We start from the raw sequence: 123,771 nt of genomic DNA on the forward strand, positions 1-123,771 counted from the left end.
TCCTGCTACATCTGGCGCCCAACGTTCGTGTTACGAATTCATGAAAAAGCTGTTTGCCTGTGGTCTTGTGAGCCCCAGCTCAGGCCCAAGCTACACTCAGCCAGTTGTGGTGGCACACGCCGGTAGTATTTGCTGAAGGAGACAGAGGCAGGAAGATCCTGAGTTTGAGGCCGGCCTAGGAGGCTTGGGAGAAGCTTTGGCCCGGACTGAACCACAAACAGTGGTGGGACCATGGAAGCAGTGGCTAGTGCTCCACATTGCCAGCTCCTTCTCATCATGTTGGTGACTGCGGTGATGCTGCTACCTGGGACGAAGGATTTACTGCTGCTGGTTCAGAGAAGAATTGCCAGGACCATCGTGTTACAAGAAAGCATCGGCAAAGGTCAGTTTGGAAAAGTTTGGCAAGACAAATGGTGGGGAGAAATTGTTGTGAAGATTTTCTGTTCTAGGGAAGAATGTTCATGGTTCCGAGAGACAGACATTTATCAGACTGTGATTACTCCAAACCACAGAGGAGGCAAAAAAAAAAAAAAAAAAAAAAAAAAAGTCTGCAGGAAACCATGACCATGCCTAACAGTGACTTTGAAATCTTCAAAAAGATGACAGGATCCTACAACGATGATTCCACATGGACTATGATAAAGCCATTAAGCTGATTAACACCATGGAAAAATCGACTTTGGACTACAAACTGGTGAGGACAATTTCGAGAGGACTAGCTGAGATGATCCAACCTGACAGACTACTTGAACAAGGACTTGAAACAAGCCCTGAACTTTCCTTTTATGCAGAGACTGGACAAATGATACAGGACTTGAAAATTAACCCAAAAAATTTTCTTTTCAAGATTCCCTAAAGATATCTTTACCCCTAGAAAGCAAAAAGAAAAAGAGAATATAGATATGAGATAGATCATTGAATCTACTCTGAGAAAAAAAGGTAAAGAAATAATAGGATAAATAGGTAGATCATCGAATCTACACTGAAGAAAAAGGGGAAGATATAAAAATGACAAAAGGTAGACTAATGAATCTATTATGAAAAGAAAAAAGAGAAAATATGGATATGATAAGATAAAAAGGGAGATTGTGGAATCTACTTTTAAAAAGGAACTGCTTGTTTTAAATAAGATAAGTAATGAAAATTTTTTGGTCTGAGTTTATCAGATGTTACTGGACCGGACATTGTTAATATATATAATGGAGTTTTTTTTGTCTGGATCTGTCAGATGTTAATAGACTAGACATTGTTAATGTAATCTTGAATGTATATTGCATATACTTATTGAAGATAGTTTTTCTTGTATAAGCTTTTTTAATTTTAGACAAAAAGAGAGGAGATGTGGGGGTATTGTGTCCCCCAAAATATTGTGTATTCTAATAAATTTATCTGGGGTCAGAGAACAGACAGCCACTAGATACAAAGGCTAGAAAATGGTGGCACTCACACCTTTAATCCTAGCATTCCAGAGATAGAAATCCCTCTGGATCTCTGTGAGTTCAAGGCCACATTGGAAACAGCCAAGCATGGTGACACGCCTTTAATCCCAGAAAGCCAGCCTTTAATCCCAGGGAGTGGTGGTAGAAAGTAGAAAGATATATAAGGCGTGAGAACCAGAAACTAGAAGGTTTTGGCTGGTTAAGCATTTGGCTGGTTAAGCATGTGGCTGGTTAAGCTTCAGGCTTTTGAGCAGCAATTCAGCTGAGACCCATTCCAGATGAAGACTCAGAGGCCTCCAGTCTGAGGAGACAAAACCAGCTGAGGATCCGGCAAGGTGAGATAGCTGTGGCTTGCTCTGTCTCTCTGATCTACCAGCATGGACCCCAATAACTTGCCTCAGGTTTGATTTTATTAATAAGAACTTTTAAGATTCCTGCTACAATAGAAAAATAGGAGAATTGGATAATTAGGACAATACAATACCTCTTAAAGTCATTTTAGGTCTCTGCCACTGATGGCCATAGAATCATCTTCAAAAATAAATATGGCCAGGCATGTAAGCACATGCCATTAATCCTAGCCACTCGGAGAAACTGAACCTTTTTTTTTTTCATTTTCATTATAATTTTTTCTTTTCTTTTTTTTTTTTTATTTTACAATATAATTCAGTTCTACATATCAGCCACGGATTCACTTGTTCTCCCCCCTCTCACCCCCCTCTCCTTCCCCCCAGCTCACCCCCCTATTCCCACCTCCTCCAGGACAAAGCCTCCCCTGAGGACTAAGATCAACCTGGTAGACCCAGTCCAGGCAGGTCCAAGCCCCTCCTCCCAGGGTCTAGTGACCCTGCATAAGCCCCAGGTTTCAAACAGCCAACTCATGTAATGAGCACAGGACCCAGTCCCACTGTCTGGATGCCTCCCAAACAGATCAAGCCAATCAACTGTCTCACCCATTCAGAGGGCTTGATCCATTTGGGGGCCCCTCAGCCATTGGTTCATTGTTCATGTGTTTCCATTTGTTTGTCCCTGTGCTTTATCTATCCAACCTTGGTTTCAACAATTCTTGCTCATATAAACCCTCCTCTTTCTCGCTAAATAGACTCCCGGAGCTCCACCCAGGGCCTAGCCATGGATCTCTGCATCCAGATCCCTCAGTCATTGGAAGGGGGTTCTAGCAAGACAATTAGGGTGTTTGGCCATCCCATCACCGGAGTAGGTCAGTTTGGGCTGTCTCTTGACCACTGCCAGCAGTCTATTGTGGGGGTATCTTTGTGGATTTCTGTGGGCCTCTCTAGCACTTTGCTTCTTCCTATTCTCATGTGGTCTTCATTTAACATGGTCTCCTATTCCTTGTTCTCCCTCTGTGTTCTTGATCCAGCTGGGATCTCCCACTCCCCCAAGCTCTCTTTCCCTTGACCCTGGCCCTTCATTACCCCCACTCATGTCTAGGCTGTTCATGTAGATCTCATCCATTTCTCCATCATTGGGTGATCCCCATGTCTTTCTTGGGGTTCTGTTTTCCAGGTAGCCTCCCTGGTGATGTGAGTAGCAGTCCAGTCATCCTTGTTCCACATGTAGTATCCTCCTATGAGTGAGTACATACCATGTTTGTCTTTCTGATTCTGGGTTACCTCACTCAGGATGATTTTTTCTAGATCCATCCATTTGCCTGCAAACCTCATGATGTAGACATCAAAATGCCCAACAGTCCAATTAAGAAATGGGCTATAGAACTAAACAGAGAATTCTCAACAGAGAAAACTCAAATGGCTGAAAGACATTTAAGGAATTGCTCAACATTCCTAATCATCAGGGAAATGCAAATCAAAACAACTCTGAGATACCACCTTACACCTGTCAGAATGGCTAAGATCAAAAACACTGAAGATACCTTATGCTGGAAAGTATGTGGAGCTAGGGTAACTCTCCTCCACTGCTGGTGGGAATGCAAGCTTGTACAACCGCATTGGAAATCAATATGGTGCTTTCTTAGAAAATTGAGAATCAATCTCCCCCAAGATCCAGCTATACCTCTCTTGGGCATATACCCAAGGAATGCCACAAGAGCACTTTCTCAGCTATGTTCATATCAGCATTGTTTGCAATAGCCAAAACCTGGAAACAACCTAGATGCACTTCAACTGAAGAATGGATAAATAAAATGTGGTACATATACACAATGGAATACTACTCAGCAGAGAAAATAAATTTTAAATAAAAAAGCAGCTATAAAGATGGCTTAGAAGTTAAGAATACTGGGTGCCTTTACAGAGGACAAAGGGTCCATTCCCAGAAACCACCTAGTAGCTAACTAACTTTTGTACCACCAGTTTCAAAGGATCTGATGCCCTCTTTTGTCCTCTGCAGATACTGCACACAGTCATTTGCAGGCAAACAGCTGTATTCATAAAATAAAAATAAAGCTTAAAAATATAGAACTCTCTAAAGTGATGTCATAGCCCTGAGATAGACAGTAGTCAAGGATAGTTAAAATGAATTTCTGTTCTTGCATGGAAGCAACTATGTGCTTCCTCTGAGGCAGGATGCTCAAAGTAAAATGCAGCCTTATTTTAAAATTTGCATAGCTCAGTAGGACAGTTCATCTAAAAACAGCATTCACAGTACTGATAGTTCACTTTTTCTTGATTTTTTTTGTATTTGTGTTCTCTTCCCTTTGTATCTGTGAAAATTAGAGACTATAACACATATTTTAATATATTGATACATATTTTATGTATAGATTATACTTTATAATCTTAAACATAGGTATTACTCTGTATATCATCATCTGCCTAAGTAGCTACACTTGCAGTCTTCTGACCCTATTTATATTGTTCAATGTATGATTTGGGGTCTGATCCTAAAAGAGATATAAGGATGAAATCATATATGGAATGCAAAACCTGTTCTAGTCTGGCTCTTCTTGTAGTATTAGCCAAAGATGAATACATACTCTTACTAAACAGATTTTTTTTTGTTTTGTTTTGTTTTTCGAGACAGGGTTTCTTTGTGTAGCTTAGCGCCTTTCCTGGAACTCACTTGGTAGCCCAGGCTGGCCTCGAACTCACAGAGATCCGCCTGGCTCTGCCTCCCGAGTGCTGGGATTAAAGGCGTGCGCCACGACCGCCCGGCTAGATTTTTATTTTTTATTTAAGTATCTGGAGTGATTTATTTCTGGAAGACATTAATTGTAGAACAGCTGTACCTTCCACCCCTAAGAAATTATTTCTGGGACAAGCTCTCTTATGTTGATATGATGACCTTGATCTCAGTCTGTTGCTTCTCAGGGAAATGACCTACATATCCTCTTGATTAACCAAACTCAGTTCTTAAAGGGCTCTACCATCAGTTAGTTTTAAAAGTATTCATTTGAGAGCCATGTTGTCAACTGTCTATTGCAGAAACTGGTAAAAGTTTTACATGTGAAGCCTGGCTTCTGCCTTCAGAACAGAACAGGAAGAATAATTTCTTGTGTACACTGCAGTGGGGGAATAGCATAGGCAATCGGCTGCTGGAGTTACCATTATGAAATAGGACCTGATTTTGATAGGGTTAGTCATTTTGTAATTTCCCATCATGTATGAATTCATGTCATGTGAATGAAGGCAAGGCAAATTGGTGGGTACACAATTTGGGGAGGTTACCTTGAGTCAATGAATACTGAATTTCCAACTACTGTGTTCACTTGTGCAGATATATTCAATCCTGTTTTGCATTGTTATGTCAGTTCAAAGAGTTGAGACACAAGTCATTGACTGAGGATGTGTCTGTCAGGTTACTAAACTAAGCAGTTAAGATTGCACATATGGTGATATTAAACAGTTAGAAGGTTTTTTTTTTTTTTTCAAGACAGGGTTCCTCTGTGTAGCTTTAGAGACTTTCCTAGAACTGCTCTGTAGAACAGGCTGACCTCGAACTCACTGACATCTGCCTAATTCAGCCTCTTCCTCCTGAGAGCTGGGATTAAAGGTACACCACCAGCAAACAGTTGTTTTTTAATGCCAGCAATCTACCAGGGAATGGCCTGCTCTTTTTCAAAGTCAGGATAGGTATATGCTTTTCAATTATATTTATATTTTTAAAATGTCAATTATTAGTTTCACTTTTTAATTTGATTTTCTTTAATTGTATTAATGCTCTAATCTCTTGTTTGTTTTATGCTACATATTTCCTGGTCATTAAGATTCTCATTCCATTTTTTACACATGTTGGTTATTTTTTTCTATTTAGAGCACTTTCTTCTATAGCTCAGGCTTTCCTCACACAATATAATTGAGAATTGCTTTGATAATTTAATCTTGACTGTGTTATCAAGGGCTGAGAAAACATTTCTGCTATACTTCTAACCTGGATCTTATCTGGACATCAGTGAGAAATAAAAATAGATCAGTAAATGTGAATCCTCCAAACTCTCTGGCATTTATTGGGAGCTTCCAAGTGAAGAGGGACCTTTGCAATAATTGAGTTCACAGATCAACTTTAATCAGATTTAGACATAGTAAAGAAACAGATGAGCAAGAAAGTTGGTGAAAGTTTTCCTACTGTAACAGTAGAGGACATTAGTCAATATTGGATGATCAATAGGTTTCCTGACTGCCAACAGATCAAGCAATCAAGAATCTGGTTAAAGATCTAAATTTTCATGAAACCAAATTATTGTAGTTACTCTATTTGAACAAAAATAGAAGATCTGGATATAATGGTGTGTTTCTGACTAAGAAGACTTATTTTCAAGGTTTAAGATGTTTAGCGTGATGGGAAAAGGTGTGAGTATTCCTTGTACTCTAATACAAATCTCTAGTCTCTGGAGCACATGGCCATAAAGCCTGTTTCAATTTCTTAACCTAATTTTGGGGATTATCATTATATCATTTCCACCATCTATTTCCTGCCTCCTTACCCAAGTGTCAGGCATTCCAGGCTGGACTTTGCTTGCTCAGTGGGAAGGCAAAAGAAGCAGGGGAATGAATGTTTTAGAGCAGTCCAGGGTTTTTATTGTACAGTGGTGTTGCAGAGGTGCTTGAGTAAGAATGGGAATTTATTGTCCACTTACTACAAGCAGTTATGGTCACAGTAGAGAAAGTGAAGGGTGAGAAGGAATCTTCAAATTTTCCAGGTTTCTCTGTAGTTTGCATTGCCAATGTGCAATCAATTAATCAATTATAGGTGAGTGTTAAATATCCTCACTGGCCATTTCTTGGGCTCCACAGACTAGGTTGCTTGTCCAGGAGATTGATGAAAGTCTATTGAAATATTAGTTCTGTACCCAGGACAGACATTCTATTCTCTTGACCAAGGGCCCTCTTCCTATAACAGGCCTTTATAACTACTTTTAACTTTCCTGCTTCCAAAGACCCCCAGAATCACTTAGCATCAGAGATCAGATCTCCCAAAACACTTTTGGCATCTTTGACCTCCATCAAGAATGATACTACTAAGGGTAACATGTCTAGCTTTTAGTTAAGAAAGCCACTAGATAATCTTCTTTGGAGATTTACGCTAAACAGCCTAGTCAATTTCTACCTCCAGTTTTTATGCCACCTCCTCTGAAGTTGTAAACCTAACTGCCATCATTCAATTGGAACAATGACTGACCTAGCTTCTCCCAGCTGAAATTGGGATAACTGATGGCAGTATTGGGATACCCTTCCAGAGGGCCTCTTTTAAAGACAAAAGGACCATATATATATATATATAGGAAATGAATTCCTTTACTGGTGTCTGGCAAGGACTAAATTGTTCAAAGTGCACAAGACATTCTTGATGGGCTCACAATAGCATCCATCTATTAGATGTTAAAATTTGACATCTATACTTGGTCTCCAGAGTTTGTCTTCCTTGGCTGTGTGCAGGTGCTCACTGAGCCAAGATCTGATGTCTCACATCTGGGCAACATATGTTTGTGAAGAAAATAATATCAGTGTGATTGGTTGTCTAAATCATATCTCATTGTAGACTTAGAGCCAATGTCTATAAAATGAGATTCCCTTCGGTTGTTACTAGTTCTCTTCATCTTTGGCTGAAATTTCTTGCTGAGTGCTGAATTCCATGCAGGTGGCAAAAAATTAATTTTTTTCTTTCTGTGGTGTGAAGACTAGTTGAGCAACTAGTCTTGAGGGTCACTTGGGTTTGAGAAGAATCTCAGACTATTCTAGTCTTTCTTTACCAGTTGTCCATCAATGTTAGAATAAGTCAAAGGCTTTGCTTTATGTACTGTGTCTTCCTTTGAAGCCTTGAGTAAATCTTTTCCACATTGACCCTCCTTTTAGACTGGACAGCATTTCAAATTCATTGTGTGATGCCTCTATGGTCTCTAGGAATAATACTAGTGATTGATGGCTTTTGTTTCCAGGAACCACATTGGCCTTGAATAGAAAGGGGAGAAATATTTCCCTTTTAGTTCCTCTAACCACATTACAACATCCCCCACTTATGTACCACTTCCCTTTGATAACAGATTGCTGCTGTGTATGTCCTACTTTATGACTGGTCTGATAATACCTAGCTCATGATGGGCAGTTCAGGACACATGGTAATTTGGTGACCCACCTTCAAATATTCAGTTTCTCTCAGTGGCTACAATTGATGTCATGTGCTTGCATGTTTGGCCAAACATATCTTTGAAAATGGTTTTAAGGGCACTATGGGCAGAAAATTGAAATGACTTTAATAGGTATTGAATTGTTCCAAATTTCAACATTCCTATTCTTGTACTTTATTAAGTTTTATTCTTTTACTCTTTTTTTTTTTTTTTGTGTGTGTGTGTGTGTGTGTGTAGATTTTTTAGCACAGACTGTTAAACTCACAGCAATCTTCCCTCCTCTGTTTCCTGATTGCTGGTACTAAAAGAATGCACTACCACACACAGCTTGAAAAAATTTATGGTCTAATTCTCATCTTATTTTGGCCAAGGGGACTAGTAGATGGTCACAGAACCCCTGATACTGGAGTTCCAGATAGTAGTGAGCTTCTATATGTACTAGGAATGGAAGCTGGATGCTCTGAAAAAATCTTTAGTGCTCTTAACTGTTAAGGAATTTTCTACCCTTAATTTTCTATTCTTGATTAAGTTTTCTGTCCAAGGCAGCCTAGTGATGGTCAGATACATGATACTGATTAAAAAGTAGAATTCTTCTCAATTTGACAGAATAAGGCAGGGATGAGCTTTGTAATTATCTGTCCAATACAACATGGTCCTCCAATTATCCATATATGTAAAACCAACAACAATGGATAAATCAGGTCATTTTCATGTATTTTGGCATAGTTAATAACTCACACTCAACAAGGAAGAGTTTAAAAGGGATTTGGGAAGGAAATGAATGTAGAGATAAAATGAGGAAGGGATGCAACATCTGTTTTTCTTTACAGAGCTGAGAACCAAACCCAGGATCTTGTGCTTGCTAGGCAAGTACTTTACCACTGAGCTAAATCCTCAACTAGAGGGATTTAATATATCTTATCAATTTATGAAAAGACATTTAAGTAAAAAGAAGGGCTAGCTAGATAGCTCAGCAATTAAGAGCACTAACTGTTGTTACAGAGGACCCAGGTTCCATTTCTACAATGCACATGGTTGCTAACTTCACTCCTGGGAATGCTGCCATACATGTGGCCCACTGTTAGTCTTTGCTATTGGCTAATCTGGCACTCAGCTGCATCAGTTGCCAGGTTAGCTGTGGTGAGTGGAAGTTCATGTTGTTGAGCTCCTGCATAGACCCCATCTTTGTCACCATAGCTATTGTGTTCATGGGCCCATTGGACAATGACATGAATGACTGGGAAAAGAGGCTGACAGTCCACAGAAAGAGTCATCTTATCTATCTAATTATTGAATTCCTGCTCAGCTGAAGTCACCTTTTGGAACATTTACATGGGATATAAGTATCTTCACGCCTTTTGTCTATTTGGAAGACATATTCACATACTTCTACCTGAGATCTCTATATCACCAATTTTCCATTCATTCTCTTTACAAGTCCCTCACCATCCAGTCAATCCTTTGGCTACAGCCCATCAATCAATGAGTAGATGCACATTTGGTCATTTCTCCTTCCAAACAAACTGCATGACCATGTGTACTACTCAAACTTGTACTCGCTGTGAAAATTTCCCTTCACCAGTATCTTTCATGGTTGTCCCAGAATCGGGTTGTAATGCTTGCAGATGTCCACTTCTGGGTGGTACCTACAGGATGTACAGAAACATCAGTAAAACAGGCCCTAGTCTTCTCTTCCTCAGTCAACTGACCATGGGGTGGGATGCCCCTCATACCCATGAAGTTCTAGATGCAGCTTGGCAGCAGAAGTCATTGTAATAGGAGTTGAGACCATAGATATTTGAACAACTTTTTCCTGTAGGTTGCTTGTGCCTTCTGGACCTGCTTGAGTCCAATTACTTGTATACCACTTCCAGTAGATAACATTACTGTTGTGCATGCCCTACTTTATGACTCGGTGTGCTGGTAAAACCAAGCTCATGATAGGCAGTTCATGTCACATGGTAAGGTGATGGCCCACTGTCAAATGTTCAGTTTCTCTCAGTGGCTAGGATTGATGGCATGTGTTTGCATGCTTAGTCATACTTTTTTTTTTAAAAAAAAAGAATGATTCTAGCCGGGCGGTCGTGGTGCACGCCTTTAATCCCAGCAATCAGGAGGCAGAGGCAGGTAGATCTCTGTGAGTTCGAGGCCAGCCTGGGCTACCAGGTGAGTTCCAGGAAAGGCACAAAGCTACACAGAGAAACCTTGTCTCAAAAAACCAAAAAAAAAAAAAAATGATTCTATGGGCAACAGTGACAGACACTTGAAATTATTTTAATAGGTATTGCATTGTTCCTATTTTCCAATGCTCCTATTCTTCTATTTTATTAAGATTTGTTCTTTTACTGTGTGTGTGTGTGTATGTGTTTGTGTGTGTATGTGTGTGTGTGTGTGTGTGTGTGTGTAGACTATGTAGCACAAGCTGTAAAACTCACAGTGATCTTTCTGCCTCTGTATTCAGATTCCTGGTACTAAAAGAATGCACTACCACACACTGCTTGAAAAATAATATTTATAGTTTAAGTCTTCTGTTCTTACAGTGGCCAAGGAGGCTAGTAGATAGTGTCAGAACCCCTGACACTGCAGTTGCAGATAGTAGTGAGCTTCTATATGTACTAGGAATGGAAGCTGAATGCTCTGAAAGAATCTTTGGTGCTCTTATCCGCTAAGGTATTTTCTACCCTTAGTTTTCTATTCTTGATTATGTTTTCTGTCCAAGGCAGCCTAGTCAAGGTTAGACACCTGGTGCTGGTTAAAAAGTAGAATTCTCCTCCATTTGAGAGAATAAGGAAGGGAAGAGTCCCCTAATTATTTGTCCAATACAACATGGTTAGCCAATTATTCATATATGTACAACCAACAACAAAAATGGTACAGCTGGTTGTATTCCTGTATTTCAGTGTACCTATTCACCCACACTTAACAGGAAAAATTTAGAAGGCATTTGGGAAAGGAGTGAATGAAAATTAAAAGAAAGGAGGGGGTTAATATCTTTTAATCAGCAATGTAGGAAAATAAATTTTCGATAAAAGAGAGTGGCTGGAGAGATGGCTCAGAAATTAAGAGCATTGAGTATTGTTACAGAGGACCCAGGTTCCATTTCTAGAACCCACATGGCAGCTAACTATTTACTGTAACTCCAGTTCCAGGCATCTCCTGCCTTCTTCTGACATCTGCAAGTATTATGCACTGATACATGCATGGAAAACACCCATGTAATTTAATTGTTTTAACTTAGAAAAAGGGAACAATGGGATTTCCTACAGTGATATCACAGCCCTGAGACAGACAGCAGCCAGGGCTAGTTAAAATAACATCCCTATGCTCTTGAATGGAAGAAACTGTGGCCTTCCACTGAGCCAGCCTGCTCAGAGGCAAAAGAATCTTCATTCTGAGGTTAATATATTTCACCATAACCATTCATCTAAGAGCAGAGTGTACAATGCTGCTAAGTGACTTTTACTTGAAGTTTATTATATTTCTGTTCTCTATATTTTCCATTTGGGACAACGGCCTTGGTATAGGTATCTTTTAGAATGAACATCAAGATTTAGAGCTTGCATAGACTCCAAAGCAATGTTTTTTCACCATGTCATTTATTGATTTTCAGCTAAGGCCTTGTGGTACAAGATGAACATGCCAGAGGCTTTTCTCTCCATTATTTTTGTAATTTATATAATACCTCTGCATGACATTGCAGTAAGAATACCCCTAAATGTCTTTACTTTTACATTGTAACCCTGTTCAGAAGTTGATTTGTTACTTGCCTGTTTAGGAATAGGGAGAATTCTACACAAACCTGTACAGACTTCCTAAGTAAAATCCACATATTTCCTTTGTTTAGGAAAATCATTCTTTCCTTGCCTCCTGTAGGTAAAAAATGTTTCTCATTTCTTCTTTCTTGGCTGTTGTGATGGCTATTCTTGGTAGTGAAACTGACTACTTCTGGAATTAACAAAAACCCAAGGAGTGGTGCATACCTGTGAGGGATTTTATCTATTGTTTTGAAATTAAGGACCCATCTTTAATGCAGATCATTTGAGATTAAATCTACCTTCTGCTGCTTGGTAGCTATTGTTGTGCCCAGATTGTAACCCCCAGAGAGACCACCAAGGATAAGCATACCAGAATGCAAAAGCAAGGTTTATCTGTTACAAGTCATGACAGGGAACTCATCTCAAGCCATCTCAAGTGAGGCAGAGAAGAGTTACTCTTTCTTGGGGAAGTTAGTTTTTATAGGCAAAACCCATAAAATTTCTTAGAGGGGAGGGGTTAGTATGTGTCCATCCTTGATTGGTCCAGTTTTTCCCAGGCCTGGACTTTATCTTATTCTAGCTTATCTGTTTGCCCTCTCAGGAGTTTTACAACTCCTCTCTGGGGTCTGTCATGTTATATCCGGAGAGGGGCATCTTGTGGTTAATTGGTTACCATCAGACATCCTGACTCTGTTGTTTTGAGTTCCTGGGGCTGGTGCCATCATTTCTGGGGACTTGAAACTGGCCTGGGTCTATCTATATTGAGATATCTTTGTCTAAGGCCCCCTTTTTGAGACAATAGAGTGAGGGTCTTGTGCCTAGATCGCGTCCCCAAAGCTGCCACTGGAGACTTTAGGTACAGAATGCAAAAGTAAGATGTTTTCTAAGTTTACAAGCCTTCAGGGAGGCTCTTCCAAATCTCTCACTCACAGCAGGGAGGTTGGAAGGAGTGCTCCCCTTTCTTTGTGAGGCTAGTGTTAAAGGCACAGACCATATAATTTATTTTAACCCACCTCCCTTTTTAGTCTTTTGGTTGAATATCCTGACTGTGTTTTCCAAAGTCCCTGTAGCAGATACAGCCACCTGGGGAAAAGGGTCTAAGTTCTTATCTACACTTAGGAATCCTGGTTTAAGCTTCTCTTTGTCTGTAGGGGATAGAGTGGGGGTTTTTTACTGAGGTATCACAGCTATGTTCCCCTTTAACCCAAGCACTCAGTTGTAGAAACAATTGGATTTTCCTGAGTTTGAGTCTTGCATGGTCTACAGAATGAGTTCTCTGGTTGCACAGTTAAACCCTTTCTTGAAATCACCATAAAAAATCAAATGGAGAGCCAGGTGGTGGTGGTGTATGCCTTTAATCCCAGCACTGGGGAGGCAGAGGTAGGCAGATCTCTGTGAGTTCAAGGCCAGCCTGGACTACCAAGTGAGTTCCAGGAAAGGCACAAAGCTACACAGACAAACCCTGTCTCAAAAAACCAAAAAAAAAAAAAAAAATCAAATGGAGTTTAAGGTCCACCTTTAATCTGAATTGCACCTCTGCTGGCAGCCTACACATAAAGTATATTGAATGAGGAAGCTCTGTCTCTCTTTGCCTGCTTGCCTTAGCACTGGCTACAGGTTCATTCCTTTACCAGCATTAGAGTCTAATTTCTTGGTATTTTGGTGTATACTGAAGACCAGCTGAGACATCCAGCCTCCTGAACTGAACAGCTACTAAAATCTTCAAATTTTCATTGGTAGGCAGCCATTGTTGTACTACCTGGACAACAGTTTGTGAGACATTCTATTAAATCAACTTTCTACATACGTGGAGAGATTCATTCTACCAGTCCTGATCATGTAGACAAGCTTGAATAATACAGTTGTGGTTTTGTTTTTCACCTGCCTAAGGAGGAAGGTGTACTTGGTAACAATGGTGCTCATAAAGGCATTCTTCCTAAATCCATTATTCTCTAAGTATTCAACATTCCATTAACACTACTCTTTATTATTATTTAATTTGCCAACAGTTTGCTCTAAATTTCAGGAATAAAACTCCTTAAACAATGGAGCCACCATCCAGCTATCTCATGGAAGAAAGACCTATTATCCTGTTTGTGATCTAGTTCCTGCTTTTTTTCCTGGTTTCTGAAGTCCCTGTGACAAACAGGTAAAAAATACCTTCAATTTACCTGACCTCTGTGTAAAGCTGTCTAACAAACATCACTTTTTTGTGCTTAAATCTCTCTCTGGTTAATATTATGGCCACTCTTCCACCTGTGTGACAGGGAATCACTTCACTCCACATAACATAGTTAGTGGTACAAGCTAGCCACATTGTGCCCAGGAAGAAGAATGTTAAATACCTTTGGGAAGCAGGAAAGGACCAGGGTCTGTTATTAGAGCCATGGTTAGGGGCTATGGAAATGTAAATTCCTGCCAGTTCAGAAAAGGTCTGTGTCTGGGGTGGAAGGCATGGTCAGGAACCATTGTGCTGTGAATTTAAGCACAGTGTAACCCTATGAGAGGTGCTCTTGTCACTCAGGCCTCACTAGCCAATCAGTCCCTGCAGACAACCTGTCAATCAAAACTGGTGCAGGGTCCTTGTGTCTGCCAGCTTCAAGAATGGCTTTAAAAAGACTCTGGTGGCAGTGGTTCTATGTGCTGTGTTGTGAGTGCTGCTATAGGGAGCTGAGAAAAGAACACTGTGAGCTGGAAATCCATAATATGGTGAGCAAAGTCCTGACATCCACAGACTGTGAGGAGCAGTCTGTTGACTCATGGGAGCACAAGTGTTGGGTCCTCCCTTTGCTGGGGGGGGCAGCCATTGGCCAGGGGAAGAGTTTGGCATGTTTCTGCCTAGTCCTACATGGTCCAACATGGTCCTATTCATCCTGCATGCTCCAGTGTGATTCTGCATGTTTCCTTGTGGTCTTTTCAATTCCTGGGTCCAGCTGGCAGTCTCTGAGTAACTTCACACCACTAGCTGCATGTGTGTAGAGCATTGGACAGTGAACTGTGCTTTGAAATGACCTTGTTGACGTCATTGTGAAGCGCCGGCACCTTTAGTGATTGTGGTGCTACTATGGAACACACATTAACCAAACTCACAGAGGCCGGGTCCCTTGAGTATTATTCAGAAGTTCTGTACTTTGAACATTTAACATTAAGATTCAGGATCCAACTGGAGTTAATGCTGTGGAGCTTGTAAATGGTATTTACTGTGTAGAACTGATATAGAAGAGTGGAATTGATGGTGATCGAATAGAAGCTTTAAGGGATTTCCAGTTCTTGGGAGATGTCAAGTCGCAAAGTAGAATTTAGTTAAGGGAGGGCTGCATCCCAAATATCCCAGTGATAAAGAGTTTGGTAACCAAGCTCATTAGAGATTAGTATGATAAGATGTAAATATTTGTTAAACAGCTAAATTCCCATAATAAAGGAGACAACCCTGATTTATATCCAGCAAAAAGGATGAACTCCCCATTAAAAAATTGGCCTCTAAATGCTGCTCAAAAAACTATTACATGATCACAACCAACATTAAGCCCTGGTGAGCCATAAAGGTATATTAATTCTAGAACAGAGGCATCTCCAGTCTTTTTTAAAAGCAGTTTTGAATCAAGATCTCCTATTTTGATTGAGGGGGACTTGAACCCTGTCTGTGGCCCCACAGGGCATTGCCCTTATTATTATTCTCCTGATTAACCACCCTAAATTCTGGAATTACATGTTTGTGGCACCACAGAGTCCTAAAATTTCCCCTTTGAGTAACATAGTTCACTGTCCATTGCACAAGGAAAGGATTTATGTGATTTGTGTGTTAGGACCACAGCTTCTGCCTTCAGACCAGAAGAGGAGGATGAGTGTACTTTGTACCCTGCAGAGGGAAACAGACTAGAAAATAGCTAGATCACAGACTAAAGTTGTAGGCATTGAGATGCAGTGGTCTCCATTACAAAGAAGGATGATGGGGCATGGTGAGTGACTTTCTTTGTAATTTTCCTATATGTATTAATTCCTTTCATGTGAATGAAGACAGATAGAATTAGTGAGTGTACAATATAACCACAACATATTGAATTTCCAGTCTCCTATGCTGATATGTGCAATCCTGGTTGACACAGTTAATTCAGCTGAGAGGTTTAAGTCACAGGCCAGGCTCTAACACCATCTGTCAGCTTACAACACTCAGTGGCTAACATTTTTACATGGGACAAAGTCATACAGTCTCTTATTAATGGCATTCTCTCTAAAAGGGAAGTGCCTACTCAATTTCAAAGTCAGTATTTATGGGAGCCTGTTCTCGGGTTCCTTGTGGCTTTACCCAGCAGGTCCAAATAGAGGATGATCAGGACCACGGGCCTGAGTGCAGGTGTCTGAGATGGTCTGCACTTGGCTGTGCTGGGGGAGGAGGTCTTTTGCTCCTCCCCTTGGTGTCTCTATAAAAACCCTGGGCCGCAGATAGTCGGGGCCCATTGGAATAGGTTCCAGGCCCTCTCGAGGATATCCTTTATTTTCTATCTGTTTATCTCCACAACAAATCCTTCTATCTAATATTTCCTGCTGATCGCACTCAAGAAAACTCTGGGAAGCTGTGTGGGTAGTAGGTAAACACCCCACAGAATGGTGCCTGAACAGGGACTAAAGAAAAAAGAAAGGGGGACTAAAGAAAAAAAGGGAACAAAAAAAGGGGGTACTAAAGACAAATGGACAGGAACTAAAGACAAAGTAATAGGGACTAAAGATAAAGAAAAATAATAGTTTTATTACAGAGTTTTTGGTGAAAGTGCTGTCAGCCCTGCCAGTGGAAAGGCATGCCGGTGTTATGAAAAATATTTTTTATATATATTTTTAGGGGAGGCAGGGGTTTTATCCTCGAGAGAAAAGGAAAGCAGACTGGAAGGATGTCCGATGCTGCAGCGAAAATCTCTTCTGTCAAAATTTTCTATCTTCTATCCTTTTCTCAAATTCTATCTGTGAAAAATAAGTAAGGTATAGGGTAGTAATATAGTTTAGGAAAAACTTAGAAGTGTGAGATTGTGTAGGAAAAAATAAGTAAGGCAACTAGACAGAAAAACTCTTCAATTTTCTAACTTTGGGGGCTTTGAAAGCAAACTGGGGAAAAAATCTTTCTTTGGGCTTTACTGGGTAGTAAAAAAGCTCTTCTCTGAGCTTATGGGGAAGAAAAAGTTTCCTATGGAAGCTTTTGACCTGGGGACAGCTGAAATGCTAAGTCCAAGCGGCAGGAAAAAGTAATTTCTCCCTGAGGCAAAAATGGGGGTGTAAGAAGTCAAAGTTTAAAGTTGGGAAGTTTTGGGAAAAGTTGGTCTTTCTCCTGGGGAAAAAAAACTTTCTCTTAAACTATAAAGCTTTTCTTGGAAAATTTGTGGGGGAAATCTTTCTAAAAAGCCTTAATCTTTCTCTCTTAAGAAACTTAGAAACTAAAGCCTCTAACCTTCTCTCTCAGAAAGACTAGAGTAGAATCACCTGAAGATATTAGTATGGGGACCACCTGTGATTAGCTCTAAGGGAAAACAACAAACCTCTTAAGACAGAAAAACCTCTAAGTTCTCTTTCAAGCTTTAAAAATCATCCCTGCAATGCAGGAGGGAAGGACAAGTTCCTAAAAACCTCTTCTAAGCTCTCTTCAAGCTAGTAAAAGACACTGGGTCAGAGTACCCTGAGGGAAACGCTTGGGAGAGTGTGGGTGAAGAGCTACAGAGAGCCCAGAAGGGCAGGAAACTTTGCCTGAGAAAAGCAAATAAGCCAAGCTTTTCAGTTACAGCAGAGCTGAGGCATCAAGTGCTTTGTTTCTGAGTGAGCATTTCAGAATGAAAAGGTGCTCCTAATCTTCCTAATGCAAAGATCCCCTGAAGCAATGCAAACTATTAGCATTGTATCCTCACTTCTGAGCAAAAACCCAGAGGCGACTGGCCAGCATCTCTGAGTTGGAGTGCATTTCAGGGATACTAGGGATCCTACATTTGTAAACTTCCTGGAGCACAGAGCTGAGGCAGGAAGGTGCGGGACCCAGGAGAAGATTGCTAATGAACAAACAAAGCGAAAGCCGGTGGGAACAGTTGTTGTCCACTTTCCTACAAGTCCCGGGTTTATAGGTTCACAACTGCAAAAAGAAATCTGAGAAAAAGCTTTCCTATCAGAGTAAGGACCTTTCTGGAAAACAGTAAAGCTGAACTGTGTCTGAAGCAGTCATGCTGCCGAGTCAGAACACTGTCTGGGGAAAGAGTCCAGCCAGGGCAGAACAGAACTATCCAGGAGTAAAGCTTTCTTTTCTGTCAGAGAAAGCACCTCTTTGAGAAAAGCTTTGTTTCAACTGACTCCCTGAGATGAGGGAGGAGCCCTCAGGGGTGATTGCCTCTGGCATAACCTCTGTCCTTGAGCACCCAAACAAGCAAACACAACCCACTGGGGGACTGGGCCAGGTGAAGGCCTGATGAGGCAAAGCACCTGTTCTAATGGGAGTTTAGAAATGGCAAAAACCCCCCTTGTTAAATTTTTCAGTTTGTACACAAACCACACAGACCCCCAAAACAGAAACGGACAAAAAGCCCCTACCTTCAGTAGCAGGGAAAGCTGCCGCTCCAGTGTTGGAAACTGTTTCTGGGGTAGAGGGGATAAATTGAGACCAAACTGGGAACTGTCTGGGAGAAAGACTCTGAAGAAACAGAGAAGGGACATAATCCTCCCCAGAAAATATGTGACCTGAAAAAGCTGCTAGAATTTGAGGCAGATTTGGGGGGAGAAAAAAAAGCCCCTTCTTCCAAAGGCAGCTAGCAGAGGAACAGAGCCACAGACAGATAGCTGAAGCTCTGCATCTGTGAGGGAAGGAACAAGCAAAATGAGATAAATCAGTGGGAGAAAAATCTCTCTGAAGGAGCTATGGAAAAGCTCTGTTACAAATGATCTTGTTTTTCACTGACTGGCTAAGGCAAGCACAAGCCCCCAAGCAAAGTTGCTATCAGAAATGCCAGCCTCAATGCTGGCTAATGAGGCAGGTGTGGTTCTGATTTGGGGGCCAGTGTCTGATGAAGGAGAGACACCTGTTAAAGCCAGCTGAGGAGAATAGAAATCTCCAATGTGCCATAGCTGAAAATGTAAAATGCTTGTTCAAATCTCCCATTGCAAAAGCAAAAAACTTTGTTCAAACCTCCCAGGTAAGAATTTGTAAGTAAGTCTGATAAAAGAACCAATTGACTCTCAGACCCAAAAAGAACTATGGGAAATGACTGACTGATACAAGGGAAATGATATAAGGGACTGATATAAGGGACTGATATGGGACTGATATTATTAGGGACTGATATAAGGGAAATGCATTCTGGGTAAGGTAGTTTTTCCGATAAAGATGGCGACATTGCCCTGAAACACTTTTGTCAGCTCAAAAATACATTCATGGTGAACTTAAAATACAGCTTTTAAAAGAGTAAGGAGGAAAATCATCTAAATGTCAGTTCCAATGAAAAATTGACGGGATATGGAACTAAATGCTTCACGGTTTGGGGCTACGTTGGTGAAATGCCTTATTTACGCTAATAGCTGTGCAAAATTTTTACGGTAGTTGGATGACAAAAAGCTACCTTTAAGAGCAAACAAGCCACTTTAAAATCCTTAACAAGGGAAAGCAGTTTATACGCTGAATGTTGTTTTAGATATGAAGAAACTTATGTTGAAATTTAAAAAGTTCTTTGCTTTGAACGAACAGCCTGCAATGAGTAACTCCTTTGCAAATCTAATAAGGAAGCAGGCATTGAAGAAAGAAATGACTGATTTATAGATGGGAAACAAACTTCAGAAAATCTAGCTGTCTTATAAAAGAGTTGTTTACTTGAAAGTTCCTTACAAGAAATCAATGCTAAATATCACTGATGCTAATAACATCTGGAGTTAAAGCTAATGAAGTGAAAAAACTAAATCCGGAAACTCAAATGAAATGGAAAGATCCCTGCTCAGGATTATAGAAGGTCTGGATCCTGTTTTAATATGAGGTTGAGGACATGTTTGTGTTTTTTCACAAGAGGAGAAAGAAGCTCAGTGGTTACCAGAGCATCTGGTAAGGAGCATGGAACTAAGGAAAGGTCAGCTCCAATGACATTTCCTATAAAGGAACCAAAATGAAAGAGGATCGATTAGTATTTGAGGTTTTGTCACTGGTTTAATGCAAACAGTGAGGAAATAAGAGTTCGGAGCTTTGCCGCTTTTGGCTTTACTAGCTCCTTTAGAAAAATACCTTATATCACCTAATACCTGTGCAGTATTGGCGAAGAGCTTTACAGCAGCTAAATATGGTTATTTCACCCTCAGTGTGAAGTGAAGTTTTTCAGAAGAGCAAACCAAAAGTATTGCTGTAATAGAAACGCTTGTCTGAATTGAAGTTCTTAGGGGAACTATTATGAATTTGGGTGAAGGGACAGCCTCTAGTTAAAAACCGTTTACCGCTGACAGTACATCTCTGCCAGTTCGGAAAGGCTGAGAGAACTGGCAACTTTGGAGTGTAGCTTCCTCCCGAGAATGTTACAGTCCCCTAGCAACAAGTATCACAACTCTATAATGACAACACTCACTAAATCCCAGTGCTTTATAACAAAGCTGATTATAAACTCTAAACTTTAGAAATGATGTATGTACTTCCTGTCTAGTTAAGAGAATCTTTCTAATAGAGATAGTGATAATAATTGAGAGTAAGAAGTAGAAAGAGGAAAATAAGATATGAGTTTGTAGAAATTATTCTGTCTTATTAGATCTGTGTTAAGAAATCTTTAGGTGTTTGCTAAGCTAAATATATGCCAATAGTAGCCCTATATAAGTTTGTAAAATAGATCTATAGAGTTACTTTAAGAATATAAGCTTGCAAGAAGTATCTAAGGTAGTCTTAAGACATGTAGTAATAAGCTTGTAAGAAGTAAAGATGTTAGTTGTAAATGTAACTTTAAATAAAAATAAGATGGAATGAATATAAGTATAAAGGTAGTAAGAAATATATTTGCTAAAGTAGTTCTTTAGTTTCCTTAAAGTATAAATAAGTAGATGTTAATATGTTGTATGTGAGTTTGTAAAAACGTGTAAATGTTGAATATGAGTCTAAATGCTTTGCAAGGCAAAAAATGTTATATGTGAGTTTGTAAAAAAGTGTAAATGTTAAGTGTGAGTTTATTAATGTATACGGTGAAAACACCTGAGACACAGGAGATAGTGTCCTAGTAGACTGCAAAGTAGGCAGTCTGAATGGTTTCAAAAGCTCCAGAAGCCACTAAGAAGCTAAGAATGGCAGACGCAAGAACCAGCACAAGGCATCCGCACCTGAGATCTGTGGAATATCAACGCAGCACAGAAAAACCTGAGCTAACATCAAAAACGGTGCAGTTTAAAATATTACTATAATTAAAAAGGTCTGTTTGTGAGAACAAAAGTTGCAGAGACGCTTGTTTGAACAAAAATTATTAACTGCAAAAAGTTTTGGTTGAAAAACGTCTCTTCATATTTGAAAGTGAATGCCTGATACCAGAATTTATTTCTTGTTTGAACTTTTTGAACTTAAAATGAGATAAAATTACAAAAAGATTTTGGTTATGGATTTCTTCAAATTTGGAAGGCTAGTACCAATATTTATCATTTGAATTTTGGTACTTAAATGAAATGAACAATAGAGATTTCATTGCAATGGGACAATTTTGAGCTTACTTATAGTAATGACCTAGGAACGTTTTTCTGGAATTGGGTTAAAAATGGAACTGTTTAAATGAAGCAATGTATTTCTACTTAGAATCAAGATGCAGTTTTGTGTATGCATATATGCTTTATTAACTGGTGATTTATGAATTGTTTTGTGGAACTGTTTATGTAAAAATGGAATTACTTATGGAACTGGTTTTGTGTTACAAATGGAACTGTTTAAACAGAAAAGTTTGGGTTTTCTAAATAGGCTTGAGATTTTGCTTAAAATTATAAAGAAAAGGGAGAGTTAATATTCCTTAGTCTATTTAATTTAAATTGTTGAGTGGATTAATGTCATGTTTTGTTAGTAAGAAATGCAAATGGGGTATACTAAGAGACTACTTTTAAAGTGTGTAAAGAGGTTTATTAAGAAACTGCTTTTGTATGTTTTGCTAAAAGTTTTCAAAGTGTTAATGGTTAGATTGAAAATATTGCTTTTCAATATGGGTTGGTAGGAATTGTATAAGTTTGGGTTCCTCTAACTAGGTTTAGGTTTTTGTTTAAAAATTATAAAGAAAAGGAGGAGTTACGAGATTGAATTATGTTCGCAGAAACCTATTGATATTAATGCACCCTGGTTTTGTGGAGTTGAGGAAATGTTTAAGTTTGATGTGAATACATCAAAGTTTTTCCTATGTTCTGTTAACAAGAAAATTCAAATGACTGAGTTAAAGTTGTAAGACAGAGAAAATTGTTAACTATATATAGCATCATATATGCTAATTCAAATGGTTGTTAAGAGTTTGCTTTGAGTTGTAAGATTGAGAGAATTGTGACTATGTATAGCAATATTTATGTTAAGCTGTTAATGGTAATGATGAAGCTAAGGGATTCTTTAAGTTTGTAGTTGCCTTAAGAGTTTTTGGTTTAGAAAGGGCTTGAGACAGCTAAGACTGCTGTGGTCACCTTGGACCTAATTCAAAAGAGAAATGCCATCTATATCATCCTCTACTCCCATACTGGGAGGTGTAACAGCTATGGAGATTGCTGTAAGTCATTAATAATTATTTTTTTTTATATATTAAGAAGGGGGGACCTGTGGGAGCCTCTTCTCGGGTTCCTCATGGCTTTACCCAGCAGGTCCAAATAGAGGATGATCAGGACCATGGGCCTTAGTGCAGGTGTCTGAGATGGTCTGCACTTGGCTGTGCTGGGGGAGGAGGTCTTTTGCTCCTCCCCTTGGTGTCTCTATAAAAACCCTGGGCCACAGATAGTCATTGGAATAGGTTCCAGGCCCTCTCGAGGATATCCTTTATTTTCTATCTGTTTATCTCTGCGATATTCTCCGAAATAAATCCTTCTATCTAATATTTCCTGCTGATTGCACTCAGGAAAACTCTGGGAAGCTGTGGGGGTGGTGGGTAAATGCCCCACAAGTATTGCTAAGTGTTCTTCCAATTATGTTTATAATTTTAAAACATCAATTATTGGTATTATTTTTCAAAATCACTTTCTTGAAATGCATTCCTGCTATTTTTTTTCTATTTCTCAGTGATTCTCAGTTTAAGAATTTTATTCCATTTTTTTCTTAAGTGCCGTTTTTTTATTTATATATTTGTTTATATCAGTTTAGAGCAAGTTCTCAACCTTGGGGTTCATGCCTCCCTTTGGTGGATCAAATGAACCTATCACAGGACTGGTTTAAGACTGTCAGGAAGTGCAGATATTTACATATTCATAACAGGAACAAAAATATGATGAAGTAGCAGTAAAAATAATTTTATGGTTGGGGTGTCACCACATCATAAGAAACTGTATTAAAGAGTCACAGCATTAGGAAGGTTATGAACCACTGGTTCAGGTCAATAGCTCCTGTAGCTCAGGCAAGCCTCACACAATATAATTGAGGATTGCTTTGAAGACCTAATCCTGCCTCTACCTCCCAGAGCTGGAAAGATAGTCCTGGATCTTTTTCCAGGCTGGGCCTTGACTGGCCTGTGGGAAGGAAAAATAGACCAGTGAATGAGTATCCTCCAACTTCTCTACATTTTATTGTGAATTTACAAATGAAGTGGGACATGTGTAAGAGTTGATTTCACTGACCAACTCTAAAGCAGGTGTAGTCACAGCAGAGATAAGGATGAGCAAGAAAGAGGATGAAAAATTTTCTATGACAGTAGTTGACCTTAGCAATGAGTAGTGAGGTAATCAATGTTACAGGATCAATAAATGTTCTCATTTGCCATTTCTTGGGTCCACAGATCAGCCAATCAAGAATCTGAATAAAGAACTGAATTTTTGTGAAACCATATTAGAGTAGTTACACAAGTTGAATCTAAGTAATAGAACTAAGCATGGCCATGATTACCATGACTGTGTTTTCCAGGTTTAAGATGTATACCCTAAGAGAAAAGGTGTGAGTAGGACATGATGTGCTCTAATATAAATCCCTAGTATCTAGAGCACATGGCCATAAAGCCTGTTTCAACTTTTAAACAAAATTATTTGGGATTATATTTACATTATTATCACTATCTCTTATCTGCTCCAGCCCCTCCTATAGACCTTTCCTTGTGTTCTAACCCATGGCCTCTTTTTGTTTAACAACTATTAGTGTTTTAATGTGGTGTGTGTGTGTGTGTGTGTGTGTGTGTGTGTGTGTGCGCTATTGTGTTGAAAGACTCAATTTGCTTCTTGATTTTAGAAGATGTCACAGTGGAGAGATTGTCTTGAGTCTCAGAGAAACTTTGGACATTTGAAGAGTGTTGTGACTGTTACAGACTATGAGAATTGTTGAAGTTAGACTAAATGATTTTCATTTCTGTTTTCCTTTTATTTATTTATATCTCATACAGTATATCCTGATCACAGCCTCCCTCTCTTTCCCCCTCCAAGTCCACCCATCACCACTTTCACACCAACTGAGATACTCTATTTGCCATCAGAAGAGAGTAGGACTCTCAGGGGTATCAACAGAACATATCATTACAATATGCAAAAACAGGCACAAAACCTTATACTTGATCGTAGCCAAAAGGCCGAGAAGCGATGGCACAAAACCTTATATTAAGGCTGGATTAAGCAATGCAGTATGAGGAAGATTCTGAAGAGTAAGCAAAAGGGTCAGAGACACCCATATTTCTACTGTTAGTAGTCCCACAAAAAACACCAAACTTTGCAACCATAACATATATGCAGAGGACCTAGATCAGACCCATAGAGACTCCATGATCATTGCTTCAGACTCTGTGAGTCACTCTGATTCCTGCTTAGTTGATATTGTTGGCTATGTTCTCTTTGTGTCCTTGTTCTTTCTGATTCCTACAATAACCAAGCTGATTGCTTTATATTATTTACCCCATGTAGTACACACAGTAAACTATTCATTCAATGTAGTCTAAAAGCAGAAGCCATGCTCCACACACAAATCCTTTTCCTGAGACTGCAATGAACAGTTGATTATAGAACTTGAAATGGTTATTTTAAAACTCTGTGGTAGAACATCCCATAACTTTAAGAATTATTTGGTTTAATCAAGAGGAAAAAAAGGTTATTACCCTGGAGAGCAAAAAGGTGTAATAAAGGCCACCTGAGTCAATATAACAGAACTTGTGTCAAAAACATTTTCTAAAAGGCTAGATATACATCTCTTCTAGAATTAATTTGTCTTCCTAAGAAGAATTTATTCCACAAACTTAAATGATTAATAAACAAAATTCTCTTTAACAGCAACATAAATCAAGCTCTGGTTAATGCTCAAAGAGGAGACAGCCTGGAACACATTAGCATTCTATATATGAGATATTGTTACATCTTATAGAAGCAGGACCCAGGTTATACTTTGAACAATTTAAATAGAAATAGGTGTAGTGGCATTTCTGCTGAGCTCCTGGCTTGGCTCCAGAGAGCAGCACCTAGACCTCATTATTCCTTTGTTTTGCCACACCTTTTGTTTCTCTTACCTTTTGTTTATCTTATCACCCTATGTGAATCTTGTTTGAGAGTCAAGGACCAGAAAGTCCTCCAAGGATCAAAGGCTTATGCAAAATTTGGTCCAGGAAACCCTGAAAACCATGGTACCTGATAAATCAAGTAATTTGCACCTGACATTTGGTCTCTGGGAGCTCCTTTTGGGTTGCTTTAAAGGTACAGAGATTAACTATCTAAACTGTAAAATGGAGTAAATAAATATGCCCTAGGCAAAGGGTTAGGGCTTCAGTCCTTCGAGGCTGGACCCCCCTGCAGCCATGATAGGCTAGATTCAGTCTTAAGATGCCTCTGTGTCTTCATTCCATAGATCCGTGTGAACCCACACACACTTGTAGTGACCACACAGCTACAGATAGGAAACTGCAAATGTAGGCACATGGACAAATGAAGATTTACAGAGAAAATCTATCTTTTATGAAAGACCCTAACCCTTCAGGCTTACACCCCCAAGCCTCAGGAAAAGAGAAGCTTCAAGCACCAGGAAATGAAAAACTAAAACTCTAATTCCAAGGGCAACCTGACTTAGCCATTGTTCAATCTCCCCTGCAACCATATAACAATGTAAAAAGATTTCTGTTAAGAGATGTGCTCAACTGTGACTGAGATAGTTGCAGGTATTCCAGGAAGGACCACTGTGACCTTTGTGTAAACTCCACTCCTGCCCTGATATCCCCCCTTGAGGTTTGAGGAAGAATGTACCTGTTGACGTAACTGTACCCCCTCTGTAATCACTCTGTAACCAGACCATGATCTTGTGAAACAAAATTGTATGGGAATTGTAATCTTACGGCTTTTGGGGTTTTTTCCTTTAAAAGCCCCCATGGGGCTGCAGTAAGATGTGACTCTTGCTCTTAGGAGCAGAGTTTGCCCTTCTATATAGAAGCTTTAATAAAAAACCTCTTGCTATTGCATCAACTGGACTGGAGTCTGGGTTCTTGGGGTGCCCACTTGAGACCCCCAGATTTTGGGGTCCAATATTTTAAATCATACATTATGATCTGCAGTTAAAAGATGTATCAATACATTTAAAAATGTATCATGCCTTTTCTTCTCACACATGCAAAGGGCAGAGAACCCAAATACACAGAATATCAAGGAAAAGTGACATATCAGCACTGTAGATGTTCTTCCTGGGTGATTTATTTTAACCTCAGAATAAGGCTGCATTTTGCCTCAGCATGCTGCCTCAGAGAAAGGCCACAGTTGCTTCTATGTAGGACTGGAAAGAGCTCACTTTAATAAGCCTTGCCTGCTCTCTGCCTAAGAGCCGTGACATCACTTTAGAGAATTTCATTTTTAAGCTATATTTTATTTTCTGTATAAGGGTGTTTGCCTCCAGGCATCTGTACACAGTATCTGCAGGGGCCAGAAGATGGTATCAGATCCTTTGGAACTGGATATACAAGAGTTGAATAGCTACCAGGTAGCTTCTGGGAATGGAATCTGAGTCCTCTGTAGCAACACTTAGTGTTCTTAACTGCTAAGCTGTCACTATAGGAGCTTCTTTATTTAAAACTTATTTTTGTACATTTTAATTAAAATATATTACATCTACCCCCTCCTTTCATTGTCCACTCTCCATTCCTACCCAAATTCTTCCCTTACAATTTCTTCTTGTTAAGCATGTTTGAATATGTATGCTCAGTAGGTACTGTGAACATACAAAACATCAAAAAAATAATCTTTTAAAAGTTAGAAAAAGTGAGGAATGGAATTCTTTAAAGTGAGGTCACATTCTGGAGACAGAAAGTAGCCAGGGATACATAAAATGAACTCCTTATTGTCTTACATTAAAGCTGCTGTGGTCTTATACCAAGCCAGCCTGCTCAGAGGCAAAAGCAGCTTTATTTTGAGGTTAATAGAGCTCTTCATAACCATTCCTCTAACGACAAAGTATACAGTGCTGTTAAGTGACTTTTTCATGATGTTTTCTGTATTTCTGTTCTCTATCTTTGTGAGAACTGTGGCATTGGTACAGTTATTTTTTTAGATTGAACTTCAATATTGACAGGTCACATATGCTCAAGAGCAATCTTTATTCACTGTGTCCCTTACCTGAATTTCAGCTAAGTCCTTGTGGTAGAAGATGAACATCCCAGAAGCATTTCTTTCCATCATTTTTATAATTTATATATGGTTCTGCATGACTTTTATCTAAGAACTCCCCTAGGTGTCTCCACTTTTACCTTGTGACCATGTTCAGAAATGCATTTCTTAACCTAGCCTGCTTCAGAATATGGAGAACTCTATATGACCATGTCCAGATTCTCTATATAAAATCTATATGGTTCCTTTGTTTAGAAGATCATTGGAAAAACATTCCACACACTACAAGCCTCCTGCAGTTAAGATTATTCTCCATTCTTCTGTGTTGGTTATTGTCACGGCTATTCTTTCTAGTCAAACTGACTACCTCTGGAATTAACTAAAACCAAAAGAGTTGGATACACCTATGAGGGATTTTTAAAAGGTTTTGAAATTAAAGACCCATCTATAATCTAGATGATATCTACTTTCAGCTGCTTGGTGCATGTGCACAATTTTATCCTCAGCACTGAGCTACTGGAGTCACCATTATGAACAAGGACCTGACTGTGATACAGGGAGTTATTTCATAGTTTCCCAGCATGCGTTTAATTCATGTTGTAAATGAACACAGACCAGATTGTGTGGGTGTTTTTTGGGTAGGTTATCTTGAACCAATGACTATTGAATTTGCAATTAGGCAGCTATTTTATGCAGATATGTTCAATCCTGCTCAACACAGTTATGTCAGCTCAGAGGTTTGAGAAACAGGTCATTGACTGTAACTCTATGTGTCAGTTTACAGATATCAGCAGCCAACCTGCGCATATGAGCAACATCAATCTATATCTTATTAATGACATTCCCTCTACTAGGGAAGGGTCTACACTTTTTCAAAGTCAATATAACTAAGTTTTTTTTTTATCTGAAAGATACATTATTTTTGTCATTTTAAAAATTGCTTTTTGGTACCATTTTTAATATATTCTTTAAGTGCATTTCTCCTATCTTTATTTATTTCTATTCTCTATAATGTTTGTAGATTACTAATAGTTTCATTTTCTCTCAAGTGATGTTGATTATTCATTTCTGTGTAAAGTGATGTCTCCTGTTGCTTAGGCTTGCCTCATGCTATGTGACTGAAAATTGCATTGAACACCTAATCCTGCCTCTACTGCCCAGTGCTTGGAATATGTTCCTACAACTCCTTCTTGGCTGGGGCTTGACAGCTCAGTGAAAAAGAAAAATAAACCAGTTAGTGTGTGACCTCCAATTTCTCTGGCTTGTAGTGAAGAGGGACTTGTGCAAGAATTTATTTCACTGACCAACTTTGATGCTGGTGAAATCACAATCCAGAAAGTTTGAGTCAGGATGGAGTGTGAGATCTTTCCTACCTCAACAGTAGTTGAGATTAGCAATGTGGAATTAGGAAATCAATTTTAGATGTTCCATGATTGTCCATTTTTGTAGTTCACAAAGGTAATCAAGAATTTTGGTAAAGAACAAACCTTATTGTGAAACCAAATGGCTATGTTTACAATAATTCAGTCAAAATAGAATGTCTAGGTAAATGTTGTGGCCCTGCCTAACAGGACTGTTATTTTGCTGGTTTAAGATGTTCATCCTCAGAGAAAACACCAGGGAAATCCTTAATGTGCTCTAATACAAATTCCTAGTCTCTGGAGCACATGGCCATAAAGCCATATAATAAGAATTATATGATAATATAAGAATTATATGATAATATAATAAGAATTATATCATATAATAATTATATATATATAATAAGAATTATATCATATTATATATAAGAATTATATCATATTATATATATCATATTATATATATTATATCATATTATATATATTATATAATAAGAATTATATCATATTATATATATAATAAGAATTATATCATATTTCCCACTCTATTTCCTGTGACAAAGTCCTACAATGACCCCTCATTGTTTTCTCATTTATGGCTTGTGTTTCTTTACCAACAGTTACACAGTAGCAAAAGTTACTGTATGAATGTGTCCTGTGTTTGTCAGCATGATTTCCCAGCTATGAGGCAATTGTTTGTCTGCACTGTTTATTGAGTGTGTAATGGAATGTTCCCACAAAGAACCCTGTGCTTTGCGTGAGGAACAGGATGAAAGATGAGGAGACACTAGGGCCTTCTTTGCTGGGCTGGAATGGCAGAGCTGGAAGGACTGTGCTGTCTGATCATTTGATCTCTGATCACCTACTAGGGAAGCTGCTAATTCTGAAGACCAGCTGGGTGGCCCTAGCCAATGAGGGGCTCTGGAGATGGTTAGCAATCAGAAATCCTAGTGACAGTTAGTTTATGGTTTTTTCTTATATATGTTCTGTGCCCTCAACAGGTGGCCAAATCTGTCAATAAGAGGTCCTGCCCATTGGTAGGTATTCTATGCCCTCATCAAATGTCCCCCTAAAATCTTCATGTGTTTTGTGTCCTCAGTAGGTGGCTCTGACCCTCTGGAGTTGTCCTGTGTCCTTTATAGGTATCCTTATTCCACAGCAGGTGACCTTGTCTCTCTGGAGTTACCTTGTATCCTCTGTAGGTGTCTTGTGCTTCTGTAGGTGTCCCTGCCTTCAGCAGTAGCCTTGACATTCTACAGGTGTACTCTGCAATCATTAGGTATCTAATGTAGTCAAAAGGTGTTCCTAAGCATTTGGCAGGTATTCCCTGGCACAGCCATATCGGAATGGAATGGCAGAAGTCATAAAGCCAGCACAACTGCTTGACAATGTTCCAGCAAAGCTGAGCCACATGATGGCTGCCATTCTACCTTTTATTTTTATCTCCATCAGTTGCATACTTGAGGGACTATAATATTTGTACAATTTGGGGATATTGGATTGATGGAAAATTCCTTATGAATCATCTATGCCTTCTCCCAGGAATGCTACTTCTAAGCTTACCCAGGGAAGCACTGAACATACTACTGCTCCTGCTTTTAGGGAGATATCCTTATGTACTTGAAAGTCTTCCTTATGCCTTGTAGGTTGTGACAAATAAAGAAGCTAGAGGTCTCTTTATGAGGCTATGAGACATTCTTGAAACATCTGTCCCTGTACTTAGAGGAATAAGATATTCAAAAGAAAGTAAACTCACAAAAGTAAATATGATTGGGTGGGCTAGAGTAGTTGGGCATAGTTCAGATTACAAGGCCTTTCTCAGGGTACACTCAATTATGTGGCATATAAATCTGCCATACACAGATACATATTGAGGAAAAACATATGGAGTGAAAAGATAATAAAAAAATGAGATGTCAGAACCTCCTTTTCTGAGAAAAATTAGCACATGCAGAGTTACTGGGATCAAGGAACAGCAAATGCCAGGATTAGACATATAGATTCGATAAAGCTGTAAAATATAAATATTTTATTATGCCAGAACAATTTCAGCAGCTTTGGCCTGTGAATTTTTCTTGGGCACTCTGGACACTAAGAGTTAATAATACACTGCTTGGGACTCTTAGTGGTATACTCAACAGTGGCCAAAGATGCAAAAATTTGTTTTGAAAGCTCTAATCTTTGATGCTATGTGATTCTGGGTGCCATAGGAAGCAGGAAAGTTAAAAATGGTTATGAAGGCCCGTTACAAGAAAAAAGCCCGTGGTCAAGAGAACAGAATCTCTGTCCTGGGTAGAGAACTAATATTTCAATAAGAATTGGTCAATCTCCTGGCCAAGCAACCTAGTCTGTGGAGCCCAAGAAATGGCTACTCAGGACATTTATTGATCACCTATAATTGATTAATTGATTGCACATTGGCAACCCAAAGAAAACTGAAAATCTTTATGGCTACTTTCCACTCCTCCTTTTCTGTACTATGACCATAACTTCTTATAATGTGTGATCAATGCATTCTCATTCTTACACAAGCACCTCTGCATCACTCCTCCACAATAAAAGCCTGGGCTTCATTCATTCCCATGTTTCTTTTTCCTTCTCACTGAGTAGTCAAGGTCCAGTCTGGAATGACTGACACACTTGGCCTTGGAAGTAGGAAATGGATGATGAAAATGATGTAATTATAATCTCCAAAATTATTTCTTAAATTGAAGCAGGATTTATAGTCATCTGCTCCAGAGACTAGAGATTTATAATAGAGCACACCAAAGATTAAGTTTAAGATGTTCATCCTGAGAGAAAAGGTGTGAGTAATCTTTGGTGTGCTCTATTATAAATCTCTAGTTTCTGGAGCAGATGACTATAGACAGAGGTACACCATTTTATCCAGATCTTCTAGTTTGATTGAAATACAGTAACTACAGTAGTTCAGTTTCATGAAAGTTTATTTATTCACCCAGATTTTTGATTGTCCCTTATTGATCATCTAACATTGGTTACTTCAGTACTAATTACTAATGTCATTTACTGTTACAGCAGAAAAGCTTTCACCTTCTTTCTTGTCCATTCATTTCTGTGCTGTGACTATACCTGATTGAAGTTGGTCAGTGAAATCAGTTATTGCACAGGTCCCTCTTCATTTGTAAGTTTCCAATAGAAGTCAAAGAGATTGGAGGACACACATTCACTAGTAAACTTTTCCTTCTTACTGATCAGTCTAGGCCCATACTAGAAGGAATGGCAGGACTGTCTTCCCAGCCATGAGCAGCAGAGTTAGGATTAAATGATCAAAAACATTCTGAATTACATTGTATGAGGAAAGCCTGAGCTACAGAAGAAATTGCTCTAAATGGAAATACATAACAAAGAGCATGTGAATAAATGAAATGAAATTCTTAATGACTGGGACATACATAGTATAAAACAATTGAGAGATTAGAACAATGATGCACACAAAGAAAATCAAAATTAAGAAGTGAAACTAATAATTGATGTTTTAAAAAAGATAAATATAAGCCAGACAGTGGTGGCACGCTCCTTTAATCCCAGCACTTGGGAGCCAGAACCAGGGGGATTTTTGTGTGTTTGTGACCAGCCTAGTCTACATATCAACTTCCAGGACTGGCTTCTTAAGAGAGAAGTTTCTATATCCTGACTGTTCTTAACTAGGCAGCATCAGTTTTTATAAAATAATTACTCAGGAGCTTATTATTAATTATAAGTTTGGTCTAGGGCCCAAGCATCTTTCTAGCTAGTTCTTTCATCATAAATAAACCTATTTCTATTAATCTATGTAATGCCACATGGCTGTGGCATTACTGTTCTGTTGACATGTTGCTCCTTGGATTCTGGGTTGGCATCTGCCCTGACTCCACCCTCTTCTCATGGTATCTCCCTTGAATTTCCAGCCTGGCTCTTATCCTGCCTTACCAAAGGTGAAAACAGCTTCTTTATTAACCAATATTACCAACACATATTCACAGCATACAGAAAGAAAATCTCACAGCATGTCCCTAAACTACACAGAGAAACACTGTCCCAAAACAAAAAAAGTGATAAATATAGTTGAAAACCACATAGCTATCTTGACTCTGAAAAAGAGCAGACCATTCCATGGTAGAGGACTGGCATTAATAAAATATTCTTTGACCTTGTTCCTATATGCAATGTTAGCTGTTGAGATTTATAACCTGACACACATAGCTACAGCCAATGGCCAATTTTTCAACCATCTGAGGTGACTTAATTGTGCCTTTTCTGGAACTCAGTCTGTAAATTCAAACAGGATTGAACATATCTGCAAAGGAGAACCAACAACTTGGAAATTCAGTATTTATTGGCTCAAACTAACTTCCACAAATTTGACATCCACAAATCGAGCCTGCCTTCATTCACATGACATGAATTAATACTTGATGGAAATTACAAAATGACTAACCCTGCCACTATCAGGTCTTATTTCATAATGATAACTCCAGCAGCGGATTGCCTACCATTTCCATTTGCAGTGTACACAAGAAATTGTTCCCTCTATTCTGATCTGAAGTAGAGGCCATAATCCGTATGTAAGTTCTTTATCTGTTACTTCAATGAACAGTTGACTACATGACTCAAATGGGAAATTTAAAAATTCAGTGGTGGTATAGCCTTTTAAGAATTTAGTTTGTTTAATCAAGAGAACAATAATGTCATTGCCTTGGGAATCAACAGACTGGAATCAAGGTCACATAAGTCCACATAAGAAAGATTGTCTCACTGGGCAGTGGTAGTGCACACCTTTAATCCCAGCAATTGGAAGGCAGAGGCGGACTGATCTCTGTGAATCTGAGGCCAGCCTGGGCTACAAACTGAGTTCCAGAAGAGGCACAAAGCTACACAGAGAATCCCTTTCTAAAAAAAAAAAAAAAAAAAAAAAAAAAAAAAAAAAAAAAAAAAACCAAAGAAACAAACAAAAACAACAAAATGAAAAAATAAAAGCTTGTCTCAGGAACATTTTCTTAATTGTTGGAGGTACAACTCTTCTAGAATTAATATGTCTTCCATGGAATAAATCACTCCACATAGTTCAATGATTAATAAACAAAGATCTTTTTATTAACAGCCTGCATCCACCTCTGGCTAAGGCTAAAAGAGCAGTCAGCCTAGGACAGATTTTGAATTCCATATATGACATCATCCTTAAGTCTTTTAGGAGCAGAACACAAGTTTACTTTGAACAATTTAAATAGGGTTAAGAGACTTAAAGTGCAGATACTTATGGTGATGAATATTTACAGAGAAAAACTTTTAGACCTGTCTTTCCCCCATTTGCATATATGGTGCTCTAGGAGGCCAGAAGAAGGCAACAGATCTCCTGGACCTGGAAATACTAGTAGTTCTGAGCCATCTGATATAGAAGCTAGGAAACAGACATGGGTACCTAAGAAGAAGAATAAAAACTCTCCAGCTCCCAAATATGTCATTAAAATGCCAAAAATGAAAATACTCATTCTGTTTTCTGTCACTCGAAGGTGATGAAAGTCCTGACTAGATGGTTTTCAATAAATTTAATGGCTTTCTATATTTCTGTAAATGGACTCTACTCATTGTGTCATATTTTCAGTATTAGCAAAGTTCCCTTAACATGAGTAAAGATAACGAAAGTGTTGGTTGAAACCAGTCAGATTATATTAGAATAAATTCCATGATTTAAGATTATTTTATTTTTGGAATTTTTTGTAGACATGATATTTCTACATATCCCCAGCTGTCCTGGAACTCACTATGTGTACCAAGCTGAGTTCAAACTAAAGGAGAGTGGCATGCTACTATCTCCCAAATGCTGGATTAAAGAAATGCAGCTCTAAGCCCAACTGAGATTTGTTTTGAAAATGACCTATATTTGATTCAGATAAATAAACATAAAAATAACATATAAATTGGAACCAGTAATATTTCTGATGAATAGTAAAACTTCTCGAAATTCCATAATAATTTAAATTAGAAAATCATTTCATATGTCATCAATAATTGAGTTAATTTCTTCAATTTTTAAAATTTATCAATTTAAAAATGTTTAAACTATGTGTGTATATCATTTTGCCATGTTGTGTATGTGGCAATGAAAGGACAACTTATTTGTGTCTGTTATCTATTTATTCCACACAAGTTCTAGAAATGAAAGCCAGGGAATCATTTGGTTGCCAGTGACCTCAATGTCAATAGATTGGATTTTAAAATTATTTATGTATGTGCTGGTGTGAGAGTATGCATATGCTACATTACAAGTATAGAAAAAATAGAAAAATTTGTAGGAGTGATACAGGTTTCCTAGAAAATTGAGCTCAAGACATAAGGATTAGCAGCGACCATCATTACTCACAGAAACTATTCTCTGACATTCATTTGTTGTTCAGAGAAAGTGTTATGAACAAATGTTTGGTCCTCAGAATAAACTAACTCATTCTACATGTAATAAAAACAAAAACAAAGAGGACAAAAATATAATTTTCATTAGCTAATAGGATTTATTATTCATTTTCTCCTATTTTCCATTATATTTCAATGAAAATATGTTTACAACCTAAAAAGGCAATATATTACTAATTTAATATTTCAACTAATCTTATGTGAGCATCAATAAGACAGCTCTGTTAGGAATGTCTGTGTTGTACAAGGCTGTGACCTCATCATGATTACCATATGAGGATGAACAAAAGTAGACCTCATAAAGCTGTCTTCTATTCTCCACATTTCTGTCATGGCCTAAATACTCATAGTCACATCACACACACACACACACACACACACACACACACACACACCAGAAAAATAAATTTAAAGTAAATCTCACTGTTATTATATTATGTGGCATCATTGGGTAATCCCTCAGAAGACAATACTTGAAGATGAAGTGCCAAATGGATAACAGATGACAACATGAAGATGCGTGAAACTTCAAATTTTATATATGTATATATATGTATGTATATGTATGTATGTATATATGTATTCATAGTATATCAAATTATATTGTAAAATATACAGTTGATTACTGACTAAATTATTATATTTCTTAAAGATAGATGGAAATGTTTCTTTCGATACACACATGAACTTTTTAATCATTTTAATATCTATTAAGTATTTTAAGGTTAACATTAAAATGCTTTGACAAAACAAAAATAATTGGAAATACATCATCTACACTTAGAAATGTACTCGGGAGACTGTCACACAGGGTCATGAATTGAAATGTCTCCATGACTAATTACTGACATTTCAAGGGAATTTGTCAAAAAATATGAAAAATAAAACTAGGAACAAAAATCCACCCCATTTCACAGACACTACTTAAAAATTATGATCACATACTACCTGTGAGTTAAATAAAAATGGACCACTTAGATGATGGGCACCCATTTTATACATTGCAGCAGATAAATACCTCACAAAGTATAACAAAAGAAGATGAACAATAGTCAGAGAACAAATATAAGGAACACAAAATAAACTTCACTAATTGGATTTGCCACACATTCAGTATACTTCGATATCTACTTCTTATGCTAAAAAAAACTCAAAATGTGGTCTTCACATGAGTATTTAGTAGATATTTCCTGATATCAAGATGATATAAATAAAAAGCTTTAAAATATTGACAGAGACATGGCCAAGCCTTAAATATAAGTTAATTCCCTGGACCAAGGTCTGGTTTTATATGACTTCCAGTAATTTCTGCTACCAGAAGCTCCAAGGGTCTAACCTTCTAGGGAACCAGAATGCACATACACATACTCACCCAAAAATATACAGACAATTCATAATTAAAATAAAAACAAATATTGAAACTAATTTTCACTCATGAATGTTTTTCCACTTTAATTCCTGTAACATGTGTGTTAAATATCTAAAGAGTTACAAGGTTTTTCTCCATCATTAACTGGTTTATGTAACAGAAAGCAAGCATGTAGGCTTGAAGTCAGAGAATTCAATCATTTTTAGTCTGTGATATCATTTGGGAAGATAAAAGAAAGGCTGCCCTACTGGATGAAATATGTAACTGGGGGTTGGTGTGAGAGTTTACATCTGCACACCATTTTCATTTTACACTTTCAGCATCATGATTCAGGTAAAGAATGTGAATCCTGCCAGGCAGTGGTAGCACACACCTTTAATCCCAGCACTCAGGAGGTAGAAGCAGGCAGATCTTTGTGAGTTGGAGGCCAGCCTGGTCTCCATGGTGAGTTCCAGGAAAGGTGCAAAGCTACACAGAGAAACCCTGTCTTGAAAAACAAACAAAAAAAATGTGAATCATTAGCTTCCTACATTAACAACCATATCTGCCACTTCTTCCCACACAACTTTCAAAGTGTTCATGTATTGCTCTGGAACCAGGGGCCAAATTAAACTCTTTTGTAAGTTCATTTAGATATGATCTTATGTCAAAGCAATAGAAAAGGCAATAATAGATATCTATAAACTTTTACACCATAATTCATAGAAGAGAGGTATGAAACTATAAGGGTTACATTATCAATTAAATTAGGCCTTTTGTCCATATAAGTTTGCAGGTGTAAACAAAATAAAGTGAGATATTATAATACTTGAACAGATTATTGACACATGTCAGATTTTTTTTAAATTAATAATTTTGTGTCATTGAATGTAAGTGTGTTGGCTAAACATCATACCAATTCATTTATATTCACATTTCTTTTGGCATGAGTTTTTTCAGATCCTCAAATCTACTGTTAAATTCAAAGAATTTAAGAGACCAGTTAAACACTAAAAGTTTTACAATTATAGGGATGCTCTATGTTGTGACTACGCATTATCACATGGATTTCATTCATAGGGTTTCTCTCCAGTATGTCTTCTTTTTATGCACTTGAACAGCACTCTGATGAGCGAAGGCTTTTTCACGTTGATTACATTCAAAGGGTTTCTCTCCACTATGTCTTCCTTTATGCTCTTGAAGAGCACTCCAATGAGCAAAGGCTTTTTCACATTGATTACATTCAAAGGGTTTCTCTCCACTGTGTATTCTTTTATGTACTTGAAGATCACTGTGTTGTATAAAAGCTTTACCACATTGATTACATTCAAAGGGTTTCTCTCCACTATGAAATCTTTTATGTACTTGAAGATTACTGTGATATGCAAAGACTTTACTACATTGATTACATTTCAAAGGTTTCTCCCCAGTATGTATTCTGAAGATTACTGTGATATGCAAAGACTTTACTACATTGATTATATTTCAAAGGTTTCTCCCCAGTATGTATTCTTTTATGCTTTTTCAGATTACCTTGACAGGCAAATGCTTTACCACATTCATTACATTCATAGGGTTTCTCTCCAGTATGTCTTCTTTTATGCACTTGAAGATCACTTCGACGAGCAAAGGCTTTTTCACATTGATTACATTCAAAGGGTTTCTCTCCACTGTGTATTCTTTTATGTACTTGAAGATGACTGTGTTGTGTAAAGGCTTTACTACACTGATTACATTCAAAGGGTTTCTCTCCACTATGTAATCTTTTATGCATTTGAAGAGCGCTCCGTTGAGCAAAGGTTTTTCCACATTGATTACATTCAAAGGGTTTCTCTCCACTATGTCTTCTTTTATGCGCTTGAAGAGTACTCCGATGAGCAAAGGCTTTTTCACATTGATTACATTCAAAGGGTTTCTCTCCACTATGTATTCTTTTATGCTCTTGAAGAGCACTCACATGAGCAAAGGCTTTTTCACATTGATTACATTCAAAGGGTTTCTCTCCACTATGTATTCTTTTATGTACTTGAAGATCACTGTGTTGTATAAAAGCTTTACCACACTGATTACATTCAAAGGGTTTCTCTCCACTATGCAATCTTTTATGTACTTGAAGATTACTGTGATATGCAAAGACTTTACTACATTGATTACATTTCAAAGGTTTCTCCCCAGTATGTATTCTTTTATGCGTTTTCAGATTACCTTGACAGGCAAATGCTTTACCACATTCATTACATTCATAGGGTTTCTCTCCAGTATGTCTTCTTTTATGCACTTGAAGATCACTCCGACGAGCAAAGGCTTTTTCACATTGATTACACTCAAAGGGTTTCTCTCCACTGTGTATTATTTTATGTACTTGAAGATGACTGTGTTGTGTAAAGGCTTTTTCACATTGATTACATTCAAAGGGTTTCTCTCCACTGTGTATTCTTTTATGTACTTCAAGATTACTGTGATATGCAAAGGCTTTACTGCATTGATTACATTTAAAAGGTTTCTCCCCAGTATGTATTCTTTTATGCATTTTCAGATTACCTTGACAGGCAAATGCTTTACCACATTCATTACATTCATAGGGTTTCTCTCCAATATGTCTTCTTTTATGCACTTGAAGAACACTCCGACGAGCAAAGGCTTTTTCACATTGATTACACTCAAAGGGTTTCTCTCCACTGTGTATTCTTTTATGTACTTGAAGATGACTGTGTTGTGTAAAGGCTTTTTCACATTGACTACATTCAAAGGGTTTCTCTCCACTGTGTATTCTTTTATGTACTTGAAGATTACTGTGATGTGCAAAGACTTTACTACATTGATTACATTTAAAAGGCTTCTCCCCAGTATGTATTCTTTTATGTTTTTGCATGCTACTTTGAAATGCAAACATTTTACCACATTGATTACATTCATAGTGTTTCTCACCAGTATGTGTTCTTCTATGAAATTGAAGAGCATTGTGATAAGCAAAGGATTTCCCACATTGATTACATTCAAAGGGTTTCTCTCCAGTATGTGTTCTTTTATGCATTTTAAGATTGCTATTATGTGCAAAGTCTTTACTACACATATTACATTCAAAGGGCTTCTCTCCAGTATGTGCTCTTTTATGTATTTGAAGATTATTGTGATGTGCAAAGGCTTTAACACATTGATTACATTCATAGGGTTTCTCTCCAGTATGTGTTCTTTTATGTATTTGAAGGGCATCATGATGTCCAAAGGCTTTACCACACTGATTACATTCAAGGGATTTCTCTTCAATATGTGTACTTTCATGGCTTTGAAGCTGACTATGATATGCAAAGGCTTTACCACATAGAGTATATAGAGGTTTCTCTCCAGTTTGGCTTCTTTCTTGCCTGCAATGAATATTGGCACATGTAAAAGGTTATCACATTCATTATTCTGTTGACTCTGTAAATCTTTATGAAATAATTTTACAATTTGTTTTAATTGTAAACAGGAATCTGACCTTAAGTTTTTATCACAGTGTTTACACTAATGTTGTGTTACATACTGTTAGTACTCATAGGGATTTTCTGTAGTGTGAGTTTGCTGATGTATTAACAATGAAGCTAGAAACCAATCAGTTGTATACTTGAATCAACTTCAACAAGTATATTCAATGTGGCGACTCCTACATATCTTTTAATTATTCTGAGACATTGGTATGTTATGTCTTTCTGTATCTCTATGCTCATATGACTTGTATCCAAAATGACATGTTATTCTTAATAAAAGAAGAATAACAAATAAAAGATTTCCACATTCAAATGTTTGAGTTTCTGTCCTCATAGATTTGTGGTATGGAGATTAAGTTTTCTTGACAATTCCCATTGAGTCTTGATTCTAACTGCCCCTCTCACTTTACAGCATAGTTATTACAATTATATGAGCAATGCTAGCTTTACTATAGACTCTTTCCTTATTACAATATTTTGGAAACATTCTTATCACCTCTTCAATGAGTATAACTTTTGTAATATGAGTGGTATGAAATAAATGTATTGGCAGTTCTACAGCAAAGCTCTCATAGTTCTATGATTCAAGTGGTGATATTTGTTAAGGCATTGTTTCCTGTTTTTTTTTTTCTTAAAAGAATGCATTGCAAATACAATCCACCTACCTAAAATTGAGGTATGTGCTTTTGTCAGAATTCGATAATCATCAATGCACTAAGCAGTGCTTGTTTACACTGTTGTTTTGGTTTAAAACTTCCAGTACACATTACATTTTTTTCCACAGGCATATTTGTATCAGCTTGCAAAAAAAATTACCTTACATGTCTTCTAGAACTTTGATAATGTTCTTCAACATGATGGTCTTCCCAACTGTATCCTAAAATATAGTACCAGAAAAAATATATAATTGAACACTGTGCAAAATTTAAGTTACTGTCTTCAGCAAATCTTAGAACCATTACTGATTTATTCACCTTATTCTTCTTTCTCAATACAATTACAGAGAAGGTCCAAAACCAAGGAATAGTTGTCTCCTTATTATAAAACCTGAAGGAAAATTCAGTCTTACCTATAATAATGAGGTTATTGTAGGTCTCCAGCATTACATCTTTGTAGAGATTCTTCTGGGAAGGATCCAGCAAAGTCCATTCTTCCCAAGTGAAGTCAACATGCACATCATCATAGGTCACTGCATTCTAAAACATCCCATACATGTATATAACAGAATGCATCAATCTGACATCATAAACATGTACTTCTTTGAGAGTATATTCATATACTTATGGTGATCCCTACTCTTACTCCATGACATAAACATTATGATGTAATCACCAAGTCACTTTTAGAAGGAAACTGAATAAGTGGGTCACCTGTGTCATTCCTGTACCCTTTGAATGGGCTTGCAAGAGAAATGTCCATTAGCAAACATGGAGAAAGAAGTAAAGAGATCAAAAGTACAGAATACACATGAAATAAATTGTATGAACAATTACTAACTACAAAGAAGATAAATAAGATGGACAAGCTGAGTGTATTGACTCATGCTTTTAACCCCCAAAATCAAATGACATATGCAGGTATATCTACTTCTGAGGTGAATGTCAGCCTAGTCTATTCAGTCAGGACCTGGACAGTGAGAACTACATATTAAAACCCTGTCTCTCTTGCAAAAGTAAGCCAAACCAATGGAAAAGAGAGAAAGAATGCAGTGGTTTTTTACTGAGGATCCTACAATGAGTTATACATTTACTTCAGTTCTATATTCTTCTTCCAGAAGTCTGAAGTGCCCCAACTCAACCTGTAACATCAATAAGGTTTTACTAAAAGGAACTGCATGTTGTAATAGTTACAAATGTACAGATGAAAACATTACCAGTGTAAATGTTCATCAAAAATAATAAAAATAAGGCAGGAGAGATGACTGAGTAGCAAAGAACTTCTGCTATCCTTGCAAAGAGGTGGGCTCAATTGTCAGTACTTAGATGGGGGATTACAACTATCCATTATTTCAAGTTCTGGGTTTCTGAGACTATCTTTTCATCACTGTGATATACCATTGTGGTGTATATCCATGCATACAGGAAAATGTTCATTTTCATTGAAAAATTCAAAACAAACAAAACAGACAGGAAGCAGGTCTTTCACCTGCAATCGAAAGACTCAGAAGGCTCAGTCAATATTAACATCATGCATACATTACGGGACATTTACCCACCAACCCCATAGCTTCCCAGAGTTTTCTTGAGTGTGAGCAGCAGGAAATATTAGATAGAAGGATTTATAGCGGAGAATCTTGCGGAGATAAACAGATAGAAAATAAAGGATAGCCTCAAGAGGGCCTGGAACCTATTCCAACAGGCCCTGACTGTCTCTGCCTCAGGGTTTTTATAGAGATGCCAAGGGGTGGAACAAAAGACATCTCAGACACCTGCACTCAGGCCCGTGGTCCTGATCATCCTCTATTTGGACCTGCTGGGTAAAGCCACAAGGAACCTGAGAACAGGCTTCCACAGGTCCCCCCTTCTTAATATATATAAAAAAATAACTATTAATGGCTTACAGCAATCTCCATAGCTGTTACACCTCCCGGTATGGGAGTAGAGGATGATATAGATGGCATTTCTCTTTTGAATTAGGTCCAAGGTGACTACAGCAGTCTTAGCTGCCTCAAGTCCTTTCTAAACCAAAAACTTTTAAGGCGACTACAAAATTGAATCCCTTAGCTTCATCATTACCATTAACAGGTTAACATAAATATTGTTATACATAGTCACAATTTTCTCAATCTTACAACTCAAAGCAAACTCTTTAACAGACCCATTTGAATTAGCATATATGGTGCTATATATAGTTAACAATTTTCTCTGTTTTACAACTTTAATTCAGTCATTTGAATTTTCTTGTTAACAGAACATAGGAAAAACTTCAATGTATTCACATCAAACTTAAACATTTCCTCAACTCCACAAAACCAGGGTGCATTAATATCAATAGGTTTCTGCGAACATAATTCAATCTCATAACTCCTCCTTTTCTTTATAATTTTTAAACAAAAACTCAAACCTAGTTAGAGGAACCCAAACTTATACAATTCCTACAAACCCATATTGAAAAGCAATATTTTCAATCTAACCATTAACACTTTGAAAACTCTTAGCAAAACATCCAAAAGCAGTTTCTTAATAAAACTCTTTACACATTTTTAAAATAGTCTTAGTATACCCCATTTGCATTTCTTACTAACAAAATATGACATTAATCCACTCAAAGAACAATTTAAATTAAATAGACTAAGGAATATTAACTCTCCCTTTTCTTTATAATTTTAAGCAAAAATCTCAGGCCTAGTTAGAAAATCCAAACTTTTCTGTTTAAACAGTTCCATTTGTTACACAAAACCAGTTCTATAAGTAACTTCATTTTTACATAAACAGTCCACAAAACAATTCAGTTTTGTGTACCAGTTAATAAAGTATATATGCATACACAAAACTGCATCTTGAGTCTAGGTAGAAATAAATTTCTTCATTTAAACAGTTCCATTTTTAACCCAATTCCAGCAAACAGTTCCTAGGTCATTACTATGAATAAACACAAAATTGTCCCATTGCAATGAAATCTATTGTTTAGTTCATGAAACCCTAAAATTCAAATGATAAATTCTGGTACTAGCCTTCCAAATATGAAGAAATCCATAACCAAAATCTTTTTGTAGTTTTATCTCATTTTAAGTTCAAAAAGTTCAAAAAAAGTTAATTCTGGTATTAGGCTTTCATTTCCAAATATGAAGAGACGTTTTACAACCAAAACTTTTTGCAGTTAACAATTTTAGTTCAAACAAACATCTCTGCAACTTTTGTTCTCACAGACAGAGACCTTTCTAGGCACAGTAGTATTCTAAAATGCACTGTTTTTTATGTTAGCTCAATTTTTTTGTGTTGCGTTGATTTTCCATGGATCTCAGCTGTGGCTGTCTTGTTTTGCTGGTTTTGGCGTCCACCATTCCTAGCTTCTTAGTGGCTTCTGGAGCTTTTGACACCATTCAGACTGCCTGCTTTGCAGTCTACTAGGACACTACGTTTTGTGTCTTAGGTGCTTTCACCATGTACATTAAGAATAGACTCACATAAATTCACTACAAAGAAAAGCTCAGCCCACTTTTAAAGCAACAGTTAGAAACTTTATTCTAACATGTGAATACTAGTATTAAACTGAATTTAAATAAATTCAACAGTTTCTCATTTTTTTCCAGAAAATAAAACAATATCTGTGCTACTTCATACATTTACACTTTACAAACTCACATATAGCATTTTTTGCATTGCAAAGAATTTAGACTCATATTTAACATTTACATGTTTTTACAAACTCACATACAATGTATTAACATCTACTTATTTATACTCCTTAAGAAAACTATAGAACTATTTTAGCAAATATATTTTTTATTAATTTTTATATACTTATATTTATTTCATCTTTTTATTTCTTATTTAAACTTACATTAACAACTAGCATCTTACAAGCTTATTACTACATGTCTTAAGACTACCTTAGATACTTCTTGCAAGCTTATATTCTTAAAAAACTCTATAGATCTATTTTACAAACTTATATAGGGCTACCATTAGCATATATCTAATTTAGCAAACACCTAAAGATTTCTTAACCAGAGATCTAACAAAAGAATATTTTCTACAAACTCACATCTTATTTTCATTTTTCTATTTCTTATTCTTAATTATTATCACTATCTCAATTAGAAAGATTCTCTTAACTAGACAGGAAGTAGGTACATCATTTCTAACATTTAGTTTATAGTCAGCTTTGTTATAAAGCACTGGGATTTAGTAGTGTTGTCATTATAGAGTTGTGATACTTGTTGCTAGGGGATTGTAACATTCTTGGGACGAAGCCACACCCCAAAGTTGGCAAGTTCTTTCAGCCTTTCCGAACCAGCACAGATGCACTGTCAGTGGTAAATAGTTTTTAACTAGAGGCTGTCCCTTTACCCAAATTCATAGTAGCTCCCCCAAGTGCTTCAATTCAGACAAACGTTTCTATTACAGCAGTATTTTTGGTTCGTTCTACTGAAAAACTTCACTTCACACTGAGGGTGAAATTATCATATTTAGCTGCTGTAAAGCTCTTTGCCAAATACTGCACAGCTATTAGGTGATATAAAGTATTTTTCTAAAGAAGCTAGTAAAGCCAAAAGCGGCACAGCTCCAAACTCAATTTTCTCACTGTTTGCATTAACCAGTGACAAAACCTCAAATACTAATTGAGCCACTTTCATTCTGGCTCCTTTATATAAACCTCATTGGAGCTGACCTTCCTTAGATTCATGCTCCTTACCAAATGCTCCGGTAACCACTGAGCTTCATTCTCCTCTTGTGAAAAAACACAAATATATCCTCGACCCCATATTAAAACAGGATCGGAACCCTTCCATAATCCCAAGCAGGGATCTTTCCAATTCATTTGAGTTTCAGGATTTAGAATTTTCACTTCATTAGCTTTAACTCCTGATGTTATTAGCAGTGGTGATATTTAGCATTGATTTCTTATAAAGAACTTTCAGGTAAAGCAACTATTTTGTAAGACAGCTAGATTTTCTGAAGTTTGTTTCCCATCTATAAAGCAGTCATTTCTTTTTTGAATGTCTGTTTCCTTGTCTCCTTATTAGATTTGCAAAGGAATTGCAGGCAGTTTGTTCAAAAGGCAAAGAACTTTTTTTTAATTTCAACATAAGTTTCTTCATATCTAAGATAACATTCAGTGTATAAACTGTTTTCCCTTGATTTAAGGATTTTAAAGTGGCTTGTTTGCTCTTATAAGTAGCTTTGTGTCATCCAGATACCGTAAAAACTTTGCACAGCTATTAGGGTAAATAAGGCATTTTACCAATGTAGCCCCAAACCAAGAAGCACCTAAGTTCCATATTCTTTCAATTTTTCATTGGAACTGACACTTAAACTTAAATGATTTTCCTCCTTATTCTTTTAAAGGCTGTATTTTAAGTTTACCATGAATGTATTTTTGAGCTGACAAAAGTGTTTCAGGGCAATGTAGCCGTCTTTACCGGAAAAACTACCTTTCCCAGAATGCGTTTCCCTTATATCAGTCCATAATAATATCAGTCCCTTATATCAGTCTCATATCATTTCCCTTACATCAGTCATTTCCCATAGTTCTTTTTGGGTCTGAGAGTCAACTGGTTCTGTTTTACCAGACTTGCTTATAAATTCTTGCCTAGGAGGTTTGAATAAAGTTTTTTGCTTCTGTAATGGGAGATTTGAACAAGCATTTTACATTTTCAATTATGGGACTTTGGGAAGTTTCTGGTCTCTCCTCAGCTGGCTTTAACAGGTGTCTGTCCTTCATTTGACACTGGCCCCAGATCAGAACCGCACCTGCCTCATTAGCCGGCATTGCAGCTGGCATTCCTGATAGCAACTTTCCTCGGAGCTTGTGATTGCCTTAGCCAGTCAGTGAAAAGCAAGATCATGTACAGCAGCTTTTCCATAGGTCTTTCAGATTTTCTCCCACTGATCTTATTCTCATTTTGCTTGTTCCTTACCCCCAGATGCAGAGCTTCAGCTATCTGTCTGTGGCCCTGTTCCTCTGCTAGCTGCCTTTGGAGGTAGGTGCTTTTTTTTCTCCCCCCGAAACTGCCTCAAATTTTAGCAGCTTTGTCAGGTCATGCATTTTCTGGGGAGGAATCTGTCCCTTCTGTTTCTTCAGAGTCTTTCTCCCTAACAGTATCCAGTTTGGTCTCAGTTTATCCCCTCTACCCCAGAAACAGTTTCCAACACTACAGTGGTGGCTTTCCCTGCTACTGAAGGTAGGGGCTTTTTGTCCGTTTATGTTTTCAGGGTCTGCTTTGTACACAGACTGAAACTCTAACAAGGGACATTTTTGCCATTTCTAAACTCCCATTAGGACAGGTGCTTTGCATCATCAGGCCTTCACCTGGCCCAGTCCCCCAGTGGGTTGCATTTGCTTGTTTGGGTGCTCCAGGACAGAGCTTATGCCAGAGCCCATCAACCCTTAGGGCTACACTCACTCATGTCATCAGGAGTCAATTGAAACAAAGCTCTGATAGAAAAGAAAGCTTTACTCCTGGATAGTTTTGTTCTGCCCTGGCTGGGCTCTTTCTCCAGACAGCGTTCTGACTCAGCAGCATGACTGCTTCAGACAGTTCAGCTTTACTGTTTTCCCAGAAAGGTCCTTTCTCTAATAGGAAAGCTTTTTCTCAGATTTCTTTTTGCAGTTGTGGACATTTCAACCCAGGACTTGTAGGAAAGCAGACAACTGTGCTGTTCCCACCAGCTTTAGCTTTGTTTGTTCATTAGCAATCTTCCCCTGGGTCCTGCACCTTCCTGCCTCAGCTCTGTGCTCCAGGAAGTTTACCACTGTAGGAACCCTAGTATCCCTGAAATGCACTCCAACTCAGAGACCTGGCCAGTCGCCTCTGGGTTTTTGGTCAGAAGCGAGGATACAATGCTAACAGTTTGCATTGCTTCAGGGGATCTTTGCATTAGGATGATTAGAAGCACCTTTCCTTTCTGAAATGCCCACTCAGAAACAAAACCCTTGATGCCTCAGCTGGGCATAACTGAAAAGCTTGGGTTTTTCGCTTTTCTCAGGTAAAGTTTCCTGACCTTTTGGGCTCTCTGTAGCTCTTCACCCATACTCTCCCAAGCATTTCCCTCAGGGTACTCTGACCCAGTCTTTTACTAACTTGAAGAGTCTGAGCATAGAAGAGGTTTTAGGAACTTGTCCCTGCCTCCTGCATTGCAGGGAGGATTTTCAAAAGTTGAAAGAACTTAGGTTTTGCTGTCTTAAGGTTTGTTGTTTTCCCTTAGAGCTAATCACAGGTGGTCCCCATACTAATATCTTCAGGTGATTCTACTCTAGTCTTTCTGAGAGAGAAGGTTAGAGGCTTTAGTTTCTAAATTTCTTAAGAGAGAAAGATTAAGGCTTTTTAGAGAGATTTTTTTCCCCAAATTTTCCAAGAAAAGCTGTATAGTTTAACAGAAAGATTTTTTCCCCCCAGGAGAAAGACCAACTTTTCCCAAAACTTCTGAACTTTAAACTTTGACTTCTTACACCCCCATTTTTGCCTCAGGGAGAAATTACTTTCTCCTGCTGCTTGGACTTAGCATTTCAGCTCTCCCCAGGTCAAAAGCTTCCATAGGAAACTTTTTCTTCCCCATAAGCTCAGAGGAGAGCTTTTTTACTACCCCCAAAGTTAGAAAATTGAAGAGTTTTTCTGTCTAGTTGCCTTACTTATCTTAATTTTTTTTCTACACAATCTTACACTTCTAAGTTTTTCCTACACTATATTACTACCTTATACTTATTTTTCACAGATAGAAATTGAGAAAGGGATAGAAGGTAGAAAATTTTGACAGAAGAGAATTTTGCTGCATCATCGGACATCCTTCCAGTCTGCTTTCCTTTTCTCTCGAGGATAAAACCCCTGCCTCTCAATAATATAGCAAGCCCCTGAAAGTGTAAGGAGTGGGAAAAAAAGCAACCAACAATACCAGGTTTCAATCCTCAAAGCTTCCTGCAATGGACTCTCACAGTCTCCTCACTGGGTTTCTGACTCTGCCAAACATGGATTCCCATAACAATATACCCAGTGATATTAACTGAACTGTAACCACAGACTAAATTTCAATTCTTTCTTATTTCTAGGACCAGCCCATAATCTTGCAAATTTTACTTCTTATTTATGATGGACACAAACATGTTTAGACCAGAGGTAATGTAGGTTTTTCTATGAAGTTGCATCCTCGGACTATAAATCCCTTTGCTCACTCTTTCCATAAATTGAAGCTGAATGGAGTATTACCTTTAGAGCACCTTGCTAAGTTTCCCTTCCATAGCAAGGACCTTCTTTATAATGGTGATAAACTTCCTGAAAATTCCTGCCTGTTTCAGCACTTAAGTGTCCTCTGAAAATATCTTTTCATTTTCATTTATTTCTGCCCCACTTGTTTTTTCCCACTGTAGACCTGAATGAGTGAGTCATCAGTAGTAACCATTCAAAGATACAATATTGATGGTATAGTGTACAATTTTCCAAATTCTGCAAAGTGAAACACGTCCATCTGCCAGATTTCACTCCTCTGAGCACCCTTTGGGTTACATCCTGCTGTAATGGCATTTGATTGTAGAAGGAACAAGTAGGACATTTCTTTACTATTTCTTTGGCTTGTTGCCAGGTTATGGAAAAATCCTTTTTTAAACATTTACTATTGACATGATTTTTTTTTTTTTTTAATGAAATTCTGTGGCCTCCAGCACATTTCCTATCAATAATTTATCAATCTCATCATTGCCTTGTGCTAGAGGGCCTGGCAGACCAGTATGGGATTGAATGTGAGTTATATATAAAGGATGACTCCTTTTCCTGATTGTAACTTGTAATTGAATAAATAGTGAAGTTAATTCTGAAGCATCCGGCATAAATTCTGCAGTCTCAATATTTAATACCTCTCTATCAGCATACTGAGAATCAGTTACTATGTTGAGAGGTTCTGAAAAATCCATTAATACCAACAGAGTATCATACAATTCTGATTTTTTAACTGAATTGTAAGGACTTTGAACCACTTTACTTAAATTTTCTGATTTGTAACCTGCCTTTCTTTCTTTGTTGACATCTGTATAAAATGTATGAACTCCAGATAAGGGTTTTTCCCATACAATTGGAGGCAAGATCCAATCAGCTCTCTTTATAAGATCAATTCTACCGGTTTTTTTTTGGGGGGGGGGGATATTTGCTGTTAATTTCTTCCAAAAAATTACTGCAAGCTCTTTGCCAAGGTTTACTTTCTGTCCATAATTTTCAATGTCCTCCTTAGTTAAAGGTACGTCAATTTCGGCTGGGTCTATTCCTGGTAATTGACAAAGTCTCAGTTTTCCTTTCCAAATCAAGTCAGGGATTTTTTCCACATAAGTTTTTAATTTTTTATTTGGTAAAAATATCCATTCCAATATATATCTTCCCTCTGCATTAATATTCCTGTAGGAGGATGCCTAGAAGGTAAAATAACCAAAATGCAATCCAGCTTTGGATCAATACAATCCACGTGCCCTTCATGTACTTTCTTTCTACCAAGGCCAATTCTTTCTCAGCTTCAGGTGATAATTCTTTTGGACTATTTAAGTCCTTGTCACCTTCTAAGGTTTTGAACAAATTATTCAGTTCATCATTTTTTACCCCAACAGTAGTTCATACATGAGAAATGTCTTCAAATAATCTTTGAAAGTCATTAAAATTCTGTAGTCTATCTCTCCTAATTTGCACCTTTTGGGGTCTAATTTTTTGTAGCTCTATTTTATATCCTAAATAATTAATAGAATCTCCTCTTTGTATCTTTTCAGGAGCAATTTGTAATCCCCAGCAAGGCAAAATTTTCTTTACTTCTTTAAACATTATTTCTAAAGTATCTGCATTTGAGTCAGCCAGTAAAATATCATCCATATAATGATAAATTATAGATTTAGGAAAAATTTTATGTATCACTTCCAATGGCTGTTGTACAAAATATTGGCACAGGGTTGGACTATTCAACATTCCCTGTGGGAGGACCCTCTACTGAAATCTATTAACTGGTAGAGAATTATTATAAGTAGGTACTGTGAAAGCAAATCTTTCTCTGTCTTTTTCTTGTAAGGTTATTGAAAAGAAACAGTCTTTTAAATCAATATCTATGAGAGGCCATCCTTTTGGTAACAGAGTAGGCATAGGAATTCCAGGTTGTAGAGAGCCCATTGGCTGAATTACTTTATTAATTGCTCTAAGGTCTGTTACCATTTTCCATTTACCAGATTTCTTTTTAATAACAAATACAGGAGAATTCCAAGGGCTGGTTGATTCTTCAATATGCTGAGCATTTAACTGTTCTTCTACCAGCTCTTCTAAAGCCTGGAATTTCTCTGTTGGTAAAGACCATTGATGAACCCAAACAGACTTGTTTGTTAACCATTTTAAAGGTAGAGCTTTTGGTGTCTTTGGAAGATCATCAGTTGTTGTGCCCTGTTCTTGTATAATATGGATGGCTGGTGACCACTCATTAGAATAATGTCTTCTAATATTTCTCTCAGAAACATGTGCTAGTTTATGGTATGTTTCTGAGATTGGAGGGATGTTAAACTGAGTATTCCATTGTAGCAACTGGTCTTGACCCCACAGGTTCACAGCTATGTTAGCCACATATGGTTTTAATTTTCCTCTCTGTCCTTCTGGACTTATACATTCGAGCCATCTTGCACTCTGTTCCACTTGAGATAATGTCCCAATTCCTAGCAGGTGAACATTTACCTCTTGAAGAGGCCAAGTTGAATGCTAAAATTCTGGTGCAATTATGGTAACGTCTGCACCTGTGTCTACCACACCAGACAACAAAACACCATTTATTTTTATTGTTAATTTTGGTCTTTGTTCATTAACAGAAGTTTGCCAAAAAAATTTCTTTATGTTTTCTCTTGAATTTTCTATTCTCTCTGTTTCATCATCCTGAACAGCATGATTTATTCCAATAGGCATTTGGTTATTTAATTGCTCTGAGTAGGGCTTTCCTCTATGACTGCAGGAACGGTTTGAACTGGATTTGCTATGGGGGCCTGCCTGAGGCCCCTCTGGGAGTTTCCCAAAAACTGAGGCAAAGGATTACCTTGTCTGTCCCTTGTTGATCTACATTTGTTGGTCCATTGTTTTCCCTTACCACACCTTCTGCATACTCCAGAAGGAAGGGGTATTCTGTTGCTATTGTTTTTTGAAGAAACATTGTTTCTAAGAATGACCCATTTACAGTCCCTTTTCAAATGTCCTTGCTTTCCACATCCAAAGCATTTAACATTTCTTAAACCATTTGAAATTGCTTCTCCTACCCACATGTCATCATGGTCATGAGCTTCAACATTAACCGTGTCTCTTATCCAATCTTCCAAGGTGCAGATCTTGCCTTTAATGGCCTGATTATTCTTTTGCATGTTGCATTCATGTTCTCAAAGGCCAAAGATTCAATTATTATCTGACTACCTTCTGAAGCCAGGACCATTCTCTTTACTGCTGAAGCCAGTCTTTGTAAAAAATCTGTGAAAGATTCTTTTGGGCCCTGTATAACCTTTGTAAATGGCTCAATTTTCTTTCTTGGTTCCTCACCTCTGTCCCATGTATTCAAGGCTGCCATTTGACATAGAATTAAGGTTTGGATATCATATAAACAATGTGTTTGTACTGCAGCATATTGGCCTTCTCCAACAAGCTGATCCTCGAAGACTTGTATTCCCTTATCCATCCATTGTTTTTCTTTGTTTTTATCCTCTTCCTTGAACCACATTTGCCACTGGAACCTTTGTCTGGGTTCCAGAACAGCATTTGCCAGCTCCTGCCAGTCCTGTGGTATAATCCCATTATAAGTTGACCAGGTGTTTAACATTTGCTTTACATATGGGGAATGCATGACATAAGATACTATTGCCTCCTTAAACCTTTGTAAATCTAACATTTTAATTGGAGCCCAAATATTTTGTGTATTCACTTGATCAGGTAACTGCTGTATGGTTACCAGATAAATTAAGAGTAATTGTGTGAAAACAGGCTTTCTTTCTGTAACCTTATGATCCAATCTTGAAACAACTTCACTGTTAATTTCTTCTGAATTTGAATTTTTCTATAATTCATTTTATCAGGTTTAACAGGTTTTTCTAAAACTTATCCTGGCACTTAAATTTACTATATTTTTAAATAGTAAAATGAGAATAAGAAAAGTAATAAAGTGTATAATTCAATCAACATTAATCTTCTCATATAGTTGTTCCATTGTCAGACTGCCTACAATTTCAAACAAAGCCCAATTTTCTTCCAATGTACACATAAAACCCATTTTTTTAATGTGGAAAAAATTTCTCTTTTAAATAGTTTCCTTTAAAATATCTGATATCTTAATTGACTTAACAAGTCTCTGTAGAACAGTAGAAATCAGAGGGAATTTCAAAACAGCCACCTAGTGTCTGAGGTGTGAATCCAGAGAGAGAGAGAGAGAGAGAGAGAGAGAGAGCACAAGAAAGCATAGCCACAATTTCTGGCTAAAAGCTTCAATCCAGCCACCTGTTCCCACTTGAGCCAAGTCAATCCTGAGCTCCGGCTTCCTTAAGCTCCAACACGTGCATTGGCTTTATAGGCAGGGGCCCTGTTCAACAGGGCAGGCCTGAGTTGTTTGCAGCACCAGCTTTAAGCAAGTAGCTCCAGCTGCGTGTAACCGCTTGGGGCTATGGTCAGTCTGGCCTGAGACCAAGCTGACCTGGACCCAAGCTAGGGAGCTGGGCCACCCAGGAAGAAAACTGGACCTGCCACCAAGCCAAGCCAAGAGGTTTTTAATGGATTCTTGCCACATTGGGCACCAAATATAGAAGTAGCCATCTTAATAAGAAACACAGAGCCAATGCAAGGATGAAAGCCCAAGAGGTCAGAGCTAAGAGCCTTACCCTTCACTCTGCAGCTATCCTCTTCAGCCAATAGAACTACTTCCTGTGTGTTTGTCTTTATAAAGACTTTCTGTTCTTTCTCATTGGTTGTAAACCCAAGCACATGATTTCCTAGTCACTGTTTGTCTGTACAGACCTCCAGGTCTTCTATGGTTGGTATTAAGATTAAAGGCAGCCGGGCGTTGGTGGCGCACGCCTTTAATCCCAGCACTCGGGAGGCAGAGCCAGGCGGATCTCTGTGAGTTCGAGGCCAGCCTGGGCTACCAAGTGAGCTCCAGGAAAGGCGCAAAGCTACACAGAGAAACCCTGTCTCGAAAAACCAAAAAAAAAAAAAAAGATTAAAGGCGTGTGTCTCCATCCTGGCTGTATCCTTGAACACACAGAGATCTGCATAGCTTTGCCTCTCAAAAGCTGGGATTAAAGGCGTGCACCATCACCACCCAGCTTCTGCTAAGGCTTGCTATTAGCTCTTACCCCCAGGCAACTTTATTGATTAACAAAGAAATAAAATCACATTTCAGCACAAATAAAATATCACCACATCTAAGCAAAACCATCTCTAGTAATGGACAGGTTTATTTGGCTGATATTGGCAGAACACACAACACAACTGTGTGAGTTTAGGATAGAAACTGAAGCTAGAAACTGAAGGCAAAAATCACAGGGAAATTTTATTTACTAGAATTTTCTCTTGCTTCATCACTCTGTTGTCCTAAGTGAGATCTATCAAGCATCTCCAGCCCACTTGTTTAGGGTATTGGAACCTCAGTGGAAGAGCATTCTCACACCAATGAACACAATTTTTCATAAACATAGTAACTAGCAATTTTGATCTGTGTAGAGCCTCAAATGATGTTTCCTCAGATGACTCTAGGCTACATCATGTTGACAGCTCAAGCTCATTAAGACAAAGGCAATAATATTAGAAAATTTTAAAAACACAACCTCAAAATATTAATCATGTCAATCACTTAAGCAGCAAGAACACCAACATGAAGGTGGTAACAACTGGACAACACATATATCTCAAAAAATGAGGAGAAATGAGACTTGAAGATCAAGAAGAAAAAACTGAAACTGTCTCTCCACAGAAATTTCCCACATAAACCAAAACTCAAGAAACTCATAACACCATATAGCTAATTTTTCTGAAAAAAATATCAGTGAAGATCTATCATTTTCTAGAGAACCAATAACTTTAGAAGACAATTAATAAAATCAATGACATAGATATCACCACTTACCAAACAAGAAAAAAAGACATATCTGCAAGTATATATCATGATCCGTTAAATAAGAACAGATTCTAATTAAAATTAGCCCACAAGAAGTCACTGGCCATCACTTATCCTGTGTGCTCCAGTTTTGTCTTTGGCAATAGTAAATGGATAGGGTGAGGACTGCTGTACCACTAATATTAGAGAGATTTGCCTAAAGCCATCTGATGTTTTAACTTTGTAAGAAATTGTTTTGATTACTAAGGGTCTCATTATCTTATAATAAAGAATAGGATAATTGTTAGAATTATTTAGGTACCATTTTTTCCTTATTAATGGATAATTGCCTGTAAGTCTGCATCAGGGTCAGGAAATAAAAACTTTTTCAAACCAAATGCAAGATAACAGATTTTTAAGGAAATGGTGTATGATATGTATTGTACACTTAAAGCAACTTGTTTTGTTCTAATTGCTTTATGAGTCACAAGAACATTTGAAAACAAGTTTATCTCTACATTTTATATGAGTTTGTATGCGGGAGAATGTCTTCTATGAGTATACAGGTGACATACAAGAAAAGAGGGTGTCAGATCTGCTGGATCTGGTATAGCAGGTGGTTATGAGCCTTGCAACTTGCATATTGGGATATGAAGTCAGGTCATCCCCAAGAAGAATGCATGCTTTGGCACCTTCTCAGCCCCATAGTACTTTTATCTAATAAAATAAGTGTCTTTCATAGATTAACAACAAAACCTAAATAAACAAAGTAAATACATGATCCTTGGGAACAGGATGCATCAATATTAAGATATTATATATTTTAAATTTGCAGGATGAACTGAATACAATCCATAGAAAATTATCAACAATTTATAAGAGGATTCTTGATTCCAATGTTAAATGAAAAATGGAGACACTTAGAATGCTCACTAGGATTATGAAAAATACACATATTGATATACCATGTGACTTCTATATTTACCACAAATCTGCAGCAATCAAGAATATTGACAATATTTGTGAAAAAATAAAGGAGAAAGAATGAGCCAAGAACAAAAGCAGAAACATATAGTCAACTTTTCACTAAAAGACTAAAGGAAACATAGCCTAGAAAAGTGTGATCTTGACCAATGTTACCCAATTATCTGTAATTCTATGTATATGGAAATAAACACAGACTTTACAACTCCCACAAAATTTACTCAAAGTGACCATTAAATGTTGCATTTCTCATCCTCCAGCTACTGATATTTCTTCCAAAGAGAAAGGCCCAAGGCTCTAGGGCTAAATGGCAAATGGAAGTAATCTTCTGGTATGGCTCTGAAAAGCCTCATGTCCCCTTGTGGTTTCAGGCAAACTCAGCCCCACTGATGCCCAACCACAAAACAGTGTAGAAGAATAATTTAATGTTTATTTCCTTCCTCATGGTTTATGGCATGAGATCTGGAATCTGCTCTATCTACCTGCTTAAAAATATTCAAATATATTATGAGTATCACAGCCTCCCATGGACAGGGTAGCAGAGCCTATGCTTCTCCACAGAATCTACACTCAAGGAGTCTCAGAGAAGGACCACTGTCCAGGTTATCACATAGGCCAAAAGAAGCACAGTATGGATTATGGATCATCCCAATTAAAGAAGCTCTGACAGCTCAGCAGAACTGCTCCTTTTGGTCTGGGATCAGTGATCCCCACACTTACAATGACATAGCTTGTTCTCCCTCACAGCTTCCTACAGCAAAGTCTTAAGATAATCCTGGAAGGAACCTGCAAGTAACCTCCCAGTAGTACTTATAATTGCTAAGCTTTCCCAGGATCTAACATTAGTTAAGGCCACCCAGCTGGGATTCAGGACAGTAGCCGCTCCTCTACTGGGTGTTTAGAGATCAAATGATATAGACCTTCCCAGCTTTGCCCTTCTACCCTAGGGGCAGACAGGACCCTAATCTGGAAAATCTGTATTTTAGAAGAAATACTTTTGTTCTCCTCAAACACTTTCTGTCCACCTTCCAAAGCACACAGTCCTTTGTGTACAAATACAGTGACCGTGCAGCTCAGCCAAACTTTTGCTTTATAGCTACAAAGTCTTACAGCTAAATAAAGCTCAGATTCAAGGTTATAAACATTAAACAATGAAAACAAGATTCCTGTTAGGCAGTGCCACAACGTTTACCTAGATCTTCTATATTGATTGAACTCATGTAACTAGAGTAATGTTATTTCATGATTTATCCAGATTATTGAATGCTCTGGTTTATGGACCCAAAGAAATAGCCAGTCAGAACATTTGTGGAGCCTCTAAAATTGATTACGTGACTTCATATTGCTTATCTCAAATATTCTTGAGGCAGGAAAGCCCTTCTTTCTGCCCTCCCTTTCTGCATTTTCACTACATCAGCTTCAAAGTTGGTAAATGAACTCAATTCTTGCACAGGTTCTTCTTCATTTGGATATCACCCAAAAAAGCCAGAAAGACTGACAGACACTCATTAAGTGGTCCATTTTTTCTTCTCACTGACCAGGCAAAGCCCAGCCTGCAAAGAATTGAAGGACTATCTTCCTAGCACTGGATAGCAGAGGCAGAATTAGGTATTCCATGTAATTCTCAATTACATACAAATTTAAAATTTAAAAATTGTTAAATAGTACCAATAATTGATATTTTAAAATGATAAAAATAATGTATTTTTATGATTAAAAAAGATATATTGACTTGGATAAAGAGTAGGACCTTCTCTAGTAGAGGGAAAGTCTTTAATAAGAGATTGCTGCAGGCCACAAGAAAATGCAATGGAATCCAGATTCTATGACAAAAGCTACTGCTTGGAAAGACCAAGCATCTTTCTGAAGGCCAAGCCATGGCTTAATAAGTCTTGGTGATATTTTAGCTTTTTTATATATATTATTCGATTCCTACAATAATTTTCTCATATACTATGTGTGCTTCCAAGAACTCCTAACAGCATATTTATGTAAAGTACCTATCAAGCAGGCATGGCCAGATATTCTCCTAAACTAAGGTAACACCCATATGAAAATAACACCTGACTCCTAGGTCATGTGGATAGCCTTATTGCTTGTGCAATTTAAGCTGAAATCCTCCTTTATTATACAGCCTTATGAACATTTTAGACTCCTAACTTCTTACCTAACCACTTCTAGGAATGTAGACTGAGCACATAAACCCCCTCTTTGATATACTAACTGATCATTAGTTCTCGGTTGGCCTCCACATTTACCACTCTTTTTTGACTTGTAAAAGAAAGCCTGACAGTCACTATTTGAGGAAAACCCTTATCTATCTTTATGACCCTGTAAGAATTCAAGCCTGGCAACCTTGCTCAGCCATAGGATTGCTATTGCTTTTTTTATAACTGAATACCTGAGAGATGAGGGAGTAGAGAGGTATAAGAAGACTTAGTGGAGGATTTGGGAGAGAACTTGAAGAAAAGATGGAGAAGAGAAAAGAGAATGGAAGAACTAGATGGGTAATAACTGGAGAGGAAAGAACTAGGTTGAAGGGCTAGAAGAGAGTACTAGAGGAACAAGATGGAAGATGAGGAAGAACCAGATAGAGAAGAACAAGATGAGGAAGAATGAGAAAGAAGGAGATGGGAGATGAGCTAAGATGGAAGGGAACTAGATGAATGAGAATGAGATGGGACAGAACTAAGATGAGAGAATTAAGACAGAACTTAGAGGTGATAGTAGATAAATGTAAAAAGTCAGTCAAGAAAGGAGCTAGGCAACAGAACAGAATAAAAGGTGTGTAGAGAGAGAACTGACACAGAATAATAAAGTGTATGGACTAAAAAATTTCATGTACATAGATTCATTTCTTAGCATCAAAGACTATCAGCTGATGGTAGATTTTTCCTGAACCCTGATGAGACTATTGAGGGGCTGAATCTCCATAGTTCTCATTAAGGGATAGATTCATTTTGCACATATGCACATGTTGGCTGCTGGGATCTGTAACCAGACACATAGAGTTACAGTCAATGGCCTTTTCCTCAAACCTCTGAGCTGACATAACTATGTCACGTAGGATCAAGCATATCTACAAAAGAGATTAGCTTAAAAGAAAATTCAATATCCCTTGGTGCAGGTTGACCTTCCCAAATTGTACACCAACCAGTCTGGTCTGTCTTCATTCACAAGATAACAATTAGTACATGTTGGGAAATTTCAACATCACTCCTCCTGATACAAACAGGACCTTTTTCATAATGGAGACTACAGTAGCTGATTGCCTACCCTGTTTCCCCCAACAGTGTACACAATAAACTATTCCCTCTATTCTGGTCTGAAGGTAGAAACCATACTCCACATGTAAATACTTTTAATTATGGATATGTAACTGTAGGACTCAAATGGATAATTTTGAAACTTGGATGTGATACATTTTTTTTTTCTGAGACAGGGTTTCTCTGTGTAGCTTTGCGCCTTTCCTGGAACTTGCTTTGTAGACCAGGCTGGCCTCGAACTCACAGAGATCCACCTGGCTCTGCCTCCCAAGTGCTGGGATTAAAGGCGTGTGCCACCACTGCCCGGCTAATGTGATACAATTATTTATATTAAGATTTTTGATGTGTAATACAGAAAACAGCAAGGGACCAAGGCCACTTGTGTCAACATAGGAGAACTTATGTCAGAAATATTTTTCTAACAGAAACAAAATGCAGGTGTTCTAGTATTAATATGACTTCCCAGGAAGAGTCACTCCACACACTTAAGAAATTAATAAAGAAAAATCTCTTTATTGGTAGCATGCAACCATCTCCAACTAATGCTCAAAAAGTAGTCATCCTGGAAGAGATTTTGTATTCCACATATGCTAATCATCCTTGTGAATTTTAGGTTCAGGCTCCAGGTTACACTTTGAACAACTAAATAGGGACAGAAAACTGCAAGTCTACCCACTTAGACAGATAGGAGACTTGTACAGCAAAGACATTTCCAAGATTCATTCTTAAATATCCCAGTGATGTGAGACAGCAGGATCCTCTTCAGTGATAGGGTCCTATGGTGAAGGTCACAAGAGATGAGAAAGAGAGGATGTTTAAGGTAGAAAAGATAAAAGCTGGGATGGGGAAATCTGGCACAATCTATGTCTCATGTCAACTAAGCTTCTTAGGAATAGCATCTTGTATACCGTTTTCAGGGAGGAACTGAAAGAAAATAAGGAACTTCTCAGAAGTCAGCATGAACTATGATACAATGGGTCAGACACAGAGAGAAGGCAAATCAAACAATGTTGCATTAAGGGAAACAAGGAATCACAAGGACATTACTGACTAAGCTTAAAGTGATCTCTGGACTAAAAATCATGAACCCATGTAGTAGAAAGAGTTAAGTTCTCAGGATCTGAAGCAACCCCACCACAAAGACCCTGGTTCTGGATCATTACCAACTCTCCAATCATTTTATTAGTTTTAGGATAGTAACTGTGTTTTATTGTCAAAACACCAGGCCCTTACTGAAAGCTTCCAAGGCCTAGGCCCTTGGCTGTTACTAGCTCTCCCAAGAATCATCTTCCTCCATGCCTGAGTGCATAAATAAATGCCTTGTTTGATTAGGTAACTCCTTAACACAACAGTGTTTTATTTTCTTTTTCTCTTTCTTTCTCTCTTCCCTTCTTTCTCTCTTCCCTTTCTTCCTTCCTTCCTTCCTTTCTTTCTTTTTCATTTGTTTTTTGAGGCAGAATTTCACTGTGTAGCTTTTGAGGCTGTTCTGGAACTTGGTCTGTAGACCTGGTTGACTTCAAACTCAGAGATTTGCCTGCCTATGCCTCCTGAGTAAGTGCTGGGATTAAAGGCATGTACTACCACCACCAAGGTAGTGTTTTACTTTCCAAATAGTTGTCAGCAGGTGTCATATTGTCCATCTGGCAGAACTATCCTTTTCTCAAAAAGAAAACTGGAATTTTATGGCACACCAGGACTTAAGGTTGGTTATGACCTTGTAATGCCTCAATAAGCAGCTTCTTAGAATAAGTATGCTGAAATACATGAATTCAACTTGCTGAATTCTTTTTTATTGGTTGTATATATGTGGAAAATGGGCTGACCATGTTGTATTGAATGAACAATTAGGGAGCTCATCTTTGCCTGAAGTTAATTCTCTCAGGAGATTTTCACTTATTAATCAGCATCGGGTGTCTGACCCTGACTGGGCTACCTTGGATGGGAAACATAATAAAGAATAGAAAAATTAAGTTTGAAAATACCTCATGAGTTAAGAGCACTGAAGATTCTTTCAGAGTCTCCAGCTTCTATTCCCAGTACATATAGAGAGTCACTAATATATGTAACTCCAGTATCAGGAGTCCTTACAACACCTTCTTGCCTCCCTGTCCACCATAAGAGGAGGAGATTTAGATCATAAAAAATATTTTTCAAGCTGCAAGTGGTAGTGCATTTTTTTAGTGCCAGCAAACTGGACACAGAGGAAAACATATCATTGTGAGTTTTAAAGCCTATGCCACATTCTACACAATCATGTACATACAGGTATACACACACACACACACACAAAAACTGAATTACATACAAGAAAAGGAACATTGAAGAATTGGAATAAAATGCCGCCTAATGTCATTTCAAGTATCTGCCACTGGTACCCATAGAATCGTTTTCAAAAATAAATATGGCCAAGAATGAAATCACATTCCATTAATCACAGTCACTGGGAGCAACTCAATATTTAACAGTTGCCCACCCCCTTACCATATGACCAGCACTGCCCATTGTCAGCTGGGTGTTATCCAACCCACCAAGTCATAAAGTAGGACATGCACAGCTGATTTGGGATTGTCTTTCTGTATTCTGTGAATATGTATTGTTGCCATGGCCTATGGCAAGGTAGAACAGAATGAAATGGGTAATCCCAGAGAGATAGAACAAGAAGAAAGCAGAGTCAGAGGAGATGCTGTGACTCATAACAGCTGTGGTAGTGGTGCACAATTGTAATCCCAACATTTCTTGAAACATAGAAAGATCAGAACTTCAAGGATTCAAATGAGGTCAAGGTCAGTCTGGGGTACCTGAGAAACTGTTACAAAAAAACTAAACTAAATAAACAACAGCAATAATATCAAACAGAAACATAATCAGATTTCCTACAAGCGGGGCAAAAACTGAGGGGATATAGCAAAGGCTTAGCAAGTAACAGCAGTGATTACTTTCATTGGGGACTTGGGTTTGATTTCTAGGATCCACATGGAAGCTCACAGTTATCTTTAATTCTAGTTTCCAGGAATCAGACATCCACTTCTGGCCTTAACAGATACCAGAATTGCAAGGGGTACACAGACATAAATGTAGACAAAGCACATACATAGAAAACCTTAAATTAAAGCTACTATCTTCTAGTAAGAAATGTGCTAAGAAAAAAATTGGGGCAGGAATGGCTACATATGTTGTGAGTTATAAACATAAAAAGGCAATAGTGTAAAAACAAGCATTAGGATTGCATAAATAGTTTTACTAGGCTGAATTAGAGACAAGGAGCTCTCTTGGATTTTGGCTATGCTTAATTTCTTGTTCATCACCTTCTTAACCCAGGTCCCCTAAATTCACAGAAAACACCAAACTGATCCTTAAAGTCAAACAGGCTAAGCAAGCCTAGTGCTGTGACAGAGCAAGGCACAGAGTTTTCCTCCAAGGAACACAACCTGTTCTCAGAGGCCTAGAAGAACACACTCTGGGGCTGCAGGAAAACTTTATTCCTTTACTTGTATTTTTCTAGACATTCCTGTTACATTGTTAATGCTATAGAAAAGTAATTATAACTTTACTTAAAGACACATAGTGTCTCCCTACTTCCATAGGACTAAAAATGTATCCTGAATTTAAGTAATCTGAACTTGAAAATCCTAACTTCTGACCGAAAACTAAAAAACATCTATCCCAACGATTATCTACTTGTAAGCAAGAGCTACATTTGTTAGCAGATTTTACATTTGCTGGAATACACAAGCATTTATTTAGACATTTATTAGGGGAGAAAATAACTGGAAGATAAATGATAGTTTCTGGACCTACACCTGTAATTCCAGCTCTTGGAATGTAGCAGGATTACCCCATGTGGGACCAGCCTAATCTATATAGATGAGTTCCAGAAAAGCAACCCAACAAAACTAGCTCAGATATATTGATTAATTCATTAATTATAATTTTAAAAAAAGGGAGTCAGAGGTAGGAGGATCTGTCTATGAGTTCAACATCAGCCTGGTCTACATGTAATTTCTAATACAGCCATGGCTACAAAGAAAGAATGTGTCAAAAACAAAACAAAACAAGGTCTATTTTTGTTACATCAAAATATTAATATCCTTTATTATTTAAGCCTAAAGAGTTACTAAAATTTCAGTGTCTCCAACAGTCATGGCCTTTTATGTAACGATATAGATGCTAAATGATTATTCTAAACCATTAATAATAAATACAAAAATATTTTATGTATCCTCTTCTAATAGGAGCCAAAGAATTCCAGGTATCATACTTTTATAAAATATATTTTATGGCTACCAGAAAAAGACTTGTTCTATGAAGTCAGAAATTTTCCAAACATCCTGTTATGTCATACAATAAAGAATAAAATTTGAAGAAAAATGTAATCTTTATAAATTTATTCAACACACATATTCTAAGTGTTCTTTAAATACTAATACTGGTTATGAAAGTTTCTGTGTGTATATGTGTTTCTGTGATATGTGTATTTCTGTATGTTCGTGTGTATGTTTTTGTTTGTATATTTGTGTGTAGTTTATGTGATTTGTGTCTATTTGTGTTTGTGTCCTTATGTTTTTGTGTATGTTTGTATTTGTGTTTGTGTGTGTTTGAGTAGTGTGTGTATGTATCTGCATGTGTGATGTGTGTGTGTTATGTGTATGTTGTGTGTATATTTGTGTGTGTGGAATAGAGAGAAGTATTGTGATCACTGTGTCTGTTTGATGTGTGAGTGCAGATACATTGTACACCTCATACTTAGGAGCTAATGGACAAATTTCAGGACTTGCTTCTCTCTACCATGGGTTCCTAGGAACAAGCTTATTGCACTTATACAACAAGGTGCTTTGACCTGATGAGTCAACTCAAGATCTCAGGAATATATATAAATAAGCTTTATAAAGTAACTGGGACACCTAAAGTCAGTGCAAATATACTGTGTTGTGTGATAGCTTTTCAAACATAGAAGTAACTCAGGATTACTCCTGAACCATCTTAGGTCAACTTCATGAGAGGGGAGATTTTATTGTGTAAAATAATTTTGTCTAAAGCTAAAATTACTCAAATTCACAGTATCCACTGGTCTATGCAGTTGCTAACACCAGTTTGAAACTTTTCTATTGCTAAACATTAGCTACAAGTCTTTGCCACAGGGCAATGTTGGCAATTTAAGTTGCATAAAAAATTATAATACCATTCATTAGTATAGGCAAGTGAGAGGAAAGTCTTTATACTTTAAAATATACAGAGCACATGCACTAGCAAATTATCCCTTTAGTGTGGAGATTTTACATAGTGTTATGTTGAGAGTTCCTGTCTGTGAAACTCTCTAGAGCTGCAAATTACAAATATCTGCATTACATCATTTTTATTTAAGATTCCATTTTCTAGGCTCCTTTTCCTAACTTCTTTGATTCAGAGTAACTCAGATGGTGTTGATTAAGCTAAAGTAAGCTCCTCTTGCAATCCTGACAAGCAACCAAACTTGATTACCATTACTCCACACTTTTTGAGTATTTCAATTACACATATCATCCACCCTCAATTCTGGAATGGCACAATGTATGTGAACAAATGCCCACAGTCTCTACAGATTCTGTTACATAGCTCACATAGGCTGAAACACTTTCATTTCTAACTGTAAAAGAAGCAGTAAACTTAGCTCTTCTGACCTAACACTAACTTTCTATGATTTGTAAGAGTACAGAGCATATAATCCCAGCACTCAGAAGCTGGGAGGAAAGATGCCATGTATCAGTGGCCTCCCTGGACTACATTTAAAAAAAATGACAATACAATTCCATTTAGGATAATAAGGGCTAGCATAAGTGTGGGAGCCCATTCTTGGGTTCCTCGTGGCTTTACTCAGCAGATCATCCGCATAGAGGATGAATCAGGACCACAGGCCTGAGTGCAGGTGTCTGAGATGCTCTGCATTTGGCTGTGCTGGGGGAGGAGGTCTTTTGCTCCACCCCTTGGCATCTCTATAAAAACCCTGGAGCAGAGACAGTCAGGGGCCCATTGGAATAGGTTCCAGGCCCTCTCGAGGCTGTCCTTTATTTTTTTTATCTGTTTATCTCTGCAAGATTCTCTGTAATAAGTCCTTCTATCTAATATTTCCCACTGCTCACACTCAAGAAAACTCAGGGGAACTGTGGGGTTGGTGGGTAAATGCCCCACAGAATGGTGCCATGAACAGGGACTAAAGAAAAAAGGAAAAATGGGGACTAAAGAAAAAAAGGGGGGACTAAAGACAAATGAACAGGGACTAAAGACAAAGTAATAGGGACTAAAAATCAAGGAAAATAAGTTTTATTACAGAGTTTTTGGCAGAAGTGCTGAGTCAGCCCTGCCAGTGGAAAGGCATGCTGGTGTTATGGGAAAAAAATTACATATATATATATATATATATATATATATATATATATATATATATATATGTGTGTGTGTGTGTGTGTGTGTGTGTGTGTGTGTGTATACACACACATTATTGAGAGGCAGGGGTTTTAAGCTCTGATTTCCTTAGAAGCTAGTTGTGGGGTTTTTGTTGTGGTTTTTCTTTTTTTTTTTGGTTTTTCGAGACAGGGTTTCTCTATGTAGCTTTGTGCCTTTCCTGGAACTCACTTGGTAGCAGAGGCTGGCCTCGAACTCACAGAGATCCACCTGCCTCTGCTTCCCAAGTACTGGTATTAAAGGCATGCGCCACCACCGCCCGGCTTTGTTGTGTTTTTCAAGGAATTATGTTTTCATTTGGGGTGACAGAGTTTGCAATAATGTTTGTTTTACTCATTTGGTTTTGGTTTTTTTTAAACCTAGATCACAGACCCTAAAGAGTGCAAGCCAGCCTCATCCCGCTCCCTCTGTCTAAACAGATACAGAAATGTCTGAAACATGTCCCTGCATATAGGAGGACAGAGGCAGTCCAAGTACCTCAGTGCTGAAAAAATTCTAATCAAAATTGAAACCACTTTTGTAGGAAAAGCATCATTGATGGAAAATCCTACATGAACTATGGGTTCATGCTGAGATGCCCACCAATTCTCCCTTTCTTAATGTGTCCCATTCTTACCCAGCTAACATGAAGAAATCAGTGTCTGTGGAGGAAATCCAATGGTTCGGTGTCCGTGAATCCCTCCATAGCTTGAGTGCTACTGGCTAAGTTATGAATTAGCACTAGTGGGTTTAAATAGTTTTCCTGACTCTTTCAAAAAATAACTACATAAGTGCTTCTTGTGGCTGGGTGAGAAATACTACTTTGCATAGTTTTGCTTGTCTATCTGCAGATATTATTGATGTACTATACCAAAAAAAGTATTTTTATGTTTATAAAGTATAATTTTTAGGTTCACTTAGAATATATTTTATTTAATTTAAAATTCTCTTGGCATACTATTAAACACAGAAACTCCTTTCAAACCAGAAAAGAACTACCTTATATTGGACATTCATCATTTGCAGTCTCTGCTTTGATGTCTGCCATATACTGTGCACAGTATCGTGTTCACGAGTACCCTGTGGAGTGGGGGCTGATTCCTGACTACAGGAGCCTATGACTACTTAGGCTTTTGGGCTTGCAATCATATTGAATGTATGAAGACTGAAATAAAATCAAAACCTTATTTTTTGTACAGTTTTGAACTTTATACTCAGAACTGACAACTCCCCAGCTGTGAGGAGCGCTGTGCAGGATGTAAATCTGCCTTTACCGTGGATGAGTTGATACAGTATTTTTGCATCTGTGGGACCTACTCTTTTGTTCAGTAGTTTGAACTATATATAAACTGTACAATCTGTAAAGTTTTATAGAATAAATATTCAGCTGTGAAAACTGGTTAAATAAAACTAATATTTCTTAACAAAAAAGAAAAAAAAGCTCTTCTTTGAGCTTTTGGGAAAGAAAAAGTTTCCTATGGAAGTTTTTGACCTGGGGACAGCTGAAATGCTAAGTCCAAGTGGCAGGAGAAAGTGTTTTCTCCCTGAGGCAAAAATGGGGGTGTAAGAAGTCAAAGTTTAAAGTTGGGAAGTTTTGGGAAAAGTTGGTCTTTCTCCTGGGGAAAAAAAATCTTTCTCTTAAACTATAAAGCTTTTCTTGGAAAATTTGTGGGAAAATCTCTCTAAAGCCTTAATCTTTCTCAAAAGCTCTCTTAAAAACTTAAAAACGAAATCCTTTAACTTTCTCAGAAGGACAAATTAGAATCACCTGAAGGTATTAGAATGGGGACCACTTGTGATTAGCTCTAAGGGAAAACAACAAACCTCTTAAGACAGCCAAAACCTCTCCAAGTTCTTTCAAGCATTAAAAATCCTCCCTGAAATGCAGGAGGAAAGGACAAGTTCCTAACAACCTCTTCTAAGCTCTGTCTCTTCAAGCTAGTAAAAGATGGTGGGTCAAAGTCCCTTGAGGGAAATGCTTGGGAGAGTGTGGGTAAAGATCTACAGAAAGCCCAAAAGGTCAGGAAACTTTACCTAAGAAAAGCAAAAAAGCCAAGCTTTTCAGTTATAGCTGAGGCATCAAGGGTTATGTTTCTAAGTGAGCATCTTTGGAAAAAGTGCTCCTAATCGTCCTAATGCAAAGATTCCCAGAAGCATTATATCCTCTCTTCTGACTAAAAACGCAGAGGTGACTGGCCAGTGTTTCTGAGTTGGAGTGCATTTTGGATATACTAGGGTTCCTGCAGTTGTAAACTTCCTGGAGCACAGAGCTGAGGCAGGAAGGTGCAGGACCCAGGGGAAGACTGCTAATGAGCAAACAAAGCTAAAGCCAGTGGGAACGGCACAGTTGTCTGCTTTCCTACAAGTCCCACGTTGATGGGTCCACAGCTGCAAAAAAGAAATCTGAGAAAAGCTTTCCTGGCTGGGCGGTGGTGGCGCATGCCTTTAATCCCAGCACTCGGGAGGCAGAGCCAGGCGGATCTCTGTGAGTTCGAGGCCATCCTGGGCTACCAAGTGAGTCCCAGGAAAGGCGCAAAGCTACACAGAGAAACCCTGTCTCGAAAAACCAAAAAAAAAAAAAAAAAAAAAAAAAGCTTTCTTATCAGAGTAAGGACCTTTCTGGGAAAACAGTAAAGCTGAACTGTGTCTGAAGCAGTCATGCTGCTGAGTTAGAATGTTGTCTGGGGAAAGAGCCCAGCCAGGGCAGAACAGAACTATTCAGGTGTAAAGCTTTCTTTTCTGTCAGAGAAACCATCTCTTTGAGAAAAGCTTTGTTTCAACTGACTCCTGATGAGATGAGGGAGTGTAGCCCTGAAGGGGGATTGCCTCTGAAATAAGCTTTGTCCTTGAGCACCCAGACAAGCAAACCCAACCCACTGGGGGACTGGCACACGTGAAGCCTGATGAGGTAAAACACCTGTCGTAATGGGAGTTTAGAAATGGCAAAAGCCTCCCTTGTTAGGTTTTTCAGTCTGTATGCAAACCACACAGACCCCGAAAACAGAAAGGGACAAAAAAACCCTACTTTCAGTAGCAGGGAAAGCTGCCACTGTAGTGTCAGAAACTGTTTCTAGAGTAGAGGGGAAAAAATGAGACCAAACTGGATACTGTCAGGGAGAAAGTCTCTGAAGAAACAGAGGGGACAGATTCCTCCCCAGAAAATGCATGACCTGACAAAGCTGCTAGAGTTTGAGGCAGATTCAGGGGGAGAAAAAAAGCCCCTACCTCCAAAGGCAGCTAGCAGAGGAGCAGAGCTGCAGACAGATAGCTGAAGCTCTGCATCTGGGGGCGGGGGAAAGGAACAAGCAAAATAAGAATAAAATCCGTGGGAGAAAATTTCTGAAAGAGCTATGGAAAAGGTCTGTTGTACATGATCGTGTTTTTCACTGACTGGCTAAGGCAAACACAAGCCCCGAGGAAAGTTGCTATCAGAAATGCCAGCCTCATTGCGCTCTAATGAGGCAGGTGTGGTTCTGATTTGGGACCAGTGTCTGATGAAGGAGAAACACTTGTTGAAGCCAGCTGAGGAGAGACCAGAAATCTCCCAATGTGCCATAGCTGAAAATGTGAAATGCTTGTTCAAATCTCCCATTGCAAAAGCAAAAAATTTTGTTCAAACCTCCCAGGCAACAAGAATTTGTATGCAAGTCTGGTAAAAGAGAACCAGTTGACTCTCAGACCCAAAAAGAACTATGGGAAATGACTTATATAAGGGAAATGATATAAGAGACTGATATAAGGGACTGATATTATTATGGACTGATATAAGGAAAATGCATTCTGGGAAAGTTTTTCTGCTAAAGATGGTGACATTGCCCTGAAACACTTTTGGCAGCTCGAAAATAAGTTCATGGTAAATTTAAAATACAGCTTTTAAAAGATTAAGGAGGAAAACCATCAGAGTTTGTATCAGTTCCTATAAACAAATTGAAAGGATACGGAACTAGGTGCTTAACAGTTTGGGGCTCCATTGGTAAAATGCCTTATTTACCCTAACAGCTGTGCAAAGTTTTTATGGTAGTTGGATGACAAAAAGCTACCTATAAGAGCAAACAAGCCACTTTAAAATCCTTAAAACAAAGGAAAGCAGTTTATACACTGAATGTTGTCTTAAACTTATGTAGCTAGAGTTTTCCTGCCTTGCCCACAGTCAGGACAAATCTTTGTCACCCGCCAGTCCCACAGCCTCTCAGACCCGACCAAGTAAACACAGAGACTTATATTGCATACAAACTGTATGGCCGTGGCAGGCTTCTTGCTAACTGTTCTTATAGCTTAAATTAGTCCATTTCCATAAATTTATACCTTGCCACGTGGCTGGTGGCTTACCGGCAACTTCACATGCTGCTGGTCATGGCGGTGGCTGCAGTGTCTCTCCGCCTCAGCCTTCTGCTTCCCAGAATTCTCCTCTCTCCTTGTCCCACCTACTTCCTGCCTGGCCACTGGCCAACCAGTGTTTTATTTATTGACCAATCAAAGCAATTTGACATATAGACCGTCCCACAGCAAACTTATGTTGAAATTAAAAAAAGTTCTTTGCCTTTTGAACAAACTGCCTGCAATGAGTAATTCCTTTGCGAGTCTAATAAGGCGACAAGGAAACAGACATTGAAAAAAGAAATGACTGCTTTATAGATGGGAAACAAACTTCAGGAAATCTAGCTGTCACAAAAAATAGTTGCTTCACCTGAAAGTTCCCTATAAGAAACCAATGCTAAATATCACAGCTGCTAATAACATCAGGAGTTAAAGCTAATGAAGTGAAAACACTAAATCCTGAAAATGCTTTTTCTCAGAGTAAGCTAATGAAGGATATGTTTCATGAAAGAACATCTATGTTCTTGACTCCTTTGAATAGTAACAGTCTTGGTGAAAATATTGGAACTAACAACAATCAAGTCAACATGTTTCAACAAATTCAAGATGTTATTCACAAAAGAAAGCTGCCATGCTTTGTGGGCCATGTTAGAGCTCACTGCAGTCTTCCTGGTTGTTTAGCTGAGGGTAATGTGAAATAGAAAAATCCCTGCTTGGAATTATGGAAGGGTCGCGTTCCTGTGTTATTATGGGGTTGAGGACATGTTTGTGTTTTTTCACAAGAGGAGAATGAAGCTCGGTGGTTACTGGAGCGTCTGGTAAGGAGCGTGGAACTAAGAAAAGTCAGCTCCAATGACATTTCCTATAAAGGAACCAAAATGAAAGTGGCTCGATTAGTATTTCTGAGGTTTTGTCACTGGTTAATGCAAATAGTGAGAAAATAGAGTTCAGAGCTGTGCTGCTTTTGGCTTTACTAGTTCCTTTAGAAAAATACTTTATATCATCTAATAGCTGTGCAGTATTGGTGACTAGCTTTACAGCGGCTAAATACAGTAATTTCACCCTCAGCGTGAAATTAATTTTTTCGGTAGAACAAACCAAAAGTACTACTGTACTAGAAACATTTGTCTGAATTGAAGTACTTAGGGGAACTACTATGAATTTGGGTGAAGGGACAGCCTCTAGTTAAAAACTGTCTACCGCTGACAGTGCATCTCTGATGGTTCCAGAAAGGCTGAGAGAACTCAGCAACTTTGGAGTGTGGCTTCATCCTGGGAAGGTTACAGTTCCCTAGCAATGACTATCACAATTCTATAACAACAGCACTCACTAAATCCCAGTGCTTTATAACAAAGCTGACTATAAACTCTAAACTTTAGAAATTATGTACATACTTCCTGTCTAGTTAAGAGAATCTTTCTAATAGAGATAGTGATAGTTAAGAGTAAGAAATAGAAACAGATGAAAATAAGATATGTGAGTTTGTAAAAATTCTGTCTTGTTAGATCTAGTGTTAAGAAATCTTTAGGTGTTTGCTAAGTTAAACGTATGCTAATGGTAGCCCTATATAAGTTTATAAAATAGATTTATAGAGTTTCTTTAAGAATATAAGCTTGCAAGAAATATCTAAGGTAGTCTTAAGATATGTAGTAATAAGTTTGTAAGAAGTAAAGATATTAGTTGTAAATGTAAGTTTAAATAAGATAAGAAGTAATAAGAAATATATTTGCTAAAGTAGTTCTATTAGTTTCCTTAAGGAGTATAAATAAGTAGATATTAATACATTATATGTGAGTTTGTAAAATGTAAAGGTGAATGTGAGTCTGAATGCTTTGCAAGGCAAAAAATGTTATATGTGAGTTTGTAAAGTGTAAATGTTAAGTGTGAATCTTTGCTTAATGTATATGGTAAAAGAACCTGAGACACAGAAGTTAGTGTCCTAGTAGACTGCAAAGTAGGCAGTCTGAATGGTTTCAAAAGCTCCAGAAGCCACTAAGAAGCTAAGGATGGCAGATGCCAGAACCAGCACAACAAGGAATCCACAGCTGGAAAATCAACGCAATACAGAAAAACCTGAGCTAACATCAAAAACAGTGCGGTTTAAAATATTACTGTAACTAAAAAGGTCTCCAGCTTAAGAATGAAAGTTGCAGATATGCTTGTTTTAACTAAAATTGTTAACTACAAAATGTTTTGGTTGTAAAACGTCTCTTCATATTTGGAAGTGAAAGCCTGATGCCAGAATTTACTTTTTTTTGAACTTAAAATGAGATAAAACTACAGAAAGATTTTGGTTGTAGATTCCTTCATATTTGGAAAGCTAGTACAAGAATTTATCATTTGAATTTTGAGACTTAAGAAATGAAATGAACAATCGAGATTTCATTGCAATGGGACAATTTTGAGCTTACTTATAGTAATGACTTAGGAACTGTTTTCTGGAATTGGGTTAAAAATGGAACTGTTTAAATGAAGAAATGTATTGTTTCTACCTTGACTCAAGATGCAGTTTTGTGTATACATATATGCTTGTGATTCATGTATTGTGCTGTGTTAAAAATGCAATTGTTTTGTTGAACTGTTTATGTACAAATGGAATTATGTACAGAACTGGTTTTGTGTTACAAATGGAACTGTTTAAACAGAAAAGTTTGGGTTTTCTAACTAGGCTTGAGATTTTGCTTAAAAAAAATGAAAAGGAGAAATAATATTCCTTAGTCTAATTTCAAAAATTGTTTGAGTGGATTAATGTCATGTTTTGTTAGTAAGAAATGAAAATGGGGTATACTAAGAGACTACTTTTAAAGTGTAAAGAGTTTCATTATCAAACTTCTTTTGGATGTTTTGCTAAAAGTTTTCAAAGTGTGTTAATGGTTAGATTGAAAATATCCCTTTTCAATATGGGTTTGTAGGAATTGTATAAGTTTGGGTTCCTCTAACTAGGTTTGAGATTTTGTTTAAAAAATTATAAAGAAAAGGAGGAGTTATTTATGAATATTGAAAAGGAGTTCAATCAGGAGATTGAATTAAGTTTGTAGAAACCTATTGATATTAAAGCACCCTGGTTTTGTGGAATTAAGGAAATATTCAAGTTTGATGTGAATACATCAAAATTTTTCCTACATTCTGTTAGCAAGAAAATTAAAATGATTGAGTTAAAGTGGTAAGATGGAGAAAATTGTTAACTATATATAGCACCATATATGCTAATTCAAATGGTTCGGTTAAGAGTTTGTTTTGAGTTGTAAGACTGAGAGAATTGTGATTATGTATAGCAATATTTATGTTAACCTGTTAATGGTAATGATGAAGCTAAGGGATTCTTTAAGTTTGTAGTTGCCTTAAGAGTTTTTGGTTTAGAAAGGGCTTGAGGCAGCTAAGACTGCTGTAGTCACCTTGGACCTAATTCAAAAGAGAAATGCCATCTTTATCATCCTCTACTCCATACTGGGAGGTATAACAGCTGTGGAGATTGCTGTAAGCCATTAATAGTTATTTTTTATATATTAAGAAGGGGGGACCTGTGGGAGCCCATTCTCGGGTTCCTCATGGCTTTACCCAGCAGGTCCCATAGAGGATGATTAGGACCACGGGCCTGAGTGCAGGTGTCTGAGATGGTCTACACTTGGCTGTGCTGGGGAAGGAGGTCTTTTGCTCCACCCCTTGGTGTCTCTATAAAAACCCTGGGGCAGAGACAGTCGGGGCCCATTGGAATAGGTTCCAGGCCCTGTCAAGGCTATCCTTTATTTTTTTATCTGTTTATCTCCGAAAGATTCTCCACAATAAATCCTTCTATCTAGTATTTCCTGCTGCTCACACTCAAGAAACTCTTGGGAACTGTGGGGTTGGTAGTTAAACGCCCTGCACCTAAGAATTTCAAGTTCTTTGCAACTAGAATATCACTTTCTTGGATTTCTACTCTGTTTCTGTGATTAATTCTCTAACCAAAAGCAACTTGAGTAATAGGTTGTTTTTTCATTGTTGTTGTTTTGTTTTGTTTTTTGGTTGTTACATCTATGCCATAGTCCCTTCTTGTGGGAGCTTAAGATAGAAGCTCAGGCTAATAAAGGAAGGTCAAATATAAGGAGGCATTGCTTCCTGGCTTTTCCTTTTGCTTTGTCACTGTCTCATCCTATGCCAGCTCCCTTATCCAACCCAGGACCACTTTCTTAGAGATATTGTCAACTCAGTGGAAGAGCCTTCCAATATCAATCCAAGTTACCACGATCTCTCTCAGACATGGCAATCAGATATTTTGACCTAGACAAATTCTCTACTGATGTGCCCTCACATAACTCTAGGCTATCACAGCAGAAGCTAATTAGGAAAAAGACACAATAATGCCGAGGACAGCATATAAGATGCCTGACATGCTACCAGAAGAGATTAGAGATGAGGAACCCAGGATTGTGGACCATCAACCCTCTGTGCATTCCCCTCCAGATCTTCTGGTTAGCGTGCCTCTAGAGGGCCAAGGCAAAAATGCCTATGTGTCCCAAGGTTATGCTTTATGGCATGCACATGTCATGTTCTTCTGCATATACTTACTTTTTGTAATGCTAGTCTTTTTTTTCTATCTGATTTTCATGCTCTGTGTTCCTAGATCAATGGTGATTCCTGTGATACAGGAAGGGATTGAAGTAAATTTCAGGAGAAATTATACAGCGATGAGCACCCAGGCTGGGCTCAAGACAGTTATGCAGGTCATGGGAAAGAACCTGCAGCCTGGGGAAGCTTCTCAGGCTTGGATAAACTCTACCCAATGTGTGGTCAACAATAGCACATGGTATGTTGTGTATGAACACACTGGATTCAAATTGGCCAAGATGAATAAGTCAGTTTCTGAGGATATTCCAAGGGCATTATGTAAAACTTAAAACCCTATGGGGTATTGGCTGGAGACTGTGGATGGAGTAACATATAGATGGGATGACAAAGTAAAAGTGTGGGAACCTAGAATAGGAGAAAAATAGTGGCCTCCACCCAGGAAGGGAGATGGCAACTTTAATCCAGATATTTTGATTCATCCTGAGGGAGAGTGGAGACAATGTGGCAGTGATTGGAGTGATTGCTGCAAGTTTTATTGGGTTCCTAGATTGAAAGGGGCTGCCAGGAAAGGTGGGCTTCCTTTCAAAGACGTTCTGAAAATTGGATCAGTTCTTCCTTGGAATTATTGGGATAAGAAGGACAAAAGTTGCTGACTTGCAGGGATAGATCTTATCTGGGGTTATTTTGGTCCACCAGTCACAGGGCTTGGTGTTTGCAAAGGACTGAGGAGGAACTTAGGTGAGTGCAGGGGTCTTGAGATTAGAGCAGGCTATGTGAGAAGGAAATGACTGCCTGGTATATTAACAACTGTTTTTACTGCTATCTTTTTTTGTGAAATTGCATGTTGCTAGCCTCTGGGTCAAGTGCTCAGAAGATTGTATAATCATTAATAATAAAAATTGATTATGCTTGCTTTGGTGTTAAGTCTGGGATAGTTCCTGTATTTAGGTAAAGATGATGAAGAATATATTGAGGAAATGAATACTCTTTAAAACAAAACACAAAATGTAGCATGAATCTTAAAAGTTCTTATTAATAAAATCAAACTTGAGGCCAGTTATTGGGGTGAACACTGGAAGGTCAGAGAATGAGAACAAGCCACAGCCACCTCACCTTGCCTGTTTCTCAGCTGATCCTGTTTCCTCAGACTGGAGGCCTCTGAAATCCTCATCCAGAATGGGTCTCAGCTGAATTGCTGCTCAAAAGCCTGAATGCTTAACCAGCCAAATGCTTCTAGTTTCTGGTCCTCACGCCTTATATACCTTTCTGCTTTCTACCATCACTCCCTGGGATTTAAGGCTCGCTTTCTGGGATTAAAGGCGTGTGTCACCATGCCTGGCCATTTCCAATGTGGCCTTGAACTCCAGAGATCCAGAGGGATTTCTACCTCTGGAATGCTAGGATTAAAGGTGTGAGTGCCACCATTTTCTAGCCTCTATATCTAGTGACTGTCTGTTCTCTGATCCCAGATAAATTTATTAGGGTACACAATATTTTGGGGAACACAATACTACAACAAAATAACAGATTTTTAATGTATCAGTGTACACCTAAAGCAATTTGTTTAGTTCTAATTGTCTTATCAGTCATAAGCATTTTGAAAACATGTTTATTCCAAGTTTGATAATGCTTGTGCATGAGAGAGAATGTTCTCCATATGTATCCAGGATCTAGAATAGTAGATAATAATAAGCCTCTCAACCTGAGTGTTGGTATCAGAACTCAGGTCATTCTCAATAAGAATATTTGTTGAGCCATCTGCCAAAAACAATAACATGTTTTATCCAATAAATCGAAAGTCTTTTCACAAATTAACAACAATAGGAAAAACAAAACCTAAATAAATAAAGAAGAAATAAATGATTCTTACAAACATGATGCATCAAAATGAAGACATTCCTTATGGTAAATTTGTAGCATAAAAATGAATACAATCCAATAACAATGCTCAACAATGTATAACAGGATAGCTGATTGCAAAGCTACTTTCACAGTGAACACACTCAAAGTGATCCAGGGATTATGAAAAAAAATGTACACAGATTGATGTAATATGACCTTTATACTTACCATAAAGCTACAACAATCAAGAATGAGTGCAATATTTGTGAAAGAATGGAGAGGATAAAGAGAAATACCAAGAACAAAGGCAGAAAAATATTGTCAACAATAAATCAGAGACCAAAGGAAAAGTGTGATCTTGACTGGTATTACCCAGCTACCTACAATTCTATGTGTATAGAAATTAAATAAGCACAGAGTTTACAACTACCACAAAATTAACACTAAGGGACCCTAGAACAATTGATTCTAACCCTCAAGCTACTTATATTTCTTCCAAACACAGAAGTCCCATGCTCTAGAGCCCTCACTGCAAAAAGAGATGATCTCTTGTTATGGCTCTGCAGCCCTTTATCTCTCCTTGTGTTTTCAGGTAAACTCAGCCCCACTGATGCCCAATCCCAAAGCAACATAGAAGGATAACTTAAAATCTGCTTTCTGTCACATGAATTATGGCACAAGATGTGAATTCTATCCTATTTACCTGCCCAACACCATGCACACCTGAGAAACACATGTAGCTCAGAAACTCCTTTTGTCCCCTAAAACTAAACTTTGCTGAATGACACCATTGCAGCTGGTGGTATCAGAAAGTGAGAAGCATTCTAATCATGGACTACTGAAATACAATTCACACCACAATCTTTCTACCATTATTGAAATTGCTGAAAACACTTATAAGACAAACCAGAAAGTGGAATGCAATATTCAGAACTTCTAGAAACCAGTCATTCAGTTTCCTAATGTGTCTTTCAACTGCAAACCAAAAGCTTGCCTGTGGGTGCACACTGGACAGTGATAGTATAAGCACCATATCCTCTTATGCCAGGACTGCAGTCTCCCCCTACCCATGAAATGCATTCATAGAGAGGCTCATAGTACAAGGACCACTGCCCAGTTCACCACATGGACCAACAGAGCCATAGTCTGGCTCATGGTCCATCCAAATACCAACAGAAATAACAGCTCAACACGCCTTCTCTGAACACCCTCTACTCACCACACTATAACTTGCCATCTTCCTTACAAATCATTATAGGAAAAGCATAGGATAATCCAGGCAAGAATTCACAAGCTACCTGCCACTCTTATTACTGATTGAAAAGCATTCTTAGCATCCCTCATTGGATATGGCCCCCCAGGTGTGCCTCAGAATATTAGCAGCTCAAGAACTGCGTGATCAGAGATAAAATGATTCAGAGAGCAGTCATTGGAGCTCTATCCTTCCAGCCCAGCAGACAGGGACCTAGTCTAGAAAGTTTCTATTTTTTTGTAGACATTCTTGTATTTCCCTAGAATATATCCTGTTCCTCATCCAAAACACAGGTTCTTAGTGTGCACAACCCATTAGAAACTCAATGTGCTGTTCCAGACAACCCTTTGCCTCATAGCTTGGAAATTGTGTAGTCAAACAAATGTCACATTCACATAGTAACTGTTGTTACTGCATAACTGATCTTAAAGAAAACCAGGCAAAAAAACAAACAAAAAAACAAAAACAAACAAACAAAAAAAAAGGCCATATATTAGAAAACAATGGGTGGTCGTGGTATGATTAGAAGGAAGAAAAGAGAATATGGATATGATGCAGTTATAAACTCCAAAAATTATTTTGAAAATTTGAAACAGACTTTATGGTCATGTGTTCCACAGTACAGACATTTGTAGTAGATCACATGAAAGATTTCTGAAACCTGGATAAACCCCCAGCTCCCATCCAGCCCAGAGCTTCCATCTGGTCCAGATGTGAGTGTCTGGGGTCATACCCAGGGAGGCCTGCCCCTAGGTCCTATCCCTGGGCCCCAGCTGTTCCCAGGAAAGACCTACCCAACTCAGGCCCCAGTTGCAGACCAGAAGACAGGTCTCCCACAAGAAGGTTCCCCTTCCCCAGGACCCCCCAGCAGATCCTATAATCTACACACCCTGCCTCCACACCCATCCACCCAAGATTCCCTCCACTTCCTGAGAATTGGAGACCAGCCCCTAGCTCCCATCTGATCCAGAGCTCTCATCCAGACCAGAGGTGAGTGACTGGGGTCATACCCAGGGAGGCCTGGCCCTAGGTCCCATCACTGGACCCCAGCCATTCACAGGGAAGACCTGCCCAATTAGCCCCAGTTGCAGGCCAGCAGTCAGGGTTCCTGCAGGAAGGTTCCCCTTCACCAAGACTGCCCACCGGACCCTGCAATCTACATGCCCTGCCTCCACAGCCATCCGTCTGAGACCCCCCACCACTTCCTGAGACTTAGAAACCATCCTCCAGCTTCCATCTGGCCCAGAGCTCCCCCATCTGGCCCAGAAAGCTCCCATCCAGCACAGAGAGCTCCCATCTGATCCAGAGAGCTCCCATCTGACCCAGAGAGCTCTTATCTGGTGCAGACAGCTCTCATCAGGCACAGAGAGCTCCCATCTAGCCCAGAGAGCTCCCATCTGGCCCAGAGAAAGAGAGAACTCTAGTTAGACAAAGAGCTGTCATTGGACCAAGAGTAAACTCAGGAGACAGGGAATCTGCCAGCCCTGATTAGACCAAGAGTGGCTTTCTGAGAAGTAGAATCCACCACCTCTCATTCGACCAAGAGAGACTTCCTGAAATTCCAAATCTGTCAGCTCTGACTGGACCAAGAGTCCTGATAAAACCAAGAATGAACCGTTGAGTAGATGGGCAGATGTCAAGGCAGAAGTACATACAACAACATAAAGAGCAATACAGCATCACCAGAACCTAGACCTTTTCCAAGAGCAAGACCTGAACATCACAAAGTGGAAGAAGCAGAAGAAAGCAACCTTAAGAATAGCATCATGAAGATACTAGAAGTCTTTAAAGAAAACATCAAAAATGAAATTGAGGAAAAGATAAACAAAAAAGTGGAGGAAATCAATAAGAAAAATGAGAAAAAGTCAGAACTCTATTTTAAAAAAAAAGAGGAAAAGACAAAGCAGAAGAAAACAATAAATCCTTTAAAGAAAACCATGAAAAAGCAATGAAACAGGCGAGGAAAACAGTCCAAAGACCTGAAAAGGGAAATAGAAACAAGGAAGAAATAGAAACAGGAAGAGGGAGTGCTGGAAATAGAAAATCTGAGTAAACGAACAGGAAACACAGATGTAAGCAAAACCAACAGAATACAAGACATGAAAGAGAGGATCTCTGGTGTAGAGGATACAATAGAGGAAATGGATTGTCAGTCAAAGAAAATACCAATGCCAAAAAAATTATAACACAAAATGTCCAAGAAATCTGGGTCACCATGAAAAGACTAAATCTATGAATAATAGGGATAGAGGAAGGAGAAGAATACCAACTCAAAGGCACAGAAAATACACTCAACAAGACCATAGAAGAAAACTTTCCCAACTTGAAAAAAATGCCTATAAAGATACAAGAAGCCTATAGAACACCAAACAGAGTAGACCCCCTCCAAAAGAGTCCCATTGCTACATAATAATTGAACAACTAAACCTACAGAATAAAGAAAGAATATTACGAGCAGCAAAGGAAAAAGGCCAAGTGACTTATAAAGGCAAACCCATCAGAATAACACCTGATTTCTCAACAGAGACTTTGAAAGCCAGAAGGGCCTGGACAGATGTAATGCAGACACTAAGAGACCATGGATGCCAGCCTAGACTAATAAACGCAGCAAAATTTTCAATCATCATAGATGGAGTGAACAAGATATTCCAAGAAAAAGCCAGATTTAAACAATACTTATCCACAAACCCAGCCCTACAGAAACCACTAGAAAGAAAATTCCAACCCAAGGAAGTCAGATACACCCACAAAAACACAGGCAATAGCTAACACCACAGCAGTAAATCACAAAGAAGAGAAGTATACACACACACACACACACACACACACACACACACACACACAACCACCAAAAAATAACAAGAATGAACAATCACTGGTCATTAATTTCCCTTAATATCAATGGACTTAATTCATCTATAAAAAGACACAGGTTAACAGAATGGATACAAAATCAGGACCCATCTTTCTGCTGCATACAACAAATACACCTCAAATTCAAAGATAGACACTACCTAAGAATAAAAAGCTGGGGAAAGTCTTTCCAATCAAATGGTCTTAAGAAACAAGCGGGTGTAGCCATCCTGATATCCAGCAAAATAGACTTCAAACTAAAATCAATCAAAAGAGATCAAGAAGGGCATTACATACACATCACAGGAAAGATCCACCAAGATGAAGTTTTGATTCTGAACATTTATGCCCCAAGGGCACCCACATATATAAAAGAAACATCATTAAAGCTTAAATCACATATAAAACCCACACAATAATTATGGGAGACTTCAACACCCCACTTTCACCACTGAACAGATGTGCCAAATCAAAACTTAACAGAGAAATAAAGGACTTAACTGATGTCATGACTCAAATGGACCTAACCAATATCTAGAGAACATTCCATCCTAACAAAAAAGAATATACCTTCTCAGCACCCTATGGAACCTTCTCTAAAATTAACCACATACTTGGCCACAAAGCAAATCTCAACAGATACAAAACAATTGGAATAACCTCCTGTGTTCTATCAAACCACCATGGATTAAAGTTAGATTTCAACAACAACAAAAACTACAGAAAGCTTACAATCTCATGGAAACTGAATAATGCTCAACTGCATTGCCAATGGGTTAAGGAAGAAATAAAGAAAGAAATTAAAGACTTCCTAGAAATCAAGGAAAATCAATATACCACAAACACAAGCTTATGGTACACTATGAAAGCAGTGCCAAGAGGGAAATTTATAGCAGTAAATGCCCACATAAAGAAGTTGGAGAAATCTCACACTAGTGACTTAACAGCACACCTGAAAGCTCTAGAACAAGAAGCAGTCACCCATGACAAACAGACACCAGGAAATAATCAAGTTGAGAGCTGAAATCAATAAAATAGAAACAGAGAGAACACAAAGAATTAATGAAACAAAGAGTTGATTCTTTGAGAAAATCAACAAGATAGACAAGCCCTTATCCAAACTAACCAAAAAGCAGAGAGAGAGAGAGAGAGAGAGAGAGAGAGAGAGAGAGAGAGAGAGAGAGAATCCAAATTAACAAAATCAGAAATGAAAAGGGAGACATAACAACTAACACTGAGGAAATCCAGAAAAATCATCAGGTCATACTTCAAAAACCTCTACTCCACAAAACTGGAAAATCATAAAGAAATTGACAATTTTCTGGATAGGTATCACATACCTAAGTTAAATCAAGACCAGAAAAATTAATTAAATAGTCCAATAACCCCTAAGGAAATGGAATCAGTAATTAAAAGTCTCCCAACCAAAAACAGCCCAGGACCAGATGGTTTCAGCACAGAATTCTACCAAACCTTCAAAGAAGAGTTAGTACTAATACTCTTTAAATTGTTCCACAAATAAAAACAGAAGTAACATTATCAAACTCCTTCTATGAGGCTACAATTACCCCAATTCTTAAGCCAAATAAAGATGCCACAAAGAAAGAGAACTACAGAACAATCTCCCTCATGAATATTGATGCAAAAATACTCAATAAAATACTGGCAAACAGACTTCAAGAACACATCAACACAATTATCCACCATGATAAAGTAGGCTTTATCCCAGGGATGCAATGGTGGTTCAACATACAAAAGTCTGTCAATGTAATACACCCTATAAACAAACTGAAAGGAAAGAAAAAAACAACACATGATCATCTCACTAGATGCTGAAAAGGCATTTGACATAATCCAACACCCCTTCATGATAAAGGTCTTGGAGAGATCAGGAATACATGGAACATGCCTAAATATAATAAAGGCAATTTTCAGCAAGCCTACAGCCAACATCATATTAAATGGAGAGAAACTCAAAGTGATTCCACTAAAATCAGGAACAAGACAAGGCTGTCCTCTCTTCCCGTATTTATTCAATATAGTACTTGAATTTCTAGCCTGAGCAATAAGACAGCATAAGGACATTAAGGGGATACAAATTGGAAAGGAAGAAGTCAAGATTTCACTATTTGCAGATGACATGATAGTATATACTTGAATGACCCCAATAATTCGACAAAGGAGCTCATATAGCTTATAAACACCTTCAGCAACATAGCAGGATAGAAGATCAACTCAAAAAAATCAGTAGCCCTCCAATACACAATTGACAAACAGGCTGAGAAGGAAATCAGAGATACATCACCCTTTCCAATAGCCACAAATAATATAAAATACCTTGGGGTAACTCTGACTAAGCAAGTGAAGGAAGTGTATGACAAGAACGTTAAGTCTCTGAAAAAAGAAATTGAAGAAGATGTCAGAAAATGGAAAGACCTCCCATGCTCATAGATAGGCAGGACTAACATACTAAAAGTGGCAATCTTACCAAAAGCAACCTACAGATTCAATGCAATCCCCATCAAAATACCAACACAATTCTTCACAGACCTGGAAAGAACAATACTCAAATTCATATGGCAAAACAAAAAAAAAAACAACAACAACAAAAAAAGGAAAGCCAAAAGAATCCTGTACAACAAAACAACCTCTTGAGGCATCACGATCCCTGACTTCAAGCTTTACTGTAAAGCTAAAGTAATAAAAACAGCTTGGTACTGTCATAAAAACTAATACGTGGACCAATGGAATCAAATTGAAGACCCCGACATTAACCTGCATACCTATGAACATACAATTTTTGACAAAGAAGCCAAAAGTGTACAATGGAAAAAAGAAAGCATCTTCAACAAATGGTGCTGGCATAACTGGATGTCAACATGTACAAGGCTGTAAGTAGATCCATATTTGTCATCGTGCACAAAACTTAAGTCCAAGTGGATCAAAGACCTCAACATAAATCCAGTTACTCTGAACCTGATAGAAGAGAAAGTAGGAAGCATTCTTGAACACATTGGCACTGGAGATCACTCCCTAAATATAACACCAGTAGCACAGACACTAAGAGAAACAATTAATCAGTGGGGCCTCTTGCTGTGAGATGTTCTGTATGTCAAATGTGTTACTCTGATTGGTTAATAAATAAAACACTGATTGGCCAGTAGTCAGGCAGAAAAGTATAGATGAGACAATGAGAAAAGAGAACTCTGGAAAGTGAAAGGCTGAGACAGAGAGAAGCTGCCAGCTGTCACCATGACAAGCAACATGTAAAGATATCTGTAAGCCACAAGCCATGTGGCAACTTATAGATTAATAGAAATGGGTTGATTTAAGAAAAACAGTTAACAAGAAGCCTGCCACGGCCATACAGTTTGTAAGCAATATAAGTCTCTGTGTGTTTACTTGGTTGGTTCTGAGCAGCTGTGGGACTGGCAGGTGAGAGAGATTTGCCCTAACTGTGAGCCCAACCAGACCAAAAAATCTCCGGCTACAGCCTCTTGAAACTGAGAAGCTTTTTTAGAGTAAAGGACACAGTCAACAATACAAAGTGACAGCCTACAGAATGGGAAAAGGTCTTCACCAACCTCACATCAGGCAGAGGGCTGATATCCAGAATACGTAAAGAACTCAAGAAATTAGACATCAAAATGCCCAACAGTCCAATTAAGAAATGGGCCATAGAGCTAAACAGAGAATTCCCAAAAAAGGAAGCTAAAATGGCTGAAAGACATTTAAGGAATTGTTCTACATTCCTAGTCATCAGGGAAATGCAAATCAAAACAACTCTGAGATACCACCTTACACCCATCAGAATGGCTAAGATCAAAAGCACTGAAGACAGTTTATGCTGGAGAGGATGTGGAGCAAGGAGAGCACTCCTACACTGTTGGTGGGAATGCAAGCATGTACAGCCTGCTTTGGAAATCAATGGTACTTTCTTACAAAATTGGGGATCAATCTCCCCTAAGACCCAGCTATACCACTCTTGGACATATACCCAAAGAATGCTCAATTATACCACAAGGGCACATGCTCAGCTATGTTCATAGCAGCATTGTTTGTAACAGCCAGAATATGAAAACAACCTAGATGCCCTTCAACTGAAGAATGGATAAATAAAATGTGGTACATACATACAATGGAGTACTACTCAGCAGAGAAAAGCAATGACATCATGAGGTTTACAGGCAAATGGATGAATCTAGGGAAAAAATCTTTCTGAGTGAGGTAACCCAGACCCAGAAAGACAAACATGGTACGTACTCACTCATAGGTGGATACTAGATGTAAAACAAAGAATGACTACACTGCTACTCACAACTCCAGGAAGGCTACCTAGTAAAGAGGACCCTAAGAAAGATGCAGGGATCACCCAACAACAGAGAAATGGATGAGATAGATCTACATGAGCAAACTGGACATGGGGGGGTGGGTAATGAAAGGCAAGTGTTGGGAAAAAGAGAGCTTAGAGGAGTGCAAGATCCCAGATGGATCAAGAACAGAGAGGGAGAAAAGAAAGGCCATGATAAATGAAAACCCCATGGGAAAAGGAAGAAGCAAAATGCTAGAGAGGTCCCCTGAAATCCACAAAGATACCTCCATAATAGACTATTTGCAATGAAAGCCCGTACTGACCTCCTCTGGTGATCAGATGGCCAAACACCCTAACTTTTGTGGTAGAACTCTCATCCAATGACTGATGGAAGTGGATGCAGAGATCCACGGCCAAGGCCCTCTTGAAGCTATGGGAGTCCAATAGGCAAGAAAGATGAGCGATTGTATGAGCGAGATTGTGACCATGATTGGAAAAAGCACAGGGAAAAATAGCCAAACTAGTGGAAACATATGAACTATGAACCAATAGCTGAAGAACCCCCAGCTGGACTGGGCCCTCTGGATAAGTTAGACAGTTGATTAGCTTGAATTGTTTTGGAGGCCCCCAGGCAGTGGGACCTTTCCTTAGTGCATGAGCTGGCTTTTTAGAGCCTGGGACCTATGCTGGGAAACCTTGCTCAGCCTGGGTGAAGGGAGGAGGGGACTGGATCTGCCTTGGCTGAAGCTACCAGGCTGAGCTGAATCCCCAGGGGAGTACTTACACTGGTGGAGATGGGAGGGTGGTGGGTTGGGGGGAGGGCAGGGAGGAATGGGCAGAGGGAGGACAGGGAGATCCATGGCTGCTTTGTAAAATTAAATTAAATTATAAAATAAAGAAAAAGATTACTGAAACCTTTAATCTCTGGGTGTATATCTAAAACCTGAAAATTAACAGTCTCATTAGGCATGGTTAACACATTTTACGAACATCTATATTATTTGAACAACTGTAACTATAGCAATTTGTTTACAAGATAAGGTCAGTCCTTTATCGAGGTTCTTGATTGCTCTTGTCTGTGGAACCCAAGAAATGGCCAATCTGGACATTTTTGAAAATCTAAAATTGATCACCTAATTCCACATTGTTATTCTCAACTGCTGTTGAAGGAGGAAACTCTTAACCCCCAACCTGCCTCTCCCTTTCTGCACAGTGACTTCACCAGCTTCAAAGTTGGTCAATGAACTCAGTTCTTGCATAGGTCTCCCTTCATTTATAATGCTCCACTAAAATCCAGAGAGATTGGAGGCCACTCTTTAACTAATTTATATTTCCTTCTCACTGAGTAGTCAAGGCTCAGAATGGAAGGAGTTGCAGGACTTTTTTCCCAGCACTGGGCAGCAGAGGAAGAATTAGTTGTTCAATTTAATTCTCAATTACATAGAATGAGGCAAGCCTAAACGAAAGGAGACATTGCTCTATACAGAAATCTATAACCAACATTACTTAGAGAGAAAAGGAATAAAACTATTTGATTACCTAGAGACACTGGAGAACAGAAACAGAGATAAGAGCAGTAATGTACTAAAAGAAAGTATTAAAAATGATACAAATAAGTGATCTTTAAAATGATATAAATAATGTATTTTAAAATTAAAAAATCTATATTGATATTTAAATAGAATAGGCCATTCCCTAGTAGAGGGAATATCCTTAATATGTGATAGAAGGATCTTGCCCATATGCACATGTTGGCTTCTGAGATCTATAACTTGACACACTGAGTTACAATCAATGGCCTGTTTTTCAAACTTCTGAACTAATATAACTGAGTCAAGCATGATTGAACATATATGCATTAGAGAACTGTATAACTGCAAATTCAATATTCATTGGCTCAAGACAATCTTCCCCAAATCTACAATCACAATCTGATGTGTGATCATTCATGTGACATAAACATGATGGGAAATTACAAAACAACTCCTACTACCATAATCAGGACATTTTTTTTATAATAGTGACCCTAGCAGCTGATTGCCTTCCCTGCTGCCCCATTCAATGAGCCCAGTAAACAAATTCTGCTATTTGCTCCACATGCAAAACCTTTTCTGGTGACTATATGGAATAGTTCACTATAGCACTCAAATTGATAATTTTAAAACTCTGAGGTGTTACAATCATTTAAGAAGTTTGAAGGTATAGTATAGAGAACAGTGAGGTCATTGGCATGGAGAGCAAGAGAATTGCATCAAGGACACCAGAGTCAGCATAAGACAGCTAGTCTCAGAAACATTTTTCTAACAGGACAGAAATGTAGCTATGCTAGAATTAATATGACTTTCCAAAGAGAAATCACACTTAGAATTTTAATAAAGAAAAATAGCTATAAAAAGAGTATGCATCCATCTCTGGCAAATGCTCAAAGAGGAGACAGCCTGGACATAGTATGTATTCAACATATGCTGTCATCCTTGTTTTTAGCTTCATGCTCCAGGTTGCACTTTGAACAATTTAAATAGAGACATGCAACTTGTAGGTCTAGACATTTGGGCAGATGGGTGAGTTACACAGCAAAAATATTCCCAGAATTGTTTCTTAAATATACCAGTGACCTGAAAACATCAGGTCATTCTTGAGTAACATTGTACTGGGGTAAATGTGACAAAGAATGAGAATTATAGGAAAAGCAGAAGGTAGAAAAGATAAAAGCTGGGTTGGTGATGTCTTACACAAGCTTTGCTGCATATTATATAAGTGTCTTAAGAATAGCATCTTGTATACTACTTCCAAGGGGGAAATGGAAGGGAATGACTTCTATGAAGGCAGGAGAAACTATCACACAATAGGACTCAAAAGGAGGCTAATCAAACAATTATTCATATCAAAAATATCAAAAATATCATATAGTGGAACACAGGGCTTCTCAAGAACATTACTGAGGAAGCCCACCAGTGGTCTTGGGATGATAACCATAGCTCCATGTGGGATCTGAAGGAACCCCACCATAAAAACCCTGGCTCTATACCATTACCAGCTCACCAAAACATATCCCTGATTTCAGGGAAGGAGCTCTGTTATATTGTCAATACACCAGGCCCTCATGGAAAGTTCTCAAAGGCCTAGACCCCAGGCTACTACTAACTCTCCAAAGAATGTTCCTCCTCCCTGACTGAGGGCCTAAATGAAAGCCTTGCTTGATGAGGCCAGTCCTTAACACAACAGTGTTTTTCTTTTCAAATAATTGTTACCTGGTGTCATATTGCTCATCTAGCAGAACTAGGCTTTTCTCAAAAAAACAAACAAACAAACAAAAACAAAAAAAACTGAAACTTTACGGCATACCAGGCCTTAAGGTTGGATATGAGCCTGTAATGCCTCAATAATCAGCTTGTTAGAATCTCATTCTTTGAAAGTTTGGGCCATATTGCTTCTTGCAAATCAACAGTGACTCCTTTATAATGGTTTGGAGACAAATGTCTGTGCAATCCTGATGAACAAATGTGAATCCTATTGTCCTAATCTCTAACAGGCCTGGCAAGAATATACTTATCTTTATGGTGTATTAGAGGCAGCCCTCCCTCAGCTAAAAATTATTTTCTGAGACTTACTATCTCTTAAGCATTAAGTAAAAATTTTAAATCATCAATTCTACTCATCTACATCACACGTTCATAGTGGAGTGCTACCCAGTGCATGAGATGCCTTAAACAACCCCCCACAAAATTAATTCTTAATGAATCTTGCATGTAAACATTAAATGAAAAATACTGAAACTCTGTATGGTATTGGAATGTACTTTTCAAGTTTGGCAACCTGCTTATCATGGGTGCACAAAAAGCATGTTGAAGTTCAAAGATTTTTGTTTTGTTTTGTTTTGGTTTTGAGACAGGGTTTCTCTTAGATCTCACTCTGTAGACCAGGCTGGCCTGAAATTCACAGAGATCCACCTGGATCTGACTCATGAGTACAAGGATTAAAGGCATGCACTGCCCGGCTTCAAAGTTGTTTTTAAGCCGAGCTCCCTACTTCCAAGTCTGTGAGCAGATTCAGCTCAAAGAGCAAAGTTATTCAGAGGCCTGCCCCTGGGTCCAGGAAGTTTTAAGTACCACATGGGACCTCAGAAGAAATCGATTCAGCAGGCAGGTTCCTACCCAGATCCAGGGAGGATCCACCTCACCGGATCCTACACCTTCTACATGATCCTCACTGGAGACATAAGCCCCTCACTTACCATGTCATGGTTTCCCAGCTCAGCCATGCTCTCTGCTCAGCTCCCTGCAGCAGCACTCACAGCACACCACAAAAAGCAGACGGTGCCAGCTCCTCTTCAAAGATAAGACTGAAGCCAGTGGTCACCGGAAGAACCCTGCACCACTTTTGACTGGCAGGTCACCTGGAGGACCTGATTGGATAGTGAGACGTGAGTGACAAGAGCACCTCCCATAGGGTCACAAAGTGCTTAAAAACACAGCACAAAGGTTCCCGTCCCTCCTTTCCTCCCCAAAGACTTTTTCTAGATCAACATACATGCGCATATCAATAGCACTTGCCCCTGGCTACAAAGCAGACCCCTTTCTCTTCCGATCTCCATAGGCAATTTTCCTTCTTTCTGCTGGACACAACAGAATATTAACAACTAAAGAGATATATAAAGACACACAAAGAGAGTGTTTGTTGTGTGTCTTAACACTAACACCAGGTGAACTGAAGGTATTTTTTACCAAGTTGTCACAGGGACTTCAGAAAACCAGCAATGAGAAGCAGTAACTAGATCACAAACAAGATAATAAGCCTTTCTCCCATCAGAAGGCTAGATGATGACTCCCTTGCTTAAGGAGTTTATCTCCTAAAATTCAGAGCATATTGTTGGCAAATTAAATAATAGTAAAGTGTAGTCTTCATGGAAAGTTGAATATTTAGAGAATAATGGAGCTAGGAAGAATGCATTTATGAGCAGCATTGTTAGCCAGGACATCTTCTTCCATAAGGGGGTGAAAAAAATTGCATTATTCAAGATTCTCAACATTATCAGGACTGGTAGAATAAATCTTTCTATGTAGAAAGTTTATTTCATAGAATGTGTTACAAGCATGCAGGATGGGAAAGAGATCATCTTCATCTTAACTAGCCCTGCCTACTGTCTGTCTAAGGGCTGTGACATCATTGCAGGTAATTTCATTTTTAAGCTTTATTTTATATTATGTATATGGCTGTTTGTCTCCAGGAGTCTGTGTTGAGTACTTGCAAGGCTAGACGAGAGTTACCGGAGATGGTTAGCTTTAATGTAACTTGTGTCCTATTTAAAAACACATGGTGCTGCTTTTAACTGTTAAGCTATCTCTCAAGGCCACTTTTTTATTTAAAATTTATTTTCATAGATTTTAATTAATATGTATTTAATCAATCTCTCCCTTCCTTGTGTTCTCTCCGTCTTTTCCCAAATTTTTCACTTCCAATTTCTTCCTTGTTAAGCATGTGAGAATATGTATGTACAAATATATGAATAAAACCTGCTGAGTCCATTTCTGTTGGTTCTGTTAATAGGGATTCAAGGATGGACTAAATACAGAAAACATCAAGGAAAATCACTTCATAGCACTGTATACACTGCTTTCAGAAGAATGGTTATGATGAACTATATTAACCTCAGAATGAAGCTGATTTTGCCTCTGAAAGGGCTGGCTCAGTGGAAGGCCACAGCTCTTTCTGTGCAAACCATAGGGATGTCGTTTTAAGTAGCCCTGGGTGCTGTTTGTCTCAAGGCTATAACATCACTGTAGAAAATTCCATTCTTCCTTTTTTCAAAATTTTTTTTGAGACAGGGTTTCTCTGTGTAGCATTGGAGACTTTCCTGTAACTCACTCTATAGCACAGACTGGCCTGGTCTCTCTATAGACCAGTTGGCCTCAAACTCAGAGAGATCCTCCTGCCTTTGCCTTTCGAGTGCTAAGATTAATGGCACATGCCACCACCACAAGACCCCCTTTTCTAACTTTTAAAAAATTAAATTATATCAGTGTTTTCCATGCATGTGTCTGTGCACAGTACTTATAGAAACCAGAAAAAGGCAGGAGATGCCTGGAAGTAGAATTACAGAAAATAATAATGTACCATATGTGTTCTAGAAATAAAACCTGGATCCTCTGTAATAGCAGCCAGTGCTTTTAATTGCTGAGCCATCTCTCTAGCCCCTCTCTTTATTTAAAATTTATTTCCATAAAATGTTAATTAAAAGACATTACATCACATTTCTTTTCATCTATTCATTCCATCTCTTCAAAATCTCTTCCTCCTCCACTGTTGGTGGAAATGCAAGCTTGTACAACCACTGTGGAAATCAATATGGCGGTTTCTCAGAAAATTAGGAATATCTGTTCTATTTTTCATGATAGAACAGTTACTCCAGATCACATCTATGCAGGAAAGCTATGGGCTCCTTAAGTACAATAATTCAACAGAATAGAATAGTGCATGAGGCTTCTGTTTAATTAATGTTGTGTGTAAACATATTTGTGGTGTGTGTGTGTGTGTGTGTTTGTATTTCTGTGTGGTAGCTCTTTGTCACAGTGTGAAGGGTGTTAGTTCTGTCCTTAGAAAACATTGGTTCTATATAACAAATGATTTGTCACATGTTAAGAAAAAGTGTCGCCGGGCGGTGGTGGTGGTGGTGATGGCGGCGGCGGCGGCGGCGGCAGCAGCGGCAGCAGCGGCAGCAGCAGCAGCAGCAGCAGCAGCAGCAGCGGAGCACGCCTTTAATCCCAGCACTCAGGAGGCAGAGCCAGGTGGATCTCTGTGAGTTCGAGGCCAGCCTGGACTACCAAGTGAGTCCCAGGAAAGGCGCAAAGCTACACAGAGAAACCCTGTCTCGAAAAACCAAAAAAAAAAAAAAAAAAAAAAAAGAAAAAGAAAAAGTGTCATTATGGAACAAGCTATGTCAACCATACCAGCTCTTCTCTTAATTGTGTCAATTAAGTGGAACAGTTGATTACTAAGGTGCAAGGAACTGGTGGGCCTCTATGCTGAAGTATGGACTTGAATAATAAAAGACTCTGCTCACTGCATATCTGCTTTATAATGTGTCTGATTTTAATCATGTGCAAACTTATTTATGTGTAGGCATGGAGGCATATTATTCCTTTTAATTAAAATTTCAAAGAAAGTACACAGTACTTTCCATTTCCAAAGTACCACAAACTAGTTCAGATGACATTTTTCCTTTCCTCAGTGCAGTAATATTTGGAGCCATCAATAAAGAGAAACTTAAAGGAAAAAAAAAAGGAAGGATGTATGAGGAATGTTACCCTGTCTTAGGAATGTCTTCTAACTGCAGTTTGACCAAGGTGGAGATCCCAGTTTATTAGGACCAAAGAGGCAGCATTTAATTTAAGCCTAGTAGAGCATACATTTGTCATGCTCTCAGAGTGTGTCTCTGCTTTATGTCCATGAATGGAAATGTGTCTGTTTCAGGACAACACAGACAGTCAAATTGTGCCAGACTTATATTCCCTTGATCTTAAATTAAAAATCTTTCTTATAGAATCTTGTGGTGAAAGCATGGTTAAAGAAGATATTTTTTCTCTGCCCAATTAGATTCCTTACCTAGTCTCAGTGATTCCAATGTGCCTTGTGCAGGTGTGGAATTAATACAGAAGGGTCAGACTAGATGGGATCATGCATAAACCAACCATGCAATTCAGATTCAAGATCTGTTTTGTAGGAAGCTATTAGTTTACATGCAGTTACCAAATAAATTTCTGGGAAAATACAGGCAAATTAACATGGTTGTAATTTGGTATGGTTGCTGTGAGAAGAACATGACTTTATTGTTATGATGATGCTTCTGTCTATTATGCTTCTGTCTATTTCTCTAAACTGATTGCATTTAATTCTACCCCCAGTTTTATTTCCTTCAACCTTCTCTGGGTTCCAGTCTCTTTTCTTTGTGTAGAGTCTTGACATACATATCTGGATTGTGTTGAGAAGCTTATGCATTTATGAAGGAGGTGGTTATGCTGCAGAATTTCCTTTCCAAAGAAGGTCGTTGCATCTTCTTCACTTTAATCCTGTTTAGGGCTCTTTAAAATTTGGCTTCCTATCTAATGAGAAAATGGCATTCATTAGTATCCTATTGAGAAGTTATGCATAGGTTGTAGTAACTAAAACCTAAGTATTGGAATTTAAACACCACCATGGAGTTCCTGTGCATTCCTCATTTCTGCACAGAGACATACACATGACACAACCCTGACTCTATTAAATCCCCTTTTAGTGAAAGAAAAAGACAAAAAAAATAAAATAAAAATAAACTTTGCCTAGTTCCTAATATTAATTGGGTGTTTGTGTAATTACTGTGCAATTAATGTAGAAAACAAAAATAAACTGAGCTTGTTTGTGATTTTCTATAGTCAATGTCACTTCCAGGGATTATTAAGTGCATTCCACTTATAATTAAATTAATGCAGTCCTGTTTTACAAATCAGCCTTAAATATGAGAGCATTTTGCAGCCATCAATATGTGTTAAATTGCCAATAAAAATGATGACATTAGAGGGTGGAATTCAGTTTTCTTTACTAACACATTAAGGTATTAGAGGATTCCTGGGAACTCGCATGTGATAAAGAATATCACCTGTTTCTCCTCATTTTCTTCCCATAATTACTTAACAGTGACAGAGGGTGAAGTAATGTTACTGTGAATATATCTGTGAAAAGTTTTAATCATGAGTCTCACTGCAAAGGTGCGAAACCATAGCACTACAAATTGTATCATTGCAACCAATGGAAAAAGTCAGTGGAGACTTTAGAGGGGAATGCAATGCCTTCATGCTTCTTGGACACAAGAAACTAGATGTTTTACACAGTTGAAGAATTACTTGCATCTGAAACTACCCCACAGATACAGTCTCTTATCCTCCAAGGATACCTCATTTTGCAATAATCATCTACCCCAGGGAAAGAGAATGTGAGGGTTCTTAATGCTGTTCAATGTCAGCTGTGCTCAGCCTCAATTTGAAATGCCAACCTGAGTCTGGTAGCTATAGCAGGTCAATTTAACCATGTTGTCAGGACTGTACTAAACTAACTCGTGCTGGCCAAACAGCGTACCTACCTGTTTTGTCTACCTCTGGGAGCTCATGTTGTTCTATATTTCTGTTTTGTTACACAGAGTAAGCTTTTTGATCCTGGCTTCAAATCTCTTAATGTGGTAGAAAGTATATGAGGCTTTTCTTGCTTTGAAACCCAAAATATTATCAGGAAGGTGAAATTTTGAGATAAAGTTCTCTTAGAGGATCCAGAAGAAAGAGAAAAGAGACATGGCTTTTTTTTTTTCAAGTAAATGCATGTATGGAGGTGAGATTTATTGTCTCTTCTACAAATGCTTTTTTTGTGATGATCCCAAACCTTTACATTACCTTTCAGTTTTTAAAAGGCTTTATTTTTCTTTTTCTGATGTGGTTGTCAAGGTAAAGTTTTTTGAATGCATGGCATATGAGTGTGTGCTGCTTTCCACTTTTTCTCAATTTATTTTTTCAAAATAAATTCTCTGCATTAATGTATAGTACAAATATTTGATGTGCAAAAATACAAGAATACCCAAATCCTACTAAAAATGGAATTGAGTCATATCATATGAATGAGAAAGAAGCCATGTTCCATGATCCTTTTGCCCAGGTGTCTATCTGCTCAGGGTAGACTGTTACAAGAAAGAGGCACTATGAAAAAGGATGGTGTGTCTTCTTGTCAATGGACACTGTTTAAAGTATTATGTCTATGAAATACGTACTGTGTTATATACTAAGATGAAGTGTTCAAATGTAGTACAAACTTCCAAATGGATTTTGCCAGTCATAAGGTGATATGGGATAGAAGAAGGAGAAGAATACCAACTCAAAGGCACAGAAAATATTATCAACAAAATCATAGAAGAAAACTTTCCCAACCTAAAGAAGGAAATGCCTATAAAAATACAAGAAGGTTACAGAACACCAAATAGACTAGACCCCCCCAAAAAAATCCCCTCACCACATAATAATTAAAACAATAAACATACAGAATAAAGAAAAAATATTAAGACCTGCAAAGGAAAAAGGCTAAGTAACATATAAAGGCAGACCCATAACAATAACTCCTGACTTCTCAGTGGAGACTCTAAAAGCCAGACGGTCCTGGACAGATGTCATACAGATACTAAGAGACCATGGATGCCAATCCAGATTACATATCCAACAAAACTCTCAATCAACATAGAGTAAACAAAATATCCCATAATAAAAGGAGACTTAAACAATATCTCTCCATAAATACAGACCTACAGAAAGCACTTAAAAGAAAAATCCAACCTAAGGAAGTTAGATACACCCATGAAAACACAGGTAATAGATAGTCCCATAAAACAAACACCAAAGAAGGGAAACATGCAACATTACCAACAAAAAATAATAGGAATTAACAATAACTGGTCATTAATATCCATCAATATTAATGGTCTCAATTCACCTATAAAAAGACACTGGCTAGCAGAATGGATATGAAAACAAGATCCATCCATTTGCTACATACAAGAAACACACCTCAACTTCAAAGACAGACACCATCTCAGAATAAAAGGCTGGGAAAAGATATTCCAATCAAATAGATTTAAGAAGCAAGCTGGTGTAGCTATCCTAATATCTAGTAAAATAGACTTCAAACTGAAATCAATTGAAAGAGATTAGGAAGGACACTACATATTTATCACAGGGAAAATCCAACAAGATGAAGTCTCAATTCTGAATATTTATGCCCCAAATACAAGGGCACCAACATTCACAAAAGAAACATTACTAAAGCTTAAATGACACATAAAACACGTACACTAGTAGTGGGAGACTTCAACACACCACTCTCACCAGTGGACAGATCTGCCAAGAAACTTAACAGAGAAATAAGGGAACTAACAGATATTATGACTCAAAGAGACTTAATAGATATCTACAGAATATTGCACCCTAACACAAAAGAATATACCTTCTTTTCAGCACCCCATGGAACTTTCTCAAAAATTGACCACATGCTTGGTCACAAAGCAAATCTCAACAGATACAAAAAAAATTGAAATATCCTCATATGTCTTAACAGACCACCATGGCTTAAAGTTAGACTTCAACAACAACAAATATTTCAGAGAGCCTACAATTTCATAGAAACTGAATAATGCCCACCTGAAACACCAACTGGTCAAAGAAGAAATAATGAAAGAAATTAAAGACTTCCTAGAGATCAATGAAAATGAAAGTACATCATACCCAAACTTATGGAACACCATGAAAGCAGTGCTAAGAGGGAAATTCATTGCTCTAAAAGAACACATAAAGAAGGTGGCGAAGGTCTCATATTACTGACTTAACAGCACAACTGAAAGATCTAGAACAAAAAGAAACAAACTCACCCAAGAGAAATAGATGCCAGAAAAAAAATCAAATTGAGGGCTAAAATCAATGAAATAGAAACCAAGAGAACAATACAAAAAAAATCAATGAAACAAAGAGTTGGATCTTTGAAAAAAATCAACAAGATAGACAAACTCCTAACCAAATTAACCAAAAGGCAAAGAGAGAGCACCCAAATTAACAAAATCAGAAATGAAAAGAGAGACAAAACAACACACAACAAGGAAATCCAGAGAATCATCAGGTCATACTTCAAAAACCTGTCCTCCACAAAATTGGAAAACCAGGAAGAAGTGGACAATTTTATGGATAGGTACCACATACCAAAGCCAAATCAAGACTAGATAAACTATTTAAATAGACCAATAACCCCTAAAGAAATAGAAACAGTCATCAAAAGTCTCACAACCAAAATAAGAGCCCAGGACCAGATGGTCTCAGTGCAGAATTCTACCAGAAATTCAAAGAAGAACTAATTCCAAAACTCTTCAAATTGTTCCACACAATAAAACCAGAAGAAACATTACCAAACTCTTTTTGTGTTGCTACAATTACCCTGATACCCAAACCACACAAAGTTGCAACAAAGGAAGAGAATTGCGGACCAATCTTCCTCATGAACATTGATGGAAAAATACTCAACAAAATATTGGCAAAGCCAATCCAAAAACACATCAAAAAATTATCCACCATGACCAAGTAGGTTTCATCCCATGGATGCAAGGATGATTCAACATATGAAAATCTGTCAATGTAAGGCACCATATAAACAAACTGAAAGAAAAAAAAAACACATGATCATCACATTAGATGCTTAAAAAGCCTTTGACAAAATCCAACACCACTTCATGATAAAGGTCTTAGAGGGATCAGGAATACAAGAAACATTCCTAAACCTAATAAAGGCAATTTACAGCATGCCCACAGCCACAATCAAATTAAACTGAGAGACACTCAAAGTGATACCACTAAAACCAGGAAGAAGACAAGGCTGGCCACTCTCCCCATATTTAATAAATATAGTACATGAAGTTCTAGCTAGATCCACAAGACAACAAAAGAAGATCAAAGGGATACAAATTGGAAAGGAAGAAGTCAAACTTCCATTCTTTGCAGCTGATATGATAGCATACATAAGTGACCTAAAAATTCTACCAGAGAACTCCTATACCTGATAAACTCCTTCATTAAATTGGCAAGATAAAAGATCAACTCAAAACAATCAGTAGCCCTCCTATACACAAATAATAAAAGGGCTGAGGAAGAAGTCAGAGAAACATCACTCTTTAAAATAGCCACAAATAATATAAAATACCTTGGGATAACACTAATTAAATGTGGGAGCCCGTTCTCGGGTTCCTCATCACTTTACCTAGCAGGTCCAAATAGAAGATGATCAGGACCATGGGCCTGAGTGCAGGTGTCTGAGATGCTCTGCATTTGGCTGTGCTGGGGGAGGAGGTCTTTTGCTCCACCCCTTGGCGTCTCTATAAAAACCCTGGGCCAGAGACAGTTGGGGTCCGTTGGAATAGGTTCCAGGCCCTCTCGAGGCTATCCTTAATTTTCTATCTGTTTATCTCTGCAAGATTCTCCACTATAAATCCTTCTATCTAATATTTCCTGCTGCTCACACTCAAGAACACTCAGGGGAACTGTGGGGTTGGTGGGTAAATGCCTCAGAGAATGGTACCATGAACAGGGACTAAAGGAAAAAGAAAAAAAAAGGGACTAAAGAAAAAAATGGGGAACAAAAAAAGGGGGGACTAAAGACAAATGAACAGGTACTAAAGACAAAGTAATAGGGACTAAAGATAAAGGAAAATAATAGTTTTATTGCAGAGTTTTTGGTGAAAGTGCTGTCAGCCCTGCCAGTGGAAAGTCATGCTGGTGTTATGGAAAATATATATTTTTTAATATATATTTTTGGGAGGCAGGGATTTTATCCTTGAGAGAAAAGGAAAGCGGACTGGAAGGATGCCTGATGCTGCAGCGAAATTTTCTTCTGTCAAAATTTTCTATATTCTATCCCTTTCTCAAATTTTATCTGTGAAAAATAAGTATAAGGTATAGGGTAGTAATATAGTTTAGGAAAAACTTAGAAGTGTAAGATTGTGTAGGAAAAAATAAGGCAACTAGACAGAAAAACTCTTCAATTTTCTCACTTTGGGAGCTATAAATGCAAACCGGTGGGAAAAAAAATCTTTGGGCTTTATGGGTAGTAAAAAAGCTCTTCTCTGAACTTATGGGGAAGAAAATGTTTCCTATGGAAGCTTTTGACCTGAGGACAGCTGAAATGCTATGTCAAAGTGGCAGGAGAAAGTGTTTTCTCCCTGAGGCAAAAATGGGGGTGTAAGAAGTCAAATTTTAAAGTTGGGAAGTTTTGGGAAAAGTTGGTCTTTCTCCTGGGGAAAAGAATCTTTCTCTTAAACTATAAAGCTTTTCTTGGAAAATTTGGGGGGGGGGAATCTTTCTAAAAAGCCTTAATCTTTCTCAAAAGCTCTTAAATAATTTAAAAACTAAAGCCTTTCAGAACTCTCTCAGAAGGACAAAAATTATAATCGCCTGAAGATATTAGTATGGGGACAACCTGTGATTAGCTCTAAGGGAAAACAAAACTCTTTTTTTTTTTTTTTTTTTTTTTTTGGTTTTTCGAGACAGGGCAAAACTCTTAAGACAATAGCAAAACCTCTCTAAGTTCTTTCAAGCTTTAAACATCCTCCCTGCAATGCAGGAGGCAGAAACAAGTTTCCAAAAACCCCTTCTAAACTCTATGTCTTCAAGCTAGTAAAAGACAGTGGGTCAGAGTACCCTGAGGGAAATGCTTGGGGAGAACAGCTACAGAGAGCCCAAAAGGGCAGGAAACCTTACCTGAGAAAAGCAAAAAAGCCAAGCTTCACAGTTACAGCTGAACTAAGGCATCAAGGGTTTTGTCTGAGTGAGCGTTTCAGAATGAAAAGGTGTCAGGGACCAGGACAGAATCTCTAGTTAGTGGAAAAATAGAAACCCCCAATAAGACCGGGAACTAGATCATCTTACAGTCAGGTTGCCTAGCAACAGGACATTGAGTCAGAGCCCTTGACCCTCTCACCCTGTAAACATCCTATACAAACATCCTGTTAGCTTGCCCCACCTTATGCAGAGGACAGCTTCTTGCTCCCCCCCACCCTGCGGAACTATATAAACCTTTGTGGAAGAAAAATAAAGTGGCACCTTGATCAGAATCTAGACTTGGTGTCTTTCCTTTGTATTTCCTGTCCCTACATTCCGTCCTTAGGGTGGTCGAGAACCCGTTGAAGGCCTGCAGGTGGGGCGACTGGCGCCCAACGTGGATGAAACCACCTCTTAAGGTTCAGAATCTTGTCTCCCCGAAGACCAAGGCCTTGGTGAAGTTGTTGGATCGCCCTGAAATTGCCCGGTTCAGGACGCGATCCCGGAGCAGAGCGGAGATGACGCAGGTAAGAAAGTGACGTGCCATGCATGGGACAGGCAATGTCGTCACAAAATGTATTCCTTTCTGGCCTAAAAGAGGCCGTACGAGGAACTAGGGTAAAGAAAAAAGATCTTAAAGCCTTTTTTGATTATATTGTAGACACATGTCCTTGGTTCCCCCAAGGAGGAACCATAGATGAAAAAAGTTGGGCACGTCTCAGAGAATGTTTAAATGATTTCTACAGGACTTTTGGGCTAGAGAAAGTTCCCATCACCACATTTTCTTACTGGAAGCTTATTAATGACATTCTTAGGGTTTATAAATATTCCCCTGACATACAAGAACTTATTAATATAGGAGAAAAAATCTTAAGAGAAGCTTTTCACTCCCCCTCTACCTGCCCTAAGACTCCCCCCCCCCCCCCAGCGCTTTCTTGATCTTCTTCGGTCGGTCCCTCAGCTCACGATCTGCACTCTATGGAAGAGGGGATGCTCACGACTTTTAAACCTAACAATCCCCAGGAGTCCACTCCTGCCCATCTTTATCCCTCTGCTAATAATTTTACCTATAACTGTAAGGATTTGATCCTTAATTACGTCATCAACCTTCGCCGGCTTCCCAGCCTAAAAAGAGGGTGAGCCCTGTGTGGGCTCTCTCTCTGTCCCCTCTCCTCTCCGCTCCTTCCTCCCGTCGGCTCCCCTCTCCCCCTCCCCCCTTTTGTGTCTCCCTGTCTCTGTCTCTGTCTCTCTCTCTCCTCCCCCTCCCCCAATAAAGCTCTAAAAAGGTAACCATGGCTATGATTCTTTTAATCAGCACACTGCTCCGACAGCATGGTCGCTGCGGGCGGCAACCAGCCATGAGGGGCAGCGCTGCAGCATAATGACCAGCCAGGAGGGGCAGCGCCTGGTGGACCAAGGGGGACTCCGGCGCACCTGGTGATGGGACACCGGAGGTCGAGGTCTCGGAAGCCCGGGGCGAATCCGGACCGTCTGGCTGGCTGGCTGTATCCCTGCTTTTTCTCTGTTGTTCCTGCCACTGCGGAGAGCGCGAGGCGAGGACGCCGACCTATGTTCCCGAGAGCCGCTGCTGGCCCCGGGGGCGCAGGCTTGACATTGGGACCGGCGCTGAGGTGCGCAGGCGGGGCGCCGGGCGGGCTGCTGGTGTTGTGGTGCTGTGAGGGAGTGTGTTTGGAGAGGGGGCGGGGCGGGCTGCCCGCTGACACTGGGGCGGGGCATGGAGTCGCTGCGCCCCCGCTCCCCAGGGCGAGCTCCAGCTGCTCGGTTTTCCCTTGCTGTGTGGCCCCGCCGTGGGCTTCGCTAGAGGGGACCGAGAGAGAGCCCACAAAGGGCTCACCCTCTTTTTAGGCTGGGAAGCCGGCGAAGGTTGATGACGTAATTAAGGATCAAATCCTTACAGCCCCCCCCCCCTGCATAATTCTCCCCTTAAAAGAGGAATCCTTGGGCCCTTTTATGCCACCTCAAAAATCTCCGGCGGTGCCCCCTCCCTATGTTTCGTCTTCCCATTTTTTTGGGCCCGTTCTTGATGAGTTAGTTCCCCCTGTCCCAGATCTCAGCTCACTGTGACAGGCCCTCCAGGCTTGCAGGGAACATGTGGAGCTTTTAAAGGAATTAAAAACTCTTGACAAAGAACTTAAAGATCTTGCCTTTGAAGTGGTGGCTCCATCTCAAAAATCTAGTAAATCCAAACATAAGCCTCAGACTGTCCTGGCATTTCCTGTTACCCGGAGCCAGACCTCTGGGGACTCATCCCAGGCGGCCGCCCAGAGCGGCCCCTCAGGGGATTTGGAAGATCAAAATGATGAGGGGGAGGGGGAAGAAGAGGAGGAGGTGCCGGATGCGTCTTCAGAGGATCCCCTGCCAGGACAGACTTATCACAAATTAAATTTCTGCCTTGTTGAAAAGCTGAAATCCGCCTGTGCTCAGTATGGTCCTACAGCTCCTTTTACACTGGCCTTAGTGGAAAACCAGAGCGAACATTGGTTAACTCCTAATGATTGGTATTTCCTTGCCTGTGCAGCTCTTTCTGGGGGTGACTTTGTCCTCTGGAAAACAGAATTTACAGAAAATTGTTGAGAAGTTGCTCAAAAAAATATTGAACAGCCGTCCTCAAAAACTTGGACACTAAAGAAACTCCTTGGCAACCCCCCTTATGATACAAATGCAGCACAGGCAAAATTCCCTCCTGGCCTCCCTGCCCAGATTCAAAACTTGGGGGTCTGGACCTGGAAACACCTGCCCCAAAAGGGTTCGGCTACCACCTCATTAGCAAAGATTCGTCAGGGACCTGATGAACCTTTTAGTGACTTTGTTGCTTGCTAAAATGATGCAGCTGAGAGACTTTTTGGGCCGAACGAACACAAAGCACCTTTGTTAAACACTTGGCCTTTGAAAATGCAAACCCTGCCTGCCAGGAAATAGGGCTTGGGGTAGCTACTGGTGCTTTTGGGATTTGCCAAGGCAACCATGTGTCCCCTGGTTGGCTAGAGGGGACAGGGGACAGTTTGTCTCTGGATAGACAGTCACCTGGTGTGCAGGATGGGGTCATCTCTGAGATCCTGTTTCTACTCCAACAGAGTAAGGCCGGTCTGGAGGGGGTAATGATGGTAAAGGATCTCAAAATGTAGGAGATGTTGGCTTTGGTTTGTCTTTATGGGGAGGGATGGAGCTGGCCTTGGAGGTGGTTCCCAGGACTGGGGTGCTGATGGGGCTGGATGCTTGCTGTTGTGGAAGGTCCGGTCTTAGTGGCACTGGGGGGAGGGGAGCTTGTGGGGCCGTGGATGGGGGAGGGGAGAGCCTTTCCACCTTGGCGCCTGTGGGCTCCTTCATTCATGGGGAGAGAGTCACAGGGGCTGGCAGGGGGAGGGGAAGTCTGGGGGCAGCCAGCAGCCTTCTGATTCTCATGATGTGAGGTAGAAGAACATTCAGCATTAACACCATTGCTGATCATCACAAAAAGAGTAAATCCTGTTAATGGTGCCATAAAAGAGATACACTCTGCTCCTAGATGGTTGCTAGAAGGCCTGATTAGAGCTGTAAATATACCTGATCTGCCCAGGAGAGATAGCCCCTCTCCTGAGGAAACTTCTTCTGTTTCAAATGCTGTCCCTCCGGCAAGCAATCCAGGCTATTGTCCTCATTCACAGCAACCCCCACCAGCCCTTTATCACTCTGCTCAGAGTTCCTGTGGGGGGACAGTGGGAACTTTACAGCAAACTGTGTTTGAGACTTTTCACACAGTATACAAGTCCCATAGTCAATCATGTTCTGGGCTCAGCAGGGACACTGCTTGTCACAAATCCAGTCTGACAGCAGGGGTCATGTTTCCAAGGGCAGTGCTGAATTTTCATCCAAAGTGTCAGTGGCTTGTTGGACTTGCTGGCCTTGGTGTCACAAGTGGTCATAGCCATGTTGGGCCAGCTTGACACATCCTGTGGCTGGCAGGTAGCACAGCAAACAGGGTAGCACCAGAGACACCACTCAGGACACTTAGGTCCCTTCCACCTAGACTAACCTATTATTCCTCAGATCAATTCCTAGATCTTTAGGAAGAGAAGCTGTGCTGAGATGACTGCCTTGCCTTGACAGGAGCCTGTTACTGCCATCACCTTAGCAGTCCTTCTGGGGGTCAGAGCATCGGAAACAGGCACAGAAATTTCCTCTCTGGTCCTGTTCAACCAACATTACTCTGAGCTTCACCTGTCCATAGATGAGGATATTGCCCAATTTGAACAGGGAATTTCTGCCCTCAAGTCATCCCTTTCCTCCCTAGCTGAGATAGTTTTACAGAACAGGAGAGGCCTGGATCTCCTCTTTTTACTACAGGGTGTAATTTGCACTGTGCTCAAAGAGAAATGTTGCTTCTTTACAGACCACACCGGGGTAGTCAGAGATAGTATAGTAAAGGTTAGAAAAGGACTAGAAAAAGAGAAAAAGAAAAGAAAAGGAGAACAAGAGCTTGGGTGGTTCTAGAGTTAGTTTTCAAACTCCCCTTGGCTAACGACCCTTCTTTCCTCCCTACTAGGACCTGTTTGTAGGCCTGCTCCTGGTCCTTGCCTTTGGGCACTTTCCTGGCTCACTGGGTTCATCCGAAGCCAAAAAATAGACCTGCCAGCCAGGCAGATCCAGGTTCATTACCACTGCTTTGATATGCAGGACTCCAGGGTTGAAATTTCCCCTGACAAGAGATGCCCCACACAGACCCCTTCACTCGGGGGAGGCTGCATCTGTGTTTGGGAAAAAGGGCTCACTTAAGGCATGATTGGAGTGCAGCTGGGACTACACAGGCTGGGGACCTTGGTACCCCAAAATCCCGAGAGTCTGGATTATATGCCCTGTTGCATAGCAGTTGTGCAGTAGCTGCCTTGCACTTATCCATTTCTGCTCCCTCAAAAAACTGCACGGTCCATTGATTCCTGCACTCTGGGGATGCCTATGGTGCTGGAGTCTGGAGAGACATTCCCTCTCAGACCTTTTCACAACTTTTAGGGGGATAGGACCTCTGTAATCCTCCATGCAAAGCCTCTTTCAGAGTCCTCCTTTTAGACCATTCAAACCTGGTTTATGTTGGCCCTGAGATTATTACTAAGAAGGGGGAGATGTCAGGGACAAGGACAGAATCTCTAGTTAGTGGAAAAATACAGACCCCCAATAAGATGGGGAACTAGATCATCTTACAGTCAGGTTGCCTAGCAACATGATTTTGAGTCAGAGCCCTTGACCCTCTCACCTTCTAAACATTCTATACAAACATCCTTTTAGCTTGCCCCACCTTATGCAGATGACAGCTTCTTGCTCCCCCCCACCCTGCAGAACTATATAAACCTTTGTGGAAGAAAAATAAAGTAGCACCTTGATTAGAATCTAGACTTGGTGACTTTCCTTTGTATCTCCTGTCCCTACATTCCCTCCTTAGGGTGGTCGAAAACCTGTTGAAGCCCTGCAGGTGGGGCAAAAAGGTGCTCCTAATCGTCCTAATACAAAGATCCCCTGAAGCAATGCAAACTCTGTTAGCATTGTATCCTCACTTCTGAGCAAAAAACCAAAGGCGACTGGCCAGGTCTCTGAGTTGGAGTGCATTTCGGGGATACTAGGATTCCTGCAGTTGTAAACTTCCTGGAGCACAGAGCTGAGGCAGGAAGGTGCAGAACCCAGGGGAAGATTGCTAATGAACAAACAAAGCTAAAGCCAGGGGGAACGGCACAGTTGTCTGCTTTCCTATAAGTCCCGGGTTGATAGGTCCACAGTTGAAAAAAGAAATCTGAGAAAAAGATTTCCTATCAGAGTAAGGACCTTTCTGGGAAAACAGTAAAGCTGAACTGTGTCTGAAGCAGTTGTGCTGCTGAGTCAGAATGCTGTCTGTCTGGGGAAAGAGCCCAGTCAGGGCAGAACAGAACTATCCTGGAGTAAAGCTTGCTTTTCTGTCAGAGAAAGCATCTCTTTGAGAAAAGCTTTGTTTCAACTGACTCCTGATGAGATGAGGGACTGTAGCCCTGAGGGGTGATTGCCTCTGGCATAAGCTCTGTCCTTGAGCACCCAGACAAGCAAATGCAACCCACTGGGAGACTGGGCCAGGTGAAGGCCTGATGAGGCAAAACACCTGTCCCAATGGGAGTTTAGAAATGGCAAAAACCTCCCTCGTTAGATTTTCAGTCTGTATGCAAACCACACAGACGCCAAAAACAGAAACGGACAAAAAGCCCCTACCTTCAGTAGCAGGGAAAGCTGCCACTGTAGTGTCAGAAACTGTGCCTGGGGTAGAAGGGATAAATTGAGACCAAACTGGGAACTGTCTGGGAGAAAGACTCTGAAGAAACAGAAGGGACATAATCCTCCCCAGAAAATATATGACCTGACAAAGCTGCTAGAGTTTGAGGTAGATTGGGGGGGGGGGAAGCCCCTACCTCCAAAGGCAGCTAGCAGAGGTACAGAGCCACAGACAGATAGCTGAAGCTCTGCATCTGGCAGGGAACAAACAAGAAAAATGAGATAGATCAGTGAGAGAAAATCTCTCTGAAAGAGCTATGGAAAAGCTGTGGTAAATGATCTTGTTTTTCACTGACTGGCTAAAATGAACACAAGCCCTGAGGAAAGTTGCTAACAGAAATGCCAGCCTCAACGTGCGCTAACAAGGCAGGTGTGGTTCTGATACGGGGCCAGTGTCAAACGAACGAGAGACACCTGTTGAAGCCAGCTGAGGAGAGAATAGAAATCTCCCAATGTCCCATAGCTGAAAATGTAAAATGCTTGTTCAAATCTCCCATTGCAAAAGCAAAAAACTTTGTTCAAACCTCCCAGGCAAGAATTTGTATGCAAGTCTGGTAAAAGAGAACCAGTTGACTCTCAGACTCAAAAAGAAATATAGGAAATGACAGAAGGGACTGATATTATTATGGACTGATATAAGGGAAATGCATTCTGGGAAAGGTAGTTTTTCCACTAAAGATGGCGACATTGCCCTGAAACACTTTTGTCAGCTCTAAAATTAAAATACAGCTTTTAAAAATAAGGAGGAAAATCGTCTAGGAGTTTGGGTGTCAGTTCCAATGAAAAATTGAAAGAATACGGAACTAGGTGCTTCGTGGTTTGGGGGGGGAGTTGGTAAAATGCCTTATTTACCCTAATAGCTGTGCAAAGTTTTTTACGGTAGTTGGATGACAAAAAGCTACCTATAAGAGCAAACAAGCCACTTTTAAATCCTTAAAACAAGGGAAAGCAGTTTATACACTGAACGTTGTCTTAGATATGAAGAAACTTATGTTGACATTGAAAAAGTTCTTTGCCTTTTGAACAAACTGCCTGCAATGAGTTATTCCTTTGCAAATCTAATAAGGAGACAAGGAAACAGGCATTGAAAAAAGAAATGACTGCTTTATAGATGGGAAACAAACTTCAGAAAATCTAGCTGTCTTACAAAAGAGTTGCTTTACCTGAAAGTTCCCTATAAGAAATCACTAAATATCACCGCTGCTAATAACATCAGGAGTTAAAGCTAATGAAGTGAAAATTCTAAATCCTGAAACTCAAGTGAAATGGAAAGATCCCTGCTTAGGATTATGGAAGGGTCCTGATCCTGTGTTAATATGGGGTTGAGGACATGTCTGTGTTTTTTCACAAGAGGAGAATGAAGCCCGGTGGTTACCGGAGCATTTGGTAAGGAGTGTGGAACTAAGGAAGGTCAGCTCCAATGAGGTTCCTATAAAGGAACCAGAATGAAAGTGGTTCGATTAGTATTTCTGAGGTTTTGTCACTGGCTAATGCAAACAGTGAGGAAACAGAGTTCAGAGCTGTGGCACTTTTGGCTTTACTAGCTTCTTTAGAAAAATACTTTATATCACCTAATAGCTGTGCAGTATTTGGCAAAGAGCTTTACAGCAGCTAAATATGGTAATTTCACCCTCAGTGTGAAGTGAAGTTTTTCAGTAGAACGAAACAAAAATACTGCTGTAATAGAAACATTTGTCTGAATTGAAGTACTTGGGGGAGCTACTATAAATTTGGGTGAAGGGACAGCCTCTATTTAAAAACAGTCTACCGCTGACAGTGCATCTCTGCCGGTTCCAGAAAGGCTGAGAGAACTCTGCAACTTTTGGGTGTGGCTTTGTCCGGAGAATGTTACAGCCCCCTAGCAACAAGTATCACAACTCTATAATGACAACAATTACTAAATCGCAGTGCTTTATAACAAAGCTGACTATAAACTCTAAACTTTAGAAATGATGTACATACTTCCTGTCTAGTTGAGAGAATGTAATAGAGATGGTGATAATAATTAAGAGTAAGAAGTAGAAAGATGAAAATAAGATATGTGAGTTTGTAAAAATTCTGTCTTGTTAGATCTGTGTTAAGAAATCTTTAGGTGTTTGCTAAGTTAGATATATGCTAATGGTAGCCTATATAAGTTTGTAAAATAGATCTATAGAGTTCCTTTAAGAATATAAGCTTGTGAGACACTGCAGCCACCGCCAGGACAAGCAGCATGTAAAGACTCTGGTAAGCCACCAGCCACGTGGCAAGGTATAGATTTATAAAAATGGGTTAATTTAAGATAAAAGAACAGTTAACAAGAAGCCTGTCACGGCCATACAGTTTATAAATGACATGTGTCTGAATGATTATTTTATAAGTGGATTGTGGGACTGCGGGGCTTGGGGACCCTGGAGAGAAGCCCTCCAGCAACAAATGTGGCCCAAAGGCTCGAGTATCCACCTTAAACCTGAAAATATTTAATAACCAATTCTAAACAGAGCCAAAACCAGGTTCCTGCTTCTTATCTCATACGGGCAGCTAGACATTGCAAAACACAGGTTTGAACACTGGTGGGTTCCTGGCTTGTGCATTTGACTGGCAATATGGTGGAAATGAGGCGTCTGCCAGCGGCACATTAAGCTGTGTGGTAGATTTAGTCTTTACTAGTATTAAAAAAAAAAAAAAAAAAAAAAAAGAGGTTTCTGGGCTACATGCTGCTTTGATAAAAGCTTAGACCCACTATTTCTGAGACTTGATGACTCCCAGAACTCGCAGAAAACGTACTACTGCCATGTTGTGAAGGTTAAGTGGGCGGAGCCAACAGCCACGGCACTGTTTCAGTCTTAGAATGGTGCAGTTTAAAGCAATAGGCTCAAGGTAATATAAAAAATAAGCCACGTAAAAGATGGCTACCACACAGAGAATCTGGATTATGTTGTCTTTGATATTTGTAACTGAAGAAAAACATTTGATTGCAAAAGCTGTTGAGTTATGCCAAAATGTATATTTTAAAGGTAACTTGACTTCAAAATTTTGATTTAAGGATATGTTGCTTTGGAAAAGAGGTTCTGCTTTTGTTTCCACAGAAAGCCAGAGGCTGTGGATTTGTTCCAGATTAAGATACATAAATTTCACCAGCCAAGACCCCCTGAAAGATCTCCGATGACACCATGGCCCAGATGATCCAACATCCAGAGCCGTTTCAAGGCAACTGGTTCACACAATACAGCCTCACAGACTACCCCATAGGCCTAAAATTTTCTTTGCATCCCCATAAGATACAGCGCCCCCCTCCAGCAGGAAGTAGTAAGAGATGCTACGCCCAAATTCCCAAATATACCAAGCTAGCTTTACAGGTGGAATTGGCTCACTCCCCCTCTAAACCCAGACATATTGCTTTAAAAAAAAAATGGTTAAGAGATTCTTATGTCGGCGGCGGAGGCAGTAGTAGCAGTGGCAGCGGCAGGAGGTGGCGATCAGGACCCGGCGGCGGCAGCTGGGGGGGGGCAGGAGGCGGCCGCGGCGGCGGCGGCGGTGGCGGCGGCGGAGCAGCAGCAGGTGAAGGGGAAGGTGCTGGAGGCGCTCGCTCTCCACGGGGACCCGAACACGGCCTCTCGTCCCCCTCCCCCTGGCTCGCACTGCCGCCGTGTAGTTGGCGCCGCTGCCCAGGCCGCCCCTAAGCAGTGGTGACCAAGGGACATAGCCCAGGGGCGCCGGCGCCAGTAACGGGGAGGTGCTGCGAGCCTCCGAGGGCGTGCCGCCCGGGCTGCCCGCTGCCCGCCCGCCCGCCCACCCACCTCGCGGCCACTCTCCACCCCTCCTTGACACACACACACAGCCGGGCATTGATGGTAATGTATGCGAGGAAACAGCAGAGACTCAGTGATGGCTGTCACGACCAGAGAGGGGACTCGCAGCCTTTCCAGGCACTTAAGTATTCGTCCAAGAGTCACCCCAGTAGTGGTGATCACAGACATGAAAAGATGCGAGTCGCTGCAGATCCTTCACCACCAAATAAAATGTTGCGGAGATCTGATAGTCCTGAAAACAAATACAGTGACAGCACAGGTCACAATAAGGCCAAAAATGTGCACGCTCAAAGAGTTAGAGAAAGAGAAGGTGGGACCAGTTACTCTCCACAAGAAAATTCACACAACCACAGTGCTCTTCATAGTTCAAATTCACATTCTTCTAATCCAAGCAATAATCCAAGCAAAACTTCAGATGCACCTTATGATTCTGCAGATGACTGGTCTGAACATATTAGCTCTTCTGGAAAAAAATACTACTACAATTGTCGCACAGAAGTTTCACAGTGGGAAAAACCAAAAGAGTGACTTGAAAGAGAACAGAGACAAAAAGAAGCAAATAAGTTGGCAGTTAATAGTTTCCCAAAAGATAGGAATTACAGAAGAGAGGTGATGCAAGCGACAGCCACTAGTGGGTTCACCAGTGGAATGGAAGACAAGCAGTCCGGCGATGCCAGTAGTTCGCTCCCACAGAACATTTTGTCTCAGACAAGCAGACACAATGACAAAAACTACAGACTGCCAAGAGCAGAGACTCACAGTAGCTCTGTGCCAGTACAGCACCCCATCAAACCAGTGGTTCATCCAACCGCTACCCCCAGCACTGTTCCTTCTAGTTCATTTATGCTTCAATCTGATCACCAGCCAAAGAAGTCATCTGATGCTAATGGAGCATCTGCTTTATCCAAACTGCCTACACCCACAGCTTCTGTCCCTGCACAGAAAACAGAGAGAAAAGAATCTGCTCCAGGAGACAAATCAGTATCACATTCTTGCACAACTCCTTCCACATCTTCAGCCTCTGGCCTGAACCCCACATCTGCACCTCCAACATCTGCTTCAACAGTACCTATTTCTCCTGTTCCACAATCACCAATACCTCCTGTACTTCAGGACCCAAATCTTCTTAGACAGTTGCTTCCTGCTTTGCAAGCCACGCTACAGCTTAATAATTCTAATGTGGACATATCCAAAATAAATGAAGTTCTTACAGCAGCTGTAACACAAGCTTCCCTGCAGTCTATCATCCACAAGTTTCTTACTGCTGGACCATCTGCTTTCAACATCACCTCTCTGATTTCTCAAGCTGCCCAGCTCTCTACACAAGCCCAGCCATCTAATCAGTCTCCGATGTCTCTAACGTCTGATGCTTCATCCCCAAGATCCTATGTGTCTCCAAGAATAAGCACACCTCAAACAAACACAGTCCCTATCAAACTTTTGATTAGTACTCCACCTGTTTTGTCACAGTCAAAGGTTAGTACTCCAGTAGTTAAGCAAGGGCCAGTGTCACAGTCGGCCACACAGAAGCCTGTAACTGCTGATAAGCAGCAGAGTCACGAGCCTGTCTCTCCTCGAAGTCTTCAGCGCTTAAGCAGCCAGAGAAGTCCATCACCTGGTCCAAATCATACTTCCAGTAGCAATGCATCAAATGCAACAATTGTACCACAGAATACGTCTGCTCGGCCTGCGTGTTCATTAACACCTACACTAACAGCACACTTCAATGATAATCTCATAAAACATGTTCAGGGGTGGCCTGCAGACCATGTAGAGAAACAGGCATCAAGATTGCGTGAAGAAGCCCATAATATGGGAAGTGTTCATATGTCAGAAATATGTACTGAATTAAAAAATTTGAGATCTCTAGTTCGAGTATGTGAAATTCAAGCAACCTTGCGAGAGCAGAGGATACTGTTTTTGAGACAACAAATTAAGAAACTCGAAAAGCTAAAAAATCAGAATTCCTTTATGGTTTGAAGATGTGAATAATGGCACATGGAATCCTACAGGAACTCTAAATCTATTGCCCAGTCATAACATTTTGAGCTACATTTAAGTAGACTGTGGACCGTTAAGCTGGGCAAATGAAATGACAAGGGGACGGGGGTCTGTGAGAGTCAATTCAGGGGAAAGATACAAGATTGATCTGTAAAACCCTTGAAATGTAGATTTCTTGTAGATGTATCTTCATGTTGTAAATATGTTTTGTAGAGTGAAGCCATGAGAAGTCATGTGTAACAGAGCTTAGACATCCAAAACTAATCAATGCTGAGGTGGCTAAATACCTAGCCTTTTACATGGAAACCTGTCTGCAAAATTAGCTTTTTTAAAAAAAGGAAAAAAATTGGGGGGTTAATTTATCATTCAGAAATCTTGTATTTTCCAAAATCCAGTGCAAGTGCCAGGCGATTTGTGTCTAAGGATACAACTTTGAGCAGTGTACAGATATCATGAGACAACTGTTCCGCACTTGCACCTGATCAAGAGCAGTGCTGCTCCATTTGTTTTACAAAGAAATGTTTTCATTTCCTGTATGTTCCATTCCCTCAGAAGTCCTTGGCCTGATTTTATCCATTTTTTAAGGTGCCCCTTCTCCTTTCTAGGGCACTGTTGCTGTGGCACTTTTCTATAACCTTCTCATTTCTGTTTACAGTAGCTGGAAGTTGCAGTGATCAAGCATAACCCACATGTTTGTATAAATTATTGAAATGCATTTGCACCCTGTAAGAATGGACCTAAAAGTACTGCTGGGCAAGTGTGCTGAAAGTACATTGACTGCTCAAGAATAAGGAAGTGGCCCAATGAACATGGTTGTGGGAGGGGAAGAGGAAACAGAGCTACTCAGATGTGAATTGTATCTGTTGTAATAAACATGTTTAAACAAATACATTTTGTTACTTTCTTTTCCTTCGGTCAGTGCATATTAGAAATTGAACTACATGGGGATTCTTTATCAAAACTATTCTTGTTGAATATTTATATCTTATTACAGTAATTCCTTAAAGGGAGGTTTTGTTTAAAGCATATTAACAATAAATTGTGCAAAAGATATTTAATGAATGTGAAATTCAACAAGAATGATGAAGTCACTTCCCAAGTGGTATCATTTGTTCAACCTAGTTTTCCTGTCTTGCTATTATGACACTTCATTTTGAAGGATGTTTGTGTTGTAGCTAACTGTTCAAGTCTGGAGCTGACTGCTTTTTCTTAGCCATCACAAAATGCTCAGTTTGTGTAATCAGAGTTTCCTGCTGTTAAACAGAAAAGGTGGGAAAGCTCAGCTTTGTATATTGTTTCCTAAAGTATATTAAAATAAAAAAGAAACTATTGCTAGTATAAAACAAAACAAACAAACAAAAAAAGATTCTTATGTCCCAAATCAGAAGAGCCCTCTGGTGTGGGACAGAAAAAAAAACAATATTTTTATTTAAAACAGGTTGATTATAAATGTGATCTCTTTCTGAAAAAGAAAAGGGGATATGATATAGATATATAGGAGGATATGGAGATGATAACATAAAAGGGTAGATTAATGAACCTACTTTTAAAGAACAACTTGTTTAAAATGTTTTACCTTGGTATAGATTTTAGTTTATGTTTAAAATGTTTTACATTGGTATAAATTTTAGTTTATTGATACAAACTTGAAGTTAATTTTGTTATACTTTATATATATATATATATATATATATATATATATTTCTATTCTTGTTTGAGGTATTATGTTTATGTAACTCATTTAAAATTGTAATGGATAATTAAAAAATAGATTAATAATTAGTCATCAATGATAATCATATCTGTAGCCATGTTAGTTAAGTCTTCTAGGTATACATAGATATATTTCAGATAGATAAGGTAATCTTCAATGACTTCATAGACCTAGAGAATATGGCATTTAAATAACTTAAAATTCTGTTGACGTGAGACACAATTGCTCCTGGCTGCACCAATTGATCCCGAGAGAATGTTGGGCTTCTAAGACATTTCCATTTGGAAGTTTGTCTTTTTGGCACAAAATGGCCTACTGGGCAAAGAACTGCCCTTGCCTTGATGGCTGACAGTACAAATATAATGCTGTCCTTTCTGGACAAGCGTGACACAAGGAAAGCGACCACTGTACTCTGCCAAGACAGGGTAAGATGGTCTTTCAGAATTCCTGCTTCTAAAAATGGTCTGTCAGATACTCTAGGCCTGTAGCCAATTTAAATGCACCAACAATGCTGAGAAACATTAGATGACTGTCCAGGCTGCCGGCTGTCTTGGTCTACTTTTGCAAGATTCCCAAAAGTTGCTTACATCCATTTCTCAGGTACCATTATGTTCCTTCTCAGGTCTTTGAAGTGGTTGAAAACTAGATAGTTGTAATTTCCTCAGTTATGATAAAAGATAAGTTAGATATAAAACCTTAAACTCACAAATATAAGATAGATAGGACATCTTCTTTAATATTGTAACTATAATTCTTGCTCGGTAATTGTTTTGTTGTATGTAATTTTACCATGTTAAAGTTAAAACCTTCCTTTTTAAAAAAAGAAGAAAAGGGGAAGTTCTGTGGATACCGTTCTATATAAATAAAACACTGATGGCCAGTGACCAGACAGGAAGTATAGGCGGGACAAGGAGAGAGGAGAATTGGGGAAACAGGAAGAAGGAAGGAGAGACACTGCAGCCACCACCAGGACAAGCAGCATGTAAAGACTCTGGTAAGCCACCAGCCATGTGGCAAGGTATAGATTTATAAAAATGGGTTAATTTAAGATAAAAGAACAGTTAACAAGAAGCCTGTCATGGCCATACAGTTTATAAGTGAAAAAAAAAAGAATATAAGCTTGTAAGAAGTATCTAAGGTAGTCTTAAGAAATGTAATAATAAGCGTGTAAGATGCTAGTTGTAAATGTAAGTTTAAATAAGTAAGATGGAATGAATATAAGTATATAAGAATTAATAAGAAATATATTTGCTAAAGTAGTTCTATAGTATAAATAAATAGATGTTAATATGTTATATGTGAGTTTGTAAAATGTGTAAATGTTGAGTAAGTTTATGCTTAAGCACATGTTATGTGAGTTTGTAAAAAATGTAAATGTTAAGTGTGAATCTATTCTTAATGTATATGGTGAAAGAACCCGAGACACAGAAGGTTAGTGTCCCAGTGGACTGCAAAGTAGGCAGTCTGAAAGGTTTCAAAAGCTCCAGAAGCCGCTAAGAAGCTAAGAATGGCAGACGCCAGAACCAGCACAACAAGGCATTCATAGCTGAGATCCGTGGAAAATCGATGCAATACAGAAAAATCTGAGCTAACATCAAAAACGGTGCGGTTTAGAATACTACTGTACTTAAAACGGTCTCGGGCTTGAGAATAAGAGTTCAGAGACACTTGTTTGAACAAAAATTATTAACTGCAAAAAGTTTTGGTGGAAAAACGTCTCTTCATATTTGGAAGTGAAAGCCTGATACCAGAATTTTTCTTCTTTGAACTTTTTGAACTTCAAAATGAGATAAAATTACAAAAAGATTTTGGTTATGGATTTCTCATATTTGGAAGGCTAGTACCAGAATTTATCATTTGAATTCTAAGACTTAAATGAAATAAAAAATAGAGATTTCATTGCAATGGGACAGTTTTGAGTAATGACTTAGGAACGGTTTTCTGGAATTGGGTTAAAAATGGAACTGTTTAAATGAAGAAATGTATTTCTGCTTAGAATCAAGATGCAATTTTGTGTATGCATATATGCTTTATTAACTGGTGATTTATGAATTGTTTTGTGGAACTGTTTATGTAAAAATGGAATTATTTATGGAACTGGTTTTGTGTTAAAAATGGAACTGTTTAAACAGAAAAGTTTGGGTTTTCCAAATAGGCTTGAGATTTTTGCTTAAAATTATAAAGAAAAGGGAGAGTTAATATTACTTAGTCTATTTAATTTAAATTGTTGTTTGAGTGGATTAATGTCACGTATTGTTAGTAAGAAATGCAAATGGGGTATACTAAGAGACTACTTTTAAAGTGTGTAGAAGAGTTTTATTAAGAAACTGCTTTTGGATGTTTTGCTAAAAGTTTTCAAAGTGTTAATGGTTAGATTGAAAATATCCCTTTTCAATATAGGTTTGTAGGAATTGTATAAGTTTGGGTTCCTCTAACTAGGTTTGAGTTTTTGTTTAAAAAATATAAAGAAAAGGAGGAGTTATGAGATTGAATTATGTTCGCAGAAACCTATTGATATTAATGCACCCTGGTTTTGTGGAGTTGAGGAAATGTTTAAGTTTGATGTGAATACATCGAACTTTTTCCTATGTTCTGTTAACAAGAAAATTCAAATGACTGATTTAAAGCTGTAAGACGGAGAAAATTGTTAACTATATATAGCACCATATATTCTAATTCAAATGGTTCTGTTAAGAGTTTGCTTTGAGTTGTAAGATTGAGAGAATTGTGACTATGTATAGCAATATTTATGTTAACCTGTTAATGGTAATGATGAAGCTAAGGGATTCTTTAAGTTTGTAGTTGCCTTAAGAGTTTTTGGTTTAGAAAGGGCTTGAGGCACCTAAGACTGCTGTGGTCACCTTGGACCTAATTCAAAAGAGAAATGCCATCTATATCATCCTCTACTCCTATATTGGGAGATGTAACAGCTGTGGAGATTGCTTTAAGCCATTAATAGTTATTTTTTATATATTAAGAAGGGGGGACCTGTGGGAGCCTGTTCTCGGGTTCCTCGTGGCTTTACCCAGCAGGTCCGAATAGAGGATGATCAGGACCACAGGCCTGAGTGCAGGTGTCTGAGATGCTCTGCACTTGGCTGTGCTGGGGGAGGAGGTCTTTTGCTCCACCCCTTGGAATCTCTATAAAAACCCTGGGCCAGAGACAGTCGGGGCCCGTTGGAATAGGTTCCAGGCCCTCTCGAAGCTATCCTTTATTTTCTATCTGTTTATCTCCACAAGATTCTCCACTATAAATCCTTCTATATAATATTTCTTGCTGCTCACACTCAAGAAAACTCTGGGGAACTGTGGGAGTGGTGGGTAAACACCCCACAATTAAACAAGTGAAGGACTTTTTGATATAACTTTAAATCTCTAAAGAAAGAAATTGAAGAAGATATCAGAAAATGGAAAGATCTCCCATGCTCATGGGTACATAAAATCAAAACAGCAAAAATGGCAATCTTACCAAAATCAATATACAGATTCAATGCAATCCCCATCAAAATCCCAACACAATTTTTCACCGACTTGGAAAGAAAAATACTCAACTTTATATGGAAAAACAAAAGACCCAGGATAGCTAAAAGAATCCTGTATGATAAAGCAGCCTCTAGAGGCATTCACCATCCCTGACCTCAAGCTCTACTATAGAGATATAGTAATAAAAAAATTCTTGGTACTGGTATAAAAACCAGCATACAGAAAAATGGAATTGAATTGAAGACCCTGACATTAATCCATGAACATATGAATACCTGATTTTTGACAGAGAAGCCAAAACTATACAATCGAAAAAAGAAAGCATCTTCAACAAATGGTGCTGGCATAACTGGATGTCAATATGTAAAAGATTACAAATAGATCCATATCTGTCACCATGCACAAAACTCAAGTACAAGTGGATCAAAGACCTAAACATAAATCCAGTTACACTAAACATAATAGAAAAGAAAATAGGAAGCACTCATGAATGCATTGGCACTGGAGACCATTTCCTAAATAAAACACCAACAGCACAGACCCTGAGCACAACAATTAATAAATGGGATCTCTCGAAACTGAGAAGCTTTTGCAGGGCAAAAGACACAGTCAATAAGACAAAAAGACAGCCTACAGAATGGGAAAAGGTCTTCACCAACCCCACATCTGACAGAGGATTGATCTCCACAGTATATAAAGAACTCAAGAAACTAGACATCAAAGTACTGAACAATCCAATTAAAAAATGGGCTGAAGAGCTAAACAGAATTCACAAAACAAGAACTACAAATGGCTGAAAGACATTTAAAGAAATGTTCAACATCCTTAATCATCAGAGAAATGCAAATCAAAACGACTCTGAGATACCACCTTACACCTGTTAGAATGGCTATGATCCAAAACACTAATGACCATCAATGTTGGAGAGGATGTGGAGCAAAGGGAACACTCCTCCACTGTTGGTGGGAATGCAAGCTTGTACAACCACTGTGGTAATCAGTATGGCAGTTTCTCAGAAAATTAGGAATCAAACTACCTCAAGACCCAGCCATACCACTCTTGGGCATATACCCAAGGAATGCTGATTCATACCATAAAGATACATGCTCATCTATTTTTATAGCAGCACTATTTGTAATAGCCAGAACCTGGAAACAACCTAGATGCCCATCAAAGGAAGAATGGATGAAAAAAATGTGGTACATATACACAATGGAGTACTACTCAGCAGAGAAAACAATGAAAGCATGAAATTTGCAGGCAAATGGATAGAACTAGAAAAAATCATCCTGAGTGAGGTAACCCAAACCCAGAAAGACAGTCATGGTATGTACTCACTCATAGGTGGATTCTAGATATAAAATAAAGAACAATCAGACCACAGCCCATAGAACCATAGAGGCTATATATATATATATATATATATATATATATATATATATATATATATATATATATATATATATATATAGAATGGAGGTCCTAGGATGACTGTGGCTTATAATAAATTTCAGTTTTACTCAATTATTGAAAAAAATAGCCAAATGAATGGAAATACATGAACTATGAACCAAAGGCTGAGGGGCCCCCAGCTGGATCAGGCCCTCTGAATAGGTGAGACAGTTGATTGGCTTGATCAGTTTGGGAGGCAACTAGGCAGTGGGACCAAGTCCTGTGCTCATTGCATGAGTTGGCTGTTTGAAACCTGGAGCTTATGCAGGGACACTTGGATCAGTCTGTGAGGAAGGGACTGGACCTGCCTGGACTGAGTCTACCAGGTTGATAGCAGTCCTCGGGGGAGGACTTGTCCTGGAGGTGGTGGGAATGGGCGGTAGGCTGGGGTAAGGGGAGGGGGTGGGAGGGGGAAAATAGGGGAATCCATTGCTGATATGTAGAACTGAATGGCATTATAAAATAAAATATATATATAAACAAAAAAAAATAAAAAGACAGCCTACAGATTGGGAAAAGAGCCAGGCGGTGGTGGTGCATGCCTTTAATCCCAGCACTCGGGAGGCAGAGCCAGGCGGATCTCTGTGAGTTCAAGGCCAGCCTGGACTACCAAGTGAGTCCCAGGAAAGGTACAAAGCTACACAGAGAAACCCTGTCTCAAAAAAACCAAAAAAAAAAAAAAAAAAAAAAAAAAAAAAAAGAGAATGGGAAAAAATCTTCACCAACCCCACATCTGACAGAGGATTGATCTCCACAGTATATAAAGAACTCAAGAAACTAGACATCAAAGTACTGAACAATCCAATTAAAAAATGGGCTGAAGAGCTAAACAGAATTCACAAAACAAGAATCACAAATGGCTGAAAGACATTTAAAGAAATGCTCAACATCCTTAATCATCAGAGAAATGCAAATCAAAACGACTCTGAGATACCACCTTACACCTGTTAGAATGGCTATGATCCAAAACACTAATGACCATCAATGTTGGAGAGGATGTGGAGCAAAGGGAACACTCCTCCACTGTTGGTGGGAATGCAAGCTTGTACAACCACTGTGGTAATCAGTATGGCAGTTTCTCAGAAAATTAGGAATCAAACTACCTCAAGACCCAGCCATACCACTCTTGGGCATATACCCAAGGAATGCTAATTCATACCATAAAGATACATGCTCATCTATTTTCATAGCAGCACTATTTGCAATAGTGAGAACCTGGAAACAACCTAGATGCCTGTCAACTGAAGAATGAATTAAGAAAATGTGGTAAATATACACAATGGAGTACTACTCAGGAGAGAAAAACAATGACAGCATGAAATTTGCAGGCAAATAGATGGAACTAGAAAAAAATCATCCTGTGTGAGGTAACACAAAGCCAGAAGGACAAACATAGTATGTACTCACTCATAAGTGGATTCTAGATATAAAGTAAAGAATAATGAGACTGCAACCCACAAAGCCATGGAGGCTATATATATAGCATGGGGGAGCCCTAGGATGACTATGGCTCATAATAAGTTTTGGTTTTACACAATTACTGAGCAAACCTCAATGAAACATTTCATTATTAAGATAAGAATTTATACTATATCAAGCTGATAATAGATTAATTAATTAATTAATTGAAAAAAATAAAATAAAAATTTAAACTATTAAAAAAAAACCCAAACATATTTTGCTAATGTAAATAAGGGTAACTAAGAACTCTTCATTCCCCTTCACATTTTATTCTTTCCCTTGTTTTATATATTTTAATTTTTTTATCAGTGGATTCTGCTGGAGCATCCGCTGCCGATAAGCACTGGATGGCTCCTGTTGCAAATCACCCTCTGAAGCAATGGAAGGATCTTTCTACTGGCACTTGGAGGAGACCTGATCTGGTAATGGTGTGGACCAAGGGTTCTTTTTATGTCTTTCCTCAGGACAATGAGGTTTCTCTTTGGATTCCTGAGTGCTGAGTGCACCCTGTGGCTACTGCTAAAACCCAATATGACATAGAGCCAATTGGGCCTTCATGATAAACTCTCCACTTCTGATGCCAATGGGGATTGAGAGCCCAAAAAGGCCAACTTTGGCAAGCATTAACATAAGCCTAGGAACTGTAACCATGTGGTTGGATTCTCCGGAAGGTAACGCATGGTAACTGCTTTTTCAAGTATGCTTGAGAACGTGTCACCCAGACACCTTGTAGATTAAGGATAAACCTGAAGGTCACTGACCTCTATTTTTTAATAGTTGCATGCCAGCTAAGCCTTCTCATTTTCAAATTCCTCTTCAAGCTGGGGTCATACATACTTTTCATGAGTTGCTCTGTGCAACATTTATTGGCCTCCTGAAATTCATTTAGCCCCCTTTGATAATACCTTAAAATTTATCAGCCTAGCTGGGCATTTGAGGTGCTGCCTTCAATCCCAGCCTTTGGGAGGCAGAGACAGGTAGATCTCTGTGAGTTCAAGGCCAGTCTGGGCTACCAAGTGAGCTCCAGGAAAAGTGCAAAGCTACACAGAGAAATCCTGTCTTGAAAAACCAGAAAAAAATTATCAGCCTAAATGTAGCCATTATAAGACCATTAGTTATGCTCCTTGTGAGCTGCCTGTTTTTTCTTTATGGTTCTTAGTTGTTCTTTTGCAGAGCTGCCTGATTAAGTGGTGCTGGGATCAAGAAAAATGGACCTTGGCAGTTTGTGTTCCTGGAGTTGTATCCATGTCAGTGCATACCAATACACTCCAGAAGAGAATTTGACATTGTTGCTGCTGTTGTTGCTGTTATAGCAGAAGCGACCACCACTTCTACTGTTTCTGGGATTACCATTTCATAATTGCTTACTACAGCTAGCACAGTGGAGACCCTGGTAGCAAAAGTAGCTACCCCAGTTAATTAATCTTTCATTTTATTGGGCATGATAAAATTAATTCAATAGTTATATACAGTTCAATTGGCTTTTAAAACTATAAATTTATACACTCAAGTTCCATTTGCCTTTGAGATACCATCTTACAAGGACTCCAATTTGCAGGAAGGCTCATTAAGGAAGCGAATGGCTCAGTAGCCTTTAGCCTAATGGCTATGGGTGGGTTAGGACTTCTGTTGGTCTTTTCTGTGTTGAGCACACAGATTGCATGCCCAGCACTTTGAGATCTTTGGCAGCAGTTAAGTCTGCAGCTCACACACAATTGAGCCTGTATGATAATGAGTATTCAGAGGTGGGTAATACCTGGGGGGCATTCACCAATGTAAGACAGAGTGTCTGTGTGGCCTGGGAAGGAGTCTCCATGATGTACCCATGCTAACGTCCCATGCAACCTAAGTCAGAAGTTCATTTATTAGTAAAAGGGGGACCTGTAGGGCCCTGGCCCCCATTTTGGAAAACTGTTGCCTTGCTTGCTGACCTTGACCTTGATATCCTCCCTATGCTCATTCCCTCCAGGGTTTCACCCTCCTGAATGCATAAGGGAAGTTCCTTTTCTATGTATCCTTCATAATGGGCATTAACAGCTTCGATGCAAGATTGTAAAACATTTGTAGCAAACTTCTGCCCTCCAGGATCCTCCCATTGTGCTGTAAGCCTGTATTCAAGATCTTCTTCCTCCTTCAATAAATGGCAATTGGCATAAAAAAAAAAGAAAGAAAAAAATCGGTAGCCCTCTGCTGTGGGATGTTGTGTATGGCAAATGTGTTGATCTGATTGGTCAATAAATAAAACACTGATTGGCCAGTGGCTAGGCAGGAAGTATAGGTGGGACTAACAGACAGGAGAAAAGAAAAAACAGGAAGGCAGAAGGAGTCACTGCCAGTCACCGCCGACAGGACAAGCAGCATGTAAAGATGCTGGTAAGCCACGAGCCACGTGGCAAGGTATAGATTTATGGAAATGCATTAATTTAAGCTACAAGAACAGGTAGCAAGAAGCCTGCCACGACCATACAGTTTGTAAGCAATATAAGTCTCTGTGTTTACTTGTTTGGGTCTGAGCGACTGTGGGACTGGCGGGTGACAGAGATTTGTCCTGACTTTGGCAAGGCAGGAAAACTCTAGCTACAGCCCTCCTATATACAAATGAAAAAGGGGCTGAGAAAGAAATCAGAGAAACATCACCCTTTATAATAGCCAAAAATAATATAAAATTCCTTGGGCTAACTCTAAATAAGCAAGTGAATGACCTGCATGATAAGAACTTTAAGTCTCTGAAGAAATAAATTGAAGAAGATATCAGAAAATGGAAAGATCTCCAATGCTCATGGATAGATAAAATCAAAGCAGTAAAAATGACAATCTTACCAAAAGCAATATACAAATTCAATGCAATACTCATCAAAATCCCAATTCAATCCTTCACATACTTGGAAAGAACAGTGCTTATGTTTATATGGAAAAACAAAAAACCTAAGATAGCAAAAAAATCCTGCATAATAAAGCAACATTTGGAGGCTTCATGATGCCTGACTTCAAGCTCTACTATAGAGCTACAGTAAAAAAAAAAAAAAAAAAAAAAGCTTGGTACTGACACAAAAACCAACATATGCAACAATGGAATCGAATTGAAGACCCTGATATTAATGCACACACCTATGAATATATGATTCTCAACAAAGAAGCCAAAACTGTACAATGGAAAAAAGAAAGCATCTTCAACAAATGGTGCTGGAATAACTGGATATCAACATGAAGAAAATTGTAAATAGATCCATATCTGTCACCCTAAACAAAACTCAAGTCCAAGTGGATCAAAGACCTCAACAAAAATCCAGTTACACTGAACTTGATAGAAGAGAAAGTAGGAAATAGTCTGGAATGCAATGGCACAGGAGACCACTTCCTAAATATAACACCAACAACACAGATACTGAGAGTGACAATTAATAAATGGGACTTCCAGAAACTGAGAACCTTTTGTAGAGCAAAGAATACGGTCAATAAGACAAAATGACAGCCTATAGAATGGGAATAGATCTTCAACAACCCCACATCTGACAGAGGGTTGATCTCCAAAATATATAAAGAACTCATATAGTTCATAATACTGAACAATACAATTTAAAAAATGGGCTACAGAACTTAACAGAGAATTCTCAACAGAATAATCTCAAATGCCTGAAAGGCATCTAAGGAATTGCTCAACAACTTTAGTCATCAGGGAAACGTAAATCAAAACAACTCTGAGATACCAAATGGCTAAGATCAAAAACACTGAAGACAGTTTATGTCGGAGAGAATGTGAAGCAAGGGGAACATTCCTCCACTGTTGGTGGGAATGAAAACTTGTATAGCCACTCTAGAAATCAATATGGTGGTTTCTCAGAAAATTGGGAATAAGTCTTCCTCAAGACCTAGCTATACAACTCTTGGGCATATACGCAAAGAATTCTCAATCATACCACAAGGACACATGCTCAACTATGTTCATAGCAGCATTATTTGTAATAGCAAGAACCTGGAAACAACCTAGATGCACCTCAACTGAAGAATGGATAAATAAATTGTGGTACATATACATAATGGAGTACTACTTAGCAGTAAAAAATGATATCATGAAATTTGGAGGCAAATGGATAGAACTAGAAATTATCATCTTGAGTGAGGTAACACAGAGTCAGAAGGACAAATGTACTATGTACACACTCATAAGTGGGTACTAGATGTGAAGGAAGGGATAGCCAGACTGTAACCCACAGCTCCAGAGAGGCTATCTAACAGGGAAAGACCCTAGGAGAGACACATGGAGGACCCTGAGAAGGAGAAGTGGATGAGATCTACATAAGCAGACTGCGTGTGGGAGGGTGGCAGAGGGCGAGGAGTTGGGGATGAGAGCCTAGCTAAGGAAATGGGAGGGTCAAGCTGGAAGAGGGACAGAATGGGAGGGCAGGGCAGGAGATATCATAATAGATGAGGACATCATGGAAACAGGAAGATGTAGGGTGCTGGGGATGCTCTCAGGAATCCACAAGGATGACCCCACCTTGGTCTGCTGATAGTGTTCCAGAGGATGCCTGGTCTGGTCTACTCTGGTGACCAGGCTAGTGCATAACCTAGCTGTCATTATAGAGTGTTTGTCCAGTGATTGATGGAGTCATATGCAGAAATCCACAGCCAGGCAACTGGCTGAGCTCTGGGAATCCAATTAATAAGAGAAAGGAAGGCTTCTGCAGGCAGGGGA

General features: G+C 38.9%; 2 protein-coding genes across 7 annotated transcripts; one reads left to right on the forward strand and one right to left on the reverse strand.

Moving 5' to 3' along the window:
• Positions 1-33,853: 33,853 nt before the first annotated feature.
• On the reverse strand, positions 33,854-100,410 carry LOC114700701 (zinc finger protein 431-like). 6 transcript variants are annotated; one of them, XM_037199162.1, is made up of 6 exons: positions 100,324-100,409; positions 99,172-99,502; positions 88,764-88,934; positions 41,082-41,208; positions 40,829-40,889; positions 37,661-39,910 (listed from the first exon to the last, which is right to left on the reverse strand). In XM_037199162.1, the coding sequence occupies exons 3-6, from the start codon at positions 88,788-88,790 to the stop codon at positions 37,951-37,953; spliced, it is 2,175 nt and encodes a 724-aa protein (XP_037055057.1). In that variant the 5' UTR covers positions 88,791-88,934; positions 99,172-99,502; positions 100,324-100,409; the 3' UTR covers positions 37,661-37,950. The 6 variants fall into 6 exon arrangements, with proteins under 6 accessions (XP_037055058.1, XP_037055060.1, XP_037055057.1 ...); XM_037199163.1 differs by lacking the exons at positions 99,172-99,502; positions 100,324-100,409 and having other exon boundaries at positions 33,854-37,978; positions 38,724-39,910; positions 88,764-90,393; XM_037199165.1 differs by lacking the exons at positions 99,172-99,502; positions 100,324-100,409 and having other exon boundaries at positions 33,854-37,978; positions 38,136-39,910; positions 88,764-90,393.
• An 8,558-nt stretch (positions 100,411-108,968) lies between these two features.
• On the forward strand, positions 108,969-111,468 carry LOC114700700 (WW domain-containing adapter protein with coiled-coil-like). Its single transcript, XM_037198985.1, is given in 1 exon segment — positions 108,969-111,468. A coding segment is annotated over 1 exon segment (1,941 nt). The 5' UTR covers positions 108,969-109,004; the 3' UTR covers positions 110,946-111,468.
• Positions 111,469-123,771: the final 12,303 nt, after the last annotated feature.

This window comes from Peromyscus leucopus, chromosome X (assembly GCF_004664715.2).
Source record: "Peromyscus leucopus breed LL Stock chromosome X, UCI_PerLeu_2.1, whole genome shotgun sequence".
Taxonomy (NCBI): Eukaryota; Metazoa; Chordata; class Mammalia; order Rodentia; family Cricetidae; genus Peromyscus; species Peromyscus leucopus.

Bases quoted from the DNA above. Each gene is read 5' to 3' on its own strand.
- LOC114700701 (XM_037199165.1), bottom strand. From the start codon at position 88,790: ATGGCTGAGCTGGGAAACCATGACATG. The intron at 41,209-88,763 runs GTAAGTGAGGGG...GGGATGTTTTAG, and splicing joins AGCTGGGAAACCATGACATG to AATGCAGTGACCTATGATGA. The intron at 39,911-40,828 runs GTAATTTTTTTT...TATTCATTGCAG, and splicing joins AGTTCTAGAAGACATGTAAG to GCAAGAAAGAAGCCAAACTG.